Source organism: Cololabis saira, chromosome 10 (genome assembly GCF_033807715.1).
Source record: "Cololabis saira isolate AMF1-May2022 chromosome 10, fColSai1.1, whole genome shotgun sequence".
Lineage (NCBI taxonomy): Eukaryota > Metazoa > Chordata > Actinopteri > Beloniformes > Belonidae > Cololabis > Cololabis saira.
Window position 1 is genome coordinate 23,351,615 of NC_084596.1, and position 129,268 is coordinate 23,480,882.

General features: G+C 40.6%; 8 protein-coding genes and 1 long non-coding RNA gene across 22 annotated transcripts; 5 read left to right on the forward strand and 4 right to left on the reverse strand.

Moving 5' to 3' along the window:
- Nucleotides 1-1,722: 1,722 nt before the first annotated feature.
- tm6sf2a (transmembrane 6 superfamily member 2a) lies at nt 1,723-5,999 on the reverse strand. Its single transcript, XM_061732125.1, has 10 exons — nt 5,746-5,999; nt 4,858-4,961; nt 4,672-4,769; nt 4,457-4,560; nt 4,285-4,367; nt 4,062-4,186; nt 3,022-3,123; nt 2,813-2,905; nt 2,597-2,716; nt 1,723-2,507 (listed from the first exon to the last, which is right to left on the reverse strand). Exons 1-10 carry the CDS (start codon nt 5,835-5,837, stop codon nt 2,298-2,300), a joined length of 1,131 nt encoding a protein of 376 aa, XP_061588109.1. The 5' UTR covers nt 5,838-5,999; the 3' UTR covers nt 1,723-2,297.
- A 1,991-nt stretch (nt 6,000-7,990) lies between these two features.
- Nucleotides 7,991-11,751, forward strand: LOC133452647 (uncharacterized). The gene is made up of 3 exons (XR_009783271.1): nt 7,991-8,514; nt 9,127-9,224; nt 10,945-11,751. It is a non-coding gene; the product is annotated as an uncharacterized LOC133452647 (long non-coding RNA).
- Nucleotides 11,752-12,780: 1,029 nt separating this feature from the next.
- Nucleotides 12,781-13,854, forward strand: LOC133451938 (uncharacterized). Its single transcript, XM_061731096.1, has 2 exons — nt 12,781-13,083; nt 13,176-13,854. The coding sequence occupies exons 1-2, from the start codon at nt 12,852-12,854 to the stop codon at nt 13,418-13,420; spliced, it is 477 nt and encodes a 158-aa protein (XP_061587080.1). The 5' UTR covers nt 12,781-12,851; the 3' UTR covers nt 13,421-13,854.
- A 3,437-nt stretch (nt 13,855-17,291) lies between these two features.
- On the forward strand, nt 17,292-63,147 carry LOC133452648 (myomegalin-like). Of its 9 annotated transcripts, XM_061732134.1 has the most exons (49): nt 17,292-17,506; nt 19,474-19,520; nt 19,607-19,674; nt 24,736-24,846; nt 29,581-29,657; nt 33,083-33,206; nt 33,296-33,453; nt 34,309-34,465; nt 35,231-35,284; nt 42,730-42,867; nt 42,952-43,071; nt 43,180-43,272; nt 43,372-43,596; nt 43,673-43,831; nt 43,922-44,023; nt 44,254-44,391; nt 44,491-44,670; nt 44,829-45,023; nt 45,126-45,308; nt 45,391-45,507; nt 45,590-45,670; nt 45,780-45,883; nt 45,989-46,137; nt 48,564-48,676; nt 48,797-48,972; nt 49,113-49,416; nt 49,731-49,941; nt 50,024-50,140; nt 50,962-51,224; nt 51,306-51,520; nt 52,281-52,398; nt 52,520-52,637; nt 52,766-52,820; nt 54,407-54,654; nt 54,736-54,849; nt 54,952-55,113; nt 55,259-55,501; nt 55,627-55,758; nt 56,663-56,779; nt 56,875-57,064; nt 57,145-57,266; nt 57,562-57,792; nt 57,917-58,018; nt 58,213-58,433; nt 58,510-58,653; nt 58,733-58,871; nt 59,120-59,166; nt 59,373-59,430; nt 60,438-63,147. In XM_061732134.1, exons 1-49 carry the CDS (start codon nt 17,457-17,459, stop codon nt 60,575-60,577), a joined length of 6,930 nt encoding a protein of 2,309 aa, XP_061588118.1. In that variant the 5' UTR covers nt 17,292-17,456; the 3' UTR covers nt 60,578-63,147. The 9 variants fall into 9 exon arrangements, with proteins under 9 accessions (XP_061588118.1, XP_061588113.1, XP_061588110.1 ...); XM_061732129.1 differs by lacking the exons at nt 17,292-17,506; nt 19,474-19,520; nt 19,607-19,674; ... (4 more) ...; nt 34,309-34,465; nt 35,231-35,284 and adding an exon at nt 39,557-41,578 and having other exon boundaries at nt 59,373-59,465; XM_061732126.1 differs by lacking the exons at nt 17,292-17,506; nt 19,474-19,520; nt 19,607-19,674; ... (4 more) ...; nt 34,309-34,465; nt 35,231-35,284 and adding an exon at nt 39,557-41,578.
- A 1,648-nt stretch (nt 63,148-64,795) lies between these two features.
- On the reverse strand, nt 64,796-76,078 carry prkab2 (protein kinase, AMP-activated, beta 2 non-catalytic subunit). Of its 5 annotated transcripts, none has more exons than XM_061732138.1 (9): nt 71,907-71,992; nt 71,540-71,588; nt 69,549-69,716; nt 69,259-69,416; nt 69,026-69,119; nt 67,188-67,302; nt 66,769-66,902; nt 66,580-66,648; nt 64,796-66,456 (listed from the first exon to the last, which is right to left on the reverse strand). In XM_061732138.1, the coding sequence occupies exons 3-9, from the start codon at nt 69,699-69,701 to the stop codon at nt 66,379-66,381; spliced, it is 801 nt and encodes a 266-aa protein (XP_061588122.1). In that variant the 5' UTR covers nt 69,702-69,716; nt 71,540-71,588; nt 71,907-71,992; the 3' UTR covers nt 64,796-66,378. The 5 variants fall into 5 exon arrangements, with proteins under 5 accessions (XP_061588122.1, XP_061588123.1, XP_061588121.1 ...); XM_061732139.1 differs by having other exon boundaries at nt 69,549-69,717; nt 71,543-71,588; nt 71,907-71,933; XM_061732137.1 differs by lacking the exon at nt 71,907-71,992 and adding an exon at nt 71,746-71,887.
- A 137-nt stretch (nt 76,079-76,215) lies between these two features.
- Nucleotides 76,216-84,880, reverse strand: LOC133452650 (mitochondrial adenyl nucleotide antiporter SLC25A24-like). The gene is made up of 10 exons (XM_061732135.1): nt 84,476-84,880; nt 83,442-83,568; nt 83,244-83,331; nt 82,846-82,957; nt 81,317-81,475; nt 81,077-81,229; nt 80,860-80,967; nt 80,567-80,734; nt 80,232-80,382; nt 76,216-78,068 (listed from the first exon to the last, which is right to left on the reverse strand). The coding sequence occupies exons 1-10, from the start codon at nt 84,653-84,655 to the stop codon at nt 77,893-77,895; spliced, it is 1,422 nt and encodes a 473-aa protein (XP_061588119.1). The 5' UTR covers nt 84,656-84,880; the 3' UTR covers nt 76,216-77,892.
- Nucleotides 84,881-88,789: 3,909 nt separating this feature from the next.
- LOC133452652 (EEIG family member 2-like) lies at nt 88,790-96,123 on the forward strand. Of its 2 annotated transcripts, none has more exons than XM_061732142.1 (11): nt 88,790-89,028; nt 90,413-90,533; nt 90,850-90,879; nt 91,434-91,550; nt 91,878-91,924; nt 92,783-92,883; nt 93,108-93,203; nt 93,299-93,494; nt 94,215-94,351; nt 94,579-94,642; nt 94,937-96,123. In XM_061732142.1, the coding sequence occupies exons 1-11, from the start codon at nt 88,883-88,885 to the stop codon at nt 94,977-94,979; spliced, it is 1,098 nt and encodes a 365-aa protein (XP_061588126.1). In that variant the 5' UTR covers nt 88,790-88,882; the 3' UTR covers nt 94,980-96,123. The 2 variants fall into 2 exon arrangements, with proteins under 2 accessions (XP_061588126.1, XP_061588127.1); XM_061732143.1 differs by having other exon boundaries at nt 93,108-93,182.
- A 7,831-nt stretch (nt 96,124-103,954) lies between these two features.
- Nucleotides 103,955-113,710, forward strand: prpf38b (pre-mRNA processing factor 38B). Its single transcript, XM_061732144.1, has 6 exons — nt 103,955-104,337; nt 109,020-109,088; nt 109,320-109,471; nt 109,561-109,621; nt 110,823-111,058; nt 112,291-113,710. The coding sequence occupies exons 1-6, from the start codon at nt 104,134-104,136 to the stop codon at nt 113,045-113,047; spliced, it is 1,479 nt and encodes a 492-aa protein (XP_061588128.1). The 5' UTR covers nt 103,955-104,133; the 3' UTR covers nt 113,048-113,710.
- An 86-nt stretch (nt 113,711-113,796) lies between these two features.
- LOC133452210 (fibronectin type III domain-containing protein 7-like) lies at nt 113,797-121,481 on the reverse strand. Its single transcript, XM_061731429.1, has 15 exons — nt 121,424-121,481; nt 120,947-121,204; nt 120,604-120,864; nt 120,181-120,438; nt 119,825-120,085; nt 119,330-119,587; nt 118,987-119,250; nt 118,647-118,910; nt 118,283-118,552; nt 117,250-117,510; nt 116,062-116,322; nt 115,694-115,984; nt 115,312-115,548; nt 115,175-115,228; nt 113,797-114,364 (listed from the first exon to the last, which is right to left on the reverse strand). Exons 1-15 carry the CDS (start codon nt 121,479-121,481, stop codon nt 114,072-114,074), a joined length of 3,549 nt encoding a protein of 1,182 aa, XP_061587413.1. The 3' UTR covers nt 113,797-114,071.
- Between the last annotated feature and the right edge of the window lie 7,787 nt (nt 121,482-129,268).

Consider the following 129,268-nt stretch of genomic DNA (forward strand, 5'->3'; position numbering starts at 1 on the left):
CATGTTTTTCTCATAACCTTCGTTTTGATACTCCATTCTTGCATTTAAGGCTTGAACACATAAAAAAAAACAAAAACAAGACTAAACAAAACAAAAAAAACCTGGTACAGTCTTAATGTCAGTAAGAAGACAAAGAAAAAAATATGAATTCAACCGAGTGATTTCAACAGGTGATTTTCATGATAATTTGTTCTCGAAGTATCCGTGACAGGCCGAGTCTTTGTGGAGTAAAAGATGGTTAGAGGATGTCAGTTTTGTTAACAAATGCATGGGAAGATAATTCAAGTATTTAAAACTGTGCTCCTTAAAGAAAGACTGGAAGGGGTTTCCATATTTTTCTTTCAACAATGCATATTAAATTGTTCAAGGAATCTGGAAGAATTTCAGTGCATACAGGACAAAGTTGCAGGTCTATCTAGGCCTGGACACCCAGGACACCCGTGATCTCCAATCCTTCAAACAGCATTACATCAGGAAGTGTCCTTCATTAAAGCACTACCTTAAGAAATCTCTGTCAAATAGTGCGATATATAGAGCTACATTCACCAATGAGACTTAAAGCTTTCCTGTGCATAAAAATGAGTCGTATGACAACCTTGTCCAGAAGCAGCTTCTCTTAGAGATTTTAAGAGCACCATATTGTGCCTTCACGAACATATCTTTTCCAGCCTCCACATGACCTTGAATACAATTGAAGCAAGTACAGAAAATGACCGTTGGCATGGCAACAAAACTGTGCTGTTTTAAAACGTATCAGTTGTTACATTTCTGACAATATGCAGGAGAAAAATGAATACCTACCCAAACAGAAAATTGATTTGTGGGAGAAAATAGTAGACTGAGGCTGAAAATGGAGTGAGACAAGTTCACATTATGATATGCAGAAAAATTCAGACCTAAGAAGGGAAATATGGGCCTGATAAAAAAATAAAATAAAAAAATAGGACACTAGGTTACTATGGAGCTCAATGTGTGAATAGATTTTTTTTTTTAAAGAAAACAATTTGCTTAACTTATATTTCAAGTCAAGGTATTTTGTTATAATATATTTATCTATTTGTAGAAAATATGAACTCCACCTTGACTATCAGGATCATTGTAATCCAACACTAAAGTATTGCATGTTGGCACCCAGGACAAACTGAGCAACGGACTTCTGACCAGCGTGTCATGTGATCATCTGTGTGGCCGTTGTGTGCAACAGTTCACCTCAATCCAGGGTTCACCTCTTATCAGTCTGACAACTGCAGCAGTGCACAGCACACAGTCCTGAGTGACATCACACAGATGATACTGAGCGCTTACAACACCGGGCTGTTAAACCAGTAAAGCCTTTGGTCTGTCAATAAATGCCATTTTTCAAAGTTTACAAGTGACACACATTTGATAAAAGGCTCAAAGACTCTTCAGACCTGAAAGAATGTGTAAAGGCAAACATAATGTAATGAAATGCCTGACTAGGTCAAAAGTCTGTTTCCTTTTCTAACTGTTTTCATTTCCATAAATGAACAAAATTTACACAAATGAACATGAAAGACTGATATGCAGTCAGAACTGTGAGTGAAATGTTACTTCTATTAATTGGTCACAGATGGAGAAAAATATTTTCATAATCATGAATGATTTCCCTTTCTCTGGTAAGCATCCTTTCTATATTCAAAATATCGACTTATGCACTGTTTAGTCAAAAAATTATGGAGGACACCAGCTTGTGGACGCAAGTGAAAAGACCCTTTTAAGTACAAACATATTCTTCATCAAATTTCAACTTCCGCTGGTTAGCTCCCTCATTAGCTCTTACGTTATTCATCTTTCAAATTATTCAGTGAATCCTCTCAACATTTATTGTACTAACAGTTCATACAGTATGGCAGATGTGACAGTTACAACTTTACATGAGAAAATATAATTGAAAATGGAGGTTCTGCGGAAGCTCTGGATTTCAGTGGTGCGCTGTGATCTGTAGGATCAAGGTGAGAAATCTAATTTTGGGATGACACCAATGAAGTATCTGCATGAGTCACCCGAAAGCTGTGCGATGTAATCACAGTCCTCTCCTCCAGCAACAACCCTCTTATCAGGGTCCAACAGTCCACGCGGGGAGTGCCGTGCCGTGCGAGGTGGCTGATTTCAAACTGTCGACTGAGAGAGCAATGTTTTTAGATTTCCTCTGGGTTTTAAGGTTGAAAAATAAAATGTGTAGTTAATGCAGTTTGTGCATCAAAAACAGTCCCCAGAAAACATTAGTCCTGTCGAAGCTTGAAGTATTCCAGGCCAGTCAGAGGCCGGTGTGTGGTCTAGTTTTTTTTCTTGTTGTCAGCGGTCTGCCCCTCGGGAACAGCTTTCATAAAATAAGCGGGGCTGATGTGGCAGCGCAAGGCCAGGAGAGCCGGCAAAACGGCGAGCAGCACATTCAGCGTGATAACGGGCAACCGTTTGTCTGCTGGGACTCGGTACGTGAACGGAGTGCGGGAGTGCAGAGATGCTCCAATGTGGCACCACTGGGTCTGGAGAGAATCACACGTGAGGAGACAAGGTCAGCATGGGTTTAAGAACATTAATAACAGAAAAAATATATAAAAACAACACTAGTTACCTGAGCCATTGCTCCAGCAAAAAATATGGTCCAGTCCAGCATCCAGCCGCATCCTGGCATCCTCAGACCATAGATGAGGGCAGTGAGCAGGGGCACGGCGTAGAACAAATACACCAGCATCTGAAGAACAACATCCAACAAGGTCAGTTGTTCTTTTGAAAAGGAATACGGCGCGTTTAGCTCAACAAGGAATGTTTGTTTGTTTCCTAGACTGACCATAACCCTGGGAAAGCCAACCGGGTCTTTGAGATACGGCTCATACTGGTAGATGTAGGTGAAACAGGAGTCCAGAGGACAGTCCAGCACTACCTGGAGCGCCACACAATGGCAATGTAGTCAAACATTTTATCTCGCATCTGCATGAGCGTAGCAAAGCACACGAGCATGTGAACAGAAACCATGACGTTTCACACTGCTCTACTTACGAAGCCTCTGAAGACGGAGAAGGCCATGGCTCCCAGTAGCAGGAGAGACAGGAGCAGATCCACGGGCCGAGACAGCAAACTCTTCCTCTGCTCTGCAGCAATCTACTCAAGACACAAACACTGAGCTAACTAAGATACACAAAAAAGACTCATCATTGAATACATGAATCTGACAGATTACAGATGGTGCTGACAGACTGTACATGTTTGCCGTATGCTAAGAGCAACTACAATATATTTCAGTTGTCTGTGGGCTCAGTTTGATGTTTAGGTCTTTGTTTAATTTGTGGTTTTACTTTTTTTAAATAGCTACTGTTAAAAAGAATCAAACAAAAGGCAGTTATTTTTAATTTTGTAGGTAATCGTCTATGTGGGGCTTCAGGCTGTTACTCTGAATTGAAGCATCTCAGCAAAGACAGCAGTTTAACCAAAAGGGGAAGAAAAAAGAAAAAAAAGATGATTCTTAACTAAACATCCTTCTCAAATTCCCTCCACACTGAAATGTAAAAAGCTAAGAACCTGCACTCCTTCCTGCTGCTGAAGGTGTCAATTTTATATTCTCACATTGGCTCAAAATTTGCTTCGCCAAAAGCTGAAATGATCTCATTTTTACTTTTAACCTTTAAATTCCTACTTTAATTAAATTTTCAAATTGAATAAGCTAACCAAATATCCAAAAACTCAAAATAAAACATAAAAAAAAAAACAAACAAACAAACCACACCAACTTGCAAACCTGAAAAAAATTTGGAGAGAGTTCTGACTGGAGGCATGGATACATGAGAAACTGGCGATAAGCGAGCTAAATAATACTGCTAGTGAAGGTTCATTAACCAAAATGATGCACATGTTCACATTTTTTCTAAATCTTCATACTCTGCACTTGTGTAGCTGCTCCGCTCAGGGTCTTTAAAGCATGTTTAAATAAAAAAAAAAGTAAAGACTGAAATATTTCTCTTTAATTTACATCCAACTTTCTGATTAGCATTGTTACACTGAGAATATATCACATGACGCAAATCCGGAGCCCTGACACTTGCCTTGTCTGCCGTGATGACCGGCATGTCCCTCGGCCTGCTGAAGAGCACGGACGCCGCCCAGAAAGGCACCACGAAGAAAGGGACGTTCCTCCAAAAGGCTGGGCGAATGTTGGACCCATATTTACCTGAACAGATAAGGAGACCGTCAATAAACACTTGCAAATTGAAAAAAGAAAACAAACACACACAGTTGTTCTGACCACACAAGGCAGTCAAACCTCACCAATGACCACTCCTGGAATGAAGACAACCTGATGGGCGATGGACGAGCCTGCCCACAGCAGGCTCAGACTTCGGTAGCACTTCCTGCACAGACACAAGATGAACAGGGTTCATCAGAGGTCCCACTGACCGCCCAGCTGACACGCTGCCGTGGTTCTGACGAAGCAGCTCACCCTGCAAACATGCGGTGGATGATCGTGAGGAAGAGGATCAAGTGCACAACACCTTCCCAATAAGACATCATCACAGCATAGGCGGTGCTGAGATGAGGCTCGCCCTGATGAGAGACAGACCACCACGCAATTAAATTAAACTTCACTTTGTCCACAACGTATATCAAAACAGTTCGAAAAAGAAGAACAACGGTAAGTTCAGCGTCTGATTTTACCATCTTTACGTAGAAATCCATGAATCCAGAGACGAACCCATCCTGCTCCAAGGCATTGGTCAAGCCCAGCATGCAGGTGAAGGAGAACTCAGCAAACACTACACACACAGACCAGCCCAATGAAAGCAGAGGAAAACGTGCTCCGTCTTTGTTTTAATCATTTACATCCAACATGTGGCTTTGTACCGTAGAATAAAGGGTCCACTTTGGTCTTGTGCTGTACCGCCAGTTGGAGGAGGAGGATAACAGACCCCAAGATGACCATTCCCATGCCCAGAATGGGAAGAGGTCTAAGGTGACAGTAAGAGAATCAGTTTATCTGTGCAACTCTGCAGCCTGCATGTACTATCATCCCTACTCACCTGATCAAATAACTGACAGAAAGACATCTACTCTGGGATTACTTTAATGTGCATTTTAATTGTTAAAATATTGTCTTTTTTTGACAATATTACCTGGTCTAGTTGAGCAGCTGTCACAATATTAAATTAACTTGAAGATAAAACAAGTTACATTTTTTATTTTAGAAGCACATCAACTTCTTGAGAGGCTTTAAACTGCATGAACATAAGCAGCAATTTATATTGAAAATAATGAGTTGAAGCCAAACTTTATCTCTGTTTCACACTACAGACTCATACTTGATCTATTAGGGTAATCATTTTGGTTTAGAAACAAATTCATTAAAGGTTTTTCTGCACTGAAAATTGATTCAGTCACTTCCATTCAATCAGTCTTCTTCATGCAATAGACTGAAATCAACCACTTTACTGGTGAAAATGTTTGATTTGGTCGAATTTGGGGCACCATCCAACTTTGTGTTAATTAGATCGTTTAGTTTAAAAAAATATCGAGAGATTTAAAAATTAAATCCCCTGATGATTGATCAATGGTTCTCATGAACTCTGAGCTTAATCGTGTAACTTGACTTTTAACGTGTAAAACATTTGTTTTTAGTTTCATTTCTGATTTTTTTTCTCTCCCTTTTAAATCGCAGTAGACTTCAATAATCTCAGCAGGAATCACACACTCGGCCCAGGATGTGACAGAAACAATCAAAAAGCACAGACTTACTCCTGAAACGTGGGGATGTTGTTCATTGTGAACAAAACTCCGGGGGCCAACAGAGACAGCAGAAACACGCTGACTTCCACCGGCGGCCTCATTCTGACTAAATTATTTAGTCAAACTCTCGGATGACTTTTAAAACTGTTTGGTTGGCTATATTCCCAGTTAAATGCGTATTTTGGCTGTGAAACGCGGCATGTCAAGGGCCGCAGCTGTCTCTCCACCGCGGCGCAGGGAGGAGGAGGAGGAGTGTCACTGGTTGCTTTTTGACCGCAGATAAGCGATGATGGTGCTCCAGCACACCTATTACCCAGCAGGTTTCAAAGTTTAACTCGAGGGGGTTGATCCAAATCAACTTCTTCCTCGTGTGCACAGGCCAGGGCGTCGCCGCGTACCCTACGCCGTAGGCTCTGCGTTGGTGTAACGCGGAACCATAAATCAGCCTTAAGGTCGATGCCCCTGTTTCCAGAAAAAAAATTTGCCACATCCACCGGCTGTATGAGTCAATCTGGTGCCATCTCAAGTCTGTGCTCTTCCTATTTCTGATCCTTCATGCCTGTTCATCTTCTCTCGGTATCACAACAGTGAGCCCTCACTCATATGTAAAGTTTAAAACTTTTGTCACTGAAGCATCCACAGTACCTGTCACACAGCTGTTGGGTGCAATGGCCTTGAGGTGCAAAACACATTAGAGAATAAAAAAAAGTTACATAGAATAAACCCAATTATTAGAACAGATTGCATTAGATTGAACTTTATTATCACTTGCTACAACTACAAGCCAACGTAAAATGCAGTTGGCTTCTAACCACAAGTGTAAAAAAAGTAGTGAGTAAATATGAATGTATAATGATGCAAAGTGCTTATATTACACTGTGGACATGCTGCACAGATAATACCTTTTTCTCCACAACATGCAAGTGTGAGTCCTAACAGATTTTATGTTTAAACAGACCGCCACCTGGTGGCAACTTTCTTACCCATCAGCTTTAACAACTTAAAAGAGCATTTCAGAGTTAAGTCAATTATTAAATCAGGTCTATTATTTGATGGTAAGGACTGTACACTTTCATTAGGGACAAAAATGACATGAATGGAAGCAGTTTTGATTGAGAAAATAACATGTGGCCTGTGGCAAAATGAGAAAATGTCAACACTCGGTGCCTCTGGCAAGACATAAAGTCTAATTTCACCTTAGTGATATTATGGATAGGGTCCCAACAAACAAACCAAAGTAGTTTTAACTTTGAACATGGACAGAAACTGTTTATAAAAGATTGTTAGTACAGGCGTCTCTGCCACAAGCTGACAACCGAATGTCACACAAACTAGAATCAAGAGGAGATTTTATGGCCTCTGCTTCCAGTAATGAGGTATTTATGAGAAAACAGGCAAGTTTTACAAGAAGAGAATGAGCTCCTGGTTTTTGTACATTCACATTAAAACAACCTTGTTTTCTGGGACCTTATACACACTATCCACTGTCCATCATTAGAAAGAATCCCTAATATTGAAATGCCAGCAAGAGGACACATGTTTCAGCTGAGCTTAAATACAAGCAAATATAGGCAAGGTGGAGCTGCTATTAATCAGTTCAATCAGCCCAAGAGACAAATATTATTGTTGGAACAACTAAACGCTGCTTACACAATCACCTAAGAGAGTAACCTGAAGCATTAGAAAGCAAGACATTTTGTAAGTAATGTATGAACTGATCTTTAGCTGGACAATAGAAATGTAGTAATGCAAATATAGTTGACCTACTCTTGAGTTTTTCAAAATGCTTTCTAATAAAATGTAGTTTGACAAGGGGAGCATGTCATGACAGAGGTCACACTCATTTAGGTGGGTGATGTCTCAGCTCTGCTGGCGGTTCATTTAAGGGACCATCTGTCCTGTTTGTGTAAGATTAGGAACTCCTGCCTCTGATGTTTTGTAGTCATGATTAAACTATGGATTATTTCTGACAGAGAACATAAAGTTCAGAACAAAGATAATAGTTTTTTTTTTCTTTCAGTCATGCTGCTATTTAAAACAGATTATTTCTGCAGCACTTTTTTCACAACTTCTTTACAAAACATTGGCCCGTACCACTATTTTTTTGAGCATACTGGGAAAAAAATGAATATATACATTATGCAACAGCATCGTATGCATAGACAAGATTTGTAATGCAGGTCTGCATCTAATGCAACCTTATCTGCTGTAATAAAGCTGCTGAAGAGGATTATGCTGCTGTTGCCACAGAAACTTAGTGACCAGTGGAAAGAAGGAGTAGAGCGGGGTGGGAGTCCATGAAGAGAGTAGGAGCAGGCAGGGAGGCGATTATATACAGACAACTCTTTGCCCACACGGCAGACACGCTTTTTTTCATTTGAAGAGATTTTCCACCCAGTCTGTTACCATGATACACCCTTTGATCCTTGGCATTATGTCAGTGAACACCTCTCTGACCGTCGTCTACTGGGCCTTCCTCCTGGGCGATGCCTACTTCAAATGGCTGGTGGAGCCGGAAGACAAACCTAAGAAGATAGTGACGCCGGCCTGAGGGAGCCAGCATGGCTCTACCTGACTGAGTGAATGGGCGTTATTTTCTTTAGGACTAGGATAGAGCAGTTCGGCTTGCAGTGCTTTCTGTGGAATTGAATTCATAATAATATGCTTTTTTATGTTTTGTACCTGGAGAAGATTTGGAAACTGGCTTTAAATTTGAACTAGCTCTTTGAACTAACTCAAAGAACCCCGAGCACGAGTGAGGAAGGAATCTTCTTGCAGGTAATCTTTACTAAACTTTCATGTTGCACGTCATTAGAGCTGTCCTCTTGCTGTAGCTGTTTGTTATTAGTGTGAAGGAGCCACTCGACTACTCCCCTCCACCCCACCCCTCCCCCGCGGCAAAGGGTTTGCCCTAGTGACAGTAAGTCCATCTTCGGTTTTGCCATTTTGCTGACTCCTGTCAAGGATTAATTAATACAACCTTGATAAGGGCGTGGATGGTATTCCCCTGACTGCTTCATCCTCTCATTTCTTTCGTCCCACCTTTCGTCCGCTTCTTCTTCCAACCTCCTCCAAAATGAATGATGCCTTCTACTATGGCATGCATCCAGTTTCTTGGTTCATTCTCTTTGCAAATGTGGCCATCACCTTAATGGAATGGCAGTTTCTTAGTCGCGAGCTTTGCAGAATAAGGGGTGTACAAAAAGAGCAAGAGGAAAAATCTAAATCCTAGAGGGAACCGTGACCCAGAAGACCTGTGAGGACAAAAGAAAAAGAGTTTTGATCGCTGTGCGTCTGCCCACTTGTAGAGAAAAACACAATGTTCAGAGGTTTGTTTACCTGACCTTAATATTTATGTCTATTCATGTTTTTATTTTGTGTCTTCTCCAGAGCTGTCACTATACAATACACACCAGTTTGGGAGTCCTTTCACTTCAAACGCAAGGAAAAGAGCTGACCAGCAGCTGCTGTTCCTGACAACATAGAAGGTAATTAATCTTACATTTTTCAAAAACCCTTTCTTTACTCTCTCATGTTCTCATTTTTGTATTGAATAGTGACTGCATTTGGCTCTTTCTCAATTTCCTATATGCAGTTATATTTAATAGTCACAAACTAAAACCAAAAATATTGTTTGACATCACTGACTGATGTGAAAGGGTATATACCCAGTAAAATAAGTAGATCTAGTTGTATCTAAATTTTAAGTATGCATGAAGTGATGCCCATTCAAACTTAAAAAGTGGTTTCACTAGGATTTATGTATCATGCATTTCTGTGCATGCAACATGATTACATATGACTATAAGCTGCTTTGCCGCTCTACTGTCCACCTCTCCTTTCACATATCTCTAATCCGTGCAGATGGAAAGCTGATATTGCTCTATGACGGACGGAATCCTATTAACTCCGTCTGTCCTATATTCCCCTATCCTCTGTCTGACGCTCCGCAATCTGCTGGAAATTTGACTGAGGATTCTTGTCACCTGTACAGGAGAGCAGAAATAGAAATGTTTGCACTTAAGTCGATATGACACTGTTGGAGAAATGACTCATGCATGCCGCAGGACCTACAGTGTTGAGTGAACTATTATTTCCAGATCTGCTTTAAATGGAAAAAGACAGTGTGTTCATGTATAAACTTCCTGAAACATTTCCATCCCCTCACTCTGTCCTGCCATTCTGCTCCAGCTTCACCAACATGTTTAACATCTTGAAATGTTCAGCTTCTTTCTCAATTGTGTCACCTCTTTTCCAAATATTCACAGTGAAGAAAGAAAGTGGGGTCTCCAGCAAGACTATAAATCTGTCATCTTTTAACGAACAGGCCCCAACGCTAGACTACACTTTCAACTATCCTGTGAACAGAGTCTCAAAAATCAGCTGAACCATGAACCACCAAGCAATTGTGGCACCGAATACCTCGGGAGGAGCTCTACTTGTGAACCTTACTCAGCTGGCGTTTAACCACCGACGGCTCCTCCAATTCTCCAGACAGAAGGAGGAGGAGGAGGCCTACTTTGTGGACTACATCCCTCCAGCAAGAGATGCTATAACTCTTCCACGCAATGTGGTCTATGTCCTAGTCGGAGTGGTGTTGATTATAGTGGCCACTTATGCCATAGTGGGTCACCTCATTAAAGACCTGATGCATGACCTAGCAGGTAACCTCAGGCAGGAACATCCTTGAGTGATGCTCTCCTTCAGTCATCTGTCCCTCTGACATCTATGGTCGTGGTGTCATTGTGTGATGACCCTGAGCTTTTGAGCTTAGGGCGCATCAGTGTCTTGTCCTTTCCTTTTCCTTTCCATTGTGACATGCTCCGTTGTTTGATGACAGTTCCTTCGCACGCACCCTGTGGTTTGTGGACAGCCCTCCCACTGGTGTTACCGTCAATTGAGGTGTCAATGTGTCAGCAGCAGAACAATTCAGAGAAAACCTTGAAATGACACTGCTTATTCACGATTACACTTCTAGAAAAGTTAATTCACATGCAGGGGATCTGCTACTATTAAACACTCCATCCTGATTTCCAGCAGTGAAACTCAATACTGTCTTTTCCGCTGCCTGGCCACCCTGGTTTCATTGTATACAATGAAATAAGCCACCGTCTATTGAGAACGTTATTTTTCACATGCTGATTGTACGAAAAGTAAACTTTAAATTTAAAAATACAGTTAATGTCATCATTTTTCTTCCTCTTACAGACTGGATATTTGGCCCCAAACCAGAGGAGGAAGATCCAGAGGGAGGGACAGCAGAAACAGAAGAGACGAGGAGGTTCAGTGTTTCCAGTAAGCTGTTGGAAGCAGAAGACGGGATGAGAGTGGAAAAAAGAAAAGACATGCTGCTGCCTGGTTTCCACCAGGAAGAGGGTGGCCCTCCACCACTGAAAAGTGTCATTGCTGCTTCATACTCTGCAGGAAAAAGAATATCCTGTCATAGCGTGACCTTCGCCTGCCCTGTTGCCCCTCTTGTCACGTCCCTTTGAGTTTTCATCTCTTTCTCACAACAATAGCTCCGATCAGTTCCTGTCACATGCTGTATGTCTTTCAGTCCACTGATTAGTGTTTTCTTTTGCAGTAGTCATGACTAAGCTAAGACATTTTTGTTTGACATAGAAATCTATGCAGTATGTAGTTTATGTAAACATGATCCAGACCTCTTCATTTGATTGTACATTGTATCAATATCCATTTTCCGTTCTTTGCTACTCCTATATGTGAAGTATTTATTCATTATGTACAAAGATGTTGAAGTCAAATGTTGGTGCCACACTCATCTAAAGATGTTTGAAAGTGCATACAATTTTCCACCAAATGCTGCAAAGATGCAAAACGATCTGTTTTCGCAGCATTTGTGTACGTTGACCAGTAAACTTGGCATAACCATCGCCCCCCGCTCCCTACTTCATCACACATTGCTGTAATGTGCTACTGAACAAAATGCGCATCACTGTACTTGTTTTTGGTGTTGGACTAAGCTTCATTCCAGTAAACAACTTAATAACACAAGTGTGTTGCTGTGTCTTATCTGCTTCCATTAATCACTCTTATCTCAGGCTAATACCTGCATGTGTCAGGTGTGGTGACCTTGTTTGTGAAGGCCGAGGATTACTGAACATCATCCACATTACACACTGATAGATAGATAGATAGATAGATAGATAGATAGATAGATAGATAGATAGATAGATAGATAGATAGATAGATAGATAGATAGATAGATAGATAGATAGATAGATAGATAGATAGATAGATAGATAGATAGATAGATAGATAGGCAGACAACGAAGCAAAGATTTAGTACCTGGAAAAAGAGTAAGGCATTTCTCTAGTTGGTATATAGTTGTTGTTTTTTTTATTTAGATCTTATTGCTTTTAGTGTAGTTTAGCATACACAAACACACACACACACACACACACACACGCACATACACACACACACACACACACACACACACACACACACACACACACACACACACACACACACACACACACACACACACACACACACACTCAAAACTCGCATAGTATACCTAATTTAGGGATCTTTTCAGTAAAAAGGTTAATTCAATCTGTTTACATTGTGTTACCTTATTATATTATATTACTTTAGTTCATAGGCAAGGCAAGGCAAATTTATTTGTATAGCACAATTCAACACAAGGCAATTCAAAGTGCTTTACATTGACATTAAAAGCGGCAAGACATAATTAGACAGTAAATAACAAATAAGATTGAAAAAATTAAGAATAAGATGATAAGAAAAGAAGTAAAATAATAAAAAGTACAAGCTGTTAAAAATAAGGGCAGTAGAATACAGCAGGTAAGTTTAATTTAGAAGTAACCTTCAGTAAACAATGTTTTTAGGCCTGATTTAAAGGAGCTGACAGTTGGAGCAGACCTCAGGTCTACAGGAAGTTTGTTCCATAGGCTCTTGTTTGATTTCAGAGCTGTCAAATAGAGCATGTATTCCCCTCTGAACCTTGTATGTCGCTTTGAATAGAGCGCATTGTCATAGTAAATCCCCGTGGCGGCTTCTTAATGCAGAGATAGATGGGTAGAGATAATAAGCGGACTCACTGGCCGACAGCACAGAGGACGGAGCCATGAGCGACCCGACCACGGAGGTGCCTGTAGTGGGGTTTTTAAATAATTTACATATCCGTTACAAGGACGAGGAAGGAACCGTGCTGTATGAGTCCTACATCCCTCCCTCCCGGGACGCCATCCACCTGCCCACCTACATCCTCTACCTGCTCATAGCCGTCTCCGTCCTCTTCGGGGTTCTCTATGCCATCATCGGCCACCTCATCAAAGACCTCCTCCATGATATTGCAGGTTTGTTTATTGCCTTTTTGAATGTAATAATGATGTATATTGTTACCGGCAGAGTTTTGTTTTTTTCACTCCCCCACCCTTCTCTGTTCCAGACTGGCTGCTGGGGGAGCAGCCCGAGGAGGTGGTGGTGAACTACTGCGAGGCCAAGGACAAGTTCATGGTGGACTGGTCCCCAGAAACCTCCCCTGAGCTGGAGGCCATGGCCCTGGCGGAGGAGAACAAGATATGCCTACTTGACAGGGACTTTATGAAAGCTCCTGCTATCTGGATCATCTCCACGGAGCCTCGGCGGGGTTCCAAGTCGGGACCCCGCGTGGTTTTTGGGAAGACGACTTAGTTTTGCGGTGATAAATAAATGCTGAAGATGAAATCAGATCAGACACACTGGTGCAGATCTTTTATAGGCGATGTAATATCATAACTGAGATGATGATTGTGGTTAATCATTATTGTTTGAAAATTTACGTTGAAATAATTCTTTGATGAGCTTTCTTCGTCGAGGTTGAATTATTGTGGTTCTTTGATGACATCTAGCGTTTTTTCTCGGTCATTACAACTGACTGAAACTGTTAATTACACAAACGCCATAAAATAGATGTAATCCGGGCATGCCTTACATAAAATGTTATTTCGTGAAAAAAAAAGATAGCTTCAGAATTGTACTTTTTCTTTTAAATTAACATAGCCTAATATGTGTATTGCACCAATCACCACAACAAATTCCTTGTGTGTGTTTAACAAACTTGGCAATAAACCTTTTTCTGATTCTGATTCTGATTCTAATATTTATAGCACTTTGGCAGTATGAGTGGTAGTTGTTAGTCTTGCCTCACAAGCACCACATGTAGATGCATTTGTTGTATTTGTCTAGTATTTGTTAAAGATAGGAAGAACAATTTAGAGTTTACAAAATATTTTTCATAAATATTTAATTTCCATTGTAATTTGTAAATCACTCTCCCTGTTTGTAAATATATATAAAAAAGAGGATTTGTAATATTGATTTAATAAATGATTTCCCCCGAATATGAGCAATAAAATACGTAAATCTGCAGTAGTAAAGGACAAAAGCTTTCTATGAAATAAAATTCAAAGAAAAGGGGAAAAATAAGTCTGAGTATTGTATTGTGATTCAAGTCCCAACCATAGTGGTTCTCTATGGGCATGTGCATTTTACTATTCTCTGCCATCCGCTGACTCAATGACAATAAGATGAATCTGAATCTGAATCTGAAACCTAATTATACATAAATAAATATAAATAAATATTGTTAAATACAGCTGACTGCAAAACTTTCATAAACTGTGATTTACCAAATGCCAAATATAATTCCATCACATACTGTATATATTAGCATTTCAACAAAAGCTCAGCATTTTAGGCATCAAAGCAGTAAACTTAATTTCAGCTGAAACAGGAAAACCTTTGATGAAATGAAATTCACAACAGAGGGGAAACAGGACGCAGTGATCATAATATGAAAACATGTCAAAATAAAACATACTCATCTGAAAATGCTATTACTTTTATTTTTAAGAAAAGGCTTCATGGTGATAACAGAGAAAAAAAGTCTTCCTCTACAGTTTATGGTATGCTGTAGTGTGAAATGTTAATTAATGAATTAATTCAGCAACTTGTTTTCTGCTTTCATTCAAAAAGAGCAAAAACACTGAAATTATATCAGAGAATGAAACAATGGCAACTGCAGAGGATGGTTTCATTGCTCGTTGTTAACTGGAAGGCCTTGGAATTGCAACGGTTTGCTGGCAGCTTTATACTGTGCATATTTTTTATTATCACACATCAGATCTTTCATGTGAACATGAAGCATTCTTACCACGAAGAAAATATTGCTTTGGTCTTTATCAGACTACAGTACACTAAATTTGATCTCAACTAGTTTCATGCAAATGATTAAAAACAATTGTCTGAAGACAAAAGCTGGATCTGACTGCAGCTAGATATAGATACACTCAGCAGAAACTGCAGCCTTCTGCTCCCAGGCATCTTTGAACTTTTCCATATTTACTTAAAAATCCCAGCCTTAATTGTTCCTGTCTCAAGCCAGCTGACACTAGCTGGCACTTGAAAGCAGGTCATGGGGCCCAAACGTCAACTAAGCAGGGGGAGTCAGTGGCAACCACAGTCCAGGGGAGGGTGCTGTGGTATAAAAATAAACAACAAAACACACCATATGCTACCTTATGATACCACCTAATGCACATCATATATGAGCTCATGTATGTTGGAGAGGTTCGGGATATCTTCCAAGAATGATTCAAGTATTCTAGTAAGTGACTTTAATTCTATTACTTCTGAAATAACATGGAAAGTAGTGTGGAATAATATAATTCAAGCTTCAAAAAATCCTAACCATCCATATACACCTAAATATTGTTCATAGAGCTTACTTTACTCCCAGACTTAGACATTCAATGAAGCTGGAATCATCTCCCCTCTGCCAATTATGTACACAAGGTTGCTTAGGTACTTTTATACATATGTTTTGGGAATGCCCTGGAGTACAGTTGTTTTGGTTACAAGTCACCAAATCTTTATCCAAAATCTTAAATAAGGAGGTTCCATGCTGTCCCGTACTTTGTTTGCTGAATGATAATTCTTGATTTGTAATGTCAATACATGAAAAAAGAATTTGGCTTTCCGGCTTAACTGCTGCTAAGAAAAAATATTGGTAGTACGGTGGAAACCACCACATAATCTATCACTGGATCACTGGTGGCATCTTCTGATGGATATTTTAACCCTTGAGCTCTCTGTTGCACGGTCTCATGGAGCAAAAAGAAAGACCATAAAGACCAAAGACCAAAGACCATAAAATCCTGGTCAGAAGCCATCAGAGCTGTGAAGTCTTGCCTATAAAGGGGGGAACGGGGAGGGGATGGTGCAGATCACTCACTGGGGTGGGAGGGTTTTTGTTGATTAATTGCGAGTATTGGGATGGATATGCCATGGTGTGTGTGTGGATGTGAATGTGTGTCTGTGTGAGAGCGTGTATGTGTATGTATGTGGGTCAAGGATGAGACAGTCAAGCGTAAATATGTACAGTATATGAAGTGTTTTTGTTTTGCTCTAACTGTTGTGAGACATTTTTTCCCCTGTTTTTTGCATTTGTTCCTTTCAGATGTACAGTGGACATGTTGCTACAGCAAGTGTGTAGAGCTGTGCTTGTGACTGTCTGCCTATTTTTTCTTTTTAAAAGTTGGCATAAAACTAATAAAAAATTGTTAACAAAAAAAGAATGATTCAAGTATGTCTTTGCATTTTTAGCAGTTTTGCATATTTTAGAGAGGAGTTGCTCATTGCCTCGCATGTCTCTAATTATATCAATACATTTTTGACCCCTTTTACATCTTCAACTGTAATAAATTCCTGAAACAAATGGTTACACTCATTCATTCTCCCCCCCAAATCCCTCCATATCTCTTAAATGTCCCAACAACATATCTGCCTCCAAACAGACAAAGATAGTTGGATGTTTCAGCAAAGTTCTGGGGGAAAGGTTGCAGTCAAGGCTGTCATCTAATAGCTGTAGACGCCTCATTGTCCTGTAATGGATTGTCTTTCCTCATCACAGTTGGGACAGACATTGTCCTGAGAGGATTTAGAAAGTAAATAAAGCACATCTCCAACACTTTGATTGATTTTACTTAGCTCCACCTCCAAGTGGGCATCAAAAAGTTAAAGGAAATGACAAAAATCCTAGATTTTCCTGGAAATGCTTACATGCTTTTATTTCAACTTTGGCTAAATTTCAAATGTAAAACAAGTAAACGAGCATTTTTATATACTTGTGTTGCTCTACCTGTAAATAAATCTACTCCATCCATGACTGAGGTAAGCATTTTATTATTATGTATAATGCAACACGACCTGGTTATATTCCCTGAAGACTCATTTGAAAGCAGCTCGAGGTATTTTATTTTGAAATACAAGCTATTTTCTCGGGATGCCTTTAGAAGAGGGTTTTGTCCTGTAAAAGCATGTTATTCCTCCCTGGTTGAACGGCAGGGGCTCTGCTACGTAGTAAGGCTGATTTGTGGTTCCGCGTTACACCAACGCAGAGTACGGTGCGCGTCGCCGCGTACCCTACGCCGTAGGCTCTGCGTCGATTTAACGCAGAAGCATAACTCAGGCTTTAGGGAGCCCGGTTACACACACACCCCCACACGGACAACACACACACACACACACACACACTGAACCGGAGTTGCTGTGCGGCGCTGCGACCGCTGCAGATGACATGGCCCTATTTGACTGTGGAAGGTTATATTATTCAGCAGCACGGCAGTAATGGACGGGCGGTGTGAAGGCTTTGCGGCATGGATGCGCGCTGACTGAAGCAGCAGCCTTTATGGATTGGAGCTCGTCGTCGCCAGAGCAAATCTGGAGAGAGTCAGAGAGGTGAGGCGGATGGATCGTGTGCGGGGGTACATCATTGTTTTATCCTCAAATCTCCCAACACAGGATAGACAAGGCGGCGGCAATAACCAGAGTTTCTCTGTCTACTAGAGTCAAGTTTTTTTTATTCTTGTTCATGAATTCAATATGACAGTAGGCCATTTTCTGCTCGCAATATGTGGCTGTAGCCATCACTGCATTGCATGCTTTATACATCAGAGCTGTTGGGCTATTGGCTGCTTTTCACCTTGTTGGGAACATTGTATTTTTCCGCACTGAAACTCCATTTGTGAGGCAATTCCCTGTTACATATAAATTAACTTGCGCTCCATGCGGTTAATTGTGACCTACTTTGCATAACTGAACATACATTTTAAACAGAGGGCTGTTTTAAATGGTCCCCTTCTGCATTTGGGGATATAGAATAGAATAGAATACTTTTATTGTCATTATACATGGGTACAGTGAAATTAAAAGCAGCATCACCTCTCCAGTGCAAGACAGTGCAAACAGATAAGAAATATAAATAATATAAAAATATAAAAAGGTTAAGGTGCATTTGAATAGTGAAATCAAGACCTGAGATCCTATCTACAGATAATAACATATAACTACACATGTGGTGGAATATTGCACAGATAGGCCAGGAAAAAGTATTGCACGGTAAAAAACAGTAATGAAGACATTCACATTTTGTTCAGGGCGATTATGGCTTTGGGGAAAAAGCTGTTTTTCAGTCTGTTAGTTTTGGACCTGATGGCTCTGTAGCGTCTTCCTGAAGGCAGCAGGTCAAACGGGTCAGAGCCGGGGTGGGAGCTGTCTTTTTTCTATTTTAGTGGCTCTGCTGAGGCAGCGGGAGGTGTAAATGTTTAAAGGAAATATTTAATGTGTTCACTAATATTCAGTTCCTTCATTCAAAATGAAGCATCACTTTTAACCATTTAAATGGTTGTTGTCCACCCTGCACAACCTAATGCACTGTTCAATTTCATTTATTAACCTAATTAAAATTCTGCACATTTAGGCTGAATAGATGTGCAGATTCTTGAACATAAAATGGATTAAATCTGCAGGATGTTACATTTAAGTGTCTTAAAGGCACCAGATCAAATTTCAGTGGATGAAATTACCTGCATTTTAGATTTTATTGGATTACATTTGGAGAATCCAGAATTTTAGTAGATTAAATATGCATAACTGTGTATTATGGAGGTTAGAGCATCATGAAGCCCTCCCACTTACAGGGGGGGCACTGTGACCATATGGAGTGCCCCACTGAAATTTGCATTAAGAAAACAGCTATGAAAAGTGAAGCCCAGCCCATCATAGACATGCTGGATGGAGAGTATTTATCCACCTGGTCAACTTCTAAATCTTTGGCATGCAGCAACTGTCTTTACATTTTATGACTCAGTGGCAGTTGTACGAGGAATTAACTCTTGACTGAGTGGGGAGCAATGATGGGTAGCAGGGTTATAGTCACAGCTGGGGCATTTAGTGCTTCTGCATGTTTGATTGTGGAAGCTTTATGGCATGGCTAGTAACAGCGTTTGAGTTCGTTATGTTCTGGTCGGTCAGTGTAATTTTCTATACTCTCATCGGTTGCGTTTAATTAAGTACAAATGTTGTGAGTCTTGGTTGCTCAGCAGCAGATGTTCAGGGTCAGTAGACCTCTGACCCCGTGGGGCTCTTCTCTGTTCCTCATACCTCCCCTGCTGAGACCCCCTGATGACCCCCTGCTCTGCTACAGGGGTGCAAATGAGACCATGCCTTTAGTGAAAAGATTCAATAAGATTTTGCATTACACAACATCCTTTTGTTCATAAAGTAAGGCATCCTGTTGTGTGTTACATTCAAAGAACAGCTGCTTGTAAGCGTTTGTTTTGCATGAATTTATTTGGCACTCTTGTCTCTTGTGCTCTGCTCGTCTTCTCTGTGCGTCACTATGTATTCTGTTGCTTCCCTGGCAGTACCGTTGAAGAGGAGTCTTCACCCAAGAACACAGGTCACATGACAGGTAGTGTTCACTCTTAACATGCTTTTGCAAAACATAAATGGCGGCGGATCCTGCTATTCTTTTAATATCATGTTTTCTGTGTTTAGATTTGTGTAGTGATGAGACAGACAACTCTCCCCTTCTTCAGCCTCACACACTCAAGGAGTTCGAACAGGTGAGCTTATGTTTTTCTTCTTTCTACAATAATGTTGGTGGCACACACTTGTTCTTGTTCTTGATTAATTGCACTGTGTCTGGATTTAGTGTAACATGAAAATGGACTCTCTAGAGCCATCTTGTGGTTCTCCATCCTTTGATTCACAAACCTAAGTAAAACAAACTCAGACCCAAGTTGAGTATCAGGATACTTTACTGAACAATTCAGGCACAAAGCCAAGGAATGTGAAGAGCAGCCTGTGCAGAGAACGTGAGCACCTGCAGCTGAGAATGCAGGATGGAAAACACCCAGAAACCTCCTGCTATTTTGATCTGCCTCTGGGTACTCCGTGGCCCACTTAAGATTTCCATTTTCCTCTGCACCATTACTGGACGTCGTGTAACTGCAGTTTTTAATCCAATGTGAAGCTGGATGAGGATCCAAATGCAGATCTGGGGGCCAGAAAGTAGTATAGAGTAAAAAAAGTCTATTAAATTTATATTTTCATTGTTTAGCAGCAGGGTACTGTCAGGAAACCTTTAAACTATTAAAGGATCGTATTCAAAAGTAAAGAAAAAACGACCTAAGCAGTTGCTACCATAGACTGATACAGCATGAAGGAAACTCTGAGCAGGTCCCCCTATAGATGTGGAGCCCAATTCACTTTTATGACACTAAGATTTGTTTAGTCTTTTGCTTTGTTGCTCTTTCATTCTAGCTCTGTGAGCTAGTTTTACTGTTGCTGATTTGTCATATTTAGCAAGAAACAACTGGGACGAGAGTCCAAAGTTACTTCTGCTCATTTTTGCTAATAGCAGGAACAAGAGACTGCTACGGTCAGACGTTACTTCATAAAAGTCGTCAAATGTTTCTTCAACTGAAATTGATGTCACATTTTAACATGAGAGTCTCTTCTTCTGCTTACACTCATTTGAAGTCATGTTTATTTAAATGATTGTGAGTTAACATAACTGACGAGATAAGTTCAACTTGAGGTTGTCTAGGCGGGCGTGGAGACATGATGTTACCATTAAATGAGTAGCATGCCTTGTTATTGTAGGATACGCACATTTGAAACTTAAGGCTTCATAACTGGATTTTACTGGCTCAAATGTCTTTTACAACACATATGATCATGTGATCACATGTGATACTATAGCCCTGCTTATTCATACTAAAACTGTTTATAAACCCTGGCTTGTGAGCGGAGAGCAGTCAAATTCAATCCTTATTTATTCACCCAAACACTGGACATTTGCAGGTTCTGTTTGATGTGGACCTGATGTGTTATAGCTGGAGCTACTGGGTACATTTAAAAAAAGTATGCTTTGGAAGTCATTATGTATTGTTTGCAGTATGGTGAGAATTTCAGATGATACTCCTTAAATAATTATAATGATGGCTATAGTGTTGATATGGACACAGCAGTCACAGTGTGAAGGAGCAGTTCTTTTCAGTACACACACTTAATTTCCCATTGTTATCACGAGGTGGATAAATGAAGAAAAAACGATGAAGCTAACAATATGAGCAGTTCATTTTTCCCTCTGTAACATGTTTTGAATCATGGAGAGGTGTAGGAGCATCTCAGAAAAGTGCTTTAGTCAAATAACATCAGTTTATGCATTTACTGATTTTTGAAGCATTTTTGAGTTTGTTTAATTTGCTTTCTTGCAGAGAATGAGTGTTTTTTTTGTTTGTTGTTAGTCATTTCTAGGTGGAAAAAAAACAACAAAATATATTTTTTATTGGTAGAATAATGTTAAGCTAAAAGTACTGTCAGAAAGCAATAACCATAATTACCTAAAACTTGGTCTGCAGCTGTCTGGAACATCTTTTCTGTTGTCATCTGTTGTCATTTCTTGCCTCTGTGAACAAAATCAACACAGGGAACCTTCAGTGTCCTTAACTAATAACGCTCATGACTGTGAAGGTGACCTAGTTTGAATAAGTATTTATCGTCCAAATGCATTGTTGTCAATAGGATTGGCACCTTAAACTCTTTGTAAAACAATGAACACAAGCAGGGCAGATTCCCTGAACTCTGTAGCAAAGTATAACATTGATTTCCACTCACTTTCTCCTACATGCATCTCAGTGCTGATCTGGAAACGATTGCTTTTTCAGACATATACTGAATCATGATAAAACACATTGCTGCGGCAGGAGCTGCCAAACCCTGCTAAAGAGGGAAGTGTGGCTGACCAGTCACAAGCTGGGGACCTCCCTCCTCGGAGCTGGAGTCACTTACACGGGTTCACTTCATGGATGTGTCACTTTCACACCTCATATAAACACGTCAAAGGACACGCACACACTAACACTTCTATTTATTAGTTATTTATCAAACGCTAAAAGTCATGTATGTGTGGGAGAGATAGACCATGACTTATTTGCACATGGATTGCTTAAAAATATTCTTTATGTATATGATGTCATCCCTAATCTTATATGGGAGATCCATCTTGGCGGCTCGCCTATCTTTGCTCTGAATTATTTAGCAACAGGATGCAACGTGACACTACAACAGGCGCACTTACTGACTGCATCAAGATTTTAAAATGACGTAACCCTCTTAATCACGTCATCATTCAATCCTTATTCATTTAGAGATGACAAAAAGGGTCAGATTTTGTAAAGTCCCTAGTCCATTTCTACCGTTCACTTCTTTAGTTCATTCATCCCTCTGAGGGACTTTCAGGGATTCACCACTGAGATTCAGGACACCTCCCTATTAATAGCACTCTGGCGCACAGCTCCCAGGTCTCCTATTTCTTCCTCTCACCTGTCTGTCTCTCTCTCTAACTTCATTTTACAGCACTGGTTAGACTTTTTCAGAGCAACTTCTGACTTTTAGTAGAGCATCTGACTAATTCTTGTGTATTCACACAGAGTGTTAGGAACTGTGAGACAAAAGCACTTTATTCAATAACCTAAATATATTGGGTTGTCTGTTTACAGAGCTTTCCATAAAGTAACTGAGGAGAATACTGATCACTATGCAGCTCTGATAAATCTATATAAAGCAGTTAACATGTAAAAACAGCAATATACAGTTAAGACAGAGCACACTCCTGCTGTCAACATCAATCACGAGCTGACTGAGAATCAGAAATGTTTGTCCAAGTGCCAACTATGGTGCCAAACCATTGCTGGTGAAGATTGCAGCAACTCATCTGAAACGTACCACCTCCTGGGCAACTCACTTACATTTGATGTGTAGGGTTTCTTAAAATGTTCTAACCATAAACTGTAGATAAAAATTGATGTAGAATTTCAAACCGACCCTGTAAAAAGGGAAGTCAATACGGTATTGCCATTATTTACAATACTGTTAAAAGCCACTATAGGTGCTGACTCCAAAGTACCTCTGACACCAAAGCACTTATCACCAGTTTAAGGCTGGAATTATATGTTTTCCCTCTATATGCTACTCATGCTTTCTTTTGCCATTATACTTTTGCAAAAGAAGAATAAGTAAAAAAAAAAAAAAAAAAATATATATATATATATATATATATTTCTAAGTGTAAGATTGTCTTCCCCACAAGTCACAAAACCCTAAACTACCCTAAAATAAGTTTATTTTTTTCAAAGAGAAAGACATTTTATATAGAGATTATTAAAAATAATCTATGTGACTGCTCTTTATTCCATTGTCTGCACTATCTTGGTTTTCTGCTATATAATGTTGGCATTTGTTTTGTCTTGGATATTTATGCTTTGGAAGAATGATAATGAAGCTGTATTAATGTATACTAATATTCCTCTACCCCCATCAGTTGAAATCCCCTAGTCTGCTTTTAAATCTGAAAATTGTTGTTTCTTTAGTTGAGTGATGAACACCCACCCGACACCTGGGGGTTGGTCTTATTTTATCGTTTAGTAGCTGCTGGTTTCCCTCTAATTATTCTCTGCTGCTACTAGAGACTTAAAATTACTAAGATACAACCATAAACTGGGTAAAAATTGCTAATTTTATTTAACAATGGTCATGGATGAGACTTCATCCTCTTGAACTCAGGGTGCTGCTCAGACCCTTTATTTACTGACATTGCTATACAATATGTGGTTATTTTAGTTCAGTTCAGTCATAACGTTAATTTTAGAACTCGTTATTGATGGTATTAGAGGCATCAACTACATTTGGCTATAAAAAGGGCATTGTTTGCCTTACTACAAAGTAAAATGTATTGTATAAACTTGTTAGGGATTTCTTACAAAGACTCAAATTGTCAACATGTGGAACATACAAAAGAAACTTTAATATGCTGTTGTCTGGTTCAGTAAAGATTAAAGTCACTGTTGTGATTAGCTATGACATGGAGACTGATGGATCTGAGTTAGAGTCGTTTGTATCAAGGGGATCAAATGAACAGTTACACTTTTAATTCAATGCAACTGAAAATAGGAAGGCAAAATGTCACCAACAAATTACAGTCAACATCTAGCTTACTCTTTCTTATCAAGTCCCTGTTTGCCCCCCTCAGCTCTCCTTTTTTGCAGAGGGGTGAGATTTCCCTCAGTACTATGTTACAAGTGCCAGTAAGCTCTTTGCCTCCCCCTTCCTCATCCTCCTCCCCCTTCCATCCATCTCCCCTGGTAGTCTGGGATTCCAGGGATGTCTCCTCCAGTAAAATAAGATCCGGACCCATCCCCAGACAGACCACAACACACCATGGAGCTGCCACGGCTGCACGTCTGACAGCAGGGCTGCAGAGTAGCCCTCTGCACGACAAACAGCCCAAAAGTCTTGAGAGTGTGTGTGAATGCGCTATAGTTTTAGTGTGTCTTGTTTTGTTGATGGTGCTTCTGTGTCCTACTTTGTGATTTAGTTTTTTTTTTCTCCCTTTTTTGACAATGTGCTCTTCTGGAAAAGGACGGAGCATATCCGTCTGTTACTGGACTCTAAGACGAGGGAAAGATTTGACAGTTGCTGTCCAGTAAAATGGACTCCGTATTCCCTTGTGAGACGGAGACGTCCCAGGCTACTGTTTATTTCTGACTTATACCGGACATGTCAAGCCGTGTCGGTGCTTTTTGACGGTCATGACTAACGGTTACCGTACCTTATCACAGCACCTGAATGACCTGAAGAAGGAGAACTTCAGCCTCAAGCTCCGCATCTACTTCCTGGAGGAGAGGATTCAGCAGAAGTATGAGGAGAGCAGTGAAGATGTCTACCGCAGTGTGAGTATAGCTCTCCTCAACTACTGCCCATTAATTTGAAGTCATTGTTCTAGGTCAGAACGGCTCCCTTGACAAACAAAACATTATCACTATCTGATAAGTTTTGCTTTGTAAAGGCACCTGGCACTGAGTGGATGAACTAAAGCGTTTGATTGTCTCTTAATCATCTCCTGTTGTGTTCATCATGCGTTACCTCCTCTGTTTGTCGGCCCAAGTATAACACTGGTATGGTTGAGATGATGGGACCTGTCATGGGTTTGTTGTACAAAGATACGTCCACCTTGTGAAAGACTAATGTTTGTTGAATGCAGCAGAAAGTGCATTTTGCTGCACTGGAGTCATGCTCGCCACCGGGGGCTCATACAAGGATTTGTGAATTTGTGATTTGGTGCTCATTGGTCAAACTAAATAAACTTAATTTCCCTAATGGAAGGCATTTACACTGCGAGCCTGACAGCAAACGATCCAGAAATGAAAAAGAAAGTATGATTTTAAAAAACTGAAAAAAATATTATATAAACAAATACATGTAGCGCAACGTGGAAGCGATGAGCGGGAGGGAGTTAAACTTCTTTCCTCGTTGTAATGCTTACCCCTTACTGAAAACAGAGATCCGATCATTGGTCATTCTTTACATAATAACTCAATAGCCTTGACTTTGCCATTTTTTAAACTTAAAACAAAGTTTTATTTTGCTCTTTTATTTCTTTTTATGTTTTTAATCCCTATTTGTTTATGCTTCTTACTTTATCCTGCTCTGCTTTTTATTGTAAAGCACTTTGGGATTTTTATCTGTGATAAGTGCTCTAGAAAAAAATGCATTTCTAAACAAATGGTCCCTACCGAGGTCATGAATATGGGGTGCTAACCCTGTAATGTGAGATGAATCATATCTGATATGTGAATTTCTGAGACGTATCCACCCCTCCCATAATAAAAAACATTTAGAGAGTTTTATAAGTAGAACATCAATAAATAAGTAAATGGAAAAATATATCAAATTACCTAATGTATTCATGATAATAACTATTTACAAACTGTTAATGACAAAATTGGAGGTATATTTAATTTCAATATATAATAAAGAATTGTTATGTATTATCTTATATGCCGGGCATTAGAGGGTTAAAACAGTATTGTTTTGATATTTACAGTATTTTATAGCAGGTCAAACATAATCTGTTCATTGCTTTTTGCCTGTATTTAAACGGCTGCTGAAATGCCAATCAACAAAATAACCAACAAATGTGTCTTAGAGATTAATAGAAAGAGCATGAGGGTTTTTTCCTTTCCTGATCTACAACGTTGCATATGATTGATGATACCGCTGAACATCTTTGGTCTTTGAAATGAATATATGGAGGAAAATATGTAGCTGATAGAAGTCTATGCAAAGATGCCAGTACAGACGTTTTTATGCACGTGTTATTGTACCGTTTCTAAATGTGTCTGTGTATTTATCTGCGTGTACAGCATGTAAGGCCTTTATGAAAAGGTGACCCAGTTCAGCTGTTGTCTGTTTACATAAGCCAGCATTTAAAACTCTGCTCTTTCTCTGGGCTTTTATTTCAAATCCCCCCTGATCACCCATGATTCTTGGATATGAGAAAACTAAGTGACTGCATGATCCAGCTAAACAAGACCCAAGTCTTATTCCACTCATCTTCCACTATTATTACATTCCAGCGGCGATCGCATCATGTATGCAGACGCAGCTGGAATGTAATCCTTGTACTTCACCATCTCACTCTGTGCAACTAAAGGTTGATCAGTCAGATCCCTTTTATTGGAAAGTGAATCTTTGTTCTGAAGTTGATACCTGACCTCAGTTGCTCATTTTAACTACAGAGCGTGCAAATCCTTGCTCTGTCTCTCTGAAACATTTTAGTGTAACACATTACGGAGTAGGTGCGTAAGTCCTGGTACATAGTGATCTCTCCGAGAGCTCAACAATATCTATTTATAGAGCCGCTTCACTGTGCTGATTTATTCATCACATGTATTGAGAGTGGTGTCCACTAGACATGACCTGTATATCAACACACGTATAAGTGGCTTCATCTTTTCCTTTTGTCAACACACTGAATATAACATCATGATTTAAATGTATCATTAGAAAAGCTCAAAAGTGTCTTTTTTAGGCTGGCACATGTTTATGAAACATGTCTGTGATTATATCTAGTCTGCATTGAAATTTCTTAAAGCTGCAGCTCATCAAGGCTTTTCATTTATAGTGGAAAAATAATTCAAAGGATGTTATCTGCTAAGTAACAGCGATGCAGCAGAATCAGAGTGAGCAGGTTCATCGATAATAACTATCTTTCAAGGATCAGTCAGCATGGTGCAGGTGTGTTTAGTTTATGTTTGGTGTCATGGTTTAAAGTGGAGCTGTTGCTGAGGGCCCAGCGGCCAGGACGAGTAAAAGCAGCAGGTGCGCAGTGATGATGTCTAAATATAGATCTGTTTTCAAGATGGGAAGATGTCTGTCCATCTGCAAAGAATATTGTTGACGCATGAGTAATACTTAAAAAGTGTGTAGAAGCCAGAAGAGGACTTCAGTGTAGGCAAGTATAGGCTAACACGAAATAATCAAAGACTTTAGTAACAAAATACTTTACACAAGGCACTGAAAAGGAATGGCAGGCAAAAGCACAAAATGGTATTATAACAAGGCTGAAACTAAATTCAGATGTCACAATGACCTAACGGAGTACAGGAAAAACAAACAGTATTTGCTCTGAAGAGAGAACTGTGAACAAACACCAGATTACTCATCCGGATTAATCAAATGTACAATTTGGTGTGAAATAGTCACCTTTGCTTTGAATGTTGCATTCACAATGAATTATAGTATATATTTATCTCTTATCCCTTCATAAAGGGTCTTCCAGTGTTTCCTCTGCTAAAAGACACACTTAAAGAAAAACTGAAGCTCCTTTTCTCAGTATTTTAGAGAATTGAGCAAATTGGATGATCATTTCTTAACGTATTCCTGGTTATTTTTGTTCCAAAAATTTATGAGGAAAAAATATTCTGACCCGATGTGTGGAAATACAAATTACAATCCAAGAGAAGGCCCAAGGGAGCACAATCAAACATATCAGGTATAATAAAAACAATATTGTTCTACTCCTGTGTTACAATATTCATTTTTATAGTCGAGCCCGGTCTTTTATTGTCTGTGTTTAATGTTTGTTGGTCCGTAACGGTCAAATGTAGTTGCACAAATTTATGCAATTTTTCTATATTTCTTTTTCTTTTTAACCCTATTTGTTTTAGATTAGTGGTATTTGCACTTATGACCTTTTACCTCTTCCATGTTATTGACATCCTTTTTTCATTTAGCATTAAAACAAATATGTGCTCAAGATGGCACTGTGGCGTTTGACTCTCTAACATTAACCACAATAAATGTTCACTGAAATGCACACAGATAAATATTGATATTAGAATTGAATCAGAACAGCTCTAGCGTTTACACAAAAATAATCACACCTACTAGTGTGTTTTTCTTATCGAACCTGTTTCACCAGTCGAGTATTTCGCTGCAGGACAAATATTTGCTTAACACAACCTGAGTCTCTGTTGTCTGTTGTTACTCTTTCCTTCATGTTGCCCTTTTAACAAGTTTCTTATATTTCTGCTTTTCTGAGACAGATTTGAGACAGATCCCGTAGTTATTTCTGTCCTTGGTTTACGGGTTTTATATTAAGCCACGATTTTCTTTATTCCTAATAAAATGTCAGAATTACCAATTGATTAACCAGGCCAACAATTTGTTATATTAGGTTAAATGTTAGTTTGATCAAGTGTTCAGATCCTGTCAGCTGCTTTTTTAATTTAGATGAGATGATCTTATATTTGCCAGTGTTAGTCTTCTGTACGGTGTTCACATATGCAGAATAAATGTGTATGCATGTATTAGCCAGCAGTATGTAATATTTGATATAAGTGATCTTGATGACCATGATGGGCAGGAAGTAATGAGACTGACCAGTCGGAGCAGTATCTGCTCCAGCAAGCACGCAAACTCTCCACTGCTACGTGTCTTTGGACACATTGGATGGAAAGACTGATCCCCACCATACACCCCCCTCTTTAACTCCTGTGTCACCTTGGCTAGTGTAAGAGCAGTTATCAGCCCCTCAAACACCCGCTGTGGACCCCAGCAGGTAAACAAACTGTGGACTTCAGCCCAATGAATGAGTATCTGAGCTGCTCCAAATTCTTCAGCTCTAAATATACCCGCCGTGACAGCACGGTCAGATGTCTGTTACCGAGGACATACAACGCCCCGCGGGGCTGATTCACACAGCACAAATGAAAGAGTGATGCAGTGATGTTATGGCTGAGAAAAAGCCTGAGCCTTAAGTAAACCCAATCAGCAATGCAATGACTGAGGTATACCAATCTAAAAGCTTTCATTTTCCTCTCTTCAGACCATCAAAATGACATTTTACATGATTCAAAAGCTGTTTTATCCATAGGTGTATTGGAACATAGTTTACTATTGACTTATTATTGATTTTACTTGCACGTTTTCATCAGTTTTTGATCAACACTGAGAATTTTCACAAACCCCTATCCAGCCACTATGTGGCTCCATAGACATTCAGGTCATTTATGTTTCTTGTGAGACACTGTGGTCGGTGCAGACAAGGCACCTCCAACACTCATGATTGCATGATTACATGACTGATTAGCTGATCACCTTCTGATATTCATCTGTTGCAGAACATTGAGCTGAAGGTGGAAGTAGAGAGCTTGAAGCAGGAGCTCCAGGAAAAACAGGATCTTCTGGACAAAGCCCTGTAAGTGCACTAATATTGCTCAGAACTGATTTTTACTTTGCAGCTCAGGTGTTATCATGAATACATTCAGGTTTTTGAGTTTGTAAGTGGCTGCTGTTGGCAAAACAGTTTTTCTCACTCTTGTATACTCATGATACATGACACCGAAGAGGGTTTTCAGTCAAGTTAGCGTCAGCTGTTATTGGTAGACTTGGTTTTAAAGAGGTTTAAAGAGGTTGTGCGTGCGTGTGTGCGTGTGTATGCAGTGGTACAACTCCATCTATGGATGTTGGAGTGTCTTCCTGCTTCAGTGTAGTGTGTGATTCCCTACACACCTTTGCTTTAACCGTGGTAGCACCCCACATCTCTAGGAGCTCATCCATTTAGCAAGAAAGACAAAAACTACATTTCAGATCCAGTAAACTTCAGATTCAGAAGTTTGTCGTTCCATGACAGAGACAACTTGCATCTAGCAACTGCAACAACAGCACTGGTATTGTTTATACTGTCTACATGTGTGTGTATTCTGTACCCAGATTTTGTTCATTTCAGAGCAGAGCAAGATATAATCATTAAACTTTCCAGCTATGTTGTTGTTGATGAGAATGAAGGTCTACTGATCTGACCCATGAGTATTGTGTCTGTCTCTCCTCTCTCTGTTCTTCATTCTCTCTTCCTGATCTCCCTCTTCCTGCTCTGCCCAGCTGGCTTATGATCCAGGTCCTGCTCAATGTTTCTTCCCTCCTAAAGGGGAGTTTTTCCTTTCCACTGTTTGGCTTAAGGTTTTTCTCCCACTAGGGGAGTTTTTACCTGCCATTGTTTATGTTATGTTTATGTAATAATTGCTCGGGGGTCATGTTCTGGGTTTCTGAAAAGCTCCTTGAGACAACTTGTGTTGTAATAGACGCTATATAAATAAAACTTAATTGAAGTGAATTGAGTACTGTTGAGAGCAGTGGTGTTAGAGGAGCAGGAGGATCCAGCTTTACAATCTGAATCTTCTTTCTGTACACAAGGTGTCTGTATCTGATGTGAAGACAGTATTTTAGAAGATAGATGTCATTGATGTTTAACCACAGTTACAAGATGTTTGCATAATTGATTATGCATTATTAAAAGCTGATAAAAAGGACTTGTAAGCAGTTAGTTTATTTTATTGTTTTCTTTATGACATTGTTGATTACTTAAAAGAGATGTTTTCCTCACCCGTGGGGCTGCTTCTCTTATGATCCCAGTAAAGCATTGTCTTGCACTGTTACAAAATCTGTTTGGACTTTATAAAGTCTAAATGATTCCCTGAAGTCTGTTTAGACTTCATACACATTTGCCTTTGAATTAACAAAGTGAAAAGATATAAATTGACTGAGATGGTCCTTAAAAGTCATGATTATTGATTTTTAAGTCAGCATATTCCATTAATGTTAAGCTTCAGTGGCTCTTTTATCTCAGACTGGCTTTTAATGATCTTTAATATGGTTGTTTTTGGTGGTGGAAATATTGAAATTGGAGAATATTTAGTGTATGTATATAATTTTTTTAAATTATTATTGCTATAAACATTTATTTAAAAAAAAGTTTAGAAATGTAACTTCCTTAGAGTTCTAAAATTTAACAAATCTTGAATTTAATCCAAACAACAAAAAAAAGACAAAAGGTTTTATACGACATAAAAGCAACATCACTCTGGAAGAGAATATAAAATAAAAATCTTACAAATATTTAATCTTTCCAATTAGTATATATCAATAATACATTTGAGCAATTAAATAAATATTTATCATAGCAAATTACAAAAATATAGATTTTTCATCAGCTAAAGCACATCATACTCACAACAATTCAAGGAGTATTATTTTCAGTGCAATTGCTCAAAAGTTCATGTCTGTTGTTATTTCAGCAGGACAACATCTTGTCCTGAATGACTTAACCCGTTACGCACGGCCTAATCTCAGGTTTATGTTCTTAAATGACTTGTGCCCCCAGTACTGGGGCTCCTGGGTATTAAATCAGCATGACTTCAGAACAACGTTTTTTGTTAGATCACAGCATGACACAGAGGGGGGAGCGGAGTGGCCTAGTGGTTGGAGCTTTGAGCTCAGGATCTGAAGGTCGTGGTGTCGAACCCTGGCACTGGGGTCACTTTGTGCATCCTTGGGAAAGATACTTTATTCTCAGCTTTCCTCACTTCACCCAGGTGTATGAATGGGTACCTAGCTTTGCTAGGGGAAGTATCCAGCGATAGACTAGCCGCCTATCCTGTTCATTTGCTACAGAAACCAGAGATAAACACTGGCTCTATGGGCCACAAGGCTCGAAAAGGACATACTATGACACAGATAACATTTGCTTGGTTGGGCTGCCAGAGCTGTCTGTTATTGGAAATGTACACCATTTCTCTTGGATAAAAGTCTGTATTTGTTCACATTTTCTAAACAAATGGCCTGAAACTAATTTCCTTGAAAGTTGTGTCTGCACAGTAAAGGCTAAAACAAAATAACAAATTAATACATTCAAACTTTTCTTACATTTTTACCCAACTTACTCAACTTTTTTTTGGAAATAAGGTTTGTAGTTGACAGACCAACATTACTATTTAGTCTCCTTTCTGACTTCTTACATAAAGTCTTGTAGGTGTGGCTGTCCATGTACTTTGTGAGTTTTGTCCACTTTATATGAAGGAATCTTGTCCTTGAGACAGATACTTACATCACTCAGTCTGGTTCAAAATATCCCAGTTATCTGAGCTGCTGCATGTGGTGTTCAGAGTTAAAAACGTATGCTGAGAGTGCCCAGAGCAGGACTCATGGCGACATGGTGGCGTGTGCCATTCTGGGAGCATCAATTCTGGGATGCAATTGTTGACTAAGTGATGCAAGCAGATGCTTACACTGTTTCAATGAGCGAAATAAACTTGAGTCACTTAAAGTCTGTGATGACAAACGGAGAACCAAATTTAAGTTTAAAATACTTATTTTTAATATTATATGCATTTTGAACTATCTGTATCAATGAGAGTTTACTAATTTACATTAACTTATCCCATCAATAACACATCATCCTGCTGTGTAAACATTAAGTTCACCTATGTAATGATATATGATGATAGCAGCATAGCACAATGCTATAAGTGGATGAGTGTAAGGATATCCTATGAGGCTTCTAGAGGACAGTAAAAGTGATGCTGTCATACTTTCACTTGGCTCTCCCTGCTGTCTCCGTCAGGTCCTAAAACTGACCTGCCTGACATTTTGTGCAAATCTAAACTGGTGCACGAGCTAGAGAGAATGTTACTGGCCTTTTTTCACATCTTAGCGCCATCAGATCCATCATCAAATCTCAGTGAGCTCAATGTTTTTGGTATTGCCTTTTTGTTTATAACATCAAGTAGTAGTGATCAAATGTGTTCAGTGTCACAATACATTTTTACTTTTTTTTTTCTTTTATAGCACAACAGCAGAGAGCTTGACCAATCACAATGAAGCAGAGCTCCAGAGACTGTGTCGAGAGAGACAGCAGGAAATCGACCAAATGCAACAGGTGCTTGAGGCAAAGATTCAGCTCCTGCAGGAGGTTAGTCTTATCATCCTGTGACCAAGCTGTACTAATACACACGCCTCACTTTATCAAGTCCTAACTCTTTATGGGGTTATGTCTTGCAGGAGGCCCAGCTAGCACGCAGTGAGGCTGAAAGGATGGCCTCACTGGCGGGATCACACTCCCACGCCTCCCTCATCTCCTTAGATGCTGTTATGGAGGAGATCCCCGAAGACGAGAGGTCTCCAAGTATCCTGTCACCATCCAACACCAACAAAGACAGGTGCAGAGCTGTTTCATTTCATGCATACCACACTCTTTTATGGAAAAGGCAAACATCTACATCCCAGTTCCTCTTCGAAGGGATGCCACAAGGTTTAGTGCTGGGGCCACTTGGTTCACCGGTACAGTTAGGCCCAATCCCAATACTCCCCCTACTTTCTTTCACTAGCCCTACTTTCTATCACCTAAAAAAGAAGGGACAGATTTTAGGGCACTTGAAATTTTCCCTGGAGCCTTTATTCTGGTGTGATCTTCGGCAAACGGGCAAACTAGTGATTATGTACGTTCACTGAGTGAATATTATGAAAGTAAAATATATATTACTCGCTAGAAATGTAATCAAAACGCATTTTTATGCAGAAACTAACTCAAAATATTGATTTTATTCACTAGAAAATAAGAAATATCCGCCATGTTTTTTTTTTTTTTTTATTCAGTCCGCAAATGACGACGAAAAGCATTCTGGGAAGTTTTTCTGTCCCTAGATCAGCTAGTCAGCATCGGAAATCCCTCGATCCGTAGGGACAGATTCATAGCCACTACACTACTTTTCTTCACTACACCTAGGTGGAAAGAGGAATAGGGACACCACTACCCTCATGGGAACGCGCAAAATTTAGGGGTAGGGATGAAAACGAGGGGTAGTGGGAGTATTGGGACAGGGCCTTAATGTATGTTCTAGAGTCTTTTTAACTGTACTGGAGGTTGAGCACTGCTCTTCTCTTGTAAATGACTTGGAATATAAGCTTCTGCTTATTGAATAAATGTAGAAGTAGAGTCAATTTGAATCACCAAGAGCAGAAAACCAATCAAATCCTTCCCTCGGAGGCATTGACGTTCTTGTGCTTGCATTCAGGTTGATTGAAGAACTGACTAAAGAGCTTCACTCCAAGGAAGCCCTCATTACAGAGCTGCATGGAGACAAGACAACGCTGACACACAGGGTGGAAGAGCTGGAGGGACATGTTCAGGAGCTGTCTTCATCTCTGCTACAGAAGGACAAGGATGTTGAGGTATTTTTGGCTTTTTAACTTCTGGTCACTTCACGTGACGAGCTATCTGAGGTCTCATCTGTGACTGAGCTCGACAGTTTCCTGGCTTTAGTTGTAGAAAATGTGAACTCTGAATGTGGCACATGTAAAATGTTACAGTTTCTAACTCTGATGGTCTCCCTAGAGGCATGGAGGTTAAGTTGATTTAAGAACATAAACAAAAAACATAAAGGGGTTTTGCTGATATTACGGACATAAGACCATAAGAGCTAGATGGCACATCCTAACACGAATCAAATATTTCTTCAAAAAAATAGAAACAAATGTTTTAACGTGAAAAAATCCTTTGTACTGGTTTGATGATCCTTTTTGTAGCTGTTTGACCCTTTTCATTTTAAGTGATTGAGTTAAGCCTTGAACATTTTAAATAGTCTTCTAGTATAGCTGCATTCCAGTGGACCACAATGTCTCCTCAGGCGAGACGTCTTTCCCCAACAGATGCTACTGGTGCAGCATATGTGGCATTCCTCTGCCTCATTTTAACAGCTATTCATTTAGATCACAAGAGCGGCTGGCCTGCACTAAACATTACCGTACTTAAATAAATGCACACATGTGTGAAGGCCATCACACACAATGTCATGTCAATGTGGTGAAATAAAACAGTTAACTGTTTCGCGGAGATCTATATTTGTTATTTATTTGTGGAGATTCCCTTTTTACATGCATCTTTAGATGGACTTTTGATATATGAAACTGTTTTATCATTTTTCCTCTATAATTTAGTTTTATCAGGAGGAACTTGGTCAAGAGAGGCTCCGCATCGAACAGGAGATGCAGGTATGTCGATGATCTACACACACACACACACACACACACACACACACACACACACACACACACATACATATATATTTATATATTTATATTATAATGTAAATTAACTACAGTATGTGCAAGCATATTGTTGTCATTGTGTTGCGAGATGGTTTATTATGTCAAACACAGAAGATACTGTGTGTGCTATCCTACTGTAAGATTGTTAATATTGTGTTGCAGGAAGGTGCAGGCTTTGTTTTAGAAAATACTGTCTCAACCTACACCACTGACTTCGATCGCTTGCTGACTAACAACAAGTCTAAAAATGTCTAATACCAGCTGCTGTTTAGTTTGAATGTTATGCTTTGAAATAGATCATTTTACAAGGCTGTTAGGAAACGATATGTAAAAGGGAACACTAAAGTAACATAAACGCAAGCTTGCAGTGCATAAGTCAGCCTCTCGTAGATCTACACGTATACAGTGTATATACACTTTATTAAGTACACTTGTTCCATTGCCAGAAGTACTTAATTAAGTCGCCAGTGAGAAATCAGCAGTTGTACTGGATCAAAAACACACTCACATGTTGTTCAAGACTTTTGTGCAATATCCGTTCTTATCTTCGGGCAATTTTGTTGAAATGTTTTGAAACACTTCACATTTATTAACTTGTTAACTTACCACCCGTTCATATGTTGTACAGAGTAGTAGCAGTATACTGTTCAGCATATATATTAACAGTAAGCAGAGTGCTTCCTCGGACAGACTCTGCCTCCCTATGGACAAGCAGAGATAAAGCAGGACCCACATTAAAGATCTTAGAGTATAAAAAATAACTACAGTAGAAATAACTTAAAGTATTTTGTATATAATCAGATGAGAATTTTTGAAATATGTTGAGCATATTTTCTTTTATTTTTACTTTTAGATATAGTACCTACAAACTGCAGAGGACTTTGCTACTTAATTTTACTACTAAAGTACAATTTTCTAAATATTTTCTAAAGCCAGTCTATCACCGTAGGATGTTTGTGTAGAAATCAGCAAAATATACTCAAGGCAAGTACTGTCAGTAATAATAACAATAACATATTCACAGCGTCATCCAGTAAGCATCTAGTGGAGCATCGTGTGCTGAGCTGTGGCTCTGCCCGTCTCTTAGTAAACCACCGTAACCCTGTCTGCAGATCATTTACAGAAGTGCAATCCTGCAAAGCTAACAGAGAGAGTTCAGTTCAATTCAATTTTATTTACATAGCGTCTATTACAATACAAGTTGTCTCTAGGTCCTTTCCAGAGACCCAGAGCATGAACATAAAATTGCAGTAGGTGGTGCATTTTGTCAGGCTTCCAGTGAAATCGCAGGCCATCTGACAGAGGGGTATCTCTGATATCTCATCATATAAAGTGTCCGAATGTGGTTACATTTGTTTGAAGGACACACAGCCTTCCTGATACTGTCATGGAGAAGCATCATTACCTTGACACCGTTCCAGTTTGGCCAGAAACGTATTCCTTGTTTGCAGACAGCATTTTCCTTTCAAGGTTCCTCTGCAGCTGTTTTAACTTGTAAATCAGTTTTTAAATGAGGAATGCAAATGCCCTGGTCAAAGCAGCCTCTCTGCTCAGATTTTAAACCGGATGTATTTCTGTACATGAATGAGCCTCAGTGAGGGCGAAGGACATAAAGTCAGCTGATCTGGTTAGTAAGAGAAGTGTGGAAGAGTGGGTTGGTGTGTCATATATAACATGAAAAGTAACCATTCATGTGTGAAGAGCTGCACATATGAAAAAAACAGAGAAGTATCACGAGCACATTTGATTTTTTACGGTTTTATTTGAATGGTGTATGTAGTAAGAGATATTGGCTACATACGTAATGGATGTGAGAGTGTAGATATGAGAGGGACTCTTTGATGAACTAAACAAATATTTTCACTGATTTGTTTCTGTCTTCTTGGCACCTCTAAACTGTAAGGGAAGAATTAATAATCAGAATTAAGTGCAAATAAGTGTGTTTTTATTTAATTAAATGTCTATCCATTTTCTATTCGTTGAGGCTGAAGCTTGTTCCAGAAATACAGAAAAAAACACTCAATGAAGGATGGTTTTCTTGCACAAAAAGGTGATGATTATTTCAGTATTCTGATTGGTTTGAATAAAATTTAATTAAGAAAATAACGAAAAAACAAAAACTATCAAAGCTCTTAAAATGCTTGTTTCATCAGTTTTTACTTTAATCAAGACACTTCATGGACTATAACGGGGTTAATCACTGAGCCAGAGTCACCTGCTCATTTCCTTTACGTGCTTCGTGTGGTCAGGGTCTCTAAATGTGGCTGGAGTCCATGTTGGCAGAAAGACGGGGTTGACAGGGTACACCCTGGACCGGTCAACAGTCTGATATGTCCCTCTGCATCCTCTCTGGCTTTACAGTCGCATTGTCAGAGTCATGAGTGGAGTATGCTCTTTTGAAAATGGTAAATGCATGTTGTACGCGCATAATTCTCCCTGAGTGCTTCATTGGCTGGAGCTGGTTGGTTTGCCATTTAGCTTTTGTGACAGATGCTGTTCTGGAGTCTTTTGCTGCATTTAAAACTTTAGAGATTAAAAAAAACAAACAAAAGAGGATATTGCAAATATCATCATAACTGTGGAGTGTGTGTGTGCGTGCGTGCGTGCGTGCGTGCGTGCGTGCGTGCGTGCGTGCGTGCGTGCGTGCGCGTGTGTGTGTGTTTTCACATTTCCATTAAGTGTCCCCTTACATATGTGCGTGAGTGGTTCGCATTTTAGCTCTGGTTTCAGCTGAGTTGTCGATAGGTCAGGTTAACCTTTGAGGGCTCAGAGACCCTGAGACTGCTATCAGGTTGTTTTGATGTTTCAGGGTAACAGCAGTCATGAGAGACGTTAATTAGCTCACCAGACACCACAGATGTTTAGTCAATATATGACTGCTGAGGAGAGAGGGCAAAGAATACATGTAACCTGAAACTTTGACACATTTATTGCCAAGGTTTCTTTTATAAGAGCAACTTGTGATAATTAAAGTCGTTCTTTAATATGACGCTGTGTTGTATTTATGAGGTATTAGATTGCACAATAGCTCTACGTTACGTCGGCGGGGCTCCTCCACCCCCATTCCCATTCCCATTCCCATTCCCATCCTCATCCGGTCATTCAAACATCTCTTTACTCACACATTAAAAAGGCTGTGCAGGATCACTGTATTTATTCTTCAGAACTGCTTAGGGGGTGTAATCACATGGATGGTGTGCTCGGAAGTCACATCTTGACCATCTGTTTGTGCTTCTTGGAAAAACAACAATGATGCTCACTGCAGGGATAAACTTGCATGGTTGAATGCAGAATAAAGACCGAGCTGTTCAGTCATCACAATGAGAACACTGTTTGAAATCAGCACCATGGCAGCAGGAGATACTAAAAATAAAATATTTTGCCTGTGTAAACAGATAGCAATGGAATAAATTGTATTAAATGTTTTACTTTTACTACGTAGCTAATGATTTAGTATTTCAATCTTTATAGTAATTCATATTATGACAAATTAAATAAATATAGTAAGTAGTGCCAAAAGATGAATTCAAAATCTTGAATAACATACATATAATGCTGTTAAAAAAATATATATGTAAATAGGAAAACTGGCTAAAACAGTGTACTGATTATCAGTGTGATTATTGGTCTATTGTTTTACCCATCAATCTGTGCATGTGTGTTAGAGAAGGAAAGGGGAGGAGAAATTCAAGCTGCGAGATTTTAATTATTAGCCTACTGAAAACCAGCATAAATAGCAAATTAATTAATTAATTAATCTTTCTCCCTGGGTCATTCTATCATACATGGAATGTTATTGAGCATTTCACCTGTGTAGTCAGGCGCACAGAGCTTAGTAAACCGGGCAGGAAGAAATCGCAGACTTCCAGGGGATCCTCATATGTCTCCTTGCGAAAACAGCTCAACTAAAGCGGTTTGTTTCCTGGGGTTGGATGTAGGTATTTGTTTCATGATGAAAAAATGATTCATTTGATCTGGAATCAAGGTGATAATTAATCCGTGAGCATGCCGTGTTTGCCCGCACCGGGCTGCTCCACCCCCGCTGCCGCGGAGAGTGGTGCGCTCCGCCGCGGCAGGTCTGACTTCCGTCTGATTTATGGTCCCGCGTTACACCAACGCAGAGCCTACGGCGTAGGATGCGCGTCACCGCGTCCCTTACGCCGTAGGCTCTGCGTCGATGTAACGCGGAACCATAATTCAGTCTTCAGACAGACACACACACCGCCGTCGCTCCGGAGCGGCTCCGTCTCCTGCGGAGGCACCAGGTCGCGGCGGAAACCCGCGTCCCCGCCGTCTGAGCTCTGACATGAACGGACCAGCTCTGCTCTGCACACGCACGTCTGCGGAGGAGTTATTAGGAGACCATCCCCGGGGCGTCTGTGACCGCTGCGTGTGCGCGCCGAGGCCGGTGGATTATTAAAGCCGCTACCTGCTCGGGATGAACCGGCGCGCGTCCGTAACGACGCAGTTGTGGTGTTGCAGAGACATGAAGACATGAAGAAATGAAGACTCTAGACATGAGGCGGTGGTGCACTGAAAGCCGAGACACGTTGCTCAGAAAGCGCATGTAATTAGAGGGACAGAGAAGGTGCGCCATAGTCCTGACGCACCTGTGCCTCCTGCAGACGCTCCTCACTGATGGAGACCCGGCTCTCTCATCTGCTCTCACATCACGCTCTGCAGGGATGCCAAGAACCAGCGTGGAGTCCTTTTTTCTACAAGCCAAGACCAATCATTTGCATTTACCTGAATTGAATTTCTTTATAAATTAATTAAATCATAATTATGATTTAATTTCCTGCCACTGCCAGTGCAGCGACCTGATACCATTGTGTGCATTAGATGTGTCTCATTGTAATCCTTCATCCGGCTCCCTTTTATTTAAATATGTGTTACTTGTGAAGTAAAGCTCGTAGAATGCTTGATCTCAAGATGAAGGAGACGTGTCGTATCTGTGGACGGGAGCTCTGCGGTAACCAGCGGCGATGGATCTTCCACCCGACTGCCAAGCTGAACCTACAGGTGCTGCTGTCTTACGCCCTGGGCCGAGAGCTGGACCGAGACGGCAGGGGAGAGTTCGCCTGCTCCAAGTGCACCTTCATGCTGGACCGCATGTATCGCTTTGACACGGTCATCGCTCGTGTGGAGGCCCTGTCCATCGAAAGGTTGCAGCGGCTCTTGCAGGAGAAACACCGGCTGAGGCAGTGCGTCAGTGGCCTCTACAGGAAGACCAACTCAGAGGAGGGTGGTGTAGCTCTGACCGGAACTAACGAAGGCAACGGAGATGGGATGGTGGATATTTCAGGTCTCACTCATGCAAAGTACTGTGCCCTGCTGCAGGAGGATTTGGTGTACTCCATGTACGAGTCCTGGGCTGACGACAGCCTGGACTGCCACCACCATCACCACCATCACTGTTCTGCTGGTCCGGGGTCAGAGGCCACGGCTGTGGGCTCACGCCGCTGTGTGTCTAGCACTCCTAGGAAATGCCGGGGTTGTTCCTACTGGCGGGTGGCTGATTCCGACTATGAAGCTGTCTGTAAGGTGCCCAGGAAGTTAGCGCGGAGCATTTCCTGTGGGCCATCAACCAGATATTCAGCCAGCGTTAGTGGAGGGAGTGCGACTGGAGGAGCGGGGGACGCCGAGAGGAGAAATGTGGACGATTCAGAAGAAGCCCCTTCTTCTCGGACATTAGTTCCTGGATCTCAAGATCGTTCTAGAATGTCAGACAGCGATCGGACCCTGGCTGGGCGAGTGAGCTCCAGCCCTTCAGTTGCATCCCTGGAGACGGGTGAAGAATACACTCATCCTGGAACCATGACAGACGGGCCGCTGAGCCCCGGGGAGGCAATAGACGACCGCATGTCAGATACCCTGTCCGAGGAGCGCATGGGGACACCACACGACCGAGCCTCAACGGGATCCAGCCTATCTCTGGCCCTCTGTTTGCTGCAAAGCTATGCTGTCTACCGGCCAGTCCGGAGCATCAAGGGGAGCAAGCTGCCCGTCTTGGTCCAGCGTGGTCCCAGTAATGGAGGTTCAAGGCTGAGCTTCGCTGATCCCGTCCTGGGAATGTCTTATGGGAGCCCAGATGGAGAAGGAGAGAACCACATGCCGACGCTGGAGCTGGAGACCCCTTTGATCAGGCTGGGCGGAGATCAGGATTGGCATCTGGCTGACGTGGAGGATTTCCTGGAAGATTTGTTCAAAGAGTATCCTCCTCCACGTCCCCATCAGGTATAACAAGAACAGTGATGGGGCTGAAAGCGAGTTTTTCCATTCTGCAGAATGATGAGTATAGAGTTTTAGCCTTCGCCCTGCAACCACAAGGCCCCTGCGGCTCCATGAAAGAACCAGACGAGCAGGCTTTGATGTGTCAGTGCACCCTGCCCTATCAACAGTTATTCCCACTGTTTTTATTTCACCTTTTTTTTTTTTTGTGACTACTTTTTTTTAAAATCTTCAGCCTACAAGCTTTGAAGCAGAGTATGAGAGGCGTGGCGTTGGTTGTACGTGCTTTAGTTGTCCATGAGTGGAATACGTGGTGTGGTGTATGGGCACTATTCTCCTGACTGCTTCATTAGCTCTGCCTTTGAAGGTGCAGATTTACTATTCTAGTGCTTGCAGGACAGTAATGCAACACACTACTAGTGCAGCCAGGTGTAGGTAAGCAGTTGCACACGGCACGGCATAATTACCTAATGAGTGTGCGTGAGTGCGCGCACACGGATCACTGCTAACGTCCACATCACAAACGGCAAGGAGCGAAAGCTCAGCTCGGAGCCTTACAGAATTTTCTGCTCCAATATGTCCGGACAAGTGCGTGTCTGCGTGTGTGTGTGTTTCTTCTCATGAACTATCCTTTCTGGATGGTTTGCATTAGTCTCTGAGTTGGATGCTATTACTCAATAAGAGTGTTGGAATCGTGAGCTCGGGCCGCTGACAGAAGTAGGTTAGATAAGGGATGGCATTAAGAGTAACTCCACTACTGGCCTATTTTCACTCAGCCCTTGAGGCAAAGTGATGCATGCAATGTCAGACCACACTGTCCTCTCCACACTGGTTGGCTACTACAGCGACAATGTTAAATTATATTTAAGTATATCTTAAAAAGAGGAACTGCTTGAAATGACAGCATTTAATGATTTAATTCTACTCCAGATTAGACCCTTGTTCCACTTTTAATTGGGTTCACTGGGAATCACCTAATAGCATCCTTGTATCCAAAGAAGGTTGTAGGAACTGGTTACGTCAAGGAAATCAGTAGGAGAGCTCATCAATTAAATGTTTATTTTTCACATAAATGAGTAGAGTTTATATACATACCTGCAGTATTACATAATCCAGTTTATGTACTCGTCACTTTAACGTCTTCTTGTTCTGTGCAGAGCCTTGTTGAAGAGCAGCAGAGTCAACTCAACCAGTACGAGTGTGCAGCCGGTCAGTGTGTGAGCGAGCTGCAGAAGGCCCAGCTCCAGGTGCAATCCCTGCAGGCTAAGATCCACGAAGGCGAGGCCAACAACATGGTGCGGCGCAGTCCAACCGTCATTTACAGCTGGTGACACCAACAACTCACTGACAGCCCAACAAACCCGCTTCTCTTTCTGTAGAAGCTGCAGGAGAAGCTGAACGAGATGGAGTGTGAGCTGCGTTCACTCCGCCAGGCTGCCCAAGGTCAGGAAAGAACCATTCAGGGCCTCACTGAGTCCATCAGCACCAAAGACAGCGAGGTGTGTATTTGTTGTCCACTCAGCTGGAGATGAAAGCCCCACAATGTGAGATGATAATCCAGATATTGATCAGAAAGAGCTTATTTGTGTGATTAATTCTGCTCTAAGGCCCAGGAGCTGTACCAGCTGATCGAAGGGCAAAACAGCACTCTGTGTAAGCTGCAAGAAATGGCCCATCGCAACAAGCTTGCTCAAACCAAGGTGAGACCTGATGTGTATTTGTGGTGAAGCTGAGGTATAAAAGGGCTGCTTGTTTGATTGATGAATCTGATCTCTGTGTGTGATTGTTTAATTCTCCAGGCTTCAGTGGGGGTGGGTGACTCCTTGACTCTGGCCCAGCTGCAGAGCGAGCTGCTGGCAGTGCAGAGCTCCCTGTTCTCTCTGGGTCTGGAGCTGGAGGCCAATCAGAGGACTCTGAGACAAAGCCAGAGGCAAGGAGACGACCTGTTGAGATTCAAGGACAGACTCAACTCTGATCTACAGGAGGCACTGCAGCACAGGGAGGTCACAGAGAAACACAATCAGGTCAGTGTGACTACTATCACGTGATCAAACCAAATACACCAGGCAGCATGTGTAACTTCTCATCTTCTGGCTGCAGGACCTGTGCATTGCCCTTCAGAAGATTCGCTCTGAGCTCCAGGCTAAAGAAGCAGCTTTGAAGGAGGGTGAAGCAGAGAAGAATTCAGCGATGCATGAGAAAGACAGGGCCATTGCACAGCTGAAATGTTCCCTGCAAGACAAGGAGCAACAGCTGCAGGTAACCTGCGCAGTCCCACACAATTCCCACCCATCATATTAGATGTACATACAGACAGCAACATTTACTCATATATGGTCCTATCTGTAGGAGTACCTGGAGATGCTGGACTCGACAGGAAGCTCCAAACCAAGAGATGCCTTACTGGAGAAGTTAAGGGAGCGGATTAAAGAAAGAGACAGAGCTCTTGAGGTAAAACACAAACACATGCAGGCATGTTATTATAAATGCTGCTCGTTATGCTGTCATTCATGGATCTGTGTGAGCTTCACATGGTCATCAGTCGGTGCGACACATAAGAACACAGAATGCATCTTGTGGAGGTGATAAACAAGCCCTAAATTAAATAATTAATGAATAGGATGAAACTAAGATGGTACGAATCACTGATGTTTGATTAGCTACCGCTTTGCTTCCTGCAGTGCTCCATTGATGACAAGTTCCACTGTCTGGAGGAACTTGAGGGTCAGGTGAGGAGACTACAGCTGGCCCTCAGAGAGAAGGAGCGAGACATGGAGAGACTCCGCTGCATCGTATCCAACAACGAGGAGACCATCACGGTACGGTTCTTAACATCAGGCAGAGCTGCTGAGGTTTGGTTTACAGCTAGTTGGGAGGTGTTTGACTCTTCCGTTTGGCCTACGCCTGTAATCCATCAGAGTCTAGATTCGCTGGAGCGGGGTAAAGAGCAGGAGTTGGAGCAGGCGGCCGAGGCCTACAGGAACATCCAGTGGTTGAAGCAGCAGAGCGACGACAAGGAGAAAAACACTGTGAGAGAGAAAGATGCCATCATAAACCAGCTACAGGCCGCTCTGCAGGCACGCAGCCAGGAGACGCAGGTAATAATAAAACATTAATAAAGTATTCTTGGAGATGAGTAAACTAGCCATTCTGCTCTAAAGTGGCCAAACCTGTGTTACCTGTTTTAGTTTAACTAACACAACGGGTGTGCTCACACTGCTTTCTTTGATGTTTGCTCTTTTGTTCATGCGTGCAGGATCTGACGGCTGCACTTGTTGCCAGAGTCCAGGCTGGTCCCAACGAAGTGGTAGAGGAACTGAGGGCTCGGATAGCTCTGAAAGACAAGCTCTTCCAAGAGCTGATGTCAGACCGCAACTGCCAGACGAATGAGCATCAAGCACAGGTCCAAGATCTGCTCAACACTCTCAGCACCAAAGACCAGTACCTGCAGGTGAGCGCTTGTGCTCAGCACGGTTATGCAACTGACGTAAAGTAAAGTTGAGTACAACATAGAGCTTTTAAAAAAACTAAAACTTCCCACTTTCTCGGCCAGGACTACTCCTACAGGCTATCCTTAGTAATCAGTGAGCGGACAGGCCAGCTGCAGGAGCTCCGCAGACAGCTGACACAAAAGGAACAAGATCTGTGCGAGCTGAGACGGGACAAGGAGAGCGAGTTGGGAGGCGAGAAGCAGCGTCTGCAGAGTCTGCTCAAAGAGAAGGAGGCTTTTATCAAGGTATTTGGGTCATTTCCTCCTTTTGCTTTCCCCCTTGCTGCATCATCTGCACACCTGGTCTTCAGCGCACACTTTCTCTCAGGAGCTGATTCAAGCGCAGGAAGAAGCTGCACAGCCGTTTGCAAAGGAAAGCGAGGCAGAGATTAAGGCTCTGAAAGAGGAGTTGCAGCTGGTGCTCAAGAAGGAGATGGATGCTCAGGTATGTGTGCGTGGACCTGGAAGTGATACCACCAATACCAGCCTTCTTTAATCTTACTAGTCTTTATGTCCTCTCCCTGCAGAAGGAAATCTCAGCTCTGCATTTGTCTCTGGCTCACCAGTATTCGGAGGAAGGCGTCACAAAAGACAGCACCGATCACCTAGTAAGATGTTGCACTATTTGGATCATGTTAAGACATTTCTTTTGCTCAGGATTGATTTTTATATATATATATTTTCTCCATCTCAACCGTATCTGCTACTGTGCTGTAGTGTGTGCTGGAGCAGCTGGTGTCTGAGTACAACGAGCTGAACGATGCCCTGAGGGCAGAGAAGAGACTGTACCAGAACCTGCAGCATCTTCACAGCAATGACGGGTAATTAGGTTGCACTCAGGTCTTGTTACTGCTAAAGCTACTGTTAATACACTAAGTTTCAGGAGTTTACCAGAAATACACCTTTTTGTGTTTTTTTTTTTGCAGCAGCAGAAGCTCAAAAAATATTCAGGGCCTCCACACTGAGCTAGATTCTGTGCAGGCGCTCCGTGGACAGCTGGAGGAGGTCCTGTCCAGGACACGCAGCATGGCCCTGGCGCTGGAAAGGGAAGCTAAAAGGCAGCCTGACTTTGGAGGTGGGAATGGGCAGGGTGAAGCCTCCAAGGCTGCAGGCGGCTCTTTCTCTAACGCTCTTTGACGCTCAGCACTATTCAGTGACACTTGCACTCCTAATGTGTGATGGAGCTGCCTGTTACTACTGAGAGTCAGACTCTTAAAAACAAAAAAAAAGAATAACACTAGTCATGAAATCTCTGATGAGTAAAATCTAATCATGAACTGAGACCAAAACCTGACCCTCGGTGTGCAGACAGCTTTGTCCCGTTAGTACAAGCGCTACTCACACAGAGAGCTTATTTATCTGAAATGGAAATGTCACGCTATGTGTTTTATTTAATAATATTCGTTATTAATGTTTGGTATGGACTTGCTTTTATATTGTCTTGGAAAACTGCCTGATTCGACTGTTCTGTATTGCCATTTCTGTCTCTTGTCACTCACCAATGTCACTCTTCCAGCCTTACTGTCACAGTGAAGCTCCATCTTGTGAAGAAATTCCAGTTCATGCCTTACAGTGAAACGTCTCACCATCCATTATTTGTTTTACACCATCTGTTTGTGAACAGGATGTATATATTTAGCAAAGGCCCAAATTGCAATTTTAAAAAAAAAAGATGGCCAGGTTCTTCAGTTCATTCCTGTGTGGACCTTTAGCATTTTGTGATGTGCTTTAGTTGCATTTTAGTCTACAAAATATGCATGAAACGGGTCGGCCTCATTAGCTAAAAGCTGGTAGGTGGGTATTGATTAAAGTAACTTTATGGTAATTTATTTAGAGATGCATTATTTCTAATATACCTGCTCATCAGTTCCGCTGTGTACTGAAGTATCTTAAGATGCCAGGCAGCTGGAAAGCCTGCACGCGTCCCTGGAGGTCTGAAATAATCCCTGTCCGATAGACATTTATAGAAGTTAAAGGATATTTTCTAGAGATGTGTACCCCTATTCTCATCTAGCCTCAAAGATGGAGTCATTGTTAACACTTTTTTTTTGTATTTGAATGCATTAAAAATAAACATGTGCTGGCTTTTTTTTGTCAAAGTCACCCTTGGTATTGATTTCTCTTTATTGTGTTTAATTTGGGAATTAATCTGAAGAATAATCCAAACCGGAAATCCCCCCAAATTGGTCCCAAGTTATTCCCTTCCTTCCTTCGTTCCCCCTAGAAAGCAACCCTCAGTGTGTTTAGCCCACCTGAGCCCCTATAGTGGAAACAGTCTACATCTGATGTTGAATCCTATGGAAGAACCCACACTATTGATGTGGCCTAAAGTATCAGATTTCTGACCATAATACAGCATTAATTTTCATGTAAAGGTCTGCATCAAGCATTAATGTGCATTTGACTCCAAATGAGTTTTTCCTTCATGACCTTGGTCCCTCATGCATGAGACTGTGGCATGGTTTTCATGTTTGCATGACTGTTTTGTTGTATTATCCAGTTGGACTCACACGATTAACCAAACAAGGAACATTTTTTGTCTTTTCCTACAATAACTACTGAAATAAATAAAAAGACATCAATTTAGATAACATCACATGTTTCTTGTATACTCACTTGACATGTTATCAGGCATTCCTGGTATACCCAACAACGTGGCCGGTGAGTGTGTGTGTTGGCATTGTGAAGTGCTATAGTGCCACAGTGTGTAAACAGGGCCCCACATTCTCCCAGTTCAGCTTACAGAGCACATTGTTACGTCAATAAAAGCCCAGTGTTTCGCTGCAACTCATTATTACCACAATGGCAGGTCAAATATTTAAATCACACTTGTTTAAGCACAGAGAAATGTTAGGAAGGACGGGGCTATACTAAATACTCAAAAGAAATTAATTTCAGCAGTGCAGTGAGTAACTGTGACACTCATCCACTCACCTGGGATTCTCACCGCACAGTTTGTGCTGTGTATCACAGCAAGTGTCTGCCGTGTCATTAGTGCCAATAATGTGGAACAGTTTTCCTTTAACATTCCTGTCAGTCACTTTTCCACTGAACCTCTGCTTCCTTGCAAACCAACATTTACTCTCGCTCCTCCCATTCGCTCGGTGTGTGTTGCGTTGAAGTAACATACCAAAGAAGATGATACGTGGTAAATGATCAGCACAGCCCTCATTGAGGGCTATGATCTAGAGCTTCTGTTTCGGTTTCAAGTGTTTAAAGGCACAATCGGAAACAGGCATACACACTTTGCTGCATGGGTTTGAGTGTTTTTATTGGCCTGCTAGCAACATATGACATAACAGTTTCCTTCAGTCACATGACTTCCAGTGTGGTGATTCAGTGCAGAGACAGATGGGTGGAAAATGGGAGGATAGAGAATGGTTACAAGAGCCAGAAAGCTGGAAAGTGACAAGAGTAAAAGGAATAGTTGAAGTTTATAGATGTAATATTAAAACAAAGGAACTAAAAGAACTGGATGTTGTCCTTAAATGGTGATTTCAGAGCTCAGCACAGAAGAGGAAGGAGATGATGAAGAAGGCAGCAGTGATGAGTTCACAGACAGCATCGAGGAGGATGATAATAATCCTGCTGGGAGACTTGTTAACCCTGTTCAGGTAAAGTAATATCACACTTTATTAAGGTGTTATTGTTTAATTACTTTAACATAAAGCAACGTTTGACCCAGAAATATAGTAAAATAAATAGTGAGACCATTTTTTCCCCTGACTTTTTAGGATTATGTGAAAGCTCAAGGAGATGAATGTGGGACTGGAGGTGCAGTATTTGAGAGAGTCACCCAGAAAGCTGAAATAGATCAGCTTGAAGAAGCAAAGAGAGAGCTAGAAGGTGAACTTGAAGAGATACGCTCACAACTGGAAAGTGATGGATACACCTCTATGGCTGAGATGAGGTATTCATATTTAAGAATCTGCTCAAGCAAATTCACATTTTCTTGAACTTTTATCATCCTTATTATTATTGCCACGACTGGTTTATTCTAGAAGTAGCAGGTTTTTGTTTGTTATTTTTGTTATTTCCATCTCCCACTAGGAGTGCCCTGGAGATGTTGCAGCAAGAGAACCAGATATTGAAAGAAAACCTGGGAAGATCTGGAGCATTGGGGCTGAGGACAAATACAGAGCAGACTCTGAACCAAGAGGAGGAGGAGGAGGAAGAGGAAGAGGAAGAGGAAGAGGAGGAGGAGGGCAGTGAGGGAGAGGATGAAGATTGTGAAAACTTTCCAGTGTTGTCGGGGAAGCGAGGTCCTCCTTCAGTTGGTTTGAGCGACGAGCCGGGGAAGAGGCACTGCATGAGACCGCACTCCCTGGACCTGACATCCCACCAAACTCAGACGGTGACACGTTTATACACTTCATATAAATGTCATTGTTTTGTTTCTTGTCTTAGTTTTTGACTAAAGTCTAAAGTGAGTAGATCATTTAAGCATTGTGCTCAAATCATAGAGTTGAACGAGTGAAGACTGATGTGAGATCTGATTTTTTATTTATTTTTTTAATGGACCCTATTATTTTTGTTAAAGAGTTGCCAGTTGCTGGTGTGTGTGTGTGCGAGTGCATGCGTGCATATTACGTAACTCATTTATTTATTCTCTGTGAATGTTAACCCCGTGAGACCTGAGCAGCCGTCTAAACCTGGATGAATGTGCAGTTTCAGGGTAAGGGTCTGGCTGGTGGCAGCACTCAGGTGGCAGAGCTCTGGCAGGATATAGAGGAGGGTCTCCAAAAGCAGACAGTCCGCCTGCGCTCCGACCTGGCTCAGAGCCACCAAGACAACAGGGAGCTCCAGGAGAGGCTGATGGTGTCTGAAGCCACCGTTCAGGCTCAGGCGGAGCAGCTGAAGGACTACAGAGATCTGCTCAGTGAGTCTCTACAAAGAAACACTGATGTTGTTGTTAGATATGTGAACTAAAATTTGCTAAAAAAATAACATGTCATGTGCAGCAGAGACATCGGTCCAGCAGGCCAGTAAGCAGGTGCAGGTGGACCTGCAGGACCTGGGTTATGAGACCTGCGGCCGGAGCGAGAATGAGGCCGAGAGAGAAGACACCAGCAGCCCAGGTGACTCAGCATTTACCAAAACACACCGTATTCCAGAGGTGTCAAGTAACGAAGTACAAATACTTCGTTACCTTACTTAAGTAGAAATTCTGGTTATCTATACTTCACTGGAGTAATTATTTTTCAGACGACTTTTTACTTTTACTCCTTACATTTTCACGCAATTATCTGTACTTTTTACTCCTTACATTTTAAAAACAGCCTTGTTACTCTATTTCATTTCGGCCTTTAAAAAAAAATTATCCAGTTAAATTGCGGTTAGAGTGAATTTGGTTGTGGTTGTAGCACAGATGTTCTTGTCCAGTTTTGTTCTTACATCCGTTGCCCTCAGATTCAACTAAACGTGGATGTACATTCCAATAAAGGTTAGGATAAATGATAACAAGCCTCTGAAGTTTGACTTTTTGCACCATTACAATACTTATAGGCAACTAGTCATCATATCTTCCGTCTCTGAAACACATGTTAATGCTCAATAGTACACATATATGGTTCTTTAATATATTTGCATTATACTAAGATGCATTCATTTTCAATGGCTTTTTTCCTTAATGACTTTTTTCCCCCTTACATTACTTTTACTTTTATACTTTAAGTAGTTTTGAAACCACTACTTTTATACTTTTACTTGAGTAAAAAACTTGAGTTGATACTTCGACTTCTACAGTATTTTTAAACTCTAGTATCTATACTTCTACCTGAGTAATGAATGTGAATACTTTTGACACCTCTGCCGTATTCGTATCCTCCTGCAAAATGAAGTCACTACTTCTGATTAGTCATGTTTTAATACGTTCCCTCATCTTTCCCTCCCACTTTAGAGTTTGATGACCTGGAGATGTGTACATCGCTGTCCCATCATGACTGTGAAGGCGTGAGCACAAGCTGGTACACTCAAGACTGCAGCAGCAGCAGAGATGCCTTTAAAATGGGGGATGAGTCAGCTTCTCTCCAGCACCTCGTTCAGGATCTGCGCTCACAGTTATCCCACTCCCACAAAGTGATCCGTGGACTCCAGCTGCGAGTCCGCTCCCTGTCTAACACCAGCGACTATGCCTCCAGCCTGGAGCGCACTCCGCGCAAGGTTCGAATCATCAACTCTGGTTCTCTGGACTTACTTAGGTTGCATTCTAGGGGTTTACTTTATTTTCTCCTGACCTTTCAGGTTAACTGGGCGCTTGAGACATCATCAACCCCCAGCGGTATGGAAGAGGATGAAGGCTGGATGTCTGACACCCAGAGAAATGGCTCCGGCTCCAGGCCCAGCAGGGAGCTGCAACAGCTGATGGATCGAGTTGCATCGCTGGAGGCTCAGCTGAAGAGCACCAGGGTGGAGAGCAAAGGCCAAGCAGAAGAAGGGAAATGTGCCACCTGGCCTGGGTGAGAGAACAAACAGATAAAAGGAGAGGCTGCTGCTCCTTTATATTACTCCTAGTGCAGATTTCTTTCTTCAGCTGTGTTTATTTTTTCTAAATTTGGTCAACAGATGATCATGAGAGTACTTAGTCTTATGACCCAAACCATTCAGTGCAGAGCAAAACCTTTAAAGGGGACCTATTATGAAAAACATGTTTTTTCTTGCTTTAACATATATAAAGTGGTCTCCCCTCACCCTGCCAACTCAGAGAAGGAGAAAAGCAACCAAATTGTGCAGTGTCTGTACAGCCGCCCGGATGAGCCATCCAGTCTGATGTGGCTTCTACGAGCCGTTCAGATTCTGCTCCTGTCATTGCGTAACGACGGAGCGATTTACATAGGTTGTCCTCCGATGTGTGAAACCACGCCCACAACTAACTCTGGCCGGAACAACAACAACAACTCCACCGGCCGGAGCTTCTGCCCTTTTTCTACGCGTCATTCAGGCTGCCAATCAGCACAGAGCCTCATTATCATAGCCCCGCCCACTCAGAATCCTGCATAGATAATGAGGTTAGAGAATGGGAAGATAAAGACATGGCTCAGAGGCTGAATTTCTAATTTATTTAGCAAAAACAACCAAAAGCTTGTTTTTAAGACAGTCAAGGCCTGTTTAAAATAGATATTAGATGCCATAATAGGTCCCCTTTAAATAAAATAAACAGTCCCATTCATATTGTGTTTTCCTTCCTCCCCCCGGCTGTTGCTCTTCCTCTCTTGGCAGGAAGTACAACTCTCTGATCCAGGCACAAGCTCGCGAGCTATCCCACCTGAGGCAGAGGATGAGAGAGGGACAGGGAGTCGGCCACATCCTGACCCAACACCTGGGAGATACTACCAAGGTGCTGCAGATTGGGTTAACTTTATTCATCCATCAGTTGTCTATACTACAAGACCAGAAAAGCCAGGAGACTATTTCTACTTCACATTCCTTTGCTCATTCACATTCTCTGCAACTTTCAGGCTTTTGAAGAGCTCCTGCGGGCCAACGATATTGATTACTACATGGGTCAGAGCTTTAGAGAGCAGCTGGCTCAGAGCTCTGCTCTGGCACAAAGAGTTATCATCAAGATCAGTGGACGTAAGGAACATCTTTCTATCACAGAGAAGACCAGAACATTCCTCTTAATTGTTGTTATCTTTAAGCTCGAGTGGATGCTTCCCCCCTTTCTTTTCATTCCATCTACTTACACTGTTTAACGTCCACAGGAGAGCGTGCAGAGAGCCATGATGACAAGACAGGCCATGAGCTGCTCGCCTTAAGGTGAGTCAGCTTGATCTTGTTTGTGTTTGTACTGTATGTGCAAACCTGCTCTTGTGTATGTGAAACACCTTTTTATTCATAAAAGTTATGTATATATGTCCAGCATAGCTATGCTCATCTCCTGTGAACATTTATACCAGTTTACTGGTGACAAATAAGATACAGGCCTGCAATTACATAACAACAGACTCCTGTTCCAGTCATTAGATTGCTCCCTTGTGTGACATGTGGCATGAAAGCGCAGCTCCACATGACTGCTAAAGGGGATAGAGGGATGGTGTTAATCCACACTCGGGTCACGTAAGGTGCTGTCATAGAAAAGACAGCTTGCAGACGCCCCACTAATTCACACATCAGACAGCATGCTTATGAAGCAGCCGTGTGCTGGTGTGCAGCATGGTCATATTTATACCAAATCCTCCCTCTTTTTCACTATCTAGCATTCTCTACCTGTGGTAAAGGGAGGGAAGATCAGAAGTCTCTTGTTAGACAAGAGCCCTCTAGTTTAGGTAGCTCTTTGTTTTTCTGGACAGGACTGACACTTCTGACAGTTCTGACAGCATCACCACACGCAGGAGCTCCCTGGGGTGTTTCAATAACAGCAAGTAAGGCTGTAAACTCTTTTAACCCTTTAAAGCCGGACATATGAAATAGCACGTAAAAATTCCCAAATTTCTTTTTATTTGAATTGCTAATTATATATTTGAATCAAAACCACTTAAAATGTTGTATTAAAACAATTTATAAATAATAATAATTCTTATTATGAATATATTATTTAAATGTATGTATTTTTTTATTTAGTTGCTTATTTTTTTTTATACTTTTTTGGTTTGTATGAAACTTTTTTTTTCCTTTTTTTGATTAAGATGCTACAAAGGTCTCAGAAATTCATTGGTCAAATATGATACATCTGGCAATAAAGGGTTAATACGCAGTTGGAAACATTGAACCCTAAAAGTAGTAGTAGTTATTTAGGAATATTAACCCCTTTATCAACCAGGCTTTGGGGTTGCAAAAATGTAACCACCCTAAACTCGGATGGTGAAACCTGCATGTTGTGAGTAGTTTGTTCTTCCATTTGGTGTCAGATTGTCAGGTTATTGGTGCTCTGATTGATTTTTGGAGTGTATTGCTGTGAAGAAAATACTTGCAGACTGCTGCAGGTTCGTCCCTGCATTGCAGAACATTTCTTTTTAATCGTCTCAAAGATTCACTAAAAAGCAAGAAGGATTTAGCTTTTTAGCAAAAATCACAACTGGTTTTCTTTTCTCACACATTTACTAAACTCTTTCACTTCTTTTTAGGATTGTGGTTCATAGTTACCATATCTTCATGGGTGATTTATCCTTTAAATAGTTATTGATCTCTCTGTCAATATCGCAATTATGAAAAAGAAATGGGAATAGGTCCAACAAGGTTCTGGGATTACATTTATGTTTTAACAAAAAAAGTACCTTTTTAAGGTCCCGTAAGGGATTTATACATCATATCATTCCTGTTGGCTATTGTGAGCAAGTCAATAGCATAAAAGTAGCTATGTTGTCTCAATGAAAAATGTGATTTTCTTCTTTGTGTCCACACAGGCTGAGCAAGGAGCTGCAGCAGAAAGATAAACTCATCGAGTCGCTCCACACCAAGCTGCATCAACGCAACGACACCCCGTCCAGCTGCCACGCCCTCTCTGAGACCACCGACCAGTCGGACAGGACCTCCTTGGTGTCTGACGAGTACCAGACCCACGAGGACTTGGAGCTGTGCTCGGACATCGACTCCAGGGAATATCAGGAAGAGCACCGGCTGCAGCAACAGGAACTCGCATCAGGACCAAATGGTAGTGTTAAAAGTGGACCTTTTATTTAGTTTCAGAACTACATCTTTACATGTCCCTTCACCTTCCATTCCCCTCTTGTAGTCCGCCCATCTCTTCATCCCCCTCCCTGTCCTCATGGTCCCCTCAAGACCTCCAGCAGCTGTCCCAACATGCTTTACTCAGCTCCTCTTGGTATGACCAGTGGATTAGCTGGAGGTACGAGACTGACGGACGGCTATGACTTTCTTCTTTTTGTTGTTTTTGTTTCACCTCCTACTTTATGTTCTGTATGTTTCATTTCCTGTCATTCTCCTCCAGCCCTTTTCAGTGCCCCTGCCTCTTCCTCCCCCTCTGTCCTCTCTGGCCCTAATGTCTGGGGTTATGAAGTCCCTTCTGACCCCCGGCCCAGGGCCCTGTCTGTGATCGCTGTTCGCCCCGAGCTGGACACGCTGTACAAACAGATGAGTGAGCAGCGCAGGGGTGAGGGCCCCGACAGAATGTGCCATGAGTGTTTCAAATAGTGTGAAACCACCATGTTGCTCACTGTTTCACGTCCTCTGTTGTCCTGTGAATGTTCTCAGGTCATGTTTCACTCAACCTTTATGATTTGTGTGTGTGCTTACAGGACTTGCATTCCCCCATGAGAAGACGCTGCTCAGTCTTTCGCCAGGAGTCCACAGCCAGCACGACAACTACACCCAGCTATCCCATCATGCATTTCAGCAGTACCAGCTGGGAGGCATCCCAGGGGGTCACTCACTGCCGTCTGACTTTGGTCTAGCGGCGGGGAGACCTCTGTGGGATGTGGAACACTTTGGTCATCCAGTTGGAGGCTGTTCTGGTAACCAGCCAGGAAGCGGCGAAGCAGGTGGGATGCTGAACACTTCATATCAGTTCTTGGCATGTTGGCATCAACTCTCCTCGTCTCTTTTGGTGCATAGGTGAGAAAACATTTGAGAAAAACAATTTCATTGCCATGATGTGTGTCATTAGGTGTAAATTTGATAGAGGAGCACCTGCGGGAGGTGAGGTGTCTCCGTCAGCGTTTGGAGGAGTCTATCAGGACAAATGAGGGACTCCGACAGCAGCTGGAGGAGAAGCTGGCCTCTGTTGGGCGTGATGGAGGTACTGTGTCCTACATAGGGATGGGCGGTATGGACTAAAAAATGTATCACGATAATTTCTGGCATTTATCCCGATAACGATAAAAATGACGATAAAAAAAAATACCAATTCAACTCCACCTTTGTAACTCTAAATCTATCTCGCTCTCAGATCCGCCATGTTTGTTACACAAAAACCTCATCAACAGGAATTTATCTTTCTTTCTTTCTTTCTTTCTTTCTTTCTTTCTTTCTTTCTTTCTTTCTTTCTTTCTTTCTTTCTTTCTTTCTTTCTTTCTTTCTTTCTTTCTGCTCATTTCCTTCCTTCCTTCTTTTCTCCCTTCCTTCCTCCTTTCCTTGTTTTTCTCCCTTCCTTCTCCCCTTTCCTTCCCTCCTTCCTTCCTTTCTTCCTTCGTTCCTCCTTTCCTTGTTTTCTCCCTTCCTTCTCCCTTTCCTTTCTTCCTTCGTTCCTCCTGCTCTCTCCTTCCTTCTTCCCTTCCTCTTTTCTCCCTTCCTTCCTCCTTTCCTTGTTTTCTCCCTTTCTTCTCCCCTTTCCTTCCCTCCTTCCTTCCCTCCTTCCTTCCTTCCTTCCTTCCTTCCTTCCTTCCTTCCTTCCTTCCTTCCTTCCTTCCTTCCTTCCTTCCTTCCTTCCTTCCTTCCTTCCTTCCTTCCTTCCTTCCTTCCTTCCTTCACATACGTTGTACGTGGATTTAACGCAGAACCATAATTCAGGCTTTACACAAAAACATCATCAACGGGAATTTATCGTTTTTACCGCAAGATGACAAATTCTTATAGTGAGGAATTTTTTTTTTTATATCGTGAACGGTAAAATATCGCCCATTCCTAGTCCTACACATATGCCAGAATTAACACTTGCTTCAGAATGAGCACAGAAAAGGAATAATCCTTTTTTTTTTGTTCAGGAGCACCAACAAATATTTATATTCAAGGATTGGACACAGTCACTCAACTGTCCAATGAAATAAGGGTCCTGAAAGAGGAAAATATCACTCTACAGTCACGCCTTCAGGCCAGCACAGGTGCTTTATCGTCAAGCAAAAAACAATCATTTTTAAAATCATAAAATCAACCTTGAATTTGGATGGATGTAATAAAAACCTATTTGGTTCCTCAGACACAAGTGAGGAGGTGGTGCGGTTGCAGGAGGCCGTGTTCACCGCACGCGCCCGTCTGAAACAAGCAGAGCTGGAGGCCGAGCAGTGGAAGGAGGAGCTCAGACGGCTGCAGGCCCACAGTCAGGAGCAGGGCCAGCAGATTCACACCTTACGGCAGGAACGACAGACCGGCCAGGAGAAAACTAACAGGTGGGTGTGTTTCTATGAGAAAACGCTGTCTGTGTGTGTATGTGTTTTGTTTTCTGACAAGTATTTCTGTGCTTCACCAGGCTACAGCACGAGGTGTCTCTGCTGCAGCAGCAGCTGTGTGAGAGCAGGGAGCTCATCCACTCCCTGCAGAGCGAGCTTCATGTTTATGATCGAATGTGCTCGGGCACAAATGCTAAAAAAGGTCAGTCTATTGTTTCTGAGCAAGTTGAACAGTTTTCCACCTTTTAGGCGCAAGCTGCACTAATTTCTTTCCTCTGGCTCCATCTAGTGGTAGATTAATGCATCAACAAGGAGGGAGGAAGCTCAAATTTAACCCATGATTTGTTGAAATATAAAAAAAAAACATTTGAAATCAACACCACCTGGCTTCGGACACATTTGAAACACATTTAAACACACCAAAGTGTAATTCATTGCTGTCACTGTGAAAGCCCTCTTGTCCAAAGTTCTGCAGCATCTGTGTGCTTGTTCCTCAGGTTACCTGTGTGAGGTTGGAGGTCTTCCAGTGGAGCTGGGGGAGCTGCTTGGGGAGCTCCGAAGTCTGCGGGCCCAGCTGCAGAGCAACGTGCAGGAGAACAGTGCCCTCAAACAGCTTGAGCTCCACAAGCAGCTGGAACAGAAGTTAGGGTCTCCCCGGACTCCGTCTCTCTCTGCTCTCACTGCCAGCCCTCAGAGAGAAAACTTCTACAGACGACAGCTGCTTCATGGTGAGACAGAGGTTTTTCAAACATGGCCTCGACATGCAATGCAGCATGTTTGCAGGGGTCGTTGCGCTGTGGCATGGTCTGGTGCTGCGTCCAAGCCTGGTTTGTGATTCTGTGTGCCCCACAGACCCTGCTCCGTCTCCACCGGTCAGGGACATTGGTCTGTTTAACTGTGGATCTCCTGGTCCCCCCTACTCAGACCTGGACGACAGCCATAGCACAACCAATGGTGTGACTCTAACTGCATCACTGCACCTTAATCTGACGTTTTTATTACAAAGAATCGTGTGTTGATTTGTAATACTAATAACAGTTTTAATACTAATGACTTTTTTTTAGTTCTAAACCCAGTTTCACATTACAAACACAAATATATTCTTGTCAAAATCTCTCGTAAATAAATCCCAGCTCTGTTTCCTCTAGCAGATCCTCTTGATCCGCACTCTGAGTTGGAGGGGGAGGCACCTGACGGATCATTCGCCAACCGTAACGGTCGCCACGCTATCGGTCACGTGGACGACTTCAGCGCCCTGCAACAGCAAGTCCTAGAGGGCCGGAGTCTTGTCCAGCGGATGGAGGCGACCCTGCAGGCCTGCCTCAGCCCGCCGCTGCTGGAGGGCAACCACAGAGAGAACACTAAGCTGGTTTGTTTCTACAATCCAACTAACAATCACAGCAAGGACTGTAGAGAACATGCATATAATTGATCTCTTTTTGCAGATTCTGGACTACGGCTGTGTAAAGGGTCTTCTGTCCAACACGAAGACACTAAGGCAGATCTTAGAGGAGGCGATGTCACTGCTCAAGATGTTCTGGAGAGCAGCTCTCCCCAGCACGGATTCTTCCGCTCAAAATCTAAAGAAGGTGTGAAGCACGCATACGTTTATCTTTTAACTCCTATATTTGATCAACTCCTGCATCAAAATAACATGTGTGTTTGTAGGAGCAGTGCATGCAGGAGGAGATCTTGTCTCTGAAGCTGCGCATGTCAGAGCAGGACGAGGTTCTTAAAGGGACGATACAAAGACTGAGAAGCACCAGCCGCACTAAAGAGAGCATGGAGCACTTCATAGTCAACCAGTGTGAGTACCCCAGCGCATGAGTGTGTGAGACAACCGGAGACCTAATAAGGTATGAAAAAGGAGGTTTTGTCAACAGGCAACCCTGTAGACATTCCAGTAGAGGCATTTCCTATTTGTGTTTGACAGAAACGCCGACCTAAGGCGGTTTATCGTTCCTCCTCGTCTAAACACGGCATTGTGAAAGAAATGTCTTTTAATTCATACTTTGTCATCCCAAAAAAAAGTTTCTTCTTTCTTTTTTTTTGCAGTATCAAGGACCCGTGACGTACTGAAAAAAGCGAGGACAAATTTAGAGGTAAACAGAAATCCCTGCTTCACGTGCAGCTTTAATTCCGTCACACAGATATTGTGAGGTTCTCTGTGAACATTCACCACATTTCTGTTTATCCGCGCCACGTGGTGTGAAGTCGCTGCTGTCTGAGACGTCTGTTGTAAATTCATCACTTGTTCCTTCGTCTTGAATTTGTCTCTCCTTTTTTTCTTTCTTTCAAAAACTCCCAGAAGAATGAGCGGAGACTTTCATCTCTAAGCTCTTCCTCTTCTTCTCCTCCTTGTGCTGGTAATCGTCTGACGTCTTGTGGTCTGGTGAAACAGGTACACGTTGTCCCAGGTCCTCTTGATTTCATTAACTCCTCCAGTTTCTCTGGTCTAGTTTTCCTAGTAATTTAAACTGCACCATGATCTGGGACAGCTTTTACCTGTTTTGTTCCAACATATATTGAGATCACTGCTTTGCCATCCTGTTGACAACAGCAAAATTCATGTTTACATGTCACGTGTCGTCCTTTTTCATATTTCTGTTTTATGTGTCGGCCAAATATGACAAAGAAGACGATGGAGTTGATGGCATGACTTTTAGGATACCACACATGCTTATTAAGTGTTTAAGCTCTGCTTTTACTCAGGACACCACCATTACCTGCACGTATGGCTTGAACAAGGTTTCAGAACTAAACTACTATATGTTTAAGCAGTTATGATGAAAATCAAGGGTTTTTTGACAATAACAAAGTGCTACTTACTTCAGCGTGCCTCTATTGCCAACCAAAACACACACACAGACACGCACGCACGCACGCACGCACGCACGCACGCACGCACACACACACACACACACACACACACACACACACACACACACACACACACACACACACACACACACACACACACACACACACACACACACACACTCACACAACAGTTTATTTTTTTATTTCAGCAACAGACTCAAAGTCTTGACTGCTGTTCTTCAATCTTAGAAAAGAGCGGCGACACGAACGTGTGAACTCATTTACAAGATGCGACAGAAACAGAACCAAAGGAACTAATGATTGCACGTGGCGGGTTTTGTCTAACTGCATTGCTTACTTTTGATTCACTCATTCTCAGCTCGTCATCTGGAGGTGGCTTTGTTTTGGGAGCTGCAGCACATCTAACATTCTGCACCTTTTTGCTGCTGTGTTATTTGTTTCCAAACGGGAACTATATGCATTTACTACGTTCCTTTTGTATCTTTTTGCAAAGACTGTTGATTTAAGACCCTTCCATTGTGTCCTAATCCAGCTGAAGACCCACGAGGTGCTGCCAGAGAGCGGCCTGCTCATTGCAGTGTCCTGAGGACCGGGGGGACTTCTAGAATCGTTGGAGCGGCAGCCAATCAGCGTCCGGCAACGAGGAAACGCAGCAGCCAATGCCTGTTTTAGAGTTTTACAGATCCAGCCTCAGCGCTACAGCCTCTGACCTCGAAGCTAAAACAGCCATGACCTTCCTAATGCCGTCCCATACACCAGCCTGCCCTCCACCGTACAACCTCTCCCAAGCTCCACCTTTACCTCCGTCTAGCCATTGTTCCCGTTTCCGGGCAATATGCGCGCAGTATAATCTGCACCTTGAGCCTTACTGAACTCCCTTCCCCCTTTTCACCCATTTGTGATACTCCTTACCCTCCACCAGTAGTATTATTGTCTTTGAGTGATACGGTCAGCAGTTTGCCTTGTCGTGTGTGTGCCAGAAAGTTGATTGAAATGTGGGCCGAGTGGTTTTTGAGTCATGTGCATCCTACTGATGGAACTGGCTGAAGATGCTTTTACACCACTGATCTACATACCACATACATGTATCAGTGGCTTTCACCGGGTCGGGGAGCGTATTACAGAAAGATTTTAGTATCAAACATGTTTCAAAGGTTTCTATAATACACTCTCTCATCTGCATTTAAGAGCATCGACTCAGAGCCAGACAGCTCGAGGACGAAAAAAAGGTGTTCGTGCATGTTTAAAATGGCTTGTGAGAGGAATTCTGCACACACACATGCACACAAATACAGTTGCAAAAATACATCTTTTTGTGTGCGATTGAACACAGCTCACTCCAAGACAAGTGTCACCTACTGCCACAGAAATGCAAGTTACTCTTCATGGCACTTTTGAGAACAAAGACAACTCTTTTTGCAAATGCAATGCAAAGAAAAATGACATCCACAATGTATCACTACACACGGTTGGAGAATGTATATTAGGTAGGTTGTGTGCTAACTGTATCTGTATTTGTAAAGCAAGCTTGTGAATGATTAGTCAACTATTAGCAAGAACGGTTCCATTTAAGTACCAAACCTCCTCTTTTGAGTGTCAAAAGTTGTTTTATTGGCATTAAACTGCAAAATCAAACAACATTATTAAGCTTTTTTTTTTTCTAAAAGAGATGTTCAGGTACTCAAGTGGAACCAGGCTAAACACGCGTACTCACTCCTCTGTGGGAGTTCTCATACGAGCATGTGCAATAATGTTTCTTCAGTATTTATTCATTTCTTCGCCAGACACTGGATTATTATTCACATGCAGCCATGGTTTGAACACAGCCAGTGTTATGATTGTACTTATTTCATAAGTGTTAATGCATGATAGAGATGGTAAATTGAAGTATAAGCAATGGTGCAGAAGATTGCCAATGCTTGCCAAAGTTTGACGTTTGAACTCTTCACTCTGACTTGCCTTATCCATGTGAATGACACACGCAGATCGGATCAGCTGTGGAGTTTCCAGGGCACGTTTTCTGAGGGCCCTTGGAACCACAGAGATGGTGACTGTTAGACAGCTAGTTCAGTTCATTTAGAGCTGTGCAACTGAGATGAACTCCTTTCTTCTTTTTTCTTTTTTCGGACCAAAACTCAACAAAGTGGACTTTTAACCCACAAGGGCATATGCTATTGTCTTAATGTTATTTCTGTTGGTTCAGGCTTTCGTAGCATTCCCATGGCAATGGCAACTGAGATGAAGTTGTTACAAACGATACAAACTTCGGCAGGTAACCGCTTGGCTTTTACTTCTGTAATTTGTTCATTTATAGCAGTTGGACACGTTTTGCTTTAGTGTGTTTACTTGCTGGACATTGCCATCATACGCTGTAAATAACCTGCTTTCCTGTGTGAGCGTTGTGCGAGTGTGTGCTTGTGTGGGTGCGTTTGAGAACACTCAACATTTTGCATTCTGCAAAGTTGATATCTGGGTAGCTGTGCAATAGCTCGATATATTTTATTTTGATGTTAAACATCATTGTGTTATGCGTTACTGGCTCATTTCACCTCATGCAGTGTGCAACTCATATACAGTGTGTGTTAGATTATTCCACTTTGAAGTTATTAGTCACATAGGCTGCATCTGATAAGAAAATCACAAACTATGCCTTTATGATATTTATGACACTGATCAGCTATAACTAAGCTCTGAGTGATGTTGCTTTTCTTGCCTTTAAATTTAATCTGAGGGTTCGTCCGTCTACTCTCAGAGGTGGAAATGGCCTTGATCAAGCATCTACCTGAGTTCTGCCAAATTAGGTTTTGTGTGCGCTTTAGTCTTCAGGAAAAAAACAACAAAAAAAACGTTGCCAAGTATTTCAGTGTAAGGGGAGATGCTACTGGGAAATGTCTCGAAGAGATAAGCGTTAAAAACAAAGCCAGCTTCTGAAATGATTGTGAAAATGTTTGATATTGGATCCGCCGCAAAGCACCTTGTTTGAGTGTAAACAATGAATTTTGCTATTTGTTATGTAAAAAGGGAATCAAAACGGGGGTTTCAAGCGATGCATTGTTGGTGTTGAGTTGCATATGTACTGTATATAGAGCTGATTGATGGAGCTGTTTTTTCCCCCCTGAGTTTGTGCTTAAAAAAGTAGAAAGTTGATTCAGGAATCATATGAATCCTGTCTCTGGTGTGTTGTGGTAGGAAATATTAGCAATGAAGGATTTTGAGAAAGAAAAATAAAAGACTTAAGTGCTTTTGTGTGTTTTTTTTAATCCATGTCTTCAACACACACACACAACAACCTTCATTTAATTTAATATACTTCCATTTTATGTTCAAGGCTGCAACATTATATAAAAAAGAAATAAAAAAAAATCCAACAAACACCACTTTGTAATGTTACCTTTACTTCTGGCATTAAAGATGCCAAATTATGAACATTTCACTTATTATGCTCCATTCTTTCTGCAAAGATGTCTTAAAAGTGTTAAGCGCAGCTGTCGTTGTGATATTTTTTTAATTTATAAGCTAATGCCCAGGAACAGGTCAGTATTGTAGGCAGAAAAAAACCCTTAGTCTTTGTAATGTGAGCATAATGTGGTTTTTCATGTCTTGTTTTCAAATTCATACATTAGTCTGGGGAACAAACTTATTAGTCTAACAGTAAATGTTTCTGCTGTGTAAATGCCCCCCAGGTCGGAGAAAATGACGCCGTCTCTGGACAAGGTTAACAGTCATTACTTTTCCATACCTGCTTTTCAGTATTATTCAGGGTCACGTGGATCTGTGGAGCCGATCCCAGCTGTCAGTGGTTGAACGATAAGGTGCACCAGTCCATCACGGGGCCACACAGAGACAAACAACCACATACACTCCCACTCATTCCTACAAACAAGGAGTCATCAGTCAGCCTCACAGACATGTTTTTGTACCACAGGAAGGAGCAGGATTACCCAGACAAGTACAGGGAGATGTTGCAAACTCCACACACAAACCCCAACTGAGATTTGAACCAAGAACTTGTATCTGCGAGGCAACAGAGCTGATTTCACAAAGTAAAATTTTAAATTGCATTTGTGAATCCAACCCTGCTTCTTGTTGACAGTTCTTGAAGGAAATCGAGAACATCTATCCATTATTGCAATATCATTTGAGTGAATCATAAAACATTATCCACTGAAAAAGGATATGGAGCTCTCTTCAAACTTTTCTCTGAGGAAAATTGCAAATGCTAACAACAGAGTATAAAACCTCTGCACATCTTTGCTGCTAAATAAATAATTTCTTTCTTTTTTTTTGCACTTTACATACAATATCGGCAGGTCACACTGAAGGAAGTTTTCTGAGCAGGTTGCACAACAGTGAAGTTAAAATGACAGTTAGGCAGCCCAGTCTTTATACCAAAATCTTAAAAAAAAAAAAGTCAGAACTACTGTGATGTTCTAAAGAAAGAGTAAAGTGAATACAAACTAAACATTTCCCAAGAAAAATAAAACAATTTTGTCATTTTTCAGGGGGAGCTGCTGCAGACTGAAAACATGCCATTTAGTGGTTCAGATTTGTAGGGCAGCATTACATCACAGACGCAGCCAGAATTATTCAGCCTCTTCATTTCTATTTTCACCTATGAACTCCTCCCTGAGCATGCCATCAGCCCATCACAGGGAGGGTATAACTCATCTTCAAAAGCAGCGTTTTTACACAGATTCTGTATAAATTAAATTGTGGCGCCACAATTTCCAAAGATTCTGGTTAACGGAGGGAGACAGTCTTGAGGCAGGAAGTCAAGCTTGTTTTGTTCCTCAAACAAAGAGCATCTTTAACTAGAAATCCAAAGTATTATATCTCCGAACTACAAAGAAAAGAAAATGCAGGAGAAATAATGCAGACTAGAATTAGGACCAGTGTTTTTTTCTATTTATTTGCAAACAAATAAAATCGTGTACAGAGAATCATCACACTGCTTCCACATAGCACTTTAAAACATTCATGTAACAGCTGCAAAGTTCAAGTTTTGGTTTTAGCCTTAAAACTCTGTGGCGCTTGTCCACATTCCCTTATTAAACCTGTGGGTATTGGAAAAAAAACCTGGACAAACTCCCACAGTTCAACATTCACAAAATGCTTTCAGAGCATAAAATTGAACAACAGACTGAATTGTTTGAGCCCCTTCTATTAGTCTGTAGAGTGTATGCTCTTTGAGCATTTATGTGCAGACGACTAAACATCACAACAGCCATCATACCAAAAACACAGTAAAGCTTAAATATTTATATTAACATGTGAGCAAACACTGTACATTCAAATTCATACCATCTGTTAAGTCAATACAGCCCTGTTAATGTGGTGAAGTTCATTTTATGATTTCATCCTTCACTGGGTTTATAACCTCACAAGCTGCAAACATCCAATACAAAGTAATGTATTAACTGTGTGTGCGGGCCTCTGTGCAGGACTATACACAGATACAATACATTCATGTTCGATAAATGCAAATGAAAAAATGCACACTTATAGAACACAGCAAGTTTGTCAAATAAAAACATTTAAGTTATATCCAAGAAGCTGCAGTAGCAGAGATCTGTGCTGCTGCGTAGAGAAGTCCCTACTGTCCCTCTCCCTGGATGGTAAAAGTTCTCACAAACGCACGTGAAGATAATGGCAACAACAGAACTGCAACAGACTTGGGAGCAGCTTCCTTGCGGGAAAAGTGAGGTTCCCAGTTTAAACCAATCTACAAGGACAGTTGCACTGACAGAACCAAGAAAATGTTCAGGACTCTCGTTGGGTCCATGTGATTTATTTCACAGAATTACTGCTGAATGTTATGTTTGCTGTTGCTTTCTGAACAACTCCAGAGCATCGCTCCTTTGCGGCTAGCTACCTTCGAGAACTGTTTTAATGGAAAATTATTGCACTTGACGTTAAAACAGCACTGAGCTATTAGCTACAGGTCGTATTCTTACTCTGTGCATTCAAGCAAACACGTTTAAAAAAAAAAAAACGGTAACGGAACCAGAAAAAGGATGTGATGACAATAGCTAATCAAACTGTTGAAACACACCAGTAACATTCGAAATCCCGTGACATGAATCATTCACGATATGCATCGTGTCCTCTATCTGACACGACCACATAAGATCCAGATGTGCACTATCAATCTCTTTCCTGCATACTAACGTGAAAATACCACCAACACACAGTGATTTAGTGAGGCTCATCTGTTGGTAGATGTCACCGGTAAAAGCCACGTTATGATCATCATCGCTCCCTGAAGTCCAACGCACACTTCGCTACCCTTGTTCAGAGCCCTACGTAGACAGAAGTGCAGCTTTATTCAGATCCATCTGCATCAACTCGCCTGTAAACGTGTTTCAGTGCAAGATTTGTCTAAATGCGATGACAAGCACTTCAAAATAAAGATATAACAGCAGAATATAAACACACCACTCTCTAAGAGCACTGCGGAGCACCTGAGTGGCGATTTAGATTGGCTTGTAAAGCAGAGAGGTGACGTATTTCTTCTTGTATCTGTGAGTAGCACTCAGCACCATAACTCCATCCTACACAGAGATGAAAAAATAAGATGTTGTGAGAGAGACACAATCCAGGAGCAACACTGTACCCAGTTATCCTCTACGGGTGTTGTATTTCATATTTTACGATGCAGAATCCAGTGATCCTACCTTTATTGAAAGAGCATAGAGGTGATTTAGCATGACGTGGTTGGGTTCAGGCAGCAAGGCAGGATCACACTGAAGGAGAGCGAGAAAATGTTAAGTAACAACACAGACGAGACCACAGCAGGATCTGAAAGTATTCAACTAGATCCAACAGTAGAGAGATCCATCCACGAGGAAGCTGGAGATACTGACTGATACATTGGTGTCCTTGTTAAGGATAACTTGAAGCAGGTGAGGCGGCAGGATTGGCGGAGCTTTGAAGTGCTGTTCGGGTCTGAAGATGTACTGCTCCTGACCATATGGACCTGGAGGAGAGCTGGACAAGTCTGTGAAGACACAACAGCTGCACATTTAACAGGTCTGGAGATAATCAAACACTGATTTACTGAACAGAATTTGATAGCCGCTGACCAGTCTAAATATGAGAATTACTGACACAAGAAGAAATGACACAAAAAGCAGCTACTGTAGATATAAAAATGACATGCCTTGTAAATATACCGGCAAGTCAGATCTGTGTCTGAGATCTGCCTTTACTTTAAAAAAAAAAAAAAATCACCTGTGTAAAAAAAATAATTGTTGAATAAAATCAGATGAACAATGAGGCACACCTGATGTGTCCGAGCTATCCAGGGAGTCGACCTGCAGGGCGTCAAACACCTCGAAGTCGGATTTCTTCACCTGGATCAGGTTGTTGATGGTGCCAAGCTGACTGGTAACCACTGGCTGGAAAACAGGGCAGTAAACAGACATTTGTATGATTAATAACAAATTACACAAGGTTAAAAGGAGGTTTCGAAAACACTGAGTGAACCCGTTTCCACAATGTGAGGACAGGGTCCTAAATGAGCACAAAGCATAATTGTTGGTTGAATCTGGGGATGGTTAACGCAAATGCAAAGTTTACTGTTGACAAGACTTAAACAAATCTGATCAGAGTTTTAATTTATTGATGGAGTCCAAAATATTTTAGAAAACAAAAAAGCTTAGTCATTAAAGGTTAAATGGATTTAAGTAAGAGTAGCCTACATGTCAAAGTTTTAGCTGCTTTTTAGAAAACTTCCAAACTTCTCTGTAAAATGTGTTTGATAACTTGCAATTATCTGCTTTAGTGTTATCTCTTTAAAGAATCCTGAACAACCATCTGATACTGTAATTCATAAACATAGGCCTGAGAAAATAATGCTTTTTTTGGTTGTTTGTTCCTTAGACGCCTAAACTTTGTGCGGTGTGGGTTTTGTGGTATAGTCTTCTTAGACTACTTCCATACTCCTGACCCGCCACAACAGAATAATTTCTGTGTCCCACAACATCATAGTACACATCTATTATTAGGCTAGGAATATGAATGAAAAAAAGGAAATAAGTGTGTTATGGTTCAAAAGAAGTGGGCACAGGTGAAGAGAAAAGAAAGCCTGATTATCACAGTTCATTGCTAATTGTTTACATGATACATAAAAATAGAAATGAAGGGTTAGAAAAGTAATAGCAATGTTAGTTATTATCTTAAAGTTCACAAATTATGTTTCCAGATTATCTGATGCCTTGAAGCTTCCTTGAGTGCATAGTAAGACCCTCACATGCTGCCTTTTTGCAAAACATTCCCCCCTTTTCCCAGTGTCGGTGCCTGTATGCAAGAGCTGCTTTTTGGGAAAGGCAGAAAATTAAATCACCTCTTTTTTCCCCAGGGTAGACCAATTGGCATAAAAGAGGACTGGTTGTGTATGTTAGGGTCTTCCCCCCATTCCATAACAGAGTGAGAAGTGTGAGAATTTAACAACTTTCTGAGCAAGCTGGATGTGTAGAACAGTCACTCTCATCCACACGCCTATCATGTATATGCACACTTACACACACACACACTCACTCATACTCAGTGTGTTATAAAGACATGCCACCCCTATAATATGAAGAAAGTTGACAGCGTCACCTCCTGTGCTATAATTTATTTTAAATTGGGCCAGTTTACGCCAAAGTTACGCCAAAACAAATTCCTCTTATGTCCAGTAACGTATATGGCAAGAAATAGATTCTTCTGACTCTGATTTAATGTAAATGTTACAGAACGCTGCTACGTTGGTGCCTCTAGTGTGCTGGGAGAAACGCTCGTCTGCTTTACTGACTGTTTACATTTTTTATGTGGCATGAGAAAAAAAACAACAAAAAAATAAATGATATGTAAACTAAAAAGAAAAAAAAATCTCTTATGAACTTTAAATATTACAACATGACCTTTAAGTTACATTTACTCAATGAATGGTGCAATTTTATTGGTACATTTGGTCAGTTTATTTTTGACTTGTCCTATTGGCTAAAGCCAGCATGTTATTTTTGTCTTGTTTTGGGGACCAACTTTAAAAAGGAAGAGTTAGTAACCAATTCGGCAAAAACTGTCAGATTCGTTTGCATATTTTTGAAAAATGCAACATATTAATTGAAGCTGCTGTACCTCTGAGGGATCATGGACCCACTGCCCATCTACAAAAAACTTGTACTGGTGCTCTCCTTCAGGCAGATCCAGAATTGCTACAAAATCATTATGGCTTGAAAGAGAAAGGAAAAGAGTTTTAGCTCTTCAAATGGTTCAGAAGGTCGCAGTTAGCAATGTAGGACAAGATTCATTCATACATGACAATAATGGTGACAATGAACTGGCCTATAGTGTACAATATTCATGTTTACCTTTTATTTAGTGGGATCTTTGTGTTCCAGTTATTAAATGAACCAGCTATGTAGACTTCCTTTCCCCCTCCAGCCCAGCGAATCACAGTGGGTCGAGCCTGAGGGCCAGTCTTTACCAGGTCATCCAGATCTGGGGTAAATTCTTTATCACTTGATGGCTTAAACAAAGAAATATGCAACTGTTAACTAAGTCCTTTACTCTTGAAATCTTGAAGGCTTTCATACAGGGGAAAAAAAACAAGATACTGCACATAAATCTGTGTAGATAGATGTAATCACTGTATGAATACCTTAGACCCACGGGTATGGAAGATGTTGGGGTCATCTGTGCTGTCCACCATCTTGCCGCTGGGTTCATGGTCTTTTTGACTCCCGCTGCTGTCGGAGCGATGGGCCTTGGCTCCATGGCGATCTGCAGACACCCTGTCACTTGTGTTGCCCATGATGCCTCCCTAATCCTTGTGCCAAAGGAAAGACAGGAGAGTTTATTATGTTGGTGTGAGTACAAACCGTACAGTCAGACAATTTTATTGTAATGTAGCCTTTCAGATATTAGAAACAAGCACCATTATCATTTCAAGAGATATGCAGTTAATCAAAATTGAATCATGATTTTAATTTTAACTCTCAACAGATCACAATAATAATGTTGAGGAAAAAAAACAATTGTTTTGCCCCATATTGTCCCTCCTATACAGAATGACACATGCACTTCAGACACTTGTGCACGGATAAATCAACCCTTCCTTCTTTGTGTGAATAACATGTAGTAATTCTGATTTAGTTTAAAGTAATGTCAAGATCATGCTGGGGTTTTTGGCCAAAGATGTTTAAGGGACTATATATGGGCAGCTCTACCAACATTTGCCATGTTGGCCTGAATAATTTTGAATTAGTCTGAAATTTAATTAACCCTGAAATCTACCTTTGAAATTGTAATATTTTTATGTCAAGATTAACGACACAAAAAAATCCAAACTGCTTCAAAAGTCAGTGAATAATCATTTTAAATAATCATGATAGGCTATAGATCTTTTATTCTTTTTAATCAAGCAGCCCTAATCCTTTCTGAATTTCCTTTTTCAGTCTGCTAACAAATATAAAACTCCTAGTGTCATACTTTCCATTTGCTTGTAATGCCTTAACATTGCAGACACTGTGAATATTTTCCATACCACACAGTTGCTGATAAAACACTATATTAGGAGTAATATATACTAACGTACTATTTTTTTTTTAATTTCTTTATTTCTTTATTATACTTTACATTCAAGGAAACACAAAAAGAGAAAAAAGGAACACAAGTGTTCTGTTATATGACGTCTCCAAAAGGCATTGAGCAATATTTTTTAATAGAATTATCTTAGTACTGAGCAACAATAATCTAGACTTTTTAGCAGCTACATTATAATGTAAAGTAATAAAATGCAAATTTAGTTTTATGCTCAACAGCAAGTTGTGTAAAGCTGATAAGAAGAGGCCACTATTTACCAACAGGAAACGGAATATCCCGCCACACAAGGCCTGATCAGCTGGTTCATCTCACATTTTCCTGTCAGTTTGTAAGCTGCTGGACCAATGCAAGAACTTTGAAATATTACTGATCACAGATTAGGCGGAGGGTATCGATCTGACAATTAGTTTGAGTGCCGTGAGCCATGGTTATCCACCGCGGTTGAATTGGTTTGATATTGGATATTGGATATTATGAATTCAACACCCATAAAACTTGTGATAAATACCACTGATTTTGGTCAAACCACTTGTGATGTGTTCATGGTCATCTAGACTATATATCACAAAACAGTAATTATTAAAAAATCATATATATGGGCATATATATGGGCTGATTTAAAAATCATATATATGGGCTGATTTAATGTGGTTTAATGAATTCAACACCCATAAAACTTGTGATACCACTGAGTGTTTTCATTAAACCTCATTAAATCAGCCCATAATATGATTTTATAATAATTACTCTCTTGTGATATATAGTCTAGATGACCATGAACACATCACAAGTGGTTTGACCAAAATCAGTGGTATGTATCACAAGTTTTATGGGTGTTGAATTCATAATATCCAATATCCAATATCAAACCAATTCAACCGCGGTTGGTTATCCCTATTTTATCACCTGCTTCATCATAAATACAGGACCAGGAGTGTCGTACATACAGTACATACACGGGTTTTAACGTAAAATGCTCAGCCAAATGAGGCATAAACATGATCAAGAAGGATAAACAGCTTTGCAGGAAAAAGAGGAAAGGCTTACCGAGAGACTAGACAGACAAAGCAGTGAGTCTCCTGACAAGAACCTGGACCTGCACAGACACAACACACAACCAACACTTTACTCAACAAAGTGAGGAAAAACATACACACTTAATACAGCCCAGCTAAGAGATAAACCATTTTTAGCTGAAGAAATACCTAAAAGAAGCAATATATGCCTAAAACAGTCATCTAAAAGTACATTACCCCGCCCCTTCCGTCCTCTCCAGGGTATTTTTAGCTTTAAAGTAATATAGCTTATAGCTGTCAGTGACAGGCTGTCGTTGTCAAGAAAGTAGCAGCGTACGTGTCTCATCTAATAGACCGATGCCAATAATGCAGATATAAAGTTGGTGTAAATCGCTTACTATGCAGTCACCACCAGCTGTCACCGTCTGCTCTAGAGCAGCCGCTCCTGACTACGGGGAGCGGGGAGGACCAAAAGGCTTTTCCGCGAAGCATGAAGGACTACGGGGTCGTGACCCGGTCGTCATTTTATGTTTAGTTTAGTTTATTTGCACATAAAAAAGTATACAACCTCCAAAAATTCAGACAAACAGTATATCGAAAAAAAGGAAACAACAACAATAAAAAAAATACAATGAAACAGAAAAAAAATGTGCAGGAGGAACCAAAAAAAAACCATAAGGGCTTGTCGAGTGGTCCAAACAATATCTACAGAGCAGAGGTGTCAAAAGTATTCACATTCATTACTCAGGTAGATACTAGAGTTTAAAAATACTCCTGTAGAAGTTGAAGTATCAACTCAAGTTTTTTACTCAAGTAAAAGTATAAAAGTAGCCTACTGGTTTCAAAACTACTTAAAGTATAAAGTAAAAGTAATGTAAGGGGGAAAAAAGCCATTAAGGACAAAAGCCATTGAAAATGAATGCATCTTAGTATAATGCAAATATATTAAAGAACCATATATGTGTACTATTGAACATTAACATGTGTTTCAGAGAGCAGAAGATATGATGACTAGTTGCCTATAAGTATCGTAATGGTGCAAAAAGTCAAACTTCAGAGGCTTGTTATCATTTATCCTAACCTTTATTGGAATGTACATCCAAGTTTAGTTGCAGGAATCTGAGGGCAATGATGTAAGAACAAAACTGGACAAGAACATCTGTGCCACAACCACAAACAAATTCACTCTATCTGGATGGCGCAATTTAACTGGATAGTTTTTTTTTAAAGTCCGAAATGAAATAGAGTAACAAGGCTGTTTTTAAAATGTAAGGAGTAAAAAGTACATATAATTGCGTGAAAATGTAAGGACTAAAAGTAAAAAGTTGTCTGAAAAACTCCAGTGAAGTATAGATAACCAAAATTTCTACTTAAGTAAGGTAACGAAGTATTTGTACTTCGTTACTTGACACCTCTGCTACAGAGATATGTAAAACATAGACAACTAAGGAGAATAAGCTAAATTAATAGAAAAACAGGAATCTGATGAGGATGTGCAGAGAAGTTCTGGAAATTAGTTGTTAAATTTTGCTAAGCTGAGTTAGCAAAAAGGTTGTGATTTGTTTTTTTAAATGATTTGTGCTCGAGCATTCTCTAATATTGAGTGGTAAGGGGTTCCAATAAAGAGGACCTCTGAACCTACTGGTAACTGAAAATTGGGAAAAAGTACTCCTGAAAAAGGTGGGATGGAGATTGTTTGCAGACCTAGTATTAAAGTGATGAATTTGAAATAAAGAATGAAAACAGGTTGGAATTGTCAAGGTTGACATTCCCCCAGCCTCCAGTTTGACTTCAGTTTCTGTCTTGCCCCGCCTGTGTCCCATCTGCCCTGATTGTGTCTGCACCTGTGTCTCGTCATGTCTCGTTATCCCCTCAGTATATCTTGTCTTGTCATTCCTTTGTGCCCTGTCGGTCCGTACTGTGTCTTCCTCCATGTCTCCTCGTACCCTTTTTATGATCCTGTTTTTTTGTTCATCCTGCTCTGCAGCGCCTTGTTTTGCCTTTTTGTGAATTAAATCCTTTTTGTTTTGAGAACTCCTGTCTCCAGCCTACCTCTGTCTCCTGCACTTGGGTCCTAAATAACCAAACCATGACAGGAATATAATAGAATAGAATAGACTTTATTGTCATTGTGCTCCAGGTAACAATGAGATTGGTTGGGATGTTCTCACCAAAGTGCAAAGGAAGCAAAAATAAGAGGAATAATAAATATGAAAAGCACAGTTTAAAAACATAAAAGCAATACAAACAATACAAAACAGACTCCCACATCATTCAAAGAAAAAATACACCTGTTCTGTTATGTTATGTTATGTTGTGTATTGTTTAGCAATCTAATGGCCCAGGGATAGTAGGTATTCTTGAGGGCCCCACCCTCACCTGCTGTGGGCGGTCTGTCAGGAAGCTGTTGATCCAGGCACATGTGATGGGTGGGAAGTCCAGGTCAGTCAGCTTCCTGATGAGGATGTCCGGCAAGATGGTGTTGAATGCCGAACTAAAATCAACAAAAAGCATGCTGACATAGCTGCCCTGTGTCTCTGTGTGGCTTGCAGCAGCATGGATGACAGTGGCAGCAGCATCAGCTGTAGACCTGTTTGCCTTGTAAGCAAATTGATGTTGGTCAAAGTTCTCAGGGAGGTGGGACATAAGGTGGCGTAAAACAAGGAAGTAGCTTGTGGATGGATTGATAGACAAAAAGACAAATCTGAAAAACATTTACCGCAGAAATAGGGAGAATACTAAAGGATTGGAACAATGGGGTGGATCTAGTAAGTCTATTGGAGAATGTAATCATTTTGATAAAACGTTTTTGCAGGATTAAGATACAGTTGAGGTTACTCCTGAAGGTACTTGCCCAAATGACATTGCAATATGAAATATAAGGATAAATCATAGTATATGTGAAGACAGTCTTAATAAAATAACTAATTCAGCTTAATACTGATCATCTTAATATTTAAAGGAGCTTGAGGCTCCTTTTAAGAAATGAGACTCTCTAGCGCCACCCTTCACCACGACGGCCGTTGGGGGTACTGCAGCCAACAGTGAAGCCGGCACGGGAGAACGGGGAGAAAGTGCATGCAGCGTCATGTAACGTCATATCCGCAGCCCAGCGCGGGAAATTCGGGACCGAATTGCAGCACATTTTGCAGCACACAGCCTGTTCAAGGCAAAGGAGAGATACACTAGAGGGCTCATTCTTTTGGGTTTGGAACGCTTCATCTGACATTATTACTAGAAAACTTAAAATGTATATGGATTTTTTTCATAAATCTTGCCACAATACGGCCTCAAGCTCCTTTAAGAGTAGAATAAAAGTGTATCTATTAAGTCAGGGATCATACTCTGGATTAGGGTTGCCAACTCCCTGAAAAATAAATAAGGGACACCTCATCAGCAGGGCCTTTCCTGGCGTGGTGAATTTTTTTAGCCCCTTTTTTTGTGAGTGAAACGATTTTTTAACTATTTGACTCGAACCTGAATTGAATTAGATGCATATTTTTGAATACCATGAACACATGGAAAACAAATTATTATCCAGCAATTCACCTTAATACAAAATAACAAAATGAGCTGAATAAAATAAGTATCTTTCTTAAACAGAAACCTGTCCTGCTTAATTTAAAATTGTATAAATTAATATAAAACAATAGAAAGAAAGCAGAACATCCATTCTGTAATAGTGCACATTTTTAGTGCAATAACAAAAGTGCAAACAGAAAGTCTGTGGAAAACTTGTAAACATATTTGTGCCTCAAAGGCCATGACTGTAGGCTACAGTAAAACAGAAAAAAAAATAACTTATGAACTCAAGAGCTCAATGCCATTTTCCATTGGCATTTTATGACTATTTTTACCAAGTGCGTCCCTTTTATAGCTCAATACGGGACGCGTACCTTAGTTTAGAAATATGGGATGATTCCGTTGTTCAAGGGACGGTTGGCAACCCTAGTCTGGATGAAGGTATGCCTTGATGCTTATTGATATCTGCAATTATTACCATCAATGGTAATGTAGGACATGGACATTAAAATTATACGATTTTCAGTGCAGGACAGAAAACTAAGTACATTTATTCAAGTACTGTATTGTACCATAATGCTGTTTATAAGCACCAGTACTTTTGTTTAGCCACTAGTTTAGCTTTATGATAACATGAAAGATGAGATTAGTTTATGAGATTAGATTTTTTGTCCTTCATCAACCTCTAAACCAGCTCCACCCTGACAACAACTCCTATTAACTTATGTACATTAATTCTTATTAACAAAAATAAATCAGTCAGAGATAAATATTTGTAATCTTATATTTTCTTTTGCAGGATGGTATTTTTATGTCAGTGTAAGATATGAATAATTTTGCATGACAACTTAATAATATATAAATATCTATATATATCTATACAAGATAATTTTCTAATCTAATTTAGCTTTCACAGGCAGACTTTAGTAGGATAATTTGGAGGGAGAAAGCTTATCACGTCTTTTATTTTTCTATCATAAACTTTAAGAATTCTAGAAACTTAAATGACAATGAAATAATGTACTCACTCTCAGAACTTCTTGTGTTTCTTCATTTCTTCTGTGCACAAGACTCTCTAAAAGGTTAAGTTTAATCATTTTACCAATGCCAAGACATCACATTTCATTTCTGTGGAAATGTGTCCACGTGTTTTACCTTCATAAACCACTAGATAAGGCTCCGAGACAGCCAGTATTTCTCTTTCTTCATTTGCATTTTTTATTTTTTTATGCAAAAGTAATTCTCCAATACTGTACAGTACACCAAGGAAAAAAATGATGAATGCAGATACTTAAAAAAATCTTGGGAGAGGTAGAAAACTTGGTATAAGCAATACAATTGAAAGTACAATGAATTGCAAAGTAAATAGCTCAGGAAATGAACAATGTAAATACAGAAATCACAACTTACATGGCGCACACAGCTGCTACAGAAATGTCTAAGAGCACATAGTTGACTTAGCTGCTTAATTTCAATGTCCACTTACTTTGTTCTCTTATCTAATCTTTTAGGGACGCCATCTTAATGCACCCACTCCTGCCGTTCAGGTATGAGGGCTAATGATTAATACAAATTAATAATTGCATAACTGTAGTCGGCAGAAATGTGCCCATATTCTGATCTTATTTGGTCTTCTTCTGAAAATGTGCTCAAAATGAATGACACATTTTGTTGTACACTTTGCTTTAATCACTTTCAAACCCCCAACTCCCCAATTTAGTCTACAAACCTGACATTGCTGAGAACAGACCAGCAGTGTGAAGGTTCAACTACTTACAAAGCAGGATCAGTTTCAGACTTCAAAATCTACAGTAATATAACTTAAAATAATACTCAGTCATATTTTCATGGATTATAAACTTGATTTCTACCCTTCAGCTGGGTAAAAGACCAAGTACCAAAATGTAAACCATATCAAGATCCTGCTATCAGTGTATCTCTGCAGGTTTAAGAAAAGGTAGTCTTAATCTGTTGAAAAAGAAGTGAAACATGACAAAATATGCTCTTTGTAGGTATTTCAGTCCAATGACCAGTTATTAGGGCTGTTTATGTATAAACCCAATAAATAAAAATACCTAAAAACATTCATAAAGTAAATGTACTACATAAATACAGTATGTAGAGCTAAAAACTCTTCTCCAAGGTTGCATCATGAGGCTGTAAGGCACATTTCAATTATTACCACATACAGGATGTGGGATTAGTGGTTTTCACATTGTCCAACATGTGTGTCTTTATACACACACTTTTCCAGTATTACCAACTATTGATTTTTGAGGACCAGTTATCCTTAGCTGAATGCTGCTGATTGGCGCACTGCTTTTTTGGTGTAGATGTCATTCCAGTGCAGGTGTTTTAAACTTAAAAGTGAGAAAAAGACGTGAACATTTAAACAGATATAGTGTTACTTTTCTCATTCCAACACAAACGCGGCATGCAATAAGATCAAACTCTCTCTTACTGTGATAACAAAAAGCACAACATTGTGTTTCATTCTTGTTTCATTGTGGTTTAAAGGAAAAAAAAGACATAAATTAAAAAACACTTATTTTGTAAATATATTATTTTTGTAATATTTACAGAACTTTACTGTGTCAAGCATTCTTTTGGACGGTTTGTAAAGGTAGGGAGTGTATTATGTGCAACCACAAAATCAAAAATAAAGCATGCGCACCACAACTGATTAAGACTTTAGCTACTGGCAGGCAACTCTTTGAAAGTCCATTAACGACCTTCCATGCCATGAACCAATGAAGTCATGCTCTGTAAGTTAGATGTCCATCCGTCTCTTTGGAGTCGTGTCCGGTATTTTTCATGTCCAACGAATAGAGACTGTTCTTCTCCACTCCTTGTGGTAAATTTTTAGATTCCTAAGCCAGTCTTCATGTACTCGTAAACCACATAGCTAATGCTGACAGCAGGAATGACTTTCATGAAGTTTGGCAGGATGCCCCGGTAGAGCCCAAAGAAACCATCTTTGGCTACAATGTTCTTCAGCAGAGTACTCATGGAAGGCTGGTCTGATCCACCCAGAGATGCTGCAAATAAATATTTGGTTAGAGAGTCACTGGTATATCTTAAACAATGTTGTTTTTATAACTGTGCTCTATTTTCCATTATATTATACTGAAACATATTTCACATTAGCAGTACAACACAGGCTTATAATAACAGTTTAGGAACACCCAAGCTCTTAAATAGTGACGTCAGTAAATTGTTAAGTCTAGTTATTATATTTCAAATAGTGGTTAACCTGCAAGTATTTACATAGCAGTCACTGGAATAGGAGTGATGAGGGTGCTTCAGTACCCCCTACTGGCAGATAGGTGCAACTACAAGACAAATATATTTATTTATTTTTAGCATAGTCTATAAACATGGCTTTACAATAAAATTCTGAAAATGGTTTTGACGTGTTTTTAAGTGGTAACCTTATTTTGTTAATTATTACAGTTAAATCAGTGAATGTTTTTTCATGCAGGAAAGTCAAGACAATATTTACCAGGCTATTCAGTAATAATGTAAATTAAATGTATTTTGTGTGGTTAGTATTTAAAACGTATTATGTTGATGGTAAAAATATGTGGGCTGCTTTCTGTCTTTCATTTTCCCTGTTTCTGTCACAGATCTGGTAGTGGAACATGCTTTGAATGAGAGCAAGAGGTCATATCACTATGACCATCAGTAGGACGAAAGCACTGCCTTCGTCCTACTGGGAGTTCTTGCTTTTCAGAATTTTCTGCTGTGTTCATGTGCATTTAAATAATTTGGATGCCTTTTTCTGTTGTAACACATGTGCCTGTGGCTCAGTCAACAATGAACATTCTTCTTTCTGCAAACAAACATGTAAACTTGCTTAATGCCATTTTTGTTTTTAAATAGATTGTGTTGACATTCAGGAATACCTTCTCTTGAGATGTAAAAAGTTCAAAATCAGTAAATATGGTGTAAAAGTGAGTTGTTTTTGTTGTCTTTGATGACTCAATGATCTATTTTTTTACAACCAGGCCTGCTCTCAGTAGCCAACGGACAATAACTTGTGCAATAACATAAGATGTGCAATATCTGCCAGTCTACCTCACACACACTCTACCTGCTTTTTTTTTTGCACTGTTTCTTTTCTTTCAATCTACTGTATATACTGCTCATATTTCTGTAATTATACATATTTTTTATTTTCTACTTTTTAGTCTCTTTTTACCCCTCCCCTGAATGTGTGTGCTAAGTGTACTGCTGCTAACAAAATACGTTTCCCCACTGAGGGAGAAAATAAAGGATTATCTTATCTTATCTTAGAGATCAGCGCAAATTTCAATTAAATTTAAGTGGAGCAGTTTTTTATATCATACACATAATCTCACACTGGAAACACAGAGGTCCTGTGTTTTTTCAGAGACTGATAAATGGACTGTGCGGCCACAACATAACATATTGTGGTAAAAAATATTAGACAAAATTTCAAGAAAAAGCTCCATAATGTGAATGCTAGAAGTAACAAAACAAAGTTTACGAGTAAAAAATTTCAGAAAAAAAATCATCAGAGAAAACTGGGAATATATGGTAACTTTTGGTCCACTGCCTTGTTTGAACATGTTCCATGTTTCCAGTCTGTGACGGTCCACTGCATAAACCTCCGAGATCATAGACACCTATTCAGCTTCTGGACGAGGTTAACTTAAGGTTTTTTTATTTGCATAGTAAAGTTTCAAGTGGCATTTATAACTGTAGCTCCTTTCTTTCGTCCTTTTCAAGGAAACTTGCATGAGATTATTTCAGCTTCTGAAGAATAACAAATCAAAGACAACAAATCTACACCCTTGCCTACATGAAATTAAATTTCTCCAGAATTGTTGCATTTTTGTGAACTGTATAGAGGAAATATGCAAATCCCTTTTATCTTTCTTTTATGGACACTTTTAAATTATCTTCTCACTTATCTGATGGTAAACTTGGCATCCTCTGCTTATCACATATTTTAAAATTACATTCATCACAAGTTTGAACTAAAGGAGGGATGCTCCACACACCACCCATTCAGTATTGACTTAAACACAAGTTAAATGTTTACATAAAATACTGACACCCTTACAAATTGTGACCCGACATAATCATCTTGCCTTTATTGAAAAATATGTTCTGTGTGTGGTCATTTTCCATAAAGTTTTCATCATTACCACTATAAAATGGCAGACTGAATTTACCTTGCGCCTGCATTCTTGTCCGTACAAGTGCGAGAGGGTAGCTGGCCAGCTGGCCGCAGGTACTAGAGATGGTACCGCAGCCCAGCAACACCAGAACACCAGGATTAGCTGTGTCTTTGGCGTAATACGCCAACCAGGCGTTCTTCAGCGTCTGAAACAGAGATGACAAGTGAGCAGAAGATTCAACTATCAGCATGTCACAAAAATATTTTTCCTAATTAATATCAATGTAGCCTTGGAACATAAGATGAACTTTGTTATTGTGCATTTAAATTAACTAATTTACCAAATCAAACTATAAGCAAACTATAAGATTAGGTACGAGGGATGCGTACCTCATAAACAGCAAGGTCTATCCCAGCATAGGGAATGATACCCAATAAGTTTGGAATGTAGCCCTTATAGAAAGCTATGACACCTTCCTTCCTCAGAATCGTCTTGGCACAGCCAAACATTCCTGTGTACTGGCCAGTTTTCCTCAAGGTCAGACGGGTCTTTAATACCTTTAAGAGAACAAAAAAATAGGTAAAAATGATATGTAGATTCTCCTGGCTTTGAGAGGGTTTTTTTTAATTCTTGTCAAACCTCATAAGGCAGAAAGAAGCAGCACTGATACCAGTCGTCTTACCTCCATTGGGTAGATGGCTGTCTGAGCTGTGGCTCCAGCCATAGAGCCGGCCATGAATCTCTTATGCGCCTCAATCTTCTTTCCTTCCGACGTTAACAACTTCTTATACTGTAATATTAAATGCAGAACTATCTGTAACCACTAAAAGTGTTATCAACATGTGACAGCTAAAATCAAATGTGGTTTAAAGAATGTTTTTAGAGGTACAGTTACAAACTTGTTCATATGCCATAAATTTGATTGCTGTTTCTGGTGCGATCTTCAAAACGTTGATTCCATTTCCTCTCCACAGTGACGCCAGTCCTCCCTCGACGATCATCTGCCTGAAACCCCCAATCACACTTATGGGCTTTGCCTTAGTCGAATGAACCTGTAATGCAAATGTACACATTTAACATAATATGTTCACACACGTCGACTGATCCAGCTGTGTTTCCCTTTGTTTCATACTCTTCACCTGCATGAAGACTTTGACTCTGTCCAGTGGTGCCGTACCAGTGCGAGAGACGGAGCCTGCCGCCGCGCCTGCAACCAGCTGCTTCCACCAGACACCCGAGTTCTTCTCCTCATCCGTAAACTCATCTGGGATGGCGAGGCTGTCACCGATGTCCAGCACCTGGTGATTGCATCAGTATTTTGACTCTAATTAATTAAATTCAACAACTACGCCACGTATAAATTGTATCCTTCAGCATCACACATATCTTTGTGCATATTCTCAGTCTTTTTGCGCAAAATGTCAGAAATTTTTAGGCTTCTTCACACAAAACTACACGTTACCTAAAGCCTCTGTGTTTAGGACGAAAACAAAAAATTGACAAGATTATCTTCTTATCTTTTTGCTTTCACAGTCCTGTAGCAAATGTTTTTTTCAGTCTTGTCAGACAACATTTAATTAAGCTTGAACCATAAAGTTCAGTGTCTCTTAGAAAATCCGATGATACTTGGTGGTTTTCTTTGTGATATACTATTTGCTTCAATTCATGCTTTCATATTTTCATGGATTAATATATACACTAGATCTGGAGCAACAGAAAACCTTACTTTTCTTCGCTCCTTCACCATCATGTCCTTGTCTCATGTCCTACTACAACTTATTCTCTCTGACACTTAAACTGTGGTCTGGTAGTCAGATGTTGCATTAACTCAAAGCACATTTGATGATTTTTACATTGTGCACAAATACGAGGTATCTGATCTGGTGTATACGTATTAAAAAGAATGGGAGTGATGTAAGATGTGTTTATGTGAATCATGGTGCAGCTCTGCAGTAGTAGAGTTCACCAATTTGGACATTAAAAAATTAATTATGTTCAGCAGCCTGGAAGTTGTATCCACATATAAACATTGTTTCAGCCAGAAAACTGATACATCAAGAGTATAAGACCTGTTTTAACTGTACGTCAAAGGCCGCATAAAATAGCAGGAGAAAAGACTAAAATAGAGCTGTCTAATGATTTGAGCTCATTAACCTTTAGCTAGTCCTGCTTGTGAAATCATAATCACTGAACTGACTGAGCCCTTGTCTTGCATGCCTTAGATGTTTTAGATAAACATATCCGGTGTTTTTCCAAAAGCATAACGGTGCTTGTGAAAAACATGGTGCAGTGGCATTTCACTGCCACAATGTTGGGAAACAGGAGATTATAGAGCTGGACAGTTCATGCCCTTCACTCAACCACTATGACACATTTCATCAAACATTCAGAAACAAGATCTGTCTAGAGAGGCACTGGTCTGCTCAAGCAACAGTTGCTCATTAATAGCACTCTAACACACCACCATTTACGAGGAGGAGCAATCTAAGGAAAAACAATGTACCCCTGTGACCTCATTATCTTTATTGTTCATACAACCGCAGCCAGTTGTGGACTGTAGAGAAAATCCATACTGTCTAATACAAGAGAACATGTGGTTTATTCCAGTGCACTTTGCTCTGTGTGTAAGAAAACCATGTTTAGCAAAGTGTTTCTATGTAAACCGTACCGAGGAGTGTTTCCAGTAGCGTATGATCTCTTCCAGGTCATGGGCAGGGCACAGCAGGAAATGATCTCTCCACTCATTCCAGTCAACCATCATGGTCCTGTCAATGTCCATACTGATGGAGAGCACACACAACTTTATTGCTGATGTCTTATCGTGCTGCATGGCATGTATAAAGCATACAGTACAGACCAAAAGTTTGGACACACCTTCTCATTCAAACAAATGGGGAAGTGTGTCCAAACTGTTAGTTTGTACTGTATATGTGGCAAAAAATAATCTTCAGGGTTACACGCAAGTGTTATTTTATTCCGTGAACGTGTAGAGAGTGTGTGTGTGTGTGTGTGTGTGTGTGTGTGTGTGTGTGTGTGTGTGTGTGTGTGTGTGTGTGTGTATCAAACCTCTTTAAAATTTTCAGGGCATCCACCTTGCTGACATCCATGCCCAGCTCGGCCAGGGACTGCTGGATCTCTGTCGCATCAATGCGCCCTGAAACACACACAAACAAACTATTTCAATTGTTCTGCAGGATAAGCCGAGTGACAAACTACATGGCAGGTAACATGTGTGCACATTAAAAGGCTTCATTCATCCCCCACCATCGTTGTTCCTGTCCAAACTCTTGAATGTCAGCCACAGCTTTTTCTCGTGTTCTTTCAAGTATTTGGTGAACTCGTTGAAGTCCAAATAACCGTCTTTGTTTTGATCACCGGATGACACGATTTTCTGCAGAGAAAATGCACAATCGACAGTCAGGGAAGTCTGCGTGATATGCATTGGCAGTCAGAAACAAAAGTCATATTACAGCGGAATTTGGCAAACGAGAAGACTTGAAACTCATATCGGTTACCAGGGGCGAAAATCTCGGGGGGGACAGGGGGGACAAGTCCCCCCCATTAGTAAAGCTGTCCCCCCCTAGAATAATTTGAGACAGAATTAATAATTTTGGAACAATGCAGTAGTATTTAGTAGTGATGCACCAAAATGAAAATTTGTGGCCGAAACCGAAATCGAAAATAATAATAAATCTCATTACACTTAAAACAAGAGTCATCACCAGAAAAATAACTTGTTATTTGACTATTTTCACCTGTTTCAAGTAAATTTTCACTTGAAATAATTAGAAAAATCTGCCAGTGCGACAAGATTTATCTTATAAGCAAAACAATCTTGTTCCACTGGCAGATTTTTTTTTCTACTTATTTTAAGTGAAAATCTACTTGAAACAAGTGAAAATTGTTGTTTTTTTTCCAGTGATGAGTCTTGTTTTAAGTGTAATGAGATTTTTTTTAACTAAAAATGAGACATTTTAACTAGAAATAAGACAAATATTCTTGTTAAGATTTTGGGTTTTTGCAGTGTATTATGTCAGATGTGCTGTATTATTGCCACCTTCCACCTAATACCATTGTTTTGTATTGCTCTAAGAAAGGTCTTCTGCCTGTTTGCGAGATAGAGTTGAAAATGTCAAAATGCTGTATTAAAGGAAGGCTAAAACTTTTATTCCTTGTCCCCCCCTGGATTTATTCTCTAAAATTTTACTGTTTATTGTCCCCCCCAACTATGAAACGGGATTTTCGCCCCTGTCGGTTACATAAGGATACTCTATATGGGATCCTTTGCGTCCAATTACCTGTGCGGCGCCGTGGCGGAATATCCCCATAGCCTTGAGGCCCGCTCGCAGCTCAGCCACATCCACTTTTCCATCTTTATTGGTGTCGAGCCGGTCAAACAGGCTCTGGTACGACCGCTCACTGTCGGTATCCCAGCACCGGGCACTTGATAGTAAAGACGTCCGCAACGTCTGAAACATTGCAGAGCTAATGTAGGAGCAGCGTCCAGACGAGGCGCCCCTGCAAACATTAATCTGATTATTCGTCCATATTGAGGATCATTCGTTAATCCTGCGCGTAATCCACACGTGAACCTGCCGTTGACAATGACAGAACGGCTTTCCCGGTGGTATATTCCTGCAGGCTCTCAGCAGAGGTGCGCTGGTCCGCAGCGCTGGTGAGGAACTGCTGCAGAGAGAGGGCGAGGGCGGGGCGTCGGCGGCACGCAGATATGATGAGGTTTGCACGGAAAAACCGAGCAGAAAGTCAAATAGCAAAGTGGTGAAATAAAAACTCCGTGAAATAACCATATATGAAACTGTTTGTTAAAATGTATTTAACAATAAATGTGTGCTCCCTGTTTCTTATGTGGAATATGTGAACGTGCATTACAGGAAATGTAATCTCCTTATCCAGAAATACGTGTCAGCAGAGAAACAGAGCTTGGCATTTACTGCAACGTAGTACCGGTGGTCGCCGGCAGATGGCGACATTTCACCGAGGCACAAGTAAAGAGCATGGCAGTTCAGGAGCAGCAGGGGCCTTTAAAAAATAAAATAATATCTTACACGAAGTTTTCACTTTACAATTTTCACAGTAGTTTATTTATTTATTTATTTATTTATTTATTTATTTATTTCGTGCATGGTGGTCAATCTACACACCCATGACCGAAAAGGAGCAGGATGAAGACAAGTCTTATGTTACCTGCCCCTTATTAAATACCAAAACAAAAAGAACAGTCAATGTAACCAATATTTACAAAAATATACACTTAAATAGAACCAACCACAGATATTAATAATACTGCTTAATTCCCAGTCTATTCATGATCATATACTTAAATGTTTTATCTTTATACATTTTTTTGAACCTAAGTGAATTTGTGCATTCCTTTAAATCATTCTGTAGAGAGTTCCACAGTTTTACTCCCACAACCGATATACACATCTGCTTAAGAGTGGTCCTTGCATGCTGATGTTTGAAATTATATTTTAGTTTCACTTGAAGCCAGGAAATTCTGGGCTGTCAAACATATTTATTTCTTTTTTTTCCCATTTAATTTATTTATTTTCCACTACACCACTAAATTCCCATTTACTCTGGCTATACTCAACACATTTACTGATGTCATTATTTTTCCTCACACATCTTTGATTACTTTGGAAACGGTACAACGATAACATTTATCGCGAAAGTCCGTTTGTTATGCCGGGAAGTGCATGTTGCCGATATACACAGTTAGGGTTGCCACCTTGAAATAGAAATGCAGGCGCCCAAAAAAGGGACATCACCAAAACTTCTAAAATGCAAATAAATTTATTTATTTTATATGAAAAAACAAAATGCTTTGATTTAAAGTTTAAAGTGCTTTAATGGCATTGAACTTACATGACTGTACAGACAGACAACCAACTGAAATAGCCTCCTATGCTTTGTATGTCCACATCAGCCAAGATGTACTAACTGTATGCAGGTAAATATAAATATAGCCAACAGGTGAAGGTCGGAAAATTAGAATACGCTGAAAAAGTTAATTTATTTCAATAATTAAACTTAAAAGGTGAAATTAATATATTACATAGTCCATTACATGCAAAGCAATATATTTTAAGCCTTTATTTGTTATAAATTGATTATTGAATTGTTTATTGATTTCATAAAATATTCTTATTTTTAGAGATTTTATTTGGGGTTTTCATAAACTGTGAGCCATAATCATCAGAATTATGAAAAAATAAAGGCTTGAAATATCTCACTTTGCAAGTAGTGGGAAATAATATTCTGTTTCACCTTTAGTTGAATTTACTGAAACGAATGAAGTTTTGCAATTTTTTTTGAAAGTTGACTCCAGGTGGCGGTAGTGAGCCTGAAAGCGGCTAGCAAGCGACACCACGGAAGAAGCAGCAGCAGAAGAAGATGAGGGATGGAAAGTGTGGCGTTAGGCTGATTTATGGTTCCGCGTTACACCAACGCAGAGCCTTCGCCGTAGGATACGCGACGTTGCGCGTCGCCGCGAACCTACGGCGTAGGCTCTGCGTCGATTTAACGCAGAACCATAAGAGCCCAGAAGAGTCGGCCTCATTTAAATCAAGCGTGGACACCCATGCACTAGCCAGTCTGTGGTCCATACCATTTACAAGTGTGCATGAAAACACTAGTTATTTAGTAGATTTTCAGTTTTTGAACTGTTTGATTATTTTTTGTTTGACTTTTGCCAGTATGGAAATAGTGCTTATATGAGAGTATTTCATTGTTTACCTTAACTTTGTAAAACAATATTCTTATAATGCTACCCGACTGCCTCAGTATATATCTATTACCCACAAGAAAGTGTGTTTTATTTTCCTATGCGAACAGAATGAATGGTATTAGAATCATAATTAATTTTGTTTGATTCTTCAAAATAAATGAAAAAAGCTAAGATAAGAGATAAGATAAGATAAGATAAACCTTTAATAGTCCCACAGAGGGGAAATTTGCAGTTTACAGCAGCAAAGGGGATAGTGCAAAAACAAGAGGCAACAATAGAAAAATAATAACACAGTAATAATAATAACACACTATGAACAGTAAACTGGTATACAAAAATAATAATAATAATAATAAGAAAGATAAATAATAAGAAATACTAGTATATAAAAAGATAACAGACGGATATTTACAGATGGATATTTACACAATTGCACGTTGCAGTGAGTGAAAGATATAACCATAGATGTCTGACATTTTGGTGTGTGTGTGTGTGTGTGTGTGTGTGTGTGTGTGTGTGTGTGTGTGTGTGTGTGTATATATATATATATATATATATATATATATATATATATATATGTGTGTATGTATGTGTGTGTGTGTGTGTGTGTGTGTGTGTGTGTGTGTGTGTGTGTGTGTGTGTGTGTGTATATATATATATATATATATATATATATATATATATATATATATATGTGTGTATGTATGTGTGTGTGTGTGTGTGTGTGTGTGTGTGTGTGTGTGTGTGTGTGTGTGTGTGTGTGTGTGTGTGTGTGTGTGAATATAGCCTATACACACACACACATTCACCCAAATCCATATATATCATTGATGAAGTGTTTAAGGCTGTGACCTTTTTACATGTCTTCTTTTTGTCACGTGCCTATAGAGATGTGGGTATTTTCTTCTCTTTTCACGCACTTCTCCTTTACACAGTCATTTTGTGGAATTAAGTTACTTCAGTGCATTGACCTGCGGTTGTTGGTCGCGTGTGATTGTGCATATAGTAGTTTCCATTTCAGCTGGTGTTTTCAAATCCCCACAAAATACTTTTTTATCATCAAAGTGAAATTAATTGTCTCAGTAGCCATGATGTATTGTATGTGATGAGCAGGGGTGGAAAGTAACAAATTACATTTACTCACGTTACTGTAATTGAGTACTTTTTAAGAGTAATTTGTAATTTTCTAAGTAGTTTTTGAAATATGTAATTTTTACTTTTACTTGAGTACATTTTGACCCAAGTATTTTACTTCGCTACATTTGAACCCCCTCACGTTACTGGGAACAAAATTTATGGTGAAAATCTTGTGGGCATTTTATTTTGGTTTATTGTGAATAGCAGGATCCTGTGGGCATTGGGCACTTTATTTTGTGTTTGAATACTTGAATACTACTAAAAGGATCATGTTACTCAGCTCATCTGAGCTTTTACAAGTGTGGATGTGTACTTTAATATGCCTCGAAGTTAATTAAAACAACTTGTGCTGGATTTGATTCGTGACTCATCCTTTTTTTGCATTAAATAACTGAAAGTAACTTTTACTCAAATTACATTTTAAATGAACTACTTTTGTACTTTTACTCGAGTAAATTTTTAGATGAGTACTTTTACTTTTACTTTGAGTAGAATTTAAGCAAAGTAAAGATACTTTTACTCAATTACAATTTTTCAGTACTTTTTCCACCTCTGGTGATGAGGTTACATGATTTTTCTCGGTTTTTAATGAAATTCCCATCTAAAACTCGTGACAATTTCCTTTTTCCAACCAGGTCTCCAATTGGACCAGGGAATGTCCCCTACGTCATGAATTGTGTTTTTGTGTGGGTGGAGAGGAAGACATTTGAACTTTGGAGTCGTGTCTAGCAGCAGAGCCGCGACAGCTGAGCGCAGCAGTGACAGCGCAGACTCCCCTGCTGTCTGTCTGTCTGCTCCAACTTACTCCCATAACACCATGTCTTTCCTCCTAGCCAAGAAAAAGAAGTTCAAATTTAAGATAGATTTTGACTTGGAGGACTTGTCGTCAGTTCCCTTCGTGAACGGAGTTTTATTTTGTAAAGTAAGACTCTTGGATGGAGGCTTTGCCACGGAGTCGTCTCGGTAAGAGTTTCTTCTATTTATAGCGACAACACAACAAGCAAAAACTGAAGAGAAACATTTGACCACTTCAAAGTCAGTATTTGTCTCCTTGCCTGCTAAACATTTGTTATAGCGCTTTTAGTTTGCTGCTTTAAGCCTAAATTATGGTTCTGCGTTAAATCGACGCAGAGCCTACGGCGTAGGGTACGCGGCGACGCGCACCGTACGGTGTGCGTCGCCGCGTACCTTACGGCGTAGGCTCTGCGTTGGTAACGCGGAACCGGTCCACGTAGGCGCGTCATCACCCCAAATCACGCACACATAAATACTTTTATCTTACCTGCCAACAGTTGAAGACTTGCCACCACGGAGGCATTTAAAATCAGTACGTGGAGGTTAATTGTTCTTTGTTGTTTTTTTATAAGGTCCGTCAACGTCGATTCTTTTAATAAAATAACAATAGATTTCCAGTAAGCCTGGTTCACAGGTGATTTCAATCATGTTGCTAAGCAACACGTGCGGGAAGTTTGAAGGGGAGATTTTTTGTATATATAATTTAATATTTAATTATATATTTTTTATATTTATAAAATATATGAGTGTGTGTGTGTGTGTGTGTGTTTACTAGTATTTAGCATGTGTTGTGGCTGTTTTAAGTCACTAACAGCCCAACAATTCCAATATAAAACCTTGTCAATTTGTTTGGGAACTTCCCATATCTGAAAAAGTCATTGAATGAGCATTTGTCACATTTGCAGGAGACTGTTGAGTCACACACTGGAATTAAAGTTGAATTATCCAGCCTCCACATCTTTTTTTTTTAATGTCTGACCAAGTTCACATGTGCTGCTGCATTTGCTACACTTTATGAGTAGTGCGCAAAGCTGTATTGAGGATTTTTATAAGAATTCCAGGACAAACCTATGCAAGCACAGGAAGAGCATATAGCCTCACCCCTGATAAACCGGTTTTAACCCAGAGCTGTGTGTCTACAAGGAGACACTGACAACTATGAAACAAATTTTCCCTGCAGACCAGTCTAAGTTTTTGCTTATACAGTACAGACCAAAAGTTTGGACACACCTTCTCATTCAAACAAATGGGGAAGTGCATCCAAACTTTTGGTCCATACTGTACGTAAAAAAAAAAAACAATATTATAATAAAGCATTTAACTAGGGTTTGTTAATGGATATTATTTAAATATATCTTCAAATGGAACTTAAAATGATAAAGCATAAAGAAGGATATCACCTCAGTTTACTCATTAAATGTGTTCTTTCTTTATTCTTAATGGTCAGGGACACATTTTCCCCTCTAAACATAGATGTGACAGACTTGTCTGTTAATGTCCAGCTTGCCTATTTGCTTTGGTGTCAGAGTTTCTAAATATTATTTTCTTCCAGGGAGCCTGTCCAAGCCCACTGTGTTCGTTGGAAGAAGAGATTTTCTTTCGCGTGTAAGATGAGTGCCAATGCTGGGACAGGTGTGCTAGACCCCTGTGTGTGCAGAGTGTCTGTCCGCAAGGTACAGAATATTTTTACTGCTATCCAGCTGTAGTCCAGTAACAAGCAATGCAAAGTTGCAGTTTTCCACAGCAGACTTCACATTCAATGTCTTGAATGTTTAAGAAAATATTTGCTTGAAAATATTTGCTTGAAATAAATATTAATCCCTCTTTACAAGAGGGATTCATTTTTAATGTTGATGCATCAGTCAAGTGTTGCCTGTAAATGTAAGTCACACTACAAGGGCGTCTGGGTGTTTTTCTTAACATAATGTGTTTATATGGTTAAGTAAATGTGAAATGTATTTTCCTTCACTCTTTGTTTTATCATTTCAGGAACTAAAGGGTGGAAAAACTTTTTCAAAGGTAACACTCCTCCTCTAAAGTCTATAAACTTGTGAACAAAACGGCTTAAGTACAAGAGATCAATTGGAACACTCTTATCAAAGAATGTATGATTTTAGACAGCCAGCCAGCCAGCCAAGGCTTTGATGACGTTTTAGTTGGGCAAGTCTGTTTACTAAAGAGGTTTAATTTTTCCTTTCCGGCTTTGGTTACTGATTGAAAAGTTTGTAACACAAAGCTGGAGTCATATTAAACAATAACTTTGTGGTGAGTGAAATAAATAAGTAAGCTGATTTCTCAACTATTGAATGTCCCATGACTTGCTCAGGCTGTACCTTGCCTCTCACTCTGACAACTGGCATAAGCCACCTATTAAACATATTTTGACTTCCATAAATGTGAATTATTTCCCATACCATAGTCTTATATCTAAAAGAGTTGGTGGCCATGCCTTAACTTTGAGCTTTTGAATGAAGGAACCTGCATAAATAACAATTCACTGCAACCAATATTTAAATGATCAGATGTTGACTACTTATTTATTTAAACTGTTGGATAACTTTCACTCTTTCTAGCTTGGCTTTGCTGACTTGAACCTGTCAGAGTTTGCTGGATCTGGCAGCACTGTACGACGTTGTCTCCTAGAGGGATATGACACGAAAAACACACGACAAGACAACTCAATTCTCAAGGTATCATGTTGAGTCACCTCACAGCTCGACAACTCTCCTGTAATGCTTTGTCAGCCTCTCTCTTGCAAAGTCTTCGTCAGCTTTCGTCAGGAGAAGTTGTATGCCCTCAACTTGGAGACATGTCCAAGCCTGCAATGTTAACTGTGGGAATGAATTACAAATATGCACATTCTACAAGTACTTGTATACTTTGCATACAAGGCGGCTGAAGGCCTCTATAGTGGTCTTGTACACCATACAGGGATATTTGGAGCCTATTGTGTGTCATACAAATATAGTTAGTTGTCAGCATAAAACTGATCATGTCTGTTCTTGTGTGGGTTATAGGTTGTTATCACTACACAACTCATGTCTGGGGACCCTTGCTTTAAAAGGTTTGTGCTCTTCTTGACTTTATTCAACCATTCATTGAAAATAGAACATTAACTCAGTTAAAAAGTAAGGAAATGATTAACTGTTTAGTATCTCTTATTTGGTTTTGGTTGCAATGAATAATGTTGCTCTTATACAAAAGTCTGCCTCTAACCACAAAGGAAATTGTTTCCACATCCTGTCTGTCACCAAATTGAAAGCACTAATTCGGCTGTTATCCCCGCTACTCACACAGTATAAAGTTTCACTTTGAAGCTGAGATATTATCATCTTATCTGAAAACCAGTAACGTGACACTCAGACTTTATTACATCCAAGCTCATTAGTAAGAGTCGGTATGTGCACATCTCAGCAGTAATGGTGCGTTGTTTGTCACAAAGGATATGATGCAACATAAAGAGTCTGTCAGAGCTTGTATCAATTGCAAATAGTAACCTCCCTTTATCACACAGAAGATTTTCCCTTTATTTTTTTTTTCCATTCAAGTGCTGTTTACAGTAACAACAGTCAGGCTGCTACCTAGGAGACATCTAAAGCTTAGTCATTCATCCCACACTGTTACTCATAGTGTGTGGAGCATTTACTGGAGGACACAGTAGAAATATGATTTTCTTTCTTGACAGTGTTGGATCAAGAAATGTATTTATTTTGCACCAACATTAGTATTTTAAGTATCAACTAGTGTGGTTACAACCATAAGTATATCTAGTGTATATGTTATGAGTGTGGATAGAAAATTAAATTTGGTGTAATTTTACTTTTTGACATGGGTGAGAACCATGAAGCATTTGAATTGGGTCTTTTTTCCAGTAACTCTGTGATACATAACGCACTGTTGTACTTCCAAATGTCTTCCTCAGGCCACCATCTACAGCCACAACTGTGGGTATCCCACAAGCTGAGGCATGTCTCCGTGAGGACAGAAAAGGAGGCCACATGTACACACCTCACTCTGTCTCTGGTATGTAAAGAAAAAATTAAGCTTTGGAATTATTTTTTTTGTTTTAACCCATATAGTTTTAATGTGTATGTTTTATGCTTAGTTCTTAACAAGACTAAATATTTTGTGGAGGACAGCCTTAGACAATTTTTTTCTTTTAAGAAAGTATAGCAAAATTTGTGACAAAACATGTTATTTACTGATTTCAGAGATGTCTTTATGTTGTTGTTGTTGTTTTTTTAAAGAGATTCCAAGAAAGTCAGTATCGGTCCCAGAGGAGTTGGTAGCATATGGTCACTCCAGAACATCCAGCTATGCAAGTCAGTTTTCACAAATTTCAGGTGCAAACCCAGTGATGCATATTTATCTTTTCCATTTAAATATACATTTTAAACATGCCTTCTCAAAAAGAACCTTTTATTCTCCTGACCTCTAGGTTATGGTTCAAATCAGTCAAGTTCAACAGATCTGTGTCACAGACGTAGCAGCTCGGGAGGCTCCACCTCAACCGGCATTGGTAGCATTGATCCCAGTGATCCGCCGGGTGAGAAGGAGAGCAGGCCCACTCCGCCAATTTCTGCAACCTGCCATGATTCATGCGAGTCCCCCTCCAATCCCACAAAATTTGTAAGGTAATACTTGCATTTTGTCTTGGACTTTAACGTAATTGATACACACAAGTCTATGTACCTATTTTCTGACTTTCTTACATGGTGAATAAATAAATAAATAAAAGTGAAGTCTCAAAATGCCCCATTTCAATTTGTCACACAAGAAAGATTTTAGACGCATAGCAAGAAATATGGTTCTTCAATTTGACATTGCATAGGTGGTATCGATTATCTTTATCTGCCTCAGTTCTATTCAAGTTCACAGGGGTCTACTGAAGTCTATTCCAGCTGTCTGTGGACAAAATGCAGGGTACACCATGGATACGTCACTAGTCTGCTGCAGGGTCCATCTGCAGGTCTATTTAGAATCACAACTTAGTTTACGATGCATGTTTTTGTAATGTGAGAGGAAACTATGCAGAGAAAACCCACGCAACTGTGAGGAGAACATGCAAACTCCTCAGAGAAAGGCTCTATAAAGGATTTGAACTGGGAACCTTCTAGCTGTGAGGCAACACGGCAAGAATAGTGACCAGAAGGTGACCAAAAAATGTCTTCTCTTTTATTTGTTTCTTCTTATTCCTTTCCACATACATCTAAAGGTTTATTTTTGCACTTTATGTATTAAACACTGGCTTCTTAATAAACAATAGCAGCACTCTGATATTTGGGCAGACGACCTTTGGCTGTAATTACAAAATAATCTTTGCATGTTTCTGTTTTTTTTCTGTTTTACTTTAGACACCCTGTAAAGCAGAATTCAGTGGAGAATCAGCTGAAAAGAGTTGATGCCACCAGGGTGGACGCAGGTGATGTAATAGATAAAATCCTGCAGGGTCAGGATTTCAGCCGTAATTTCTTGGACTCCAGTGCTGAGGGTATGTACACCGAATCCTGGAGTGCAAAGTTGCTTAGCGTCTTGATGACAGGATCAAATTACTTGGATGTTTTGAAATGTCATGTGTCCAAGCACTGCATTTGAATTCTCCCATGTTAAATAATCATTTAATTTTAGAACTCCAGTGACATAAGTATCAGCTTGCGCTTCGCAATGATTATCAGTTTTCTGATTCAAGTATATGTGCTTTTGTATTTGTCGGTACAGAAGAGGGGCTCAGCTTGTTTGTTGGTCCTGGTGGAAGTACAGCCTTGGGAAGCAACAACACGAGGTGGGTGTGATTATGTAACTGGAGGTTGAGTGCCACACACATCTGGCATTAACTGTAAGGGTTGGATGGTTGCAACTATGTTACAGGGAGATTCTGAAATGCAATCATTGCAACAGATACATATTTTTAAGCACATATGCATGTGGGCTTCATATTGAATACCTAATGTAAATGTTCATGAAAAGATCCCTTAGTTTTATGTGATATCAGTTAAAACATAATAATATAACTCAGCCCTATCAGATAACAACCCTCTTTTTCTACCATGTAACACGCTGTGGTATTCTCTTTCAGGGTTGTGACTGGAGCCTTTGAGCAGGTGGTGATCAAGCGGTAGGCTTTAGGAAGCATGTGTCTTACACAAGAGAGGCTCTATTTCTCTGGTGCAAGGCTACACGACTAGGCTGTGGATGTGCCATCAGAACCCATTCCCATCTGACTCCAGGAGATGTTTTTCCTCACGTACAATGTATCCCTGTGTGACCTACACCTTTGGTTGTCCATGACAACTCCCTAGTGTTCAATAAGGGGAACTGAAGGCCACATTATTGAAACATTTTGTAGACTGAGGTAACTGGTTCACAGGCATCTCTTTTTGAACTATGTAAGGATACTGGCCTCCTAATGTATCCATTTTGCTCTTCTCTTTTTACTGACATAAAAATAACACAAGAACTATGTGCTAGTTCGCCAGGAAGAGGAACTGCTTCCTCGTCCTCCTCTTCCTCAGGGTCAGAGAGATGTAGCGCTTTGACCTCCAACCACTGGGAACACTGTCAGAATAGCCACCTGAAGCATCTCGGTGCATTGTGGAATGCATTCCATTGTGCTGTTTCTAATTTTTCTTTTTTTCAAGGTTTTTAAATTCAGTGTAAACATGTATTTGAGGTGAGTCGATTGGTATGAACTACTGTGATGGTTTGACCTATGGGAACAGACCCTGAGGAGCTTGAAGTACAGGAGAAACGTTCGCTGGTGCTTTCCTCCACTGAACTCAAAGTACTGTCTGTAATGCATGTCTGTCCATCCACTCCAGTACAACATACGTTTTGATTCTGTGACTAATAAGAAGCGGATTGGGATGATTATTGTAACTGACAGAAAATTCTAAGATGTTTAAGATGTTTGTTGAAAAATGTTTTAAAGGCATGCGTTTTTTTTTTTTGTTTTTGTTTTTTTTCTTCAAAATTTGAAATAAGTGGAACTCTATGGAGGAGAAGGAGAATCTCAGACAACTAGTTCTCCCCTTTTTATGGGTGGCTCATCCTATAACAAATGAACCCTTCAACCTGGCTGAGAAGGGGGACGGCAGCATTTTAAAACAACACAAAATTATTTTTGTATTGAAAGGCATGAATGTATTTTTAGTTACTATCCTTTTAAATGTGTCAATGTTTAATGTTAACTGAGTAAAAAGTATATCTGCTTTATAAAAATATATATGAAATGATATATTACAAATAAAAATGATATTAAATATATGAATGCAGTGGGGGTTTTTTTATTTGATACTATGGCGCTCCACCTTTTCCTGAACAGCACTGTCTCCACCACAGAGACCTTCAGGTTCCTGGGATCCACAATCTCTCGGGACCTGAAGTGGACCACCCACATTAACTCTGTCAGAAAGAAGCTCAGCAGAGGTTGTACTTCCTGCGTCAGCTCAGGAAATTTAACTTGCCACAGCAGCTGCTGACCACCTTCTACTCTGCCATAATACAGTCTGTTCTCTGCACGTCCATCACTGTCTGGTTCGTATTGGCCACCAAACTAGACAGGCACAGACTGCAACGGACAATTAGGTCAGCAGAGAGGATAATTGGGACTAACCTCCCATCTATTCAGGACCTGTACCGGTCCAGACCAGGAAACGGGCAGGTAGCATCTCTGCAGATCCCTCACACCCAGGACACAGTCTGTTTGAACTCCTCCCCTCTGGACGGCGCTACAGAGCACTGTAGAAACAAATTCCTATGTAATTCCTATAATAGAGCCAAAATGAAAACACAAACGTGAATTAACAAATTAACTGTGGAAAAATTGAAATATTAAGATCTAAACTTCAAACACTACTTTTGTACAAAGGTCAGTTGCCTTTTTTGCTTCAGGTTCTGTGTTGGGGAGACTATAAAAATGAATTCTCCCATAAATTCACCCAATACCTCATATACCCCTCTTCAAAACTAGAATCACTACAAGCATGCTTGGTTTCAAACAATTTTACTGTACAAATATTGAAATATTATGGTGTAAACTTCAAACACTTTACTTTTCTACAAAGGTCAGTCGCCTTTTTTGGTTCAAGTTCTGTGTTGGAGAGACTGTAAAAATGAATTCTTCCATAATTTCACCTAATACCTCATATACCTCTCTTCACAACTACAATCACTACAAGCAAACTGAAATTCAAACAAATTAACTGTAGAAAATTTGAAATATTAAGGTGTAAACTTCAAACATTGTACTTTTCTACAAATGTCAGTCACCTTTTTTGCTTCAGGTTCTGTGTTGCAGAGACTATAAAAATGAATTCTTAGTTTTTACAGTCTGCAACACAGAATATACTCCTCCCCTCTGGACAGCGCTACAGAGCACTGTACGCTAAAACCTCCAGACTCAGAGACAGTTTCTTCCCCCAAGCTGTTGCTCTGATGAACTCTCAACACTCTTAGAGTCTCAGAGAAATTATTCACTGTGCTATAACAATAACACTATTAACAGTAATTATAATAACATTATCATATGCTGTAACAATGCACCTTCCAATAATAATCATGTCTGCCTCATTCTGCTGCACCTTTCACTTTAAAAAAATTGTATATATGTTATTTAGAGCCGTCATTACCATGTCTACCTCATACTGCATCACCTTTCAGTTTTTTAATTGTATATATGTTAATAAGTATCAATGTTTTTTATTTACTGTTTGCTATTTTCTTAATCTGGGTACAGTGAGCGAAATAACCGGAGTCAAATTCCTTGTCGGGCACGTTCAAACCAATAAAGCTGATTCTGATTCTGATTCTGATTGTCGCCACTAACCTCGCGAGAACGTGATTGTGTGAAGTCCGGCATAAAGGAAGGTGAAAGTCCTTTGAGTGTCGTGTCTGATATGAATGGATGTCTGAGGAAAACTTGAAAAAATTCTGGGAGCTGACTGAGTGGCAGGTCATGAGATGAATATACATACTTATACATAAACATACAGGTTTGATAGATGTTCACATTGAAGACAGATAACAAATGTAATTTTCTAAAAAGAAGAATAGAAGATTCTGTTTTTTTGGCAAAAGTAACCATTCTCAAAAATTTCTTTTGGGCTAGCAGGATCTTATTGAGTAAAGTAGGACATGTAGCTGCCCATACAGAATTACAATACACAATATATAGATAAATTAAGCTATAATAACAAGTTAAAATACATGATTGATTCACCAGTGATTGCAGTCTACTCAAAATAGCGATTGACCTCATAGTTGTTTTACAGACAAGTTCAGTATGGCACTTCCGTGTTTCATCAACTATGACACCTAAGAATTTATTATTAAATTGTTTTTATTAGTTTTTTCAATAAAGCAAAAACATACATACAAACAAGACTACAGATGGACAATACAGTAAAACCCTTGAAATCCATTAAAAATAAAAATAAAATAAAAGGTACTAGACGACAGACAGACAATAAAAATAAAATAAAAATAAAAAATAATATTTTCATGTTGCGTTGCGCTTAAGCAGATCTACATTTGTCATACCGAATTGGTTAAATTTACGAGAATGGTAACTCACACTTGAGCCCCTTCAGCCTGGAATTTGTAACTGAAATAATCCAGAAACGGCTGCCAAACTTTATAAAACTTCTGGATTGAGCCCCTGGTGGAATATTTGATCCTCTCCAATTTTAGGTGAGCCATTACGTCACCGACCCATCTTCGATGCGACGGGGGAACCGCTGATTTCCAGTTGAACAGAATTAGGCGTCGGGCCAACAGGGAGGAGAAAGCTATAGCATCAGATTGGGGGACAGATACTGTTATTTCACCAGGGACCACTCCAAACACAGCAACAAAGGGGCAAGGGCTGATCTCCCTGCTACAGATGTAGGAGAAGGTCTCAAAAACGGAACACCAGAATTGTGATAATGATGGACATGACCAGAACATATGGTTGAGAGTGGCTGGAGCCTGGTGGCATCTGTAACAATTTGGATCCACATCTGGGTAAATTTCGGCCAATCTACTTTTGGAGAAATGTAGTCTATGGAGCACTTTGAATTGAAGCAGCCCGTGCCTGATACAAACAGAGGATGAATGAATTCGTTTAATTGCCAATTGCCAAGAATCGTCCGGAATCTCAATCCCCATATCCTCACTCCACGACTCCCTGATACGATCCAGAGATGGGGATGCCATCTCCTGAATCTCACTATAAAGCATGCTCACCAGCCCTTTTTGATGCGGGTCTAGCTCCAACCACTCATCAAGCCAACCATCAGCATGGAGTAGGGGAAATGTAGCAACATATTTCTTAACAAAATCCCGTGCTTGTAAGTACCTGAAAAAATGTGAGCGAGGAATGTCATATTCCTCTATCAGTTGATCAAAGGACATAAATGACCCATCTTTAAACATATCCCTCACCCGCTTTAACCCCTTCCTAGCCCATAATTGGAACGCCGTGTCCATAAGTGAAGGTGGGAAAAGGGCATTAGATATTAACGGAAGACAAGATAGAGCTTCCCTATATCTGAAGTGCGTCCTAAACTGCGCCCAGATACGGAGTGAGCCACTCACTAAAGGGTTATTCGTGCGGCGTTTTTTACTGAGTGGAAGTGGAGCACAGATCAGAGAAGACAACGACACAGGATGAGCGGAGTGTTGTTCCATGTCAACCCATACCATCCTCCCACCCCCATATGATGCAGCCATCCAATATGTCAGTTTATGAATGTTTGCCGCCCAGTAGTATTGTAGAAAATTTGGTAGTGCTAAACCCCCATCCTCCTTCCGTCTCTCTAAGAATGACCTTCTAATACGCGGTGTGGTCTTATTCCAAATAAAGGTTGAGATGTATTTGTCTAGCTCTTTGAAAAAGGATTTTGGTATGAAAACGGGCACAGTTTGAAATAAAAATAGGAACCTAGGCATAATTGTCATCTTGACTGAGTTAACCCTGCCGGCCAACGACAGGGGTAACGTCGACCAACGCGCCAGGTCCTGTTTAGCCTTTTGCAGGGCTGGCTTAAAGTTCGATTTAAACAGGTCTCCATATTTCCGAGTCACATTCACCCCAAGGTATGTGAAAGAGTCAGAGACTACCTTTAGTGGAAATGACCCGAGTGACAACTTCTGAGCCAGCTCATTGGCAGGAAACAATAAGCTCTTTGGGAGGTTAATTTTGTAGCCTGAGAATCTGCCAAATTTGGAGATAATATCTAACGCCTTTGGGATGGAAACAAAAGGGTCAGACAGATACAAGATCAGGTCATCTGCATAGAGTGATAATTTATGTACTTGGCCGCCCCTAGTAATACCAGCAAGATCCTCATCAGCCCTCAGGGCAACTGCCAATGGCTCAATGGCGAGGTCGAACAACAGGGGGCTCAGTCCACAACCTTGTCTGGTGCCTCTACCTATCTGAAAGTAGTTGGAAATCAACTTATTAGTGCAAACCGAGGCCTGTGGTGAAGCGTACAAGACTCTGATCCATGATAGAAAAATGGGGCCAAACCCGAACCTCTCCAGGGCCGTGAAAAGAAATTTGTATTCAATTCTATCAAAGGCCTTGTGGGCATCGAGCGACAATAAAACCTCCGCTGTGGGCGGGGCATCAGGAGAGTAGATAATATTGAACAACCTACGCACATTACCAAAGAGCTGGCGCTCTAAAATAAAACCCGTTTGGTCCGGATGTACCACAGTATGGATAACTGACTCAAGCCTGCTAGCCAGAGCCCTGGTTAAAATCTTATAGTCGCAGCAGAGTAAACTGACAGGGCGGTACGATTCACACCTCAGAGGATCTTTCCCTTTTTTAAGGAGCACTGAAATTGTGGCCTGGGTCATTGTGGGCGGGAGTGACTCTCTTTCCAATGCCTCTACATATACACATTTCAGAATAGGAATAAGTTTGGAAGCAAATGTTTTATAAAACTCCGCTGGGAAGCCGTCTGGCCCGGGAGCCTTACCTCCCTTCATTTTTTTGATGGCGCGATCAATTTCAGCCACCGTCAAAGGCCGATCAAGGTCAGACTTATCCTGGTCGCTTAGGGTCTGTAACTCTAAATTGTCAAAAAACTGAGACATTTCTGCGTCCTCACACCCCTCAGAGCTGTAGAGGTCCTCATAGAACTTTTTGAATTGATTGTTTATGGATTTTTGGTCTGTAGTTATTCCCTCTGAAGTGTCAATCTCGGCAATAAGTCCAGCCTCTGTAGACTGTCTCAACTGGTGACACAGCAATTTACTGGCTCGTTCGCCATGTTCGTAAAACTCCTGGCGGGATCTAAGGTGAAGCTCCTCCACTGCCCCAGAAGATAAAATATCAAACTCCGTTTGTAGTGTAACTCTCTCCTTATATAAGTCTGTGGATGGTGAGGTTGAATGCCTATTATCAAGGTCCTTTAACAGGGATGTCAGTTCGTGAAGACGTGCTGCCCGTCTCTTGTTCAAACCAGAATTAAAGGCGATTATCTGACCCCGTAGATATGCTTTCATCGATTCCCAAAAAATAGAGTGGCTTATGTCTGGATGTTTGTTTGTTTCTGTAAAAAAGTCAATTTGAGAGTTGATAAAGTCAACAAACTCTTCATTTGATAATAGACGTGAATTTAGTCGCCATACTCGTTGCGGGCGTATGTTATTTGGAAAGCCCAGCGTCATAGTGACTGGACCATGGTCTGAAATAACAATGCTCTCACATTCACTTGACTTTAGAAAAGGGAGAAGCCTCTTATCCAACAGAAGATAATCGATCCTGCCGTAGGACTGATGAGCTGCGGAGAAGAAGCTATATTGTCTAGACCCTGGATGTTTATACCTCCACACATCAATCACTCCATATGTCTGAAGGAAAGCATTAATCGTCTCCGCCGATTTGCTCATTGCACCAGGGGTCGCACTGGATCTATCCAATAAGGGACTCAACACCGTATTCAAATCTCCCCCCAGTATCAAATTATGGCTATACATGTCTGGAAGCAAGGAAAACAGGTCGCTGAAGAATTTGGCGTTGTCCCAATTGGGGGCATACACACATGCCAGTATTACTGGTACATTAAACAGGTGTCCCTGTACAATAATGTAGCGGCCATCACTGCCCGATATTACCTTTGATTCTCTAAACTGCACATCTCTGTGAATAAGGATCGCCGTACCCCGGAACTTGGCGTCAAACTTGGAGTGGAATACTTGGGAGACACCTAAGAATTTAATAGAAGAAACTCAAGTTAATTCAACATTGTCTATAAATATTTTGGCCTCTTCTTTATTGTATCTTTTATTTTTATTACAAAATATCATTAAAGGGGACCTATTATGAAAAACTGGTTTTTCTCTTGCTTTAACATATATAAAGTGGTCTCCCCTCAGCCTGCCAACTCAGAGAAGGAGGAAAGCAACCAAATTCTGCAATGTCTGTACAGCCGCCCGGATGAGCCATCCAGTGTCATGTGGCTTCTATGAGCCGTTCAGATTCTGCGTCCGTCGTTACGTAACCAAAATGCAAACCACGCCCACAACTATAAAACCGCATAACTGCATGTGAGCGTCCGACTATCGCATCGTACTGCATGACATCGGACGCTCTCTGTCCATCTCCTTCCAGCCAGCTGCCACTTTATTGAGGTTTTTGTAGTGAAATGAGGAGGTATCATAGAGATAACTTCTCATTTCAACTACAGCGCTTTCAACCGGCTTTCAACGCGAGCGACAGGAAGAGAATAGAAGCAGGGCGTCCGACAAATGTTCAGCTCAAAACGGCGCGCTGCGTCGCGCAGCGCAGCGCTGCGGCCAGTTAGGACAGTCCAATAGAAAATAAAGTAATGGAATTGATTTTGTTGCTGACGCTCGCATCGCATGCAGTTATAACACGGTGTAACTCCGCCGGCCTGAGCTTCCGCCATTTTTTCGTAGCGGTGTATCGCGTCAATCAGACAGCCAATCAGCACAGCGCCTCATTATCATAGCCTCCCCGCCCACTCAGAATCCCTCATAGAGAATGAGGTTAGAGAATGGGAAGATAAAGACATGGTTTAAAGGCTGAATTTCTAATTTATTTAGCAAAAACAATCAAAGGCTTGTTTGCTTGCGATTCAAGGCCTGTTTAAAATAGGGATTAGATGCCATAATAGGTCCCCTTTAAATTAGATTTGGATGTATTAAGAGAGAGTTTATTCATCTGAAACCATTTAAATTGATGATTGCTCTTCATTTATGAAATACAGTAGTTTCCCGGCCAAAATGGGCAGAGGTGTCAAGTAACGACGTACAAATACTTTGCTACCTTACTTAAGTAGAAATTTTGGTTATCTATACTTCACTGGAGTAATTATTTTTCAGACAACTTTTTACTTTTACTCGTTATATTTTCACGCAATTATCTGTACTTTTTACTCCTTACATTTTAAAAACAGCCTTGTTACTCTATTTCATTTCAACCTTAAAAAAATAACTATCCAGTTAAATTGCGCCATCCAGATAGAGTGAATTTGGTTGTGGTTGTTTCAGATGTTCTTGTCCAGTTTTGTTCTTGCATCCGTTGCCCTCAGATTCCTGCAACTAAACTTGGATGTGATTCCAATGAAGGTTAGGATAAATGATAACATGCCTCTGAAGTTTGACTTTTTACACCATTACAATACTTATAGGCAACTAGTCATCATATCTTCTGCTCTCTGAAACACATGTTAATGCTCAATAGTACACACATATGGTTCTTTAATATATTTGCATTATACTAAGATGCATTCATTTTCAATAGCTTTTGTCCTTAATGGCTTTTTCCTCCCTTACATTACTTTTACTTTTATACTTTAAGTAGAATTGAAACCAGTACTTTTATACTTTTACTTGAGTTAAAAACTTGAGTTGATACTTCAACTTCTACAGGAGTATTTTTAAACTCTAGCATCTTTACTTCTACCTGAGTAATGAATGTGAATACTTTTGACACCTCTGAAAACGGGAGACTTGACAGGTATGGTCTTGTTTGACCTGACTCAGCCAATAAACCTGATTCTGATTCTGATTCTGATCCTGATCCTGATCCTGATTCTGTTTTATTTTGAAAGGTCCCCAGCGCGGTTCCGCCGGAAGCGCGTCACATCGGAGCACTGCGGCGAGGCGGCTGAGTGTCGGCGGGAAGTTGTTATCGGCATATTCATTACAAATTCCCCAGAAAGTAAACGGACGGCATTTTCTACCCACCGCTATTCCCCTCCGTGTCATTAATGGCCGTGCGGTCCTAGAGCGAGCCCCGGGGGAAGCGCCACCATGGCCGGGAACCAGCTGGCAGCGCAGGCCGTGAGCAAGCCCGCCTCAGGGAAACATGGCAACGTACTGCCCCTGTGGGGCAACGAGAAGACCATGAACCTCAACCCCATGATCCTCACCAACGTACTCTCCTCGCCCTACTTCAAAGTGCAGCTCTACGAGCTCAAGACCTACCACGAAGTGGTGGACGAAATCTATTTCAAGGTAACGCTAATGCTAACCCGCATGCTAGTTAGATAACAGTCATTGTTGCTTCACTGGGACGATCTACGCTCATCTACGACTCAATGCGAGTAGTGTGGGGTTAATGTCGGGGTTAGGTTTGAGAAAAATTAGGGTTTAATGTGTTTGGGCTTCGATAGGAATAGCGCACTGTGTTAAATGTTAACTTCAGTAAAGCCTAATTTATGGTTCTGCGTTAAATCGACGCAGAGCCTACGCCGTAGGCTCTGCGTTGGTGTAACGCGGAACCATAAATCAACCTTAACGACGCGGCAGTTGAGACGCCGGCAGGGGGCGCTGGAGAGCTGCAACTCTGAGTAAATAACACTCAATAATGTTTGGATTATGAAACAAAGATGTTCAGGAAACACTAAGGTCTTTTATTTATTTAATTTTTTAATTTATTTATTTATTTATTTGCACAATGACAACAGTTAATTTTTTATCATACAAGGACAAATAATTTGTGCAGGAGAGGAAAAGAATCCCGAAGGGCTTATAAAAAATCCTCCCCCTCAATACAAAATCACCAAAACAAATCAATCAATAGAAAAAGAATGGAAAAGAAAAGGTAAAAGAAACAAAGAAAAATACAATAAACACCCAAACAAAAATATCCATGAAATGGCATTTCATTTTAATACGAATAGCATGTTAATTTTGTCTATATAAAAGATACCACACTAAGCTGGTCCTAAACATTTTTAAGGATGACACCAACTTAAGAGGTCTATCTAAACAGTTCCAGAGTTGAGGGCCATGGAATTTGATAAAGGATTGGTGTTAACTTTTAAAAGATCTGTAAAAGATCTAAAATTATTAAGATTAAGGTTTAAAAGATCAATCTGCACAAGTAGGGCTGGGTATCGATTAAAATGTCAAGAATCGATTCGATTCCGATTCTTAATATTCAGAATCGATTATCAAGATTTGATCCGATTCGATATTGATTTGGCTTTGTGTTATTTAAAAAAAATTTTGAGCTGTTGCCTGAATTATATGACTGTAAAATAACTAGTGAAATAATAATTTCACAATAATTATTGTGAAATAACTAAGAAATAAATAACTCAAACAGGCCTTTCAATATCCATTTAAAGTGCAAAAAAAAAAAAGAAATTGCAACAGTTCATGCAGTAAACAAATCATTTTAGCGTATCTAATTTATTCTGTCACCACGCACACATATTGCCATGAAGCACCTGGCATTTTTCAGAAGTGTCATGACAAACTGTGTGTCCGACTACTGGGATTAAAGTTCACCTGGCGAAAATGATGGGGGGAGAAAAAAAAAATCGATCTTTAGACATAATCAATTTTTAGGAATTAATATGAGAATCGGTTTAGAATCGGAAAATCTATTTTTTCAACACAGGCCTATGCACAAGTAATGTTTAAAGTAAAAAATCATTCGCTACCGGATAACATTCAGAAATTATTCATTGGGGGGGAAGGGGGTTATAATTTAAGGGGTAACCTAAACGTCAAATCTTTATTTGTGCGTACAACAAAAATATGTTTTTGGCTGCGTCCGAAATTGCATACTTCCACCCTAATGAGTATGCAAAAACAGTATGTGAGATTTTTTAGTGCGTCTGAAACATTAGTACGTACTCAATAGTACGCGCTATCCATACTCATTTCGGAGAAATGTATTGGTGTGCATTGATGGACAATAGCTGAGCAGAAACTTCCCACAATGCAATGAAGCAGCGTTTGGTTGCTAAGTGATACGTATATGTCATAAGTATAATATTAAGTATAATAATATTATTATATAATATTAATATTATAATATTCGTATTTAATAATATTATATAATATCATCTTGTTTGGGCCAGGATAAAGGGGAAATAGCGGAGCTGCTACTGCTGCTGTGACACGTCACTTCCTCCCAATGGCAGGAAGTGCCGTGTGGCTCTGAGTAGTACGTCCGAACTAATGCACACTACTGGTATTTACTCAAAAGTGTGCCGAACTTAAGTATACTTTTTAGTATATACTATTTAGTATGGTATTTCGGACGCAACGATAGTGTATCAGTTTGTGGAATTAAACTGTGGAATGGTGTGAATTTGGAGTTAAAGGAATGTACAAACGTAAAACAATTTAAGAAGAAATATAAAGAAATAGTTTATTTGAGGTATAAAAGTGAAGACTGTGTTTAAAGATCACCAGCTGTGTGTGTTCTGCTATTTTGTCATGTTGTCTTTGTATGTTTATTAGGGGTGTAACAATATATCGTGCCACGAAATTTCGCGATACAAATACGTCACGATACGTGTCGTGGAGGTGACGAACTGTATTGCAATATTGGGTTATTAATATTAATCTATTGTGTTGACTAGTAACGCGCATCCGACCGCACGTGACGACCGCGCCTCGACCCGCGGACCAAAATCTTACTCCGCTCAGAAGAAACTAGTACCGTTTTGCGGCCCCGATCACGGGACTCTTGCGGGGTTTTGAGCTCTGAACCTTTACTTATGTAAGGCTGGTGTAGAGTTAAGCCTTACCTTATTAAATTAAACCTTTTTCGGGTCGTGAGTAGGATAAACACGGGGACAACTTCTTCTGAGTTCGAGTGTACTTTAATGTCCCTCAACAGTGTAGGATTTTAGAACATCAACACAGCACCTAGTGCTGTATCACTACATACTACGGTAAGCACTACAGATAAACTGACTATTGTCGTTATAGTCCCTAATTTACATCAGAATATAAAGAATATATTTATAAAATAATGAACCCTGAATCACCAAAATAACCTTAACAAAAATAAATCTCCTCTTACACTTATAAGGTGAGCACGAATCAATCTTTTTTTTTTAGGTAAAATTGTATGTATTTATTTACTTTTATTTATTTAATTTTAGTTGTTACATTTCTGGAAAAGAAAAAAGTCAAATCATAAATGAGAGAAACTATTCACTTTGTGGCAAAATATTTTTACTTGTATGAAACTGAAGATGCATAATGCAAACCTGACATTTACTTTTAGTTCAGTTTGTGGAAAATGATTGGCCTGGCTTTTTCTTTAAAACTTAAACAGTTATAAAGCATTACAAACTGTATTTTGTGTCTTTCAAATAAAAGACATTTTTTTCCAGTCATATGTTCCTCATTCAAGGTTGTTAAAAAAAATACTGCTATAATATGATATCGTATCGTTATCGTGACCTCAATATCGTGTACCGTACCGTATCGTGAGATTAGTGTATCGTTACACCCCTAATGTTTATATACTTAGATATACGTATCATAGTTATATTTATATCATATTATATTTATGATAGAGCTTACATCTTGTATTAAACAGGTTATTTTTTGTAAAAATGATATATACAAATTAGTGTATAGTATAAAAAATAAATAGACATATAATTTATGTTTAGTTGTGGAAAGGGGTTGGGATTAAATAAATTTATACTTCCGCCCACTCCTTTTCGAACATGTAACTGAAATATGTGTTCTGATGTTGGTTTTTTCTTTATGTGGTGGAATGCCCAACTGTATTTGTTTTCTTATCATTTTTCTTGTTTTTTATACATGTTTGAAATAAACAAAAGAAAGAGAGAAGGAGAATGAAGACATTGCTGCTGGTACCAGTCTTATTAATGTAGATAAGTGGTCTTCAACCCTGGTCCTCAGGACCCCCTGTCCTGCATATTTGAGATGTTTCCCTGCTTCAGGTCACCCTGATAAAAATGACTGTCATTGACACACTTGTCCAGACCTGGATGAGAAGCTGATGACGACCATTAACCGGGTGTGTTAATGTAGGGCAACATCTAAAACATGCAGGACTGGGGGTCCCAAGGACCGGGGTTGAAGACTGAGGCCCCGTTTACACATAGCCGGGTATTTACAAAAACTGATATTTCCCCCTCTACGTTTTGAAAAATTCTATCGTTTACACAAGATCGTTTTCAAAATCTCTTCGTTTACACGAATCCGCATAAATAGGCTGTTAACGTCATGCCAGCCAATCAAAATCCTGGAAAAAAAATCAACAAATGACACGCGACGTGTAACTTCCAGTTAAGGCTAATTTATGGTTTTGCGTTACACCAACGCAGAGCTTACGGCGTAGGGTACGCAGCGATTTAACGCAGGACCATAATTCAGGCTTTACTTCCAAGACGGAACGAGAGTCTTTCGTTTGGAGTGACAGAGAAGTGGAGTTACTTTTAAATGTGACTTTAGAATATAAAACAGGTAAAATACAAGAAAATATTGACGGTGACCAAACTAATTGTAAACACAGGTCGCACACATGACGCTGGTGACGTGTCTGTTGCATAATGTGACGTTATGAAGCCTAAATCTCCGTTTTCCTCTGTTTAGACGGAAACGTGAAAACGGAGTTTTTGAAAATCTCCACTTTGGCCGTAGTTTTCAGAAATGATCGTTTTTGGTGACTTTGAGCTACGTTTTCGTGTAAACGAATGGCCAAAACGCATGAAAACGCCTCCGTTTTTGCTCCGTGTAAACGGGGCCTGAGAAATCAGAATGATACTGCTGAGATGACAACAACCTGTTACAGCGCAAACTGAACTACACATTTAACCTTTTTAATCAGTATGGGCACCATGTGTGTATACATGGGTGGTCTAAAGTATCTGGTGTAAACCTAACTACCATGGTTCTTGGTGGCTGTGTAGGTGACTCATGTTGAGCCCTGGGAAAAAGGAAGCAGAAAGACAGCGGGCCAGACTGGAATGTGCGGAGGGGTAAGTGAGAAGTACGTGCTTTTAATATTCCCCACATTTCATTTTTAGTGTTAAGGATAGTTCAAAGTTGTCTATTAGCACTGCTTGATATTATTCATTGTCCATAATAGTTATAGTCAATAAATTATTTTCAGTTTTTGGTGAGTGTTCGGTCAGTGATCATTGACGTTTAGCTGTAAATAATGTGCAGTGAGTTTGTCTGCAAATATGCCTTTTTTCTATCTCTGTTAGGTGCGTGGAGTTGGGACTGGCGGAATTGTATCTACTGCTTTTTGTCTTCTTTACAAACTGTTTACTCTCAAGCTTACTCGCAAACAACTGATGGGTCTCATCACACACACAGACTCGCCATACATCAGAGCACTTGGATTCATGTACATAAGGTATGAATCTTTGCATGATATATTTAAAAAGTCTCCACACAATGGTTTGGAGTCAACACTGAGTTTGGGCTTCTTGTTCTTCTTTACAGATACACTCAGCCCCCAACAGATTTACTGGAGTGGTACGATGGTTTCCTGGATGATGAGGAGGTATGTCTCCCCGGGTAATAATTTCATGTTTTTTCCCCCTTCTCTTTATGAAATGCTCAAATGCCACACTTTTAAAGCTGCCCGTCTACCCCCTTGTGATGCTCATAGCTGATTTTTCACCTTTGGCTTCATTTGGCTTAATGGTCCCCCAGTTTTTTTGTCCTGAGCCTGAGTAGCTAGGTAACTTGCTTACTGCTCTGCTGCTCGTTTTTCTCAGGGTAAGTACCATATTAAATGCTGAGTTAATGTAATATTAAGGCATGCCTTTCTTTCCTTTTTTTTTCCCTCTTTTTTTTTTTTGCACAAAACAAAATTTGGGATAAAATAAAGTTGCAGTGTTCACGTCGAAGCACAAAATCTATAAAGCACACTGCAATTTTTGCACAACCTTTCTGTTTTATTTCTTATGTCTTGGTAGAAATATATAATTTGGTCCTATGCTGTACGATCAGGCCTCCTTTGATGTTCTGTTGCATTATATTTGAATTGATCATTATGAAATCCTGCCCAACTGGTTAATTCCCCTGTTTTTTTCTTTAGATGCCCAATGTGCAGCAGGTGAATTGGATATTGTATCTCAGCACTGTTGGTTTGCGTGAGTGCAAAGCAGCCGTTCTCTACTTTATAAAGTTTATCTATTCAACAGGAGTGGACTTATTCACCTGCTTTGATCTGTGTTTACACTGTGGGCAGTTTTTATCATCTGAATTAAAACATTTGGGATACTGAGTGAGGGAGCAAAGGCTTCTCTCGCTTTATCTCTTTACGACGATTATGGGGAACTTTGACTTTCCTTCATTTCCGTTTTTAAAAGTAAACGTAATGGTTAATTTGAATCTGCTGGTTTAAAAAGATGATGTCAAGAAAGGGTATTGGTTCTTTTAAATATAACAACCTTTTCTGTTATTATTATTAAAGCTCACGCTGTAAATACAGACCCTAGTAACTGCCAGACAGGTTAGATGAGGCAGGCAATTTGTTAAATTTCTAGTTATATTTCCTCTGCTAACAATTGTAAGAAGTAAAGGCAGGCTTCTTTGGTTGATATGAGAGATTAAGCTAGATGAACAGAGGTGAAGGTTCAGTACTTGGTCATCACAAATTACTTTTGTAGAATTGAAAAAGTCGTGTCATTTACTCAGTCTAAGTAATGTGTATTAATTGGGTTTTTATGTGTCTTTTTCTTCCCATTTGATTGTAGGAGCTTGACGTAAAAGCTGGTGGAGGCTGTGTAATGACCGTTGGAGAGATGCTGCGCTCATACCTAACCAAACTGGAATGGTTTTCCACTCTGTTCCCCCGCATCCCAGTCCCTGTGCAGAAGCAAATTGACCAGCAAATGAAGGCACGGCCTCGGAAAATAGCTCAGAAGGAAACACCGGAGGAAGATGCTACCGCCACAGAGTCCGGAAGACAAGTAGAACGCCGCCGCTCTAGGTAACCAACCCAGACCTTTAGTGTTTATTTTTTTGACTTTCATTTGAAAACACTCAGGAAAACACATTCTCTGACATATGCCATAATTTTGTTCTGCAAAAGAAAGTGACCAATCTAAATTAAATACGTTCTTCCTTTACTCTGGGTCCACTTCTCAGTCAGGTTTCTTGAAATGCGGCATTGTTATTTTTGCATTTTTTCCAATTTTTTCTTTTTGCTTGGTCAATAAAAAGCATGTGTTAGCGATTCAGGTCAAGGATCTTTTATAAGTTGTATAAGAAGCTTCCACACCACTGAGGAGGGCTTTGTTGTTTTATCTGATTAGACATTGTCTTAGAAAAGCATGTTTTTTTAATGTTCTTATTTTATTCTGTAGGACCTGAAATGTTACTCTTGATTACATTTGAAAACATCATGAATTTCTCTTCAGCTCTTTTATTTGTACCACTTCTTTTAAATTGGAGATTAAGTCAAGTTGAGGTTTTCCCGTCAGTTTGATTATCAAATTAATTATCTAGTGGGATCTTTTTGTTTTCTTTTTTTTTTCTTTTTTTTTTGCTTACGGTTTATGCAATAAGATGTCACTATTTCCCATAGACAGGATTTGTAGCATTTAACAACAAGTCAATACACAGTACCCCTCAATGTTCTCTGAAATGTACCACGCTGTACAGCACAGCTTATGGGTAATTTAGTTTTATTGGCATTAACTACGGTACATTTAAGGAATGCCAAACCTCAAGTTCCCAAACAGTTAATTTAAGACAATCCAAAGCTTAAAATATTCCTTTAAAATAAAATAAGGAGGGGCCTTATTTAAAAACAAGGTAGTGAGCTATAGTTTTTGAAACAAGGTCTTACTAACAATTAAAATTTCACAAAAATCTTTAGACTTTAGTAGTTGCAGTTCCGAATGTATTCGCTCTTTGTCCTCACTAGGACACCAGTTTCACAAAGATGAGTTGAAAAACTTGCTGCCAAGTGAATTATTCAAAGCTGTGCTGCAAAACTTAAATGTTTAGACATGTTTATACTTTTGGAGCCTACTTATGAAATACATATGATACATATGAAAAATTGTGTTTTTATGAGGCCAAATGGCAAAAGTGACTTTTTTGCCCATGTTAGATTTTGTAAACATCAAAATGTATAGTGATATGTTCACAAAGGTTTTGACTTTCATTGTGTTTTAAAATGAAACTAGAATAAATTAAATGTGTTGTTGTTGTTAGGTCACCCAGACGGTCACCGAGCCCAAGGCGGTCTCCCAAGCGGTCTCCCAAACGGTCGCCCAAAAGGTCGCCAAAGCGGTCTCCCAAACGATCGCCCAAACGCTCACCCAAACGGTCAAGGAGCAGAAGCCACCACCACGAGAAAGATCACCACGGTCCCAGCTTTGATCGTGAGCTGGAGAGGGAGCGGGACCGTCAGAGGAAGGAGAGGGACCGAGGGGACAGAGGGGACAGGGAACGGCGGCGGTCCCGTAGCGCAGACAGGGAAAGACGACGATCGCGCAGCGTAGACAGAAACCAAGATCGACGAGAACGCAAAAAAAGTCGCAGCGGCAGCCGGGACCGGAGGAGCGAACGCAAGGAGAAGGACAGAGATGGAGGGGATGACAGGATCAGGAAGAAAGATCGGGACCATCACAAGGATAGAGGCACAGAGAGCGAAAAGTCCAAGGATAAAAAGAACAGGGGAGAGACTGATGAGCGAAGGCATAAAGAGGATAGGGAGAGGCACAGGGAAGACAAGAAGAGCAAGAGGTCGAGCCGCAGCAAAAGTCGAGACAGGAAGCATAGAAGTGGGGGAGAGGACAAGAGCAGGAGAAGAGAGCGCAGCCACAGCAGAGAGAGGGACAGGGAGAGGGATGGAGAGCAGCGCTCTCACAAACGCAGCCGTAGCAAAGACAGGAGCCATCATCAGCGAGAGACCAGTAACGACCACAGTAAACATAGTGAACGCAGAAGGAGTCGGAGCACTGAGTAAATGTTGCAATATTACTTCAGTTCCTGTATTTTTCTTCTCTTTCTCTATTCAACTGTCTGATCAGTCTGTTGTGCTGAGGAAGATTATTAGCACGTCAGACACCAGGAGTTGTTGTCTCTGGCCAATGTAATGTTGCTTTTTTTTGTTGTTTTCTGCTGTTTTGCTCCCTGTTAGAGCATCGTTAGTCCTCACTTGAGATCTGTAAAAATGACAAACGGCATTTTAATTTTCTACGGTTCTTTTTTCTGCCCAAAGATATTGGTTTGTACATAATGTCTGCAGACTGTCTACACACTATTATTGGGCCGAGTTTGACGCAACGGATCAGCTCCACACTGTCAACATGTATGTAAATGTGTAAGAGATAAACAAAATTGACCTGTACAAAAGCAATACATGCATATTAAGATTTAAATAATGTTGAAGTGCAGATGTGAACGGATTGAGTTCAGACTTCAGCTTCAACGTAAGAGTGCTGTGGATCAGTCGGTGCTGCACACTTCTCCCTGTGATCTTGTGTAGACAATCTGGGAATATTTTAATCCTTTCAAGGGCAGTCTGCGAAGGATCATTTTTACCACACACACTTGATCCCTGCTTGTGTTGTGTTTGAGTTATTGTTCTCTTGCATTTTATTTTCTAATAAAACACTTTTACAAATGATTTTCTTTGAAGAATTGTCTCATTAATGAAAAGTATAAAGGTTAAAGCCAAATACAGCTTTTTTATTTTATTAGAATGTGTGACAATTTTTATATTAAATACAAAAAAAACTTTATGTAAACACACTAACTGACACATGACCTGTAAGAGGTTAACGTATTTAATCGTGAACATAAAAGTTCATAACCAATAAACCACAACCAACAATTGATTAACTTCAACAAAAGATTTTTACACCAATTAAAATGTGTTTTAAACTTCTAGTGTGCGGTAACAAATTAATTGGGAAGTGCTGCCACTTGTTCTTCGATCACATGTTAAAAAGGGGCTGTAGGAACTGGTAGCCGTGTCCACAGAAGTCCTAGCCCATTGGCTCCGAAAGCTTTGGAGCTGTTTGCACACACGCGGGTGAAGACTCTGGTCCACTCCTAGCTGCGTAAATAGCCAACACAGAAAGACAATAGGTGGCGTTGGGGTTCAGATCCGAGAGGATCATGCTCTCTCCGTACACGGTCAGTTCCTGGTCCTCCTCAGAGCTGCCTTGCCTCCTGATCATCAGGTTGTAGTAGACGGCATCCTTCATTGAAGACCACTCAAGGAAGACAACCGTTGACATGGGTTGTGTGAGATCCAGTACCGGAGCTGAGAGGCTTCCTGGGGAGGTCAGCATTGGACAAGAGTTTTGAGCCAGATCTCAGATAATTAGCTTTTTTCAGAAAATAAAGAATGAATATATAATGAATGTGCATCTTAATAAGAAAAGACAACATTTCAGCTCTAAGCCCTCAAAAAATGTAATGTACGTGCAGTGGTGGACAGTAATGGAGTAAATTTACTTGAGTACTGTACTTAAGTACATATCCAGAGGATTTGTACTTTACTTGAGTATTAGATTTCTTTGGTACTTATTACTCTTACTTGAATACATTTCCAAGACAAATATTTTTACTCGAGTAAATTTCTAGGAAGGCTGAAAAGTACTCGTTACTTTCAGGTCTGCTCTTTTTTCTTCTTCCCTAAAATCCTATTGGACACAAGCTGTTGTTTGTCAAAGGAGGAGACCTATCACAGTGCACGCTCTCCACTGGGATGTACGTAAAGCGGAAATACGTCAAGCCTCCTCAAAACGATACCGCCAAAGTAGCCTGCGTTTGTCAAGACAGAGTCGCAACAATTAATTTAGAAAAAATATAGTAATTTACTGATGTGGAAAATAAGAAATTTACTCTTACTCTTACTCTTACTCTTACTTAAAGTAAATTTAAAAGCATTTACTTTTGGATACTTAAGTACCTTTAAAAGCAAGTACTTTTCTACTCTTACTCGAGTAATATTTTGACTGAGCTACTTTTACTTGTAACGGAGTGAATTTTGACCAGTAGTATTTGTACTCTTACTCAAGTACTGGGGTCAAGTACTCTGTCCACTTCTGTGTACGTGCTGTTTCTACAAATGCAAACTTACCATCCACTGACATTTGTTCACTCAGATCTCTTCTTCTGCGACTTTGTGTGACAACTACAGAGAAAACAATCATATCAGTCATTTTTAAAGTATTGCATTTCTAATGATATCCTCATGCATGAAGTGTCAGTCCCCACCTTTTGTGATATTTGCTGTTTGACCTTCCCCCGCTGCATTACTGGCTGTGATGACCAGACTGTTGGAAGTGATGTCGTACAGAGAGCAGGAGAGCACTGTACTGTTGCATAGCTGGGCCTTTGGCGCCACGCTGTTGTCATATACCGTGTACGTGCTGGCAAACACTGAAGTGTTCCACGAAATTGTGACAAAAGAGTTGTTACCAGTGTATGTCACTCCTGATGGTGGACAAGGGGCTGGGTGGGGAGAAACGGGAAAGTAAAGGCTTAAGTTAATTTACTTTTTCCATTTTGGCTTAGCTTGAAGACCTCTCCATGATGAGACTAGTGAGGTTTAATAGTAACAATTACACCTGCTGCTGGCTTGAAGAGTGCAGTCTACCTGTTATTCCAGTGAGATCCACAGATTTGTGGCTTGTGCCTGCAGCATTTCTACTCTGCAGAGCGGCAACGTAGGAGGAACTGCAGGGGAGAGGGATCTCAAAGTATGTCGTATTGGTCCAGTAGGAGGCGAGCTCAAACAAGGCCTGGCTGTCGTCCAGCAGGCTGCCTGTCAAAGTCAGCAAGTACTCCACATCTCCACAGGTGACCTGTGTCCAGCTGAAGCTCAGCACCTGCATCTCCAGTTCCATCGGCATCAGCTGCACCTCCACCACATCTGGGGGGCAGGGAGCTGAGGGGAGAGAGGGCTAACTTTCATACACTCTGTAATTTAATAATAAAAACTGAACAAGCAGGATGCTGTTTTACCTCCTCCACCCTGCACAAGGTCACTGAAAGAGCTGTTGCATGTCCCGTCTGAGGCACGGACAGAGAAGTTGTATACTGTTCCACAGCCGAGGCCGTCAATAGTACAGGTAGAGTTTGAGCTGTGGCAGTGTAGCGTGTCTCCATTACCACCCTGAGCACAGCCATAATAATCTTCTGCATTATCACTCGGCGTCCATGTCAGCACTGCAGAGTGATTCTTACAGTGGAAATCAACAGAGAGGCCACTTGGCGGACAGGGACCTGAACAGAGGAGAAATTGACATTAATTTGAATCAAAGCTATATTTCTGTATGGATTACTAACATGCTACGTAGTTACTCAAAAAAATTAATCCATTACATATTACTAGTTACTTTTAAAAAAAGTAATCCCTTACACTACTTAGTTACTGGTTGCAGAAAGTAAGTAGTTACATTACTAGTTACATTACTTTTGGATTACTCCGCAATATCACCTGAGCTGCACCATAACTCGATTGCCAATGAACAACATATACAAGACTGTCTCAGAAAATTAGAATATTGTGATTTTCTGTAATGCAATTACAAAAACAAAAATGTCATACATTCTGGATTCATTACAAATCAACTGAAATATTGCAAGCCTTTTATTATTTTAATATTGCTGATCATGGTTTACAACTTAAGAAAACACAAATATCCTATCTCAAAAAAATTGAATATTCTGGGAATCTTAATCTTAAACTGTAAGCCATAATCAGCAATATTCAAATAATAAAAGGCTTGCAATATTTCAGTTGATTTGTAATGAATCCAGAATTTATGACATTTTTGTTTTTTTAATTGCATTACAGAAAATAAAGAACTTTATCACAATATTCAAATTTTCTGAGACAGTCCTGTAGTTGGAACTTTATTACTGCAGTGCCCAGATCAGCACCAGAAGTCCCGTAAAATCCCGTAAAATCCCGTAAGATCACGTTAAAGGCTGATTTATGGTTCTGCGTTACACCAACGCAGAACTTACGGCGTAGGGTATGCGGCGACGCATAACGTATTTTTTCTTGTTTTAGAGTAACTATAACGGGATTACCCAAATTACAACTGTAACGCGTTACATTACTGCGTTACTGGCGAATGTAATCTCGTTACAGTAACGCGTTACTTTGTATTTAACGCGTTACACCCAACACTGGAGATCAGATACCTGTGTTCAGAGTTGTATTTTGACTGGCTTTGCTGGAGCATTTCTCATGACTAGCAGTCACTGATACTGCGTATTGTTGGTTGCAGTGGAGCTCTGATATGCTGCAGTTACTGGAGGTCGTGTTGCAAGAATGCTCATGTCCATCTGCAGCCACAGCCACAACATGGTAGCGTTCAGCGACCGGAGAGGGAATCCAGGACACCAACACGTGCTGGTCCTCACAGGAAGAGTTCACCGTCACATATCTGGGTGGACACGGCTCTGTGGTAAAGAAAATGTGGGTTGTTGGTTATGTGTGAGTAGTCCTCTTGGATTTAATTTTCAATTATCAAATGTGTATAATCGTTTAATATTATGGTTCTTTAGGCTTCTCCTTTCCCTTGTGCTGGATAGCTTTATGTACACTTAAAGGCTCTTCAAAGTTAAAGGTGGAGTGAAGTGTTACCCTTTTCTGCCACCTTGCATTTCACACATGTATGGGTTCAACACATTTCCACATTGCAGCACAGTGAGGAATACAGGATAAAGGTGCTGCAGGCATAACTACGGTAATTGCTTTTGTGAGACTTGTTAAAGTTGCAGAGTCAAGCTAGCGTTATGCACACTAATAAGTAACATACTGCAAAAACAACCCTGCTACAAATAAGCCTAATATTCCTAAATGTAGTCAAATTTGTCTTATTATGAGCAAAAATATCTTTGCCAATGGAGTAAGAAAGATTTTCTTGACTAGAACTCTTTAAACTAGCAAAATAGTCTGAAAACAATATTCTTTTTTTCTTGAAACAAGGCTTTTTAGTTTGGAAGAAATTAGTTTTTCAGATACATTTCAACCAAACCCATGCTTGAAAAAGTAATGGTCATCGTTACTTCCTATCCTTTATGATGTTATCTATCTTACAAATATCAGAAATGGCGTTGATTGTCACAGGAAAGCATAGAGCAATACTTTCTAAAACTATTGATCCAGGCATCACAGACAGTTTTCAGTAGATTTTGTTTGTGGGGGGAGTGATGAACAGCAGAAATGTACCCATGCTGAGTCTGTAGGGAGGACTTCTCAAACTGCTGCACTGGTCTGATGAAGCAGCTACAATGATGGTGTATCGGAGGTCACACTTTGCTCCGTGGAGGTAGCAGCTGGTACCAGTGCCGTTGCAGGACAGGAATGTGTAATCACTGGCTTCTGCTGTGGCGGTGTACACTGTGTTTCCCTCGCTGCCCTCCATGAGGTCCCAGACAACGAGGATGGAGGAGTTGTGACACTGAGTGAAGGCGGTGATGGTAGAGAGCGAGCAGGGGGCTGAGGAAGGACATAGATGGCATCAATTTCTCTCTGCAGCCTGAACAAATGATTAAATTCACTTGTAATATGTTTCTCTGCAGGAGCCAAGTACCTGTCTGCAGTCCGATGCTGGCACTTGGCTGACTCTCACACTTGCTGTTTTTTGCAGTGACAGTGAAGTTATAAAAAACACCACAAGCCAGGTCCTCTACCCCACACGTAGTGTTGCTGGAGGTGGTGCAGTTGCCTGTGAAGTTCTCTCCACCTACAGCTGACGCGGTGTAGCTGTCCGCCCCGTCGGCAGCATCCCATGATATCCAGGCTGAATTGGTCACACAGTCGAGGTTGGCTTTGATCCCCTGAGGCTGACAGGGAGCTAAGAACCAAATATTGCAAATATGAATGAGAGGAGAGGATTCATGAAAAGATGGACTTTTGAAATGCTTTCCTACCTGACTGGATGCTGTGGGTCTGGCTGTAATCGCTACGACAGCCACCTCTCACAGAGGCCACTTCAGCAGTGAATGTCTTCCCACATGTCACATTGCTGACTGAACAGGCAGTGGTTGTGGTGTTACATAATTCTCTGAGTCCGCCATCCTCAGCAGTTAATGAAACCAGGAAGTGGTCAACATCTCTAACGGCATCCCAGGAAATCATCAAATCATTTGCTGAACAGCTGAGCCGGGCGCTCACATTCTGAGGTGGGCAGGGGCCTGAGGACACGAAAAAGGGGTTAAATTAGTCAGATGGACATTTTAATCTTAAAATATTTGGTGTTTTATTATCTCTTACCCGATTTCACTTCCAGGGGCTGACTAGGCATGCTCGAGCAGTTGCCATCCATAGCAACAACTTGGACGGTGTAGCTCGTGCCACATGTGAGGCTGCTGAGGCGACAGCTGGAGTCAGAAGTCTTGCAGGTGTCGTTGCTATGACTACTGATGGCTGTCACCCAGTACTCTGTCGCACCGCGACTGGCAAACCAGGACACAACAGCAGAGTTGTTGGCGCAGTCCATGATGACTGACACATTGGTGGGGATGCAGGGCACTGCAGATAAAGTATAAAAAAATATATCTAAAACCTCACGATGTGGAAATAATTCATATATTTATCTACTGTAGTAGAATTGTTTGACATTCATAGTGCCTCCTCATATTTTCTCAGAAAGAAAAGAGCTGTACAGCACAAACATGAACAGAAAAATGTATTAAAATGTCAAACATACCATTTAGGACCCGGCTAGCTGTTTGCCTTTTGCCAACAATAACATACTTTGATTCTCACCTGACTGCAGACTCGTGGTTGAACTGGAGGTGATGTTGCACTCATTGCTGGAAGCTGTGACCGTTACAGAGAAGTTGTGTCCACACGTCAGGGCAGGAACGCTGCATGCATTCGTATCTGACATGCACATTTCGGAGATGCCAGTATCTGTGTACATGGTGGCTGTGTAGAAGTCTGAGCCGTTGCTGGGCTCCCAGGTTACCACGACAATGCTAGAGAGACAATCCTGCGTTGTAGAGATTCCCATAGGGCTGCAAGGCCCTGGGAAAGAAAAAAAACACTTGTTATTTCACTTTTGCTATTACGTGTCAGTAAACTCTGTCAGTCTCTAACATAAATGTTTAAATGGTACACACAGGTCTGCACAGGGGTTGGTGCACTGCTGTTGCCAGGGCAGTGCTGGTTGTAAGATGTGACTGAGAAGTTGTAGTTTTGTCCACAAGGGAATTCAGAGAAATGGGCTGTGGTAATGTTAGTGCTCAGACCAACTGATTCATCCCCTGCTTCAGCTGATATCTTGTACCACGTTGTCCCATTGCTGGAATCCCAGCTCAGGGAAACGACTTTCATATCACAGTTCACCATGGCAACCACATTTTGGGGCACACATGGATCTGAAAGGGTAAGAAAGATGATCGAAGACACGATTATGTCAAGTGTTAGTGATTCTGTATTTAGTTTTATAGATGTTTTTATAGATGTGCAGTTTCCCATAGGAAAAATGCTGCAATAATCTGATAATGTTCACATTTCTTCATAAACTGTTAAACATAACACACCCATATGGATGATGGAGTTGTTGCTGGGCAGGCTGGTGCAGTTGTCAGCCTTCGCTCTCACTACAACAGTGTACTCGTCCCCACAGTGCAGCTCGTCCCAGGTGCAGGAGGTGGTGTTGGTGAGACACTGATGGGTGTGGCCATCAAGGCCTGTTGCTATAGCGACGTATGATTCAGCGCCATCACTGGGCCCCCAGCTGATAGAGCCCGTGTTAGACTCACACTGCATGTAGGTGATCACATCCCAGGGAGCACATGGGCCTGACAGATGACAGAAAACATGGATAAAACACATAAATCGAGTAAAAATAATGTTTATATACATACTGTATAAATCGCATACCAGTTTTAAAGAAAGCAGGCGTGCTGGGTATGCTGTCACACTCGCTGCCCTGTCCCTGTACAGTGACGTTATAGTGTTGTCCACATGGTAAAGTGGCTGTCAGGAAGGGTTTGGTTGTGTTGTGAATCTCCATGAATCCCAGACTCCCAGTGGAAGTGATGAGGTAATTCTCAACGGCGCCTGCTTGTTGCCAGGAGATCTGGACCTTCTCTTCGTGACAGAGTGCCTGAGCAGAAACAATCTCAGGCTGGCAAGGCTCTGAAAGCAGGAGAAAAAAAAAGGAGAGAGGAAAAGTAATAATCATCTGTTTAGCTGTCAAAAACAGGGCTATTTTACCATTACTAGAGAGGTATTTTTCCAGTTTCCTCTATTTTATGCTGTAAGGCAGCGAATGAAGTGTAAAGGTAAACTGAAAGCAAGAACAGAACAGTTTTGTAATAACTGATCCTAATTAGTTCATATGTGCAAAAAACGCACCTGTTTGGATGAACACAGTGTTACTGGGCTGGCTCCAGCAGCCTTGAATTTGTGCCATGACCGTAAAATTATACATCTCTCCGCAATCCAGACTGGGAAACGAACATATAGAGTTTGTAGATTTGCACTTTTGTACTTCTCCTCCTGACGCTTTGACTGCACTTGCTGCATACTGTTCAACTTCAGCCATCTCCTCCCAGGACAGGTCAGCGGTGTGGGAGCTGCACCGAAGGCTGACAACCACGTGCTGGGGAGGGCAAGGGCCTAAGAGAGATGTGAGAGAAGGCTGGGTTAACCTGCGGGCAAACAGCTGCAGTGTGAGACGATTAACTATAAAAAATACTCACGAGTTATAAGTGTGGCATGTGTCAGCGCCGTGAGGCTGCATTGCTCATTGCTGGCAGTGAGGCTGATGTTGTAGGTCCCCCCACATCCTAACCCTGTCAGATTGCAGCTGTTCTGCACAGTCGTGCACAGAGTTTGAAGACTCCCACCGACGATGGCCTTCAGTGACACATTTGCTGACCCATAAGTGTCATTCCAGGACACCACAGCATCTCTGTCAGACTCACAGCTGATTTTTACCTCCACCTCTTCGGGTAGGCAGGGAGCTGAGGAAACAGCAAGAGAAAAAACGATGATCATTAAGCAGAAAAACCCAAAACAAAACATAAAATCCCAGATATTTCCATTATCTACCTGACGTAAGAGGGATCTTTGAGCTGTCCGAGCTGTTGTGCTGCATCCCAAGTGCCTTGACCCATACACCGTACAGTGTGCCGCACATCAGCCCTGACACGCTGCAGAACCCATCTGTGGTAGTGCAGAAGGTGGAGTGACCATTTTGGTTATCTAAGTAGGCGATGTAACCCACAGCAAGGTCACTCTGCTGCCACGAAACCGTTGAAATCTGCTGCTCACAGTTCACGCTGGCTTGAACATTTTTGGGAGGGCAGGGCTCTGAGTGAAGCAAAAACATTTCAAGCTTGTTAAATATCAGTGACAGAGACATAGAGAAAGACCTGAAGTCATGTAGTGAACGTGACTCACCTGTCATGAGGCGGAGGGGAGCAGAGATCACAGTGTTGTTGCAGGTCAGGTTTTCTGTGGTCACGGTGATGTTGTAGATCTGACCGCACTGCAGGCCTGTCAGGGAGCAGTGGCTGCTTGTGGAGTTGCAGGTGACTGTCAGGCCTTCATCCGTCACTGCTGCAACAGAGCACCTGGCACCTCCCGTTGCTCCCCACATCACCTGGGCAGAGCTCATGTTGTAGTGGGCGGAGACATTGACCGGAGCGCATGGTTCTGAAGGGAAAAGAGGCATCTTGAGGTATAATAATCCAAAAATGGGTGCGACAAACTAGGGCTTGGCGATATGGACCAAAAGTCATATCTCGATATTTTCTAGCTGAATGGCCATACTCGATATATATTGATATTTTTTCTGTGCCATAATTGGGGTTTCCCCCAAAGCATTATAGCATAGCATCTCTGTTAGCTTCATTTTTTTTCTGCACAATATCAAAATGTATAAAACAAATGAAATAAAAATAAACTGCCTGCATATATAGAATAAAAATGCTTCTTGAATAAAATAAAACAAATATCCCTTTCCTGCATAACAATTAAATTAAAATACACTGTGCAATTAATACAATGTAGACAGTAACCGGCAGACTTTTCCACTGAGGTTGACAGCTGTGCAAATAACAAAACATTTGTGCAAATTTCAAATAAAACATTCAAGTCAATTTGTCACAAAATAAGCTATATCAAAATAATTTTTTTTAAATCGATATAAACGATATTGTTTCGTACCATATCGCATTTGAAAATATATCGATATATATTAAAATCTCGATATATCGCCCAGCCCTACGACAAACACAACAGCTGACATCCTGTAACACACACACACACACACACACACACACACACACACACACACACACACACACACACACACACACACACACACACACACACACGTACCTGTGATGAGGTATCCTGTCATGTGAGCAGTGCTGTTGCACGTTTCTCCAAGAGCATTTACAGTGACGTTGTACTCCTCTCCGCACCACAGGGAGCTCAGCTGGCATCCAGTGTGGTTGGAGGTGCAACCAGCCGTTTGGCCTGAAGACGCTGTCAGCACAGCAGCATAGGACAAGGCTCCAACGCTGGGTTGCCAGGATATAGTCACAAAGTGGGCCTCACAGTCCGTCACGGCTTCAATGCTGCTGGGCTGGCAAGGTCCTGTGAGATTACAACAAATTATAAATAAAAAAGAAAATGGAAATATGAAAGCAAATGTAAGTAACAATAATGTTTTAGATTCTCTTCAACGGGATCTTTTCCTAAAGCACAAAACGTATGAAAATTGTTTTACAACAAGCAGAAAAACATATCATCTGAGGGAACCTGTGTTACGCAAAGACGCCTCAAATGATTTCACCCCCCCTTTTATGTCAATCAACTAGACTTTCTGCTGGTTTTCATAGTAAACTGTACTTGTCTTGCACATACACGGCTACTGTGGCTGCTAAATCCATCCAAGCGTGCAAAGTCCACACAGAAAGACGCCCCTGGTCCGGATTTAAACCAAAATGTTCTCACTCTGAAACAGCAAGTGCTGTATGAAAATAATAATTGAAAAAAATAGTAAAAACTAATCTGTGCATGTAGAAACAGTGTTTTTGCTCTCAGTTTATGAAAAAAATGAAATGAAATTTGCTAAAACTGTCCAGGTTAACTTGTGTGTCTCAATGTGAAAAATTAGCAAACTGGTATACTATAAGTAAATGTTAATGTTTTGAACTCCTTAATTTGTTCACTTTCATTGGAAATTGTATGTCTAAATTTGACATGAAAGCATCTATAAATTGAGAAATACATTTCCCATTACTGATATATGGAATTTCTTTTGAGTAAATATTCGCATTTAAGGAATAGGCCATGTTATATTTATTGTTATTTTGATGTAAAAAAAACTGCGGCTGTCACTATAGTATAATCACTGGTAGTAATTAGTGATATTTCTTTACCTGATGTAAGGGAGACTGCTGAGCTCTCTGAGCTGTTGTACTGCTGTCCTAGAGCTTTGACCCAGACTCTGTACACGGTGCCACACATCAGGCCTGAGGCCTCGCAGCTTGTGTCTGCGTCTGTGCCAGTACAGGAAATGGACTGGTAGTTTGGGTTTTCCAAATAGGCGACATAACCCACAGCAAGCTCAGTCTGCCGCCAGGACACAGTCGCAGTGAGCTGCTCGCATGCCAAACGGGCTCGAACATCTGTGGGTGGGCAGGGTTCTGAAAGGAGATGAGAATGAGAGATGAGAAATGAAAGACCATTTCACATAACTGTACACGCTGCGCTCTTCATCCAGTAACAAACCTGTCATGAGATGGGAGGTTTCAGAGATCCCACTGTCGCAGGCCTGGTTTCGGGCCGTCACAGTGACGTTGTAGATCTGACTGCACTGAAGGTCGTTCAGGAAGCAGCTGGTGTGATTGGTGTTGCAGGTGACCATCAGGTCCCGGTCCGTTACAGCCTGAACAGAGTATGAGCTGGCACCACCTGCTGCGCTCCACATTACCCGGGCAGCGCTCACATTGTATTGGAAAGAGACATTTACAGGAGTGCAGGGCTCTGGAGGGAGAGACGGTGATTAACTTCGCTTGTTGAAATGACTCTTTCAGCTCAGGAATCCAAAGGTTTGAGTCATACTCACCCACAGTGAGCGTTGTAGGAGCACTGGCAGGACCAGGACAGCCAGTGTGGATCGTCTCCACAACAACAGTGTATTCCTGTCCACAGACTAAGTTGTCAAGGTTACAGGACGTGCCCATGTCGCTGCAGGTGGAGTTGTGTCCATTGGAGGAGGTTGCTTGGACGCTGTAAGCTGTATCCATGGCAGCGGCAGCATTACTCCAGCTGACCATAGCGATGTGTGTGGTGCAGTTCAGCTCAGATGACACACCGGTTGGAGGACATGGGGCTAGTAAAGGACACACATACAGTTAGAGAAGAAGAAAATGAATGAAAACATTATTAATCACCTATCTGTTAGTGAGTAAGTTGCCATACCGGCGAGCTTCTCTATGGGAGCGCTTATTTCGCTTGTGCACACGTTAGTGTGTCCCATCACAGTGAAGGTGTAGAGCTGACTACAGCTGAGGTCCAGGAATGAGCAGCTGTTCTCTGTGGAGTCACAGCTGGAGTTCACACCGGAGGCAGAAGTGGCTCTGACAGTGTAGTTCTGCGCTGCGCCGCCATCGTCCCACTTCACGGTCATGATGCTGGAGCTACAGTTCTGCTCCACCGTTGTGTTTGCAGGTGTACAAGGAGCTACAAGTGATTTTAACAAGACATTTCCCCTTATATGTGCGTCAAAGAGCTTCACTCACATTCAATTCAATTCAATTTTATTTATATAGCGTCTATAACAACAGAAGTTGTCTCTAGGCGCTTTCCAGAGACCCAGAACATGACCCCCGAGCAATTATTACATAAACATAACATAAACAATGGCAGGTAAAAACTCCCGTAGTGGGAGAAAATCCTTAAGCCAGACAGTGGCAAGGAAAAACTCCCCTTTATGAGGAAGAAACCTTGACCAGGACCTGGCTCATAAGGGGGGACCCTCCTGCCAGAGGCCAGCTGGGCAGAGCAGGAAAAGAGAGAACAGACAGAGAGAATGAATAAAAGAGAAAGGAGATTGGGCAGGCCAGGACGTCAGCAAGCACACAGCAGACATCCACACAGACAGGTGGAAGCAGCAGCGGGATGACCAGAGGGGGGGACCGCAGGCCAGCACGCAGCTCCCGAAGCTCCGGCCTGCAAACATACACAAAAGAGAAAAAAGGGGGCCAGCACAACAAACTACAAGAACGATGGACAAAAATGATGGCTATGAGATACTTATAATAAATACAAAATGCAAGAGGAGAAGAGAGGAAGGGAAGAGGAGAAGAGAAGGAAGGGTGATGGGCACCGCTCAGCGGATCATGTCATGTTCCCCTGCAGCGTAGGCCTATAGCAGCATATCTACCATGAAGCTGGTTTGAGATGAACTATTACTATAATAGTATATATAATATATAATAGTATATAATAGTATAATAGTATAACTTGTTCTATAGCTGCAGCTATGACTACTGACTCTAACGCACTACAGTTTACACCAACTAAAGGTTTACTAAAGACTAACTATAGGCTTTACTAAACAGAAATGTTTTAAGTTTTTTTTAAAGGTGGAGGTGGTGTCAGCCTCCTTAACCCAGATTGGAAGTTGGTTCCATAGTAATGGTGCCTGATACAGAAGGCATACAGAAGGCCCACCCTCCAAATCTACATTTGGATACTCTAGAAACTACGAGTAAACCTGCACTCCGAGAACGGAGAGCTCTGCCAGGAACATAAGGCACTATCACCTCTTGCAAATTTTGCGGAGCTAAGCCGTTTTGAGATTTATACGCAAGTAATACAATTTTAAATTGGATTCTGAATTTTACGGGTAGCCAATGGAACAAATCTAACACAGGAGAGACGTGGTCTCTCTTGATGATTCCTGTCAGTACTTGTGCTGCTGCATTTTGGATCAGATGGAGCCTATTTAGCAAATTACCTGGACATCCTGCTAATAACACATTACAGTAATCTAGTCTAGAAGATACAAACACATGAACTAGTTTTTCCGCATCACTCTGCAAGAGGATTTTCCTAATCTTTGCAATATTACGGAGATGTAAAAATGCTATTTTACAAACCTGAGTAATAGATGGTTTAAACAAAAAAATCCTGGTTGATAACAACACCAAGGTTTCTCACAGTTGCACTGGAAGCCATCGCAGCACCATCTAATCCCTTCCTAAGATGCTCTGGACCAAGAATGATAACCTTTGTTTTATCTGAATTTAGAAGCAAAACATTTCCGTACATCCAGTCCTTGATGTCCCTAAGACATGCCTGAAGTTTAACTAACGGTTCTGTTTCATCTGGCTTCATAGACAAATAGAGCTGCGTATCATCAGCATAACAATTAAAGTGTATGCCGTGATTTTGGATTATACTTCACAAGGGCTGCATGTATAAACTGAACAAGATTGGCCCTAGCACTGAACCCTGTGGGACACCATAACAGACCCTCGACTCATTCTGAAGAAACCTCATGTACATGAACAAACTGGAATCTGTCAGATAGATATGATTTAAACCAATGTAGAGCTGTCCCTTTAATCCCAACAACATGCTCTAACCTGTGCAGCAAGATGCCATGATCTACAGTGTCAAAAGCAGCACTGAGGTGCAGTAGAACCAGTATGGACACTAATCCCGTATTTGAGGCCATAAGAAGCTCATTCATGACTCAAACCAGTGCTGTCTCTGTGCTATGATGCATTCTGAACCCTGACTGAAAAACTTAAAACAGATCATTTCTATACAAATAGTCACGTAACTGGCTTGTATCTACTTTTTCCAGAATTTTAGATACAAATGGAAGATTGGAAATTGGTCTATAATTACCGGTAGCTAAGATGTCTGGGTCAGGAGAAGGTTTTTTAAGTAAAGGTTTAATTACTGCAACTTTGAAAACTTGTGGTACACATCCTAAGTTTAGGGACAAGTTGATCTGGTCCAGTATGTTGCGCCAATAAGAGAAAAAAACCTTTTTGAATAGTCGAGTCGCGAGGGGGTCAAACATACACGTGGTTGATTTAGCACTATTAACGAGTGAGGTCAGCTCAGAGAGGTCTATAGGATCGAAACAGTCTAGAGTCAAGTCAGAGCCTAGCGAAGTCGCTAAAGCTGAAGAAACGCCCACAACTGACTGGTTGATTTCTTCTCTAATTCTTGTGATTTTACTGTTAAAGAAGCTCATAAAGTATTCACTACTGAGAGCTGCAGGAATGCACGGCTCAACAGAGTTGTGACACTTTGTCAGCCTGGCTACAGTGCTGAACAGAAAACGTGGGTTACTTTTGTTATCCTCTATCAACGATGAATAATAAGCTGTTCTGGCTTTGCGAATGGCTTTTTTATATACTATTAGACTATCTTTCCCTTCACGATAGGAGTCTACAGACTTACAAGAGTACCACTTCCTTTCCATTTTACGCACGTTTGGTTTCAACATGCGGATATCTGAATTATACCAGGGAGTTAAGCTCCTATGGTTGGAAACCCTCCTTCTCAAAGGAGCAACTGCATCTAAAGCGAAGCGCAGCAAATCAGCAGTGTTACTAGCAAGGAAATCAACATCTGCAGAGGTAGAACCCAGATCACTGGCCTCAACTGATTCACTATTTTCTACTATTGTAAGATGAGCAATGGCCTCCCTAAATTTAACAATAGCTTAATCGGACAAACATCTGCTAAAAAAATACCTCCTATTTTGCGCTTCAACATCGACAATATTAAATTCAAACGTTATTAAATAGTGATCGGATAAGAGGGAGTTTACAGGCGACACCAACAGATTATCAGTTTCAACACCATAGGTGAGAACGAGATTCAGGGTATGATTAAAACAGTGCGTCGGTTTGTCCACTTTTTGTGAGATACTCATCGATTCTAGAAGAGAATTGAAAGCTAATTTAAGATTATCGCTTTCAACATCAATATGAATGTTAAAGTCACCCACTATGATGAGTTTATCTGTACTGATCAATAAACCAGATAGGAAATCTGAAAATTCAGACAGAAACTCTAGATAAGCACCAGCAGGGGGCCGGTACACTACCACTAACAAAACTGGCTTCTCTGATTTCCAGATCGAGTGTTTCAGACTAAGCGTGAGGCTTTCGAATGCATTTCGAAAAAACTCACATGATTGAACCTTGTAGT

Bases quoted from the DNA above. Each gene is read 5' to 3' on its own strand.
- tm6sf2a (XM_061732125.1), bottom strand. From the start codon at position 5,837: ATGAGGCCGCCGGTGGAAGTCAGCGTGTTTCTGCTGTCTCTGTTGGCC. The intron at 4,962-5,745 runs GTAAGTCTGTGC...CTGTCACCTTAG, and splicing joins AACATCCCCACGTTTCAGGA to ACCTCTTCCCATTCTGGGCA. The intron at 3,124-4,061 runs GCAAGTGTCAGG...TGTCTTGAGTAG, and splicing joins CGGTCATCACGGCAGACAAG to ATTGCTGCAGAGCAGAGGAA.
- LOC133451938 (XM_061731096.1), top strand. From the start codon at position 12,852: ATGAGCGACCCGACCACGGAGGTGCCTGTAGTGGGGTTTTTAAATAAT. The intron at 13,084-13,175 runs GTTTGTTTATTG...TCTCTGTTCCAG, and splicing joins CCTCCTCCATGATATTGCAG to ACTGGCTGCTGGGGGAGCAG.
- LOC133452648 (XM_061732126.1), top strand. From the start codon at position 40,259: ATGCTTGATCTCAAGATGAAGGAGACGTGTCGTATCTGTGGACGGGAG. The intron at 44,392-44,490 runs GTACGGTTCTTA...GTAATCCATCAG, and splicing joins ACAACGAGGAGACCATCACG to AGTCTAGATTCGCTGGAGCG. The intron at 55,114-55,258 runs GTGAGGGCCCCG...GTGTGCTTACAG, and splicing joins GATGAGTGAGCAGCGCAGGG to GACTTGCATTCCCCCATGAG.
- prkab2 (XM_061732141.1), bottom strand. From the start codon at position 69,701: ATGGGCAACACAAGTGACAGGGTGTCTGCAGATCGCCATGGAGCCAAG. The intron at 69,417-69,548 runs GTATTCATACAG...TCTTTGTTTAAG, and splicing joins TCCATACCCGTGGGTCTAAG to CCATCAAGTGATAAAGAATT. The intron at 69,120-69,258 runs GTAAACATGAAT...TTCTCTTTCAAG, and splicing joins AAGATCCCACTAAATAAAAG to CCATAATGATTTTGTAGCAA.
- LOC133452650 (XM_061732135.1), bottom strand. From the start codon at position 84,655: ATGTTTCAGACGTTGCGGACGTCTTTACTATCAAGTGCCCGGTGCTGG. The intron at 81,476-82,845 runs GTACGGTTTACA...TGCAATCACCAG, and splicing joins GCTACTGGAAACACTCCTCG to GTGCTGGACATCGGTGACAG. The intron at 80,383-80,566 runs GTACGCATCCCT...TCTCTGTTTCAG, and splicing joins TAGACCTTGCTGTTTATGAG to ACGCTGAAGAACGCCTGGTT.
- LOC133452652 (XM_061732142.1), top strand. From the start codon at position 88,883: ATGTCTTTCCTCCTAGCCAAGAAAAAGAAGTTCAAATTTAAGATAGAT. The intron at 90,880-91,433 runs GTAACACTCCTC...CACTCTTTCTAG, and splicing joins GTGGAAAAACTTTTTCAAAG to CTTGGCTTTGCTGACTTGAA. The intron at 92,884-93,107 runs GTATGTAAAGAA...GTTTTTTTAAAG, and splicing joins CACACCTCACTCTGTCTCTG to AGATTCCAAGAAAGTCAGTA.
- prpf38b (XM_061732144.1), top strand. From the start codon at position 104,134: ATGGCCGGGAACCAGCTGGCAGCGCAGGCCGTGAGCAAGCCCGCCTCA. The intron at 104,338-109,019 runs GTAACGCTAATG...GTGGCTGTGTAG, and splicing joins TGGACGAAATCTATTTCAAG to GTGACTCATGTTGAGCCCTG. The intron at 111,059-112,290 runs GTAACCAACCCA...TGTTGTTGTTAG, and splicing joins GTAGAACGCCGCCGCTCTAG to GTCACCCAGACGGTCACCGA.
- LOC133452210 (XM_061731429.1), bottom strand. From the start codon at position 121,481: ATGGCACAAATTCAAGGCTGCTGGAGCCAGCCCAGTAACACTGTGTTC. The intron at 115,229-115,311 runs GTGGGGACTGAC...TTTTCTCTGTAG, and splicing joins AACAGCAAATATCACAAAAG to TTGTCACACAAAGTCGCAGA. The intron at 114,365-115,174 runs GTAAGTTTGCAT...TGACCTCCCCAG, and splicing joins TGAACAAATGTCAGTGGATG to GAAGCCTCTCAGCTCCGGTA.